Raw genomic sequence first — 144179 nt, 5'->3', positions numbered from 1 at the left:
CCATAAAGCTGACAACCCCTCCTGTGATTTTGTTAGATCTCCTCCGTGACTCTTGATTGGTTTATTTCCTGGCGTGGGTCATGCTTTGGCCCCTGATGTGTCACACGCTTGTGATGGCAGTTTCCCTCTGAGTCTTATTCAGCGCTCAGACCATCTTTACAAGGAGGTTGTGGCCTTTAGTTTGCAGTTTGTCTGTTTCCAAATATCTGAGGATAATATTCACCTATACCTCTACCCATATGTCTCTCCTCCTGTCTCCACTCCTGTCAAATCATAATTGGGTCCTCTCTCTCTCCCTCACCAATGCTGTCTTAATTAAACAGCAACAGAACACAGAAATCTACAAGGTTGCATATCTGTCCCACAAAACGTCCTCAGCAGCTCATTATGTACCGAGCAACACGGCTATTGAGGCAAGGCCGCAGAGACACGCCGAAGAACAACAGACTCTGTGTGGCCTGGCATTGTGGACCGGCGGTGTTTCGTCAGCATATCTCTACTTCCTCTGACGCTGCAGAAAATGCTCCATGCTATAAAAATCCTACTGTGGTTTTCTAAAGGATATACAACTTATTTTCTCATTCTACTGTGAATAGATTCATATAGCTTGTACAGCGATGGCAAAGTTGAATACCAACACACCATGGTTTATGAGAAATTGCTGCTCTAGAGGCAGTTCAGAGATGGACAACCAGGTCTGAAGTGAATGTCCTACTGAGAGACTGAGGGACCTGAACCTTTTTACCCTGGAACAGAGGAGACTACGTGGGGACTTGATTCAAGTCTTTAAAATCATGAAAGGCATCGACCACATCAAACCAGAGGAGCTTTTCCAGATCAGCAGGGACACACGCACCCGGGGACACAAATGGAAATTGGGCTTCAAGGCATTCAAGACAGAAAACAGGAGACACTTCTTCACACAGAGAGGCGTCACAATCTGAACAAACTCCCCAGCGATGTGGCTGAAGAGACAATGTGGGAACATTCAGAAACAGACTGGATAGGATCCTTGATCACTTAGTTATTAATGGACACCAAACAAGCATGACGTGGCGAATGGCCTCCTCTCGACTGGACACTGTCTTATGAACTGAACTGCTTGTCTGAGTCATTCACACATGCGGTACACTGTGACCGGATGTTGCCGACCCATCGAGCACCTGTGCTGTTCTTCCACAGTAAATAAAGCAGTGTTTGTTTATGTGAAGGCCTGTTTCTGTGCTTCTTACTGGCCTTTCACCCCGGCATCTTGAAGAAGGGCAGGTTGTGACTTTATTACTGTTCATTCAGAAGAGCACAACTGTGTGAGAAGTTGTCATGGCTTATCATCGAGATTAATTGGACGATTAGAGAGATTTTTAAACATCTGTGAGTGTTTCTCTGCTGCGTGATGGCAGGTGTGTACCTAATGACTGGAAGAGATGAAGGCGCCCCCACGCTAAGAGAGGGTTCAGCAACATCATGCTGAATAACTAGTAAAATTAATAATAACAGATCTTAATATATAAGCCTGTGCCTTTAATTGAGTCACTATAATGATGATACTACAGTCAGCTGTAGATTCATTCAGGGCCTCCAGTATTCAAAAAGCCTAAGTTGTGTTTAAAGTGCTGACTAGTTTGTTTTTTTAATTTCTTACTCTGGCTGTCACAAATAATTTGTGCATAATTAATAGACGAAGAGGAACAAGCACAACATCAGCAGTCTATGGGTTCCAAAAACACTGAAGTTTGAGGAGCATCTAATTTATTTTTAAACACTTTCATTTGTTTCCTATATGAGGATGTGATTCCAGGCGTTCAATTCCTGTCTCCAAACACCACGAAACAGAGGCTTAAGGACAGTGTCGGCATCATGCATGCTTGACATGAACATGCGGAGAAAGACGAGGATTAAAACGGCTGTTTTTTAACATACATGTATACATACATCATACATTTGAAAATCTTTAATCTTTGTCTTATTCATTTCAAGTTTCAATTCACTGAGAACTCAGCTGACTTTATATACATTTAAAATCATAATATTTGCAGATGAAAATAAGGTTCCTAAGATGTATTTGGAGCAAAAAAAGTTTTACATAAATGTAACAGATAATCTTATAATTGCAAGTTGATAAATAAATACAAAGTTGCTGGATCAGCTGCTAATAATGTGCAAAGGCTGCGCTCTCTGTGTTTGTATAAAGTCTACAGCTCGTCCCACAGTCTGGCGTCCGTCGCTAATCACTTAAGAACTCTGTTTATTTATCATATTTGACGGGCTTTGGGTAGAGTTGTTAATGAGAAGATCTCAGTAAATCGGGCAGGTGCTGGAGCTGAGAACCGGATGCTGCAGGACTTTGGGAAGAGCAAACAGATCAGGGTGTTTGTTCAAAGGCTGTGTTGTGTTCTAAATGATGTTTAAATTAGAATATAAATAAAGTGCTTGATCTTGCCACTGTGGGGAAACCAGAGACAACAAACAGCACGACAAAGAGAGTTCCAGTTTGGTGTCTGTGTCCTCAATCTCCCTCAGTCGAAAGCCTGTTATTTATGTTATTTTATAAGCTTCCCGAATGCAAACGACAACTAAGCTGCAAAACGAATTCACACACTCTGAAATGCCCCTGCAGAAGTTGTAGCTGTGGTCTGATCAGATTTGTGACAGCCCTGCGCCTCATTTTGAGACGGTTACATTGGCTCAAGCTGTATCTGACTGTTGCTTATTCCCTCTAGTGGCAAAGCAGGAATATCGCATCACTTATAGACCGGGCTGGGGCTGAGAGCAGTCAATTGGAGTTAAACTGCAGTGTGCGATGCTGAACTACTGATTAAACAACAACACAAACAACAACCCTTTCTACTTTCATACAAATAAATTCACAAGAAACACACGTTTCCACCCTTGTTTTGTCCTTTATACAACTATAGATTAATGGACAACATTGGCATATCTATATTTATTCAGTCACACTTTAAATTAATGGTCAGTATTCCTCATGAATTAACCCATGAATACCTCATGCCCTTCACCTGAGGTCTGATGTTGATCACATGTTTAAGAGGGTTGGGTTAGGGGTCATGTGATCAGCATCAGAACTCAGGTGAAGTGTGTGAGCTATTCATGGGTTAATTCATGAGGAATACTGACCGTTATTCTAAAATGATGACCGGTATATCTATATTTATTTAATGTAATTTGTTAATCTTCAGTTGTATAAAGGAAAAATTTAAATAATATATATGTGTGCTTTTGAAACTGGGACAAAAGTTCTCACCTTTCAGCAGGACAATGACCCGTAGCAAACAGCAAAAACTACTTGTCCTTGAGTGGCCCAGTCAGAGCCCCGACCTAAATACAATCGAATGTTTGTGGCGTGACTTGAAGACTGCTGTCCATCGACGCTCCCCAAGGAGGCTGACAGAGCTGGAACAGTTCTGTAATGAAGAATGGTCACAAATATTACACAACTAAAACTTTTTTCGTTCAAAATCATTGAAATGCATGAAACTCTGAGGCATGGACACAACAAAATGTGAAAAAAGTTAATCCTTCTGTACCTGTCCAATTGTACCTTGTGCTCATTCATATTCCATCATCAGTGTTCAGTTTTATGGTACGTACACGATGAACTACAGTGTTGAGGAGCGTTGACCTTCAATGCCAGCGTTTAACACATTTCCTCTCTGTCGGCCGTGTCTAGTCTGCGCTGTAACAGTATATCTCCTGGCGCTTTCCGTCACAGTCTTGTAGTAAAATTTCTTCATGAGTTCATGTTTTATTCTCGCTGTCCGTCATCCCGTTCCTCTCGCTTGTTCGGCACTGAAAGAGATGATCTGACATCCAACTCGTGCCCATTAGTCATGCGGCAGCCCTGTGTCTTTCACAAGGCCACACAGGAGCCGCTGGGGTTTCGACAATTAGGCCCAGGAGACCCGAATCCCTGCGGCTCTGACTGGAATACCGACACACTGCAGAGGAGCTGTTTCAGGTGAAGGTATCCTCCTGACTCGGCCGGTTTCAGGGCTGCTCTGTGTGGAGGGTCATGAATGGAAGCAGAAGGAATGCAGTGAGAACCGGTTTAATGAATTCATTATTATTATTATTATTATTATTATTATTATTTATTTATTTAAATTATTATTAGCAGCAGTAGTAGAAGCAGCAATATACACCGATCAGCCATAACATTATGACCACCTGCCTAAATCTTGTGTGGGTCCCAAAACAGCCCTGACCCGTCGAGGCATGGACTCCACTAGACCTCTGAAGGTGTGCTGTGGTATCTGACACCAAGACGTTAGCAGCAGATCCTATAAGTCCTGTAAGTTGCGAGGTGGGGCCTCCATGGATCGGACTTGTTTGTCCTGCACATCCCACAGATGCTCCATTGGATTGAGATCTGGGGAATTTGGAGGCCAAGTCAACAACTTGAACTTGTGATTCATCAGACCAGGCCACCTTCTTCCATTGCTCCGTGGTCCAGTTCTGATGCTCACGTGCCCATTGTAGGCGCTTTCAGCAATGGACAGGGGTCAGCATGGGCACCTTGACTGGTCTGCGGCTACGCAGCCCCATATGCAACAAACTGCGACGCACTGTGTGTTCTGACAGCTTTCTATCAGAACCAGCATTCACTTTTTCAGCAATTTGAGCTACAGTAGTTCGTCTGCTGGATCGGACCACACGGGCCAGCCTTCGCTCCCCACGTGCATCAGTGAGCCTTGGCCGCCCATGACCCTGTCGCCAGTTCAGCGCTTTTCCTTCTTTGTACACTTTTGATAGGTACTGACCACTGCAGACCGGGAACACCCCACAAGAGCTGCAGTTTTGGAGATGCTCTGACCCAGTCGTCTAGCCATCACAATGTGGTCCTTGTCAAAGTCGCTCAGATCCTTATGCTTGCCCATTTTTCCTGCTTCTAACACATCAACTTTGAGGACAAAATGTTCACTTGCTTCCTAATATATCCCACCCACTGACAGGTGCCATGATCACGAGATTATCAGTGTCATTCACTTCACCTGTCAGGTCATAATGTTATGGCTGATCGGTGTAAGTAGTAGTTGTAGCAGTAGTATTAGTAGCAGCAGTAGTATTGGCAGTAGTAGTAGGAAGTAGTTGTAGCAGTAGTAGTTTTGGCAGTAGTAGTAGTTGTAGCAGCAGTAGTTTTAGAAGTAGTATAAGTAGTGTGTTTAATTCCTGGTTGTAGTGCCAAGCAGCCCATTTCACCGCAGCGTCAGTGTGAGTAAGAGTTTGGTATAACTTTACTCTTGGGCGTGAGCAGCATCAACACAGCCTGAGACAAAGGGGGTCCTCCTCTAAACCGTCCCCTGGTCAAACACGCCGTCCTCTGTCCTCAGTGCAGTCAGTCAGTGGATTTGTCTTGTCAACAGAACTGCAAGCCCAGCTGTCCAACCGAGCCGGGCTGAGGAAGGAGCCGTGAGGAGGAGTGTGTGGTTTATGTGTTACTAACCGGTTACTAATTCTCTGTATCTCTAACTGCCCTTCGCCCCTGCCCTCGTCACAATGAAGACCGAGGCAGAGGCAGTTTTGCAGGAGAGCAGTTTTTAATCACAGCGCCCAGCCCTTTAATGTCCCTTGTTTCAGGTAATTTCCATGATACATAGGAGATCCTTTCCACGCTAGAAGACTCTCTCTACATCAGCTGTGAATTTTTTGTCTAATATAATATAATATAATATAATGTCATGCATATTCTGTACAATAATATATTTTGTGGTTTACATTACTGATTACTAATAACTGAACAAAGGGTAAGCAAATATATATGTTTAAAAAAGAACAGACCCAGAATTAATTCACTTTGAACTGCAGTCGTTCATACCCTTAAACAGTGCGTGTTGTTGGTAGGTTTATGCGTGTGTAATAAAGTGCACGTTTTAATTAGATAATGATTTCTCAAGAGGAAATTGCAAGATTATGCGAGTGCTAATTGTGCTTAAATGTTAGCAAAATGATACAAAGCGCTATTACACTGTTTAGTGTGAAATCCTGTTATTCTCTCGGCGTCGCTTTGTCGCACAGCAGCGTGCGCCGGCCTGGGCAGGTGTGGAGGGGAGGCCGTTCGGAAAGCTTCTTGAGTTTCTACAGGTTTAGCTGAAAACAACATGTATTATAAGAATGATATTGTTAAGGAAATACAACAAAAAGAATGTATTTCTTTTGAGCTCAAGGGCTTCTGAAAAACAAGACATAAGAAATATTTCCAGCTCAATTTCTTCTTCTCCTTCCCCTTCTCCTTCATCATCTTCTCCATCTCCTTCTTACTCGCTTCTTCTTCTCCATCTTCTTACCAGCTGCTGCTGCTGCTTCTTGTCCTTCTTCTGACCTGCTTCTTCTTCTGACCTGCTTCTTGTTCTTCTTCCTGGGGATGTGTGCTCAACTGGCCGAGGTATATTTATGAATTGTGCGTTTAGTTTTCTGTTCCTGCTTTGCACTACGAAAAGGCATTTCAAATAAAGTGCTGTGACTCCTCTAATTTCCCCCCAGAGCATTGTGTTGCAGCCCGAGTCTGCGCTGAACGCAGGGTTGAGCCTCATTATCGCAACATAATCTTAAATGGTGTTGAGGCAGCAAAGCCAGATCATGTTAGCAACTCACTGTCCATTTCCGCTCCACGCTGCTGATTAGTCTTAGTTATTATTAATCAGGTGGCACATTTCCTGATTTAGTTACTCTAAGTGGTGTAATCAAAGTTAAGTTTCTGGAAGACGGGCAGAGTCCCCACTCTGGCGAAGATCCACAGATAATGACCTTCTCCGCTCCTTTCAGACTTGCTTCAGCGCTGACCTGGATTTCGTTGTGTCCCGTTTCTAAAATTGCTTTCGATATCCCAGCTGCAGAAGGTCGTGAAGTGAGGGATCAGTCAACGTGATGCATATGATCAATTATAAAAAAATGTAAAAACCCATCTTCTTGAGGAAAAGGTGTGTTACACAGTGTACAGGACAGGCTATTACAGCTCTCACCAATTCACCAAAAAATGACATTAGAAAAGAGCCAGGATGTTCTACCTCGGTTTAACTTCCGAAGCTGTATATTGATTGCATTTAAACAACTGAAATCTTTCTTATTAGGTCTCAGGACTTGCCTGCTAACATATCGTTAACAGTAGGTATTAAGATAAGGAACGAACAGAGACTGGTCTTGAGTAACATTGAAACTGACGTTAATTTTAATGGATTTGAACTCGGTCCTGTGGGTGATTTTGGGGGGTTCTCTCCCTCACCTGTGACCCAGCGATTGGAAATGATGCACCACCAATTAACCATGATGGAGTCTTGCTTCCTGTTGAGACAGTAGGGCCACTGTGTCATCATGGCAGCCCCTGCGCTGCCCGTTCTGCCCTGCTGGGCAGTGCCAAGGTCAAGGTGCGGAAAGGCACGGCAGAGAAACGCTGGAGGTTGGCACTGCGCAAGATTAACACGCAGGGAAAAAGGTGTGAGGAAAATGCATTACCATAATGCAGCTTTTAGGAGGTATTACCTGACAGCTTTAATAATCAAGGGAAGGCCTTAATTGATGGCACTTCATTAGCATAATGAGTGGAAGCTGGGAAAAGAGAGTCCCATAGTAATTAATCAACCAAAGCGCACACTGCCTCGATCTCCCAGACAGAGCCTCTTCCCATTACTCATGAGGATGGAGATAAAATGTGTGTAAAAATGAGGTCTGTGATGGGTTTCTCAATGCAGGATATATGATTAAGTTTCTATCTGGAGGTGGCAAGTGAAAGCAATCCAAGCTGACGAACGGTGCCGGTTTTCTCCAGTCTAAAATAAATCAGTGTGGCAAACAATGGTAATTTCCAAATAAAAACAGAAACCTGAAGTACGGTGTATTTACACGGCAGGTTTTTGTCTTTTTGTTTGTTTGTTTAGGATGCAGTACAGTATCCAGCTGCCCCCACGTCCCACAGGTGCACAGTGAAGTGTGGCATTTTCTGTGACTGCAGCAGCAAGATCGTCGCTCCGGCCTCAAGACGCTGCACCCTGTGAGAGGAAAAACTCAAACAAGGCAAACAAGTTAACCGATTAAAACACGCCTCGCTTTTCAGAATGTTTATTATGTACCAGGAGAAGCCTTTTGTTCTTAAACAAGTCTTAATGACATCCAGCTGAGACTGCCATGGCAGCAGCCGAACTCTCCTGCAAAAGAGCCCGACCTCTGGGAGCCACAGGCATCGCTAATCAGCATCGCTACCTCAGGGACACGGGGGCGTATGTTCACCACGCACTAGATTAAAGCAAATGCGCGTGTATTTCGAGTATGCCATCTTTAAGCATGCCGTTTGATCGTTTAATTAATACCATGTATTAAGAGCTTTACTCCACAGTCACTTGTGGGGCCCACCTCTAAAAGTGTGGAGTGCAGCCCTGAAATGTGTCGAGACTTTGCAACTCTGAGGAGAGGTATGAGGTTATAAATAGCGGATTGAGCCATTAGCATAATTTATACTCGACCACAACAGGAATGTGCATCAGGCATCGCAGGAACGCTGTGTTAATTACGAATATACACAGAGCCAAGACAGGCCGGTGATGTGAGTGGATTATTTCAGCGCACGTACCTCACAATCTCTGTAATGAAGAGAAAACGAGTCCAATCAACGCAGCCCTTTTAAAAATGCCACCCACACCCTGCCAGGCTCCCGCCCTGCCCACAGAACAAATGTGTAATTAATGATCTCATTAATAAGTCACAAAATATGATTAAAAGAAAATCGAGAAATTAAAAGACGCAATTAAAAATAACTAACCTTTACCAGTGTCTCTAGGCGGTCGTGGAAATGACAAATTCTGCGGCAAACTGAAGCGCGGCTCCCGGCACTGGGGGTTGGAGGGGCAGGCGGCCCACGGACATGTGAAATGGTACAAAACTCTCCCTGTGAAGCATGTGAAACTCTCCCTGGGCCAGGTTCCTGATTTGATTTTGAATACTGGTCAACCAATAATCATATTTAATCAAGAATGCACCTCAAGCTGATTTATGTAGAAGTGATGCCACTGTGGAAATCCTGAATCTTACCCTTCAATACTCTTAAAAACAGGAGCACTGGTATCCTGGGCGCTTTACGATCTATATCCTTATTTCTGTGTTCATTTATTCCTTTTTTACCCTGAGGACTTGGAGACCCTGTTCTTCCCAATAGGGGGCTCACTGCGCACATTGAAATAAGCCACCATTAATGGTATAGATACACAAACTTATGATATATCTGTACCACTGTATCTTATGCATATGTGCTCTCCCTAGAAACAGCGGTTACTGTAGGATCACTGCAGTGCTGTGAGGAGCAGACAATAAATAATAAGACAGTAAGACCCCCAGAAATTGCACACACACACACACACACACACACACATATAGCAGAAGTAACAGTTCCTGGGATGGAAAACAAAACCCAGCAGCCAGGAATACCACTCAGACTTGCTGTGGTGACAGGTGTGATCAAAAGGACAAGCTCTCAATTGTAAAACACCATGAGCCGCACAACTGCTGTTTCCCACAATGCAACAGTCCAGCAGGTGTGATTGCGTCACCCGTCAGCCTTTGTTAAGAGAGATCGAGGAGACCCCCACAACCTGCGCAATATCATCAAGAAATTAACTTTGAGCTATTTGTTGAATCTCTTCATAAGATCTTTCTTTTTCTGCTGTACAATTATCCAACGCCGATTCTTTTGTATAAAAGTGAAGGAGTACCATAAGAAGTGACCGCCAATTTCAAAACGGATGATTCTGATTCTCATAAATCATATTGCACAGTGAACGAGTATCATACAGAGTACCCATCATTACTTCTAAAGTTCAAACCACACAGAAACATTTTTATTATGATTAATTCAACCCAACAACTCAGTGTGCGTCTGATATTTTGGTCAGATGAAGCACAAATAACAGATTGTCACATCCATAATACATGACTCTCTCAGAACTGGTAAGTAGAAAAAACGTTTCCAGCCACAAAGCCCCCTTAATTTGCTTTCGGCGCTCATTTCAACACACACTGTACTCTGTGTTATGATATATCGCAAACTTCATTTGGCATTCACCCGGAATGAGTCAGCCATCCTTCAGAGCGGCCAAATTGAGCGTCTCATTTCCGAAGGCTGCTCGGAGCGATATTAGCATTCCTCCCTTCCGCACAATCCCTCCTCCATCTCCCCCACACACATCACCAACACCAGCAGAGGCTCTGCAACGCGGGTCCCCCCCACCCCGGCCACGGCAGACTTCACATCCACAACAAAGACCTCGTTATCGAGCTGAAACCGAAAGCTGCCGTTTGCTCGTGAAAGTTGTGACGGTTAGATCCGTCTGAAATAAGCCGACCATCTCGTAAGCAAGTATAAATGGAAATAATTAACATTTTTACAGTAACATCCATCATATTGAGCACAGGAATACTGTATGAGTTGTGGCAATTTCCACTTGTTTTCTCAAGATTAGAGGCGGTTTCATTTTGTTGTTGTTTTGTCTCCAGTGAAGTCATATGGATTTGCCAAACTGTTTACCATAACGAGACGAAATGAATTGTAATAATTTGAAAACAAACACACACACACACACACACACACACGCGCGCACACACACACAAACGATCAAACAAACACAGAGCATGATGGGATGGATATGAACACGCCTTCGGATCATTGTTGGATCTATTTTTCAGCCCGGCTGGGGAAAAAAGTTAATTTCAGCTTCACATCTGTCTTTTAATGAAGTTGCAAACAGTATGGATTATTTCAGAAAAGAGAATCAAATAATGGATACTGAAAAGAAATAAAACCTATATATAGTCATTAAGAATAAATGAACCGCTTTTTATCAGTACGGCGATCTCTACCAGTCTAGAGTGAATACTAATTTTGTGCCAGGGTGTCTGCCTGTTACAGATAAGATTAATTTATCACCGTGTTCTTCTGAAAGTGTCACGCTGAGCTTCTGAGGACTTTCCACTGGTGATTTTGTGCCAAAGTCTTCGAAACGTTAATTTCCATTTCTGAAGTCTTTTAAAAATATATCCTCCAGTCAGTCTGTGCATTTTAGAAAGTCTGAAGTTTCTTTAATCAATGCCAGACACTGAAATAGAAATATAATCTTAATTGCACTGTCTATAATTGGGTTTTCACAAAATATCCATTCATTTTATTAAAGTAGTCATGTGAGGGTGTGCAATCGTAATTAGACATTAATCGGACATTTTATATTAGGACAGTTGTTTCTCTCATGTTGGCCCAGGTTGTCAGTCAGAGTTTATAGGTTGACCGTTGATTCCTTTCGAAATCCAAGGCCTGGTTCTGCACACGTCCCTGTATTTAGTGCGTCGTCACATACGGGACGGGCCGACACTGCCGCACAACTGCCCTCGACACCGCTGTGTAACTGAGGCAAGTCAGGGACGCCTCTTGAGCAGATATTTAGTTTCGGAAGCCTGAAAGTTATTGGCGTGCAACTCGGTGCATCCCTCCCATTCTCCGGCACAGTACAGTACATTGGAACAATTTATTTTGTATTTTGGGTGCTATCCCAGTGTCGGTAAAAAACAAAAACAATAAGATGTCCCTGCAGGCGCCTCCTTCCCCCCTTCAACCACAACCCACACACACACACAGCAGAAACCCTCATTCGGCTCCAGACCGCTCGGCCCGTTACAATTCTCCTCACAGTCTAAATAGCCACATGCTATCCCTGATTTGACAGCAGCACATAAGTTTGATTAATAGACTGGCATTTGTGCCTACCTGTAATCAACATTGCTTAAAGGCTATAATGAGATTGTCTCAGTAAACATGAAATATATGCATATTAAATGAAGGACCACACAACGGGGGGCTCTTGTACTCCTCCTGCTTTTTAATGTGTGCGTGTGTGTATTTAACAGATATGTGTTTGCTGATCCACTTTCACTCTTACAAGGAGAATTTCTCAAATACCTTTTCCCCCCTAAAACAAAACACTGAGATTTAGTTTTTTATTCGTACAACGTGAAATCCCTCAAGAAAAAATTACGAAATAAATAAATACTGCAGTAAGGAAAGTACTGTTGAAGGGTATTCGCTCCGGACTCCGGAACGGGAGTCTCTCGATGAGGTCTCGCCTTCTCCTCATCGTTATCCTGTCGACGCGTCCCGGTGGAGCAGACTTCTCCACCCTGCGTCTCAATCCTGCCTGACATACTGAACCCCATAAGCCTGTACAGGAGCTAATTAGTGCTCTCAGAGGAGATTGAATAACTGCTGTGTGACATGCCTTTATCTAACCAGGTACATCTCCGTGTGCAAAAGGATTTGTGTGTGTGTGTGTGTGTGTGTGTGTGTGTGTGTGCGTAAATGTGTGACATTTTCAGTGCGTGCTTTTGCAAAACAGGGTGGGGGAAATCTTTGATGTGCCACTCAGATATTTGTTGTGTTTCAATAAATAATCATCAGACTGACAAGGAAACAACACAGTGGACTCATCGCAGGTTCACAATGTCCACAGGTCGAGGAGAACAGACAACTTTACATGGCAAACAAAAGGAGGGAAACTTGAACCAGTCTGATAGGAGACTGAAAATACTTTCAAACACACATTTTGGAAGCAAATCATGTAGGTACCCAGTGAAAGAACCACAGACATTAATCTACAGGAGATGATGCAATGAGACACTTAACAAACAAAGTCTTGCAATGGAGCCATATTGAGGTAAAGAAGGAATGACAGACACATTTTACCGCACATGGGCCCCTCGAGAGCCGCTGTCAGGACGGTGGTGTGGAGATGGAAAGTATTTCCAGCCAGAACTCTTCACACCTTCCCCCGCACGCTGGTGTTTTTAGGTGGCCATGTGTGTAAATTTCGGTCTTTGTTCGGTTTATAGTACTGCATAATTAATGTGTAACAGGGACAAGTACATGATTCAGTTTCCCCTTGCCTTCCTGATTGGTATTTAAAGAAGACAATCTCAACAGCAGATGTTTCCTCACAGTAAATGTGCTTTGCCCCCTAGTGTTTACAGCTCTGCCTGATTACAGCGCCCCGTTTCCAGGGCTGCATTAGGTTCGGGTTCACAGTAATTTGTCAGCTGGTTTCTAAGGATTACAAGATGTTGCTCTGTGTTATGACTCTTTGGTTACTATAAAATCTCTGCGGTGTGTTTCAGTATGTACCCAAAATACTACTACTACTAGAGGCGGCAGAATTAGTGGTTGACTTAGTAACAGCATAGTGAAAACACTACTAACTACTTGTATGAATCGTTTGTTTGTGGTTCTGTTTAAAAATGTATCAGATTACTTTGTTGTCTTGTTTGTTTGTTTGTGTCACATCAGACAGATTTGTGTGCGTTCCCTTCATCTTGCCAAACAAATGCTCCCGCTGTCAAGACTTTGCATTAACTGTCCCTGTGATGATCCGACAGCTTCCATCACAGGGAAGAAACGCCTTGTATTCTGGTTCAGAGGAAACTATAATTGACTGGATCCGCTGTGTTGCATGTTTCGCACAAAGACGCATGGAAGCAGTCCTGTTTGGGCTTCCAGCGGCAATGAAACAAAGGCTGGAGATTCCCAGACTGCACTGCTTCAATAAGTACCGCTCCCTTAATAAACCCAGGCTGTTAGGATGCTTGTGATTCCCATCTAGTCTCTTAAAACACACTCCAAAGTGCATCAGCTTCCATCAGTTCACTTCTGCATTTTATTTGTCTTGATAAAGCCTTTATTCAGGCTTCAGGTGTGTATTTTGAAAGATAAACTGGTATCATGCCTAAAGTCAGCACAAACCTTTTAAGAAAGAAGAAACCTTATCCTTTCACTAAGCAGCAGCTGACAGAAATATGTAAATAAGATAAACGAAGAAGCACATATTTTTATTGCAATAAAATTAGGTGTCAGTGTTAATATAACAAGTCAACAATTAGCAAGTCAGACTCCATACGACCACATTTAATTCCGGTAAAAGTGGTATTTTTTGACATCACTCCAATTAATTTACTGCAGTTATTCGCAGTTTGCCACACAGTGTTATATTTGTGCCCTGTATTGTCTTTGATCACAAAACACATATTTCCTTCATGCAGAGAAAGGCACAAATTGCAAAATCTACAGAAAGAAATTCCGCAAGATATTAGAACATAAGAAAGTGTCCAATCGAGAGGAGGCCATTCGCCCCATCGTGGTCGTTTGGTGTCCATTAATAACTAAGTGATCAAGGATCCTATCCAGTCTGTTTTTGAATGTTCCCAAATTGTCTCTTCAGCCACATCGCTGGGGAGTTTGTTCAGATTGTGACGCCTCTCTGTGTGAAGAAGTGTCTCCTGTTTTCTGTCTTGAATGCCTTGAAGCCCAATTTCCATTTGTGTCCCCGGGTGCGTGTGTCCCTGCTGATCTGGAAAAGCTCCTCTGGTTTGATGTGGTCGATGCCTTTCATGATTTTGAAGACTTGGATCAAGTCCTCATGTAGTCTCCTCTGTTCCAGGGTGAAAAGGTTCAGGTCCTCAGTCTCTCAGTAGGACATTCCCTTCAGACCTGGAATAAGTCTGGTTGCTCTCCTCTGAACTGCCTCTAAAGCAGCGATATCTTTCTTGAAGTGTGGAGCCCAGAACTGTCCACAGTATCCAGATGAGGTATATAACATACAGACTTGCAGTGTTAACACACATTCTCACACAAGAGTTACTTGTCTTAATGATAAAATCCAGTTTGTGGTGTTTAATGATTCCATCGCCATTTCAATTTGAAAATAATTTAAGGATTATATTCTCCAGCACGAAATCCCCAGTAAAATAAACAAATTAATTAATAGTTATATAGTGACACAGAGCGGAGTGTGGGATGCAATGGCAGAAATATAAAGGGAATAGCTCCTCACCACATCTGCCCGCATTCTCCACCACACGTCGAGGGGGCGTAGGACAGATGTTTCCTGGCACGCATCTTAAATGCCGCGGTTGGGGAGAGGAAACTGGTTGTTTTGCCGGGCGATCTCGTAGCCATTGTCCGTAAGCAGTAATTGGATTCGGTAGCAGGTCCAAGGTCAAGTACCCGAAGCGGATTGTCAGACAGGACAGGGCAAACACAAGAAAACCTTTTCAGTACAATGCATGTTCAGTTACAAGTTTGTTTGAAACTGGAGACACAGAGCTTTCAAAAAATGACTTTCTAGCCTGTGCTGCATCATAGAGCACTCAAGACACTTCTCAGTTAAAGGGGCAAATGTGCATATGTTTGCTTTTGTTTTCGGTCAGCTGGGGATGGGTGGTGTAGGTGCAAGTGGTGGGTAGCATTAAAAAGCTTATATTCTCAGCTTTCCAGCAATACCAGAAACTTCTGTTTACCTAAACCCCATTGGGGGGGAGTGAAATTTTTCAGTCCTGTGATTGGCGAGTCCACTTCACTGCACTGACTGAAGCTGACAGGCAACACATCTCAGGCAATCGGATTCAATAGGTTCTGAAAGGGCGGGCTTAGACATTTCAAACCTCTCTCCTGAAATCCACATTTCTCTCATGATTAAATTGAGCTATCATGTCTAATTTGACAATCGAAGGAACTGATATTCTGCTTTTCCTGCTTTTTGCTGCAGTCTTTAGAATAACTGTTAGCAAGCCATGATCACTATATTTCACTTTATGATTAAGGCAATATGAAATGGAAAAAGTCACATTTAAATGCATCAAAATGTCCCAGTGAAACAGTCCAAGGGGGTGAACGCTTCCTATAGCCACTGTATATGGTAATTCCCTGCACAGCAGCGAGGGGATCCGGGTCACTGCACACCTACAGCAGAGACCTGGAGACCCAAGACTGATCGTATTTAAGTGAAAAGAAAATGCACAGCGAATTCCCTCCCACATAACTGCCTGTTGGGAAAACAGCCCCTGATTCCAATGCTGAGGTCTGGTGATGAAGGAGGAGGGGATTAGTGGTGGCTCGTCTTGGTGACAGGTGTCCAGTGAGGGACATACAGGGACTTTGTGATTGTGAGAATGGAGACCCACATCCTCCCAGTACCAGAGCAGGGAAGATACCAATTTATTCTCTTATTTATTTTATAAGCTCTTTATAGGTCCAGATTACTACTACTACTCCAATGCTACTTAATTCAGACTTTCATAGCAATTAATTCAGTGACCCAGTGTGCAAACCCTCATGATGATAAAGATGTCATTCTTTACAGAATCAAACTTTTCATTGTTATAATTAGTAGTAGTAGTTTGCATGTGAGAATATGCTGAGTTATGTTCTCTTCCAAGATATTTATTCTGTTAATTATTATTATTTGCACAATCACTAACTCCTCCCACAGTCCTTGAGTTGCATATATCAAATTTTTATATATCAACAGTGACACATGTTGCTTTTTTACTGGATATAATAAATCATTAAGACATCATGACCTCCTTCCAGCGATTACTCAAGACGCGTCTTTTCAGACTGTACTTGTAATTTAGTCTTTCATTCTCCTGTAAGATTGCACAACGTTTTGTCATACTCTTGGCTTTGCATTACTTGCACTTGTATTGTTTATTTTGATTTCCCCCATGCTCTCTTTCCTTCAGCTCTTAATTTTGACTTCACACTTATCAGCACTTATCAGCTTTTACAATCTAGGATGTAAGACCTTATATATTGTTTACTGTATATGTCGTATACACTTGTGTAAATTGGAGTTTGTAAAATGTATTATGCCTTGAACTACACTGTATTATTGCACTTTGTATTGCTGTTATATTTTGTAAGTTGCCCTGGACAAGGGCATCTGCCTAGAAATAAATTATTATTATTATTCACGTATATTCTTTCAAAAAGTCAAATGCCATTGAAAACAAGGTGGAACGTTCAGCGACCCCCTCTGCTCACAATAATCATTATGTTTCTAAAACATTAAGTTTGAATGGCTAATGTTAAACACGGTATAGAGAAGGAATGCTAATCGGTTGACCTGATCTGCTGCTATACTCTGCCATGCGGCCGTGGGCTTCCTCTTCTCATCTTCTCAGCAGCGCTTCACAAATGGATGGAAGAGTCCTACAGCTGTCGTTTCGTCTCTTTGGGGAGTGCTTGGTATCTGAGGCGTCCAGAGAGGACAGCCGTCTCTTCAACCCTCCTCCTTGTCCTTGCTTTTTAATGTACCACCTCAGCTGGTCACTTCATACTTTCCTCGAATTGATTTCTTCACAATATATAAACCCTCAGCCTGGAGTCCACCGCAGGAACCGTCCCAACAAAGATGACAGGCCATCTGTCCGCCCTGCTCTCCTTCGGCTTTCCCAGCTCAGGGGTCCAGGGACCCTCACTGGTCTCAAATAACTGTAAACACTCTGCAAATACACATCCAGAGTCTCCCACACGCTGCGGGGGATGGGTGTAGCACAGTGGCTCTGTAAATAGCTCGAGTGTTCATTCACATTACTTTTACTCTTTAGGGTACAATATACATTACATTTATTTTAAGACTCTGATGAAAACTCACTAAAAGATCTGCAGCGTCTCATGCTATGAGAATATCAACAAAGTCATCGACCAAGGGAAACTGAACACCATGCGGTTAATGAGTGGATAATCTTGCAGACTTAACAGAAACGTGTATATTTAGAGAATCCAGAGGTCTCAGTGAGGGGACTAGCTGTTCAAACCTAATAGAAAAGTTTAGATTGGTAATATACATTATGACTGACCTAGAATAATAATTCCTGTACATGCAGTGCTCAACACATGACACAAAATGCTGCGGTTTCAGTTTTACGTCATACAGTGCAGAATCCAAGATTTTCTCTTTGCTGATGATAATATCGAAAAACTAAAACCAACACAGTCCACCCTTCTCCACTGATGCAGTGACTTCACCACAGACTACTTAGCAAAAGGAGATGGACAGGTATGAGCTGGATGTATGTAATCATGTGTGCAGAAGGGAGTTTTGTGTCATTCTCCCACTACAGAGACTGAGTGTGACCTTGTGGTCATGGCAGTCGAAGCATTCACCCAGACTTCCTGAAACTGGAGCCTTAATGCCATAAATCAACATTTTGTGACCCAAACTGTCAGGAGATTAGGCTGGTAATATTCTAACAAAATTGTTACAGGCAACATAATTTCATGGATGGAAGACTATATAAAGACTAATGGGGTCACATTGAGCAAATGGTGCCAAGGAGCCCCCTGTCCTTATCATTCACAAACAACACACAACTCCAGCGCTCTGGCACACAACGGCCTGTGTTCACTACGAGGAGGAGTCCCTTCCCTCGATGTGCTCTGAGAAGTGTAGCTTGAGCCTCATGCATCACTCTGCGGTTTGATGCAACAGTTTACATTATTATCATTTGTCTTTTCTTTCTCCTTCTATCGGTCGCATTGCCTGGTTCCCGTGACTCCTGACCGTCTGCCGTCACTCGTCACAACAAAAACACAAAATGGCACAAACGGCTGCCACCAAATACGGGATTTTATTTTTCCAACCCCTTAGCTCGCCCTTCTGGTAAAGAACTAGAAGCCCAAAACCTTCCTGTTCATCAGCTTCAAAATACAAAATTAAAAACGAGATGGAAGCATTTCAAGAAAGGTACACTACTGACGTCTCTCTCCCTGCCCCCCGGGTCCAGAAACACACTGTTAATAAAATACACGGCAGATTCTTTGAGCGTTTATTCTACTAATATTTGTATAATCGAGATTGAGTTCAGAATAACATCCACCTCCCAAAGGCTAGACTCAATTGATCAGGGACTGAAAAACAGTGCGACGAAGAGCAGGGTTTAAACTGCCTTCCACCTGACATTTGAAAAGACCCAGGAAGGAGCTGGAACATGTGTTCGGAGATCAGATCTAGACCTCGAAGTCTGCCGGCCGCAATCCCTGCAGGATACCGAGGAATACTGCAGCAGTGAAGGTCATTCATCAAGTCTGTGCAACTCGGCCCAAGATACTTTACATACCAGTAAAGGTTTCTGAATAACTTGTTTCCCTTCTGATAAAATGGACGAAACCATCCGTATGGATCTATTACATTCTTGTTGTTGTTTTGACCCTGTCTTTAGGGACACTTAAAAGGATGTAAGCTGATGTTAATTTATTTTAATTCTGTAAGTAACCAGCAACACTGTCATTAGGAGGTTTGTGTGTACGTTGTACCTAATATTATATTCTTAAAAGTGCAGGTAATCTCTTTGTGATCTAAGTTAATGAGCAGCCAGAGTAGTCGGACAAATCTGTGAGTGATGTGTATTGATCACATGTTATTGATCACGTGTGCCTATGCACACACCATAGCATTGTGAAGACATGCACTGCAGGGGTATGTGAACCACGAATCAATTGTGTGAGAGAAGACAAGGTAATACAGAAAGAACTGCTTGTGGACACCGTGATGTAGTTTCATTGTGTCGCCCTGTCGATGTATTTTCATTGTAGGTTAAAAACACTCCACAGTCTTTGAGGATCTTTTGAAGAAGGCATTTTGCTTTAACTCCTATATACAAATATGTCACAAGGAAAGTAATTCACTAGAAACAAACACAGCCACAGTTTTTCTGTCGTGTGCGGAGATTACAGCCACGCTCCCGACCTCGCCTGTCTCTCGCTCCTCCGAGGAAAGTCTGTCTCTGCAAACAGTCGTTCGGAGATGCGTTTAAAATGCAAATTCCAAACAAAGAGATAGTGGAAGTTAATTTCTTTGGTGAGCAAACAAATTGTGAGATAGAACTACGCCAGGAGCATCAATTTAATCCTACGCGGCAGGAATGGCGACACTGCTGTCGGCACAAGCCTGCCCTTGGGCTCAGTGGATCAGCACCATATTCAATACCGTCCAGAAAGACTGGACCACGTGTCATGAATCCAGACTGATACAATCTTGCAAATGAAAATGGCCAATTATAAAAAATATATTGTAAACAAAATGAGTTTGTGTGCATAATTGTGCTGTATTTCAGACGCAGCTCACTGGAACGCCTGGACGATCCCTCAGCCCTTGAATTCAAATATTTTTAAAAAGCGGAAAATATCACAAATGTTTGATGGGTGCACTGGAGTGTATTGGTGTCGTTCCTCTGGGTTCATGTGTTCCCTCTTTGCCATCCGGTCTTACACACAGGACTGAATGAATACACGACCCTAAACTGAGTGTGTGTTCGTCCAAACCCATTCGTTCATCCGACCGTCGAGAAACATTGGTCCCTGTTTCACCTTCCATCTTTATAGGGGGGAAATGGTGTGTGGTGGTATTTACATTGTGGACCTGAACCTCACAGTGTGGAACATAGAAACACAGCATGAATAGCATCACAGCAAGGAGTCGTGGCCATCATCTTGGCCCCATATATAAATGTATAAAACATTAAAAAAGCAGCAATAACTGCGGCCTCCTCCGCACTAGTCCCGGCCGGTGCCCGAGGTTCACTCGGTCAGAAAGCCCCATGTGTGGTTCACATCTCCACAGAGACGACTTCAGGGTCGGTCCCCAGACCTGCAGTGGAGCCGTCCAGGTGCCGAGGCAGCTGCGGAGGAAACGGACGGAGATACTGAAGGAAAGCCAAAGGACAGGGCCGGTCTGCTTCTCGGCCTTCCGCAGATGGCGGCCAGGGGTCCGGCTCTGGAAATAATTGTAATGGCCGGCATTAGGCTTTCCATCACAACAAAGCATTAATGAGTCTGTCAGCCACAGCATCTGTGTGCGATAAACGCCTGAGAGAAACACGCTGACCGGGAGAGTGAGAATTACAGCTCTGTCAGCCGAGCGGCGAGGGCTCCCGGGCCGTCTCTCTCTCGTTTCCTGACCAGGTATTTGATGTGCTAACAGGGCGGCTTTCAAAGCATCTCCCTCTTCCGTCACATCTACTGTATTTTCCTTTTCCAACTTCAGAATCGTTTTCAGCTAATTTCTCTAAATAAAATATTAATAACATTTTGGCACGATCTGCCCCTTTTTTTCACTCGTACAGATACTTTCAGAAGCTCAGACGCAGATTCGGCTTTGAACGAAAAAAGCTTTGAAAATAAACAAATATAAACTTAATTAATCTCTCTCTCACACACACTGTTTTCTCTTACACGCTGTTCAACTTGTACTGTGTAGGTAATTAAAACATGACACCTGGGACACTATAGTTACATTTCCCAAACTCTTGTATATATATATATATATATATGTCTAAGTCCTTTACCATCTGGTTTCTCTGGTTATCCATTTTCTCTTGTTGTTGGAGAAGCGTTGGTTTGTAAGACCTCTTCCTTCTTGCCCAGCAGTTGAAAGCAGCAATAATTTAGTGCTTGCATCCATATAATCCATGTAAATTCCTGTCATGGCTTTTACTTATTTGTTAAGTTATTTATTTACCAGTAAGTATTTACTTTGTATTCTAATTTGGGAGTGTGGATATAGGCAGCCAATTTGAAGAGTGTGGGTTTGCAACATTTGAAATAATTTGCAACCTCTGTTCCAGCTGAGGGGGTGCGGAGAGTTTTAATGATCTTATTAAATGTTATTGGTAAGACCACATAAAACCACACTCACCTTCAAGTCATTGTATTCATGGAATTGTCTTAAACAGTGTTTTTTTTATATCAGGAGCTAATTCTTCACAAGAATACTCTCTTTATTCAGCATCTTTGGCAAGCAGCGATTTGAACCTATAAAACTGGACAGGGACTGGAACCTGTTGGACTTCAAGACGAGAGGAAAGAGTCAGCATCTGTTTGGGGTGTACAGGAGCTGTGGCCCACGATTCCTCCCTCACAGAACGGATCAGGACCACGGCAGTAACTGTGTATAGAGACGCCAGGCATATCTTGTCTCTCTGTCTCTCTGTATTGGACCTGTGCACCTGCTCATTGAGGTGTTTGACTCCAGCTTCCTTTACTCACAGAGACACAGCCGTTGTGTAGTGCAAGCGTTTTTTTTTTATTATCCTTAATTACACATGGACTCTGCTTTGTTACAGAGCTCCGCCAGTTTGTGACGTTTTGTTTGAAGACACACAAGTAGCCGCTGATTGTGTGGCCGTGTGTATTTATGTGCTGAAGCCGTGGGTCCAGATGTGGAGAACCTAACGGCGCTCGGCCACTGCGGCTTTTCCCTCCCAGCCTTTACTCCCCCAGTGTCTTGACAGAGTCACGGCTAAATGAGCGCATTGGCAGCACGCTGTATTGCGATCGCAAAGGTTATCTGTGTAATTAATATACTGTATCCGAAGTGATAATATTGCTCCGATGATGGGATGAAAAGAGGAGAATAAACATTGTTTGACACTGCTGTAATGAAACCAAGGAATTTCTACATGAAGAGGTTTTAATTCCAATAAGGATTCCCGGTGAAAAGAAGTTATTTATATGATTCTGTCTCCTTTACAAAGGGAAGAAGGGGAAAAAACTGATTTCCGATCCAAGAACACAGAGAAATATAGGGATATAATGGCTGTGTCTCCGTCAAGTGTCCTACAGCTTGCCGGCATGCATACAATCGCCGCGTAATGAAGCAATTTACATTCACAACCAGACCTGACTTTGTGCACACATAGCTTTGAAATCTCTGAGCTGTTGTTTTATTTAATCAAAGGAAATTTACACATGAATACAGCAATAGAGGTATCGCCCCCCCGCCCAGCTGTTGTGGGCCCAGGGTCTCCGTCTGATGGCTGATTGAATACTTTTTTTGGTGCGAGATGGGCTTCTGTATTATTCTTGTATTTATCTTCTTTTAGCATTTGTTGTTCTCCCGTCACCTTCAAGCCTCTTCAAGGTCTGATCGGCTGTAATCCCATTCCGAGGCCTCTTAATAGTTTGTACCTGCTCCCTCGGTCCCAGGCCTCGCAGTGATGGGAGACCAGTGATGGATTTCTGACGTTTCATGCGCCGCAGTAAAGCTCTTCGGGGAGAACTATAAAACAGGAGAGAAGAGTGATAAAAAAACGAAAAAGCCAGGCAACAGGCTGGTTGAGCTGCTGCCGTCGCTGTTGCCGTTTCTTTCGGTTTGGCTGGTTGGGTGTTTTGGTGGCCGTCGTGTGTGCGCTGTTGGCATCCTATGCTGATAACCGAGGACTGAGTATTATTATATGATATCTGATCACAATGCTGAAGTCCTAATTACCAAAAATGTCAGCTCCGCAGTGTGGCCGGTGTGATTTCACCCCTCTAAGCCACACGTCCTGACAGCAGTTTAATGGCTCCAAGGCCGCCACTGACAGAACTCATTACAGTTTCGTATTACAGCGCCCGGCACAAGCAACCCACGTCCCCCAGCTCATTTTTTTTGTATTCACCTCAGCACACGGATGCCTATTAAATCAGGTCTAGCACATAATAGGAAAAACAGGAATCAGATAGCAGAAAATGCACTCCATTTATATATGTGTATGTGTGTGAGAGAGAGAGAGAGAGAGAGTGAGTGTTTGCATTCCTCCATGTCAGCGATTTATCTCCGAAGGAACTCTTTATTTTTTGTGTGTGAGTCTCCCGGAAAATGCATGAAAGAAAAATAAAGCAGGGCTGTGCGAGAAACAGCTGCCTTTACTCTCACATCGCATGAGCGTTGAGGTAATTTGTTAGTCTGGCCAAACTGGAATATGTCTCCTGGAAGCCACGGCTGAAATTATGAATGCAAACGATTGCATTTCAACACTGTGGCTGCAGGAACAGCTGAGGACGACCTGTAAAATACTGCAGCCTTGAAGGAGCTGAGTTACTCGTCACTGTGTGGATTTCCACGGCTCCTCCAGGTTTTAAATATGATTCATCCACATGTAAATACTCTAGTTCTGCGTGTATGAAAAAGATTCCTGTGTCAAAGTCCTCTGTGCTGAGCTGGTAGAAACAGCAGCCCAGTGGCGAAGGAAAAGGTGTAAAATCTCCAGGTCATCCGAGAAATAAAACCCCACTGTGTTTCATATTCTCTCATTCTGCATGATCTGCATAAGGAGATAATCAATAATGTCTCTGCAGGTTTGCTTAGTCAAACATCCAGACTAATGCACAGACATGAGCCTGCAGCTGAGATATGATTGACACAGGCTCTTATAGTGCATTTACATCGGCAGATTTGATTGGGAAATCAAATTAATCTCAGGCGGCCGAATACACATACACACACACACATTTCTACAGAAGGGTTTTGTACTGAGCGTATTTAGATGTTTGCACAAGAGAGCTCTGCGGATCATTTGAGAAAGTCTTTAGTCTGAAAAATTATTATTATGCATTGCATCATATTTTCATGTGCAGCTCTGAAGTATTATTTATGTCCCTTATAGGCTGACTGCGAGGGGATATAAATATGATTTAAATGATGAAATCTCTGCAGTGTTTCTTTCATGACTTCTAATTAGGGATTCTATTAAAGATTTTGTATGTTCTTGCAAGTAGGAGGACAGAGTTTCAGAAAGGAGAAAAGGCTGAGAAAAACTGGTCCACGGAGAGAGTCTAATGAATTAAAAATCACCTGCTTTAGACGCGTCAATATGGCTTTGTTTACTCTGGAAGCTGTCCCACGGTGATGATGTCAGACAGCTGTGACGCAACTGGTTGAAGGTCATTAACAGCACCTCCACGCAAAGTCTGTGGAAACACTCTGAGGTCTTAAACGAAGATCTTCCATTACTTAACTTACACACAGATCTATTCAGTCTAATATACTGTTTTTAAAAATCACCTGCCTTGTAGGTGTCTGGGAGTCATTATCATTCTCTGCACGAGCCATGGTATCTCAAGCATAATTATTTATATTACATTTCTGTTATTATCTTTATTATTATTATTAAACATTTAGCTCTCCTGTAAAAGTGTTTGACTTGTTGGATCCCAGACCTCTGCTTTGCTAGACCTTCACCTTCAGACTTGCACGATTGCTTTCAGAAAATTGAGAACAGCTTGGCTCCCCAGGAGTTTTCCAGTCAGTAACGAGGGGCTCTGATTGCGGGCAGAGAGACAGTCATGGATGTTTGACAATGGAAACCATTGTTGTATTGCAATGCCTGAGTTCTGTCCCCTGCACCTTTGTGGTGGATTTAAGCTTCAGCTATCCAGATGCATCATTGTGAACCGTGGCTAGATGCACCCTCACCACTGGAAAAATCCCTGAATGGTCCTTTAGTTTTTATTGCACAGAGACACGCTTTTTATCACTCCAGGTTGTATTCCTGCCCTTTGTTGTCTTACACACAATACAGCAGAGAAATGCACAACATAACCGAGAGCATTTAAATTCAGGTCATGTGAAATGTTGCCATGGATGCTTTTGAGAAAGCCACTTTAATGCCGGCAGATAATTACTGTTAAGTCCATAAATATTTGGACAGTGACACAATTGTCATCATTTTGGCTCTGTACGCCACCACAATCAAGATGTGCTTTAAGTGTAGACTTTCATTTGAGGGTAGTTGCATCCAAATTAGGTGAATGGTGTAGGAATTACACCCATTTTTATGTGCCAGTTTTAGGATCTCAAAAGTAATTGGACAAACTAACATAATCATGAAATAAATTGTGAGTTTCAATACTTGGTTGAAAATCCTTTGAAGTCAATGACTGCCTGGAACCCATAGACATCAGCAGATGCTGGGTTTCTTCCCTGGTGATGCTCTGCCAGGCCTGCACTGCAGCTGTCTTTAGTTCCTGATTGTTCTTGGGGCGTTTTGCCTTCAGTTTTATTAGTTTAGTTAGTTTGTCCAATTACTTTTTAGTCTCTACAATTGGGGGGACCACATATAAAAATGAGTGTAATTCCTACACCGTTCACCCAATTTGGATTTAACTACCAGTGACAATTGTGTCACTGTCCAAATATTTATGGACCTAACTGTATATTCCCAGTTTTCTGATCAAGAGATTAAAACACATAAAGTGAAGCTACACAGACGTTTTAGTTGCTACTGAAGGGGCCCAAGCTGTAGGGGGCACTGTTTACGAATTCAAATGCAGTAGCTCATTAAATGATGCATAATCACTGTAGCCAAAAGGTAAATACAGACACATAAGCAATGTCTTTAGACTCAGTCGCCAGAAGGGACTTGGGACCCAGTTCTTGTGATTGCCGTGTGACTGCGGAGGTCGTCTCTGCGGTGCTTTCGTCAAATACGTCACAAACGCCATCACTCACGATCATTAACTTTAATCGGAGGCAAGTGGCAATTCAATATTTTGCAATAGCAATTCGTTTGAAAGTCAGCCCCGTCGCCGGCTCCACGTAGGGTTTAAATCACTCCGATTTTAAGATGCGACATCCGCGACTGCTGTTCAATGTGTTCTTATAATAGTTCAAATTATATGTTGTGAATTCTGTTATGCTACTTTATAAAGGAGATTGATATGGCAACGCGGAAGGCAGAGATAAAGAGAAATAATCATGATCTGTGGTGGCACTTTCTGCAGATCAGGAGATGCATACAAAATAATGAGAAGATCATTTTATACACATTACTTTTGTATACATACCTCGGCAGCAGCCTGTATCAATCCACTCCTGGATGAAGAAGTGTCCCCGAGAAATGTCCACTTCTTTTCCAGATCACACCAGCAAATCTTAGTAATCTTCTCATCTTCTATATGGTCATCTTCTAGGTCTTTCTTCAGCTCTTGGGATCCAGTTGGGACTTCACTAGGCAGTTGGTTGCATCACAGCAAAGGGGTGAATACTTATATAATGTGTATATATAATAAGTATTTGTAGATGTGTTTGTATATATGTACAAATATATGTGTACGCATACTTATATAGTACATAAGTCAGTGTATTATTCCTGTAAGTGGCTGCCTGCTCCTTCAATGCCAATCAATACATCATGTTCAGTAAATTAGGAGAAAGTAGCAGCGACTGTAAAACAGACTTCTGGCTTGTGATCCTTCCCTTCACACACGGCTCTGTCTTACTCTTTGACAAACGACTTGCAAGGCATTTCTTTGTGACTTACATTAAAATTTTATGTTGCAAGTCATGAGCAAGGAAATACACGAAAGAAAGAAGGACAGAGAGAAAGAAAAAGAGAAGGGAATTCTAAATCAATGCTCATGAGCCCTGGGGAAATGGTTTTGTTTGGGGTCTCTTAATTGATATTGTCAGTGGAAAAGCTGCCATATTTAAATGCTTCAGCCAATACCTCTGTCCATGTTTGCTCTGTTTCGGCTGCAGCTGTCATAGTCACTGGCGCAGTGCAGAACTCGAGGCAATTTCCATTCGGCTCTGAAAGCTGTTTTCTTCAATTCCTGGGTGTCTTTGTCTCTGGGCTCGTCCCTATCTATGTAATACCTCTCAGATGTCATTGCCGCGCTTTTGCTCATCACACCCCAGTGGTTCCCGTCCGGCGCGCCGCGTCTGTGCGATGAATGCTGATGATGCATAATGTCCGCCGCTTTTTTGTCGCACTATGACATCCCACAACAAAGCACCGTTTGCGCGCGTTTGTCATTATCAGAGAGACGTTTCTAATCGGCTGCAGGTGGCTCCTCTCCGCGCACGAAATAAAGTGAAGGGTTTTATTCTTGGCATCAGCTGATGACAGGCCACTTAAACCGCCATGATCGCAACAATGTATCAGCGGTTTGTAACCTGCGCTTAAAACAATAATGGAGGCGAAACAATAAAACAAACAACGCATTTTCTTTTGCGGTACAGTGGGACATATTCTACGTGAATTCGTCTGTAGAACAAGTGTGGCAAACTACTTAAAATCAGTCTGATAGAGCAAAATCATAAAATGTATCGGAAAAATTATTGCGTTCAGTTAAAACTGTGGTCAGCATTCTTGCCCTTTTCCAATCTGTCCTGTCATCATTTGTCTCACCGTGTACTCATTTAAAGTTGCTTTAACTGGTTCAATTGAAGCCCTTCAACCTTCATGGCTTTAAACAGAGCCAGTGCCCGTTGAACGCCTCCGTTTTCGATTCAGTTCAGAGGTTCAACTCGGCTGCTCATTTCTGGAAGAAAACGCGGGCCGCGGCCTGTGATAATTATATTACTCAGCAGGATATGAACTCAGTCTACCGGGTGAAATGATGTGATTCCAGTGGACATCATGCATTTTAAAACACATCCATTCATTTGAACGCTGGCTAATTCCAGAGAGGAGACGCCGCTGGCACATTAAGACAAATCCCACCATAACGCAAGAGACAATAGCAGTCCATAATATGGACAGAATGTGCAGGACAACGACCCTCCAGTGTCAATATCAATGTCTTTGTTCGTGCCGTGGATTAATCTGTATGGATACCGAATGTAGGTTCGCTGTTCGTCTGTCTCTCTGCTGTTTCAGGTTTCCCTTTTATTTATTGCATTTTCACCGTTAAAACAATTAAAAGGTGCATCATCTGAACTGGAGTAAAAACCACCTTAATTGATTCACAGTTATTTATTTTGATTTGCTGCCTCCCTCCCGATGTTCAGGTTAAGGCGAGGATGAGATTTGACTTTTAAACAGTCCTAAAACAGACGCATCTCTCCCCGCCGCCTGTTTTCAATAGATAAACAATGTTTCGGAGTAAAACAAATGTGTGTGTGAAATGTGTGGAGGCACAACTGACACAGCATCGCTATCTGGTAACCCGACCCAAACTTCCCGTGCTGCCTTTGAAAACTATTGCAGTGGAATAATATTGTCATGGGTGGTGCATTCCTGCAAGGCCTGTTTGCATGTTAATACGACAGTCTTACCCTTTGTTGGCAATATTTAAATACCTGGGCTTGCTTCCCTTTGCTCTGTGGGGACTCAGGAGATTTCTGCAAAAGCAAAGTGTGTGAATTGCACAATCAGTTCAGTTATTAAATGCTTCTCTGACCCCAGAACTCTGTTACTCGACCAACACATAAACAAGCAAGATATACATATTTGCAGAGAACACAACAGGAGTCGGGCTCCTTAACTCTCCCGACAATTCAACTATTTTGAATTCATTCAGCTAACCGCCGTGCATTATCACCAGACCCCCGCCAGCTCGGTGTGTGACTGCATCCCCAGTGAGTTCATGTTTAATGGAGAGAGCAAAAGATAAACGCCTTTGGAAGAAGCTAAAACCCTCGGCTGGATTTCTTCCAATCACCATTTTCTAGTGTTTAGAAGAGAACAAAAGATGAAATATGTAGCATTCGACCAGTAACAAAAACACATTTTAAATTGAATGATACACAAACACTTGGCGTTTAAACTCTTGAAACGACTTGCCCATCATCACAGATTGAAAGAGAGTCTGACACATGTAATATATTATTGGTAATATTGATGCTGTTAAAAGCGTTTACATTTCTGCGAGCGAGAATACATACAGCAGAGTTATAATAAAATCCTGATCCAGTCTTATTCAGCCACGATGGTGACGTCATCTCTCTGCCCCACACTTCCGCGCGGATGTATGTTAATTGCTTTTGCTGGTTGAATTTTGAAAGGATCAGTTTTAGTGACCCTGAACAATTACTTCTGCCTGTTTCAAATAATTCTATTATTGGTACAGGAGTCCTTTGCATAATTAGACCAGCCGTGCAGTTGCCTATTAGTGATGGGTGCATTTTTTCCTCCAGATTGGAAGCAAACATGAAAAAATGATACGACCTTCAAACGGATAATCAATTCCGCACATCTGAGGCAGTCTGTGATACCACATCAGAAAGGAAGAAATTAGATCGTTGTCTTAGAGGTGTAATCCAACCAGAGACAGATGCGCTGATATGTATCTTTATTTCTCTGCTTCTGAAATTTATAGAGAGCGTCAACGCCTCGGCAGGGGCAAAGACAAAAAGGTTTTGTGAATTATTGTTGCCTGTGTCATTAAATTTCATATTGTGCATGGAATATAAATACATCACTTTGTTATGCGTGACAAGCAGAACTGAGCATTCATACATTAGTCAGCCACTTAATTAAGTGCCTGGGATAATTGCAGTTAGCAGAAACTAATAAAGGAATTACATTTAAATTCCTATCACTCCTCAGGGCGGCTCATCGCAGCTCCGGCAAGACTGCCTGGGAAGCCGGGGAACTGAAGGCCGACGTCAGTGAGAGCCAGACTGGAGTTTTCTATTGACTACTGCTCGGAGAGAATAAACGCACAATTAATACAAACTGCTTCTCCAATTTGGCGTATTGTTTGTTCAATTAAGAGAGTGATAAAGGATGTGTGCAGGGTTCAAAGAAAGCAAAGATAAGTTGTTGGTTTCATTCGAAAGGGAGAAGAGAAAGTGATGAAGAGAGTTTCATTGAAGGTCTCGCCAACTGATCACGTACTCCTGAGTGTTGAGATTTCTCTCCTTGAAGAAGCTGCTTTGCCCACGCCTGGTTCAAAGATGCAATGTATTATTTAAAAGGTTGAATTCACAGGCTACAGACTCTGGTTAATACATGTAGCATTGTGAGCTAGCAATCAGTGTGTATGATGCACATTCAGTGGCTGTGCAGTGTGAGAGAAACCGGTTTGTGTCTGGATAGTTGTGCACATAGTCAGCGCAACAGCGTGCAGAGCTTAGCATGAGACACAATAATGAAACCTACAAATGACACGTCAGAACCAGTTGGCATGGGATCTGTGTGTACAGAGTAATATCCTTCCAGTTTCTTGCATTGTATATATTTATTTACACACATCATTATTGTCAAAGGATAGGGTACCCAGCAGGCAAAATACAATAGAAACAACGTTGTTTCAACGTCTTATTTCAACGTTGAATATACATTGACAATTGATTGGATTTGTAAATGGAATCGGCGTAGAATTTTCAACGTTGGATCAACTTCGAATAATCTACGTTGATTCCAGGTTATATAGGCAACGTTGAAATTTCATTGAAAATTGGTTGTATTTGCAAATGGAATCGACGTTGAATCATCAACGTTGATTCACCATTGAAAATTCAACGTCGATTCCATTTGCAAATCCAATCAATTTTTAATGTATATTCAACGTTGAAATATGACGTTGAAACAACGTTGTTTCTAATGTAATCTAATGTATACAACATTGAAATCTAGTTGCAAATTGGTTGGATTTGCAAATGGAAACAATGTCAATTGTCAACATTCCTTCAACATCAATTTAATCAGCAAATGCAAACAAACAGAAAGAGAGAGAGAGTGATGACAGAGTTAATGCATTGGGTAGCAAGTTTTACCCATAAAACAAATTATAAAATAACTAATTTGTTGGGGGCCAAAATGTTGCTTTAACCATCCTAGTATTATTGGTACTATTATTATTGTTGACATTATTATTATTATTATTATTATTATTATTATTATTATTATTATTATTTCTGTGTAAATAAATTATAATGCACAAGTTACAAATATCTTGAAAATGCTTTATTTCCATTAAATATATATATATATATATAATACTCTTGGGTGATCCCCATTAAAGACTTAGATCCATTCTGTCTTATCCACTGTGCTCGGTAGATGGTTGTTCCTCTCATATACTCTTCAACTTGACTGATAGGTTGCTTATTCTTCTTCAGCCACTCCGTCATTGTGTTACTGTCGGCCTCACTCACATCTGAATCTGCATGAATCACAGAGCACCACAGTGATTAATATCACAACAACTTAAGCCAGGGGTATCAAAGAAGAAGCTGAACTATTCAGAACAAACACAATATGGGTTCCAGCACCAACATAATTAAGTTAAATGGATAGTTTACCCCAAAACGTTGTTTGATCTGTAATATATTTAACTAGTTGACCTTATTGGCCACGTTCACACAGTCAGTGTTTGGGATTGACAACCGTATTTAATAACAGGTGACAAACTGTCCCGTTCACACAAGTTTACATGCAGTATTTGAGTTACTGCATGAACAAGTCAATTCCCTTTTCTGTTCTCACAATAGCTGTGAACATCACCTGTAACCAGTGACAGTGACTAAAGTAAATACCAAACACGTCCGTAATATGAAATATTATGTATGATTTCCAAAAAAGAAAGTGAGGGGAAGGATCCCAATTAATAGTTTCTGCGCCACAGTTTCAAACAGGCTCGATTTACAGGGTGCCTTTTTATAGAAACAAGCCAGTAAACGACAGGAATAACCCAACACAACGACCCAATATGTTTAACCAGCTATTGGGTAAAATAAATAACCCTATAATAAATATGTTGCAGTTCAATGGAGGCTCTTCCCAGGTGTTCAAGTTTACAGTCTTTCCTGCTTTCATCTCATTGACTGATTACTTGACCCTTTCCGACTCTGATTCGTCAGCTAAGCGGTTTGTCATAGAGTAACATTATATACACAGTCACATATATACATATACATGTATGTGCATTTATGTATGTATATTAACGGATATATATGTCTGCTGTATATATAAAGTGGGGGAAAAAAGTATTTGATCCCCTGCTGATTTTGTATGTTTGCCCACTGACAAAGAAATGATAAGTCTATGATTTTAATGGTAGGTGTATTTTAACAGTGAGAGACAGAATAACAACAAAAAAATCCAGAAAAACGCATTTCAAAAAAGTTATAAATTGATTTGCATGTTAATGAGGGAAATAAGTATTTGACCCCTTCGACTTAGTACTTGGTGGCAAAACCCTTGTTGGCAATCACAGAGGTCAGACGTTTCTTGGAGTTGGCCACCAGGTTTGCACACATCTCAGGAGGGATTTTGTCCCACTCCTCTTTGCAGATCCTCTCCAAGTCATTAAGGTTTCGAGGCTGACGTTTGGCAACTCGAACCTTCAGCTCCCTCCACAGATTTTCTATGGGATTAAGGTCTGGAGACTGGCTAGGCCACTCCAGGACCTTAATGTGCTTCTTCTTGAGCCACTCCTTTGTTGCCTTGGCTGTGTGTTTTGGGTCACTGTCATGCTGGAATACCCATCCACGACCCATTTTCAATGCCCTGGCTGAGGGAAGGAGGTTCTCACCCAAGATTTGACGGTACATGGCCCCGTCCATCGTCCCTTTGATGCGGTGCAGTTGTCCTGTCCCCTTAGCAGAAAAACACCCCCAAAGCATAATGTTTCCACCCATGTTTGACGGTGGGGATGGTGTTCTTGGGGTCATTTCTCCTCCTCCAAACATGGCGAGTTGAGTTGATGCCAAAGAGCTCGATTTTGGTCTCATCTGACCACAACACTTTCACCCAGTTCTCCTCTGAATCATTCAGATGTTCATTGGCAAACTTCAGACGGGCCTGTACATGTGCTTTCTTGAGCAGGGGGACCTTGCGGGCGCTGCAGGATTTCAGTCCTTCACGGCGTAGTGTGTTACCAATTGTTTTCTTGGTGACTATGGTCCCAGCTGCCTTGAGATCATTAACAAGATCCTCCCGTGTAGTTCTGGGCTGATTCCTCACCGTTCTCATGATCATTGAAACTCCACGAGGTGAGATCTTGCATGGAGCCCCAGACCGAGGGAGACTGACCGTTATTTTGTGTTTCTTCCATTTGCGAATAATCGCACCAACTGTTGTCACCTTCTCACCAAGCTGCTTGGCAATGGTCTTGTAGCCCATTCCAGCCTTGTGTAGGTCTACAATCTTGTCCCTGACATCCTTGGACAGCTCTTTGGTCTTGGCCATGGTGGAGAGTTTGGAATGTGATTGATTGATTGCTTCTGTGGACAGGTGTCTTTTATACAGGTAACGAGCTGAGATTAGGAGCACTCCCTTTAAGAGAGTCTCAGCTCGTTACCTGTATAAAAGACACCTGGGAGCCAGAAATCTTGCTGATTGATAGGGGATCAAATACTTATTTCCCTCATTAACATGCAAATCAATTTATAACTTTTTTTAAATGTGTTTTTCTGGATTTTTTTGCTGTTATTCTGTCTCTCACTGATAAAATACACCTACCATTAAAATTATAGACTGATCATTTCTTTGTCAGTGGGCAAACGTACAAAATCAGCAGGGGATCAAATACTTTTTTCCCTCACTGTACGTGTTTTATTTATTAAGGGGAATGTTGCGCATTTTTTACCGTGTCACTCAAAATACACCCATGAAAAATGTACTGTCTGGGGAAATACATTTGTCTGAGAGGATATTGTGTTTGTTATCTGGGGTGTGTCTGATTGCCTTGACTGTCACGACGTCTATTCAACCTGAAAGCAACCTATATTGCGACGTTGCCAAAACCAAGTTGAATAGCAGTTGTATTCTTGTTGATCCACGTCGCCACTAGATTTCAACCACGAAACAACGTGGACATGACGTCGAGTGCTGCTGGGTATCACATATTGTATTAGATTTAAATCCTACAGACTCTCCTAAAGTGTTGCTGTTTCTTCATGGATTCCAAGAAAAAAGCGAAGCTCTGAAGGATTTACATGCCGAATGGCCTTTGACAAGCTAATCTAGTTTCACAGCTCAATCGATGCTGTAGAAGAGCAAGTAATGTCTCTCTAAAGCAATCAGCTGTCTCTTTGAAAACAGCTTTGTTTGCAACACCTGAGTAACAATTCATGTCATGGCAGCACTTATTGAGCATGTAGCTTAAAGTTTCTCTCACCAGTTTATGACGAGGGCAACTGGTGTCATTCATTACAATGTGAAGGTGCAATATTGCACAAAACACAGATACACACACGAAATAGAACTCAGACTAACTCTTCTACTATTACAATGTGAACTAAATATTGATCTGCTTGAAGTAGAATCAAGCAAAGCCTCGTCCAATGTTTAGTTTTCTTCCAGGGGGGATGCTCTCACTCTCAGAGGGTCTGGCACAGAAGCAGAGCTAACGAGACGAGGAGCAGAGAAATTATAGAAATGGATCTGCATGCTGATCTTAAAACTCATTAACGGGCTTATCTGGCTCGAAGTCAGTCGAGCGTCTCCATGTTTGCGACTCTCCGATTCCCTCTGTTCATTACCCGCCCCTCCGCCCACAACGGCCGCCTTTCGAGGATCACCGCAATCCCCTGTGCAGGACAGCCGCATGTCGATTGTGGATTTATCTCTCTAATCCTAATTCATGCTGATCCCACAGATTAGTCAAGTGGACCTCCTAGGTGTTGCCCCGTGGTGTATTAATATCTCCCCCAGCTCAGGTCACAAACATTGGCACACTCACACCCGCTGAGTGGACGGTGCCAGCCTCCGGTCACTCCTGACAGAGCTGCGAGGAAAACTGAATATGTGTTGAGCAAAATAACTGGGTGTGCAGTGACCCGGTGTGTCATGTATGTATGTCTTTGAACCCAATTATAAGTCTTCTCTCAGACACGTGGTGGAGAGGACAGCGATTCTCATCCATACGGCCTCGATGCCTGAGGCGGGAGGATCTCATTCCTGTCCAATTCATCTCCGAGAGCAGGTGGAGGTCTCATATCCCTGTGGTGGCTGTTGGGTTTGTTTGTGTTGTTGTGTTAATTCACACAGAGACACAGCTGATCAAACCTTGACTTTAGATTCTGAAAGTGAATCACTGCTGCTTGTTTGAAAGGTTGTGTTCTGTTACCCTTGGTCGTGGGAGCCCCAATCAATCACATTGTGTCGATGTCTTCAATCGTTGGGTAAAGATCACATCAATGTTAACTTATTAAGAGAAACAAATAGTTCAGCCGATTATTGTTTTATTCATGGTTTCATTGAAACCATGAAGACCCTGTGGTTCTCCAGGACTGTGGGTTGAGATGCATGATATAATCTCGGTCATAACATTTTCTTCAGACGCTGTAGAGTATCCCAGAGCAGCTGCACGACGCTGATGTTCTCCAAGATGCTTCTCCAGTCCGATTCCAATGCCATCCCTGCGTTTGCCAGGCAGTTAGACTCTGGGCAGACGTGGCAGACAAATGAAATTCCAGATGCCGACGAAAATATCCTCAGCCTGTTAATGCTACTGTCTTATGTTTAATGTATGTATGCAGACTGAGGCGATGTCTCAAGTGTTCCTTGTTAAACAAATTACCAAACATGTGGATACATCACCGACTGCAGAAGGATCCTCCGCTGCACGCAGACGCGGCGCGCATCTTGATTCAGCCCGCTGTCGTTCAGATGCGTGTCTGGGGTCGGTGCGAGGGTCCCGGCGCCACTTACAGTGCACACATTGCAGCCATAACAAATTGTGTCAATTAGGGTAAACCAACTCATTACAAAGAGTTAATGGAGAAGAAAAGTAAAGGAAGGGGTTTTGATTAAATCATCGCAACAGGAAGCAGTCAGCTATTTGTTTGCGCTGCAACGATTAATGTTACATATGGTATGAAACGGGGTTATGCTAATGCTGTTTGCACTGCGCTATTTTGCGCGGGTTGCTAATTTGCCGTGTGCGCCACAGGCCTGGAGCTTAATTGACTTCTGAACAAGTAGGACCAGAAGTTATTGCCGCAAATTAGATCAAATCGGCCTGATGGGTTTTGAATAATTCTAATCCGAAGTTTCAGCATAATTAAACAGCTCGCTTTGGATGTCGCAACCGGTTGTGTTGTTGTTGCTTTTTCCCTGCTGACGAGCTTCAGATGCAAGTGAAAATTATTGGTTTTTATTCAACAGAAAGAGAGAGGAGCTCATTTCAATGTCCTTCAGCCGGGCCTGAGATGTGGGCCAGCGTCCTGGTTTCGAGTCCGGCAGGTGAGATACATCCAGACGAAAGAGACATCTGCTCGCAGCTGTGGACGAGCTGGAGCCGAGCATATTGTGTGCAGCGGATATCACACTTTGTAATTAAATAAGCAGCCCCAGGCTTCATCAAAACGTCAGTCCGTTCTTCAAAAGGCTGCAGTTAATTATCTTTCCAAGAAGAAGATTTTTGATTACCTAGACACCTCGAAATGTTATTTTCCCCAAGTTTCTGGATCCTTAGCACACCAAATCCAAATCCAGCTACTCGGTGTGGTTTCAGCACTTGCGTGTTTCGTTGTTCACTGGCAGCTACAACCCATCTGTGATGTATCAACTATTGTGACGGTGAGAGAGAATTGCTCCGTAACGCGCCTCTGTGTCGGCTGATCTCTTAATGAGCTTTCATCCTTGCGCGCCAGTGTTCGGGGTGGCGGGGGTTAAGGAGCAGTGGCAGGTTTAATTAAAGTCACAATGCTAATTTGCATGAGAGCTATGCTCAGTGTTACCCTTTCATCAGTTTTAAGCACTGTGTGCATGCCTTATTGGTGCACAGGGACATTCAAAAATTAAAAAGAGTTTATCTTAAAACAATGTCCTGCGTGTCTGACATCACCGGGGAATAGCCAATTAGAGGCCGCGTTCTTCTTGCTGCGTTTATTTTTTAAATTGGGGCTAATTTCATCTTTAATCACCTCACCAATCCGTCCGCCTCCCTTTGTACACATTAGTCATTTTAAAAGCAAACAAATGTTGATTTTCTGTTTGCTTATTCATATTTAATTGTGAAGCACCTATCGTTTTTCACAGCGCCTCTACAGATGATAATTGCTTTCACAATCGTCGCTGACCTTTTTCCCAGCCGTTTCACCGAGATAAAACTGTGTTGCTTCACTCCTAAAGTGATACAACTGCCTTAAATTCCTGTGAGAAGCACAGCAGTTGTCGGCTTTTTTGCGACGTTTTAAGAAATAGTTATACGTTTATTATATCACCAGGTTTGTTTTCAGTCTGCTGCATTGTGGATGATCTCATTTCAACTTTGCTTCAAAGCCCCGTTATCTGCAAAGCAGTTTGATTACGGCGCAACGCGAAAACTGATTGACCCGATGTGAGAGAAACGAGCTCTTAATGATCCCACCCGAACTCATAAAATAGTCCTTCTGTTCGATGCCGACGAGTCCGACCAGCGTGGTGCCTTATTTCACTCATCTTAGCGCCTCGTCATCTGCCTGTGTGTGTTTTTGTTTCCTCCTCAGTCATTAACTTGTGCGTCCAGAAATATTTCACATCTTTGAAGTCAACTAAGGACATTGAAATATTGAAGACTCCAGTGCCTCTAGCGAACTGATGTCCGGTGCCGAAGCGATCATGGCACAGTTGGGATGGGGGTGAAAGCGGGTCCGGTGATTGTCGGGACTCTCCTCGTGTGGCGTCTGAGTCGAGGCCCCCACCGACCCAGGGAGACGCACTCTGTGGATGGAGGGGCATCAAGAGTACAGGTCGACCATATCCCCCATCCACGATCCAGAAAACAAACCCGCGGATGCCACACGCCTGACGTTCATTAACACAGAATATTTTGACACAAACACAAGATCTGTTGGCATTCTGTCACAAATACAACATCTTAAATAACGAGGCAAAGTCGCCAATTATGTCCTACTAGGTGGTTAGGAAACACTTCCAGTCTTTTCTGTGCTCACCATTCACACTGTGCGTTGAATTGTGCCAATTTAAATTGTTAGATAATTGAATTTAATTGCGGTTGCGTTTTCAATCTATTGACACTTTGGTGTTGCACCTTCAAGCACCGCTGCACGGGCTGAAGGAAAATGTCCTTCTTGGTTTAAAATAAATAACATTAGGGTTAGAAAATGTAGAATGGGATATTTTAGAAACCAATTTATCTTAGATAATCAGAGTACAACATAAATATCCATCCCTTCTATGCTGATCGTAACCCCCAGGCTGTCCCTGGCCGCGGAGAAGCCTGTCGTTGTGTGGGTCACCACTGTCTCCCACAGATGAGACCAGGAGGGGTGTAGCAGGTCCATGGTGGTCACTCACAGAGCAGGCCATCTGAGGAGTGAGTCTGGCAGCATCTGGTTTGAATTAAGCGCTTGGATAAGGAGGAGACACCAGTAGCAAGGATTCCTTGCCACCACATCGATGCCTACTTGTGATATCTCCAGAGCCGATTCCTTTCCTATCTACCCCGGGGAACCAGATCATCGCCACAGCCCGAGGGTGGCATCCCAAGGAGAGTGAGGCACTCTCTCACAACCTTTAGAAACAAAACATCATCCCTTTGGACAATTTGTTCCCCTTATGTATGTATTATTTTCACTTATTACCATTCAATCTCTTATCCCAGATAGTGAAGATCATGTGATCTACTCCAAACTTTCTTCCCTGCAGGTCTCTCCTCCGACACTGTGAGCGAGGCCTCGGGCAGGTACAGTAAATCCATTTCACACAGGGAAGCTTGTTATTATTTCAGTAAAGATGACATTAAGCCGTGGATCCGGTTGGCTTCCAGCACAACAGTTCTGTGCCACAACTACACACATTTTACATAACAAAGAAGAGGAACAGACTTTGTGTGCAATTCTCACAGTGTAAGAACATAAGAAAATGTCCAGTCGAGAGGAGGCCATTCTCCCCATCGTGCTCGTTTGGTGTCCATTAATACAGTGAGGGAAGAAAGTATTTGATCCCCTGCTGATTTTGTACGTTTGCCCACTGACAAAGAAATGATCAGTCTATAATTTTAATGGTAGGTGTATTTTAACAGTGAGAGACAGAATAACAACAAAAAAATCCAGAAAAACGCATTTCAAAAAAGTTATAAATTGATTTGCATGTTAATGAGGGAAATAAGTATTTGACCCCTTCGACTTAGTACTTGGTGGCAAAACCCTTGTTGGCAATCACAGAGGTCAGACGTTTCTTGTAGTTGGCCACCAGGTTTGCACACATCTCAGGAGGGATTTTGTCCCACTCCTCTTTGCAGATCCTCTCCAAGTCATTAAGGTTTCGAGGCTGACGTTTGGCAACTCGAACCTTCAGCTCCCTCCACAGATTTTCTATGGGATTAAGGTCTGGAGACTGGCTAGGCCACTCCAGGACCTTAATGTGCTTCTTCTTGAGCCACTCCTTTGTTGCCTTGGCTGTGTGTTTTGGGTCATTGTCATGCTGGAATACCCATCCACGACCCATTTTCAATGCCCTGGCTGAGGGAAGGAGGTTCTCACCCAAGATTTGACGGTACATGGCCCCGTCCATCGTCCCTTTGATGCGGTGCAGTTGTCCTGTCCCCTTAGCAGAAAAACACCCCCAAAGCATAATGTTTCAACCTCCATGTTTGACGGTGGGGATGGTGTTCTTGGGGTCATTCCTCCTCCTCCAAACACGGCGAGTTGAGTTGATGCCAAAGAGCTCGATTTTGGTCTCATCTGACCACAACACTTTCACCCAGTTCTCCTCTGAATCATTCAGATGTTCATTGGCAAACTTCAGACGGGCCTGTACATGTGCTTTCTTGAGCAGGGGGACCTTGCGGGCGCTGCAGGATTTCAGTCCTTCACGGCGTAGTGTGTTACCAATTGTTTTCTTGGTGACTATGGTCCCAGCTGCCTTGAGATCATTAACAAGATCCTCCCGTGTAGTTCTGGGCTGATTCCTCACCGTTCTCATGATCATTGAAACTCCACGAGGTGAGATCTTGCATGGAGCCCCAGACCGAGGGAGACTGACAGTTATTTTGTGTTTCTTCCATTTGCGAATAATCGCACCAACTGTTGTCACCTTCTCACCAAGCTGCTTGGCGATGGTCTTGTAGCCCATTCCAGCCTTGTGTAGGTCTACAATCTTGTCCCTGACATCCTTGGACAGCTCTTTGATATCCAGTTTGGAATCTGATTGATTGATTGCTTCTGTGGACAGGTGTCTTTTATACAGGTAACGAGCTGAGATTAGGAGCACTCCCTTTAAGAGAGTCTCAGCTCGTTACCTGTATAAAAGACACCTGGGAGCCAGAAATCTTGCTGATTGATAGGGGATCAAATACTTATTTCCCTCATTAACATGCAAATCAATTTATAACTTTTTTGAAATGCGTTTTTCCGGATTTTTTTGCTGTTATTCTGTCTCTCACTGTTAAAATGCACCTACCATTACAATTATAGACTGATCATTTCTTTGTCAGTGGGCAAACGTACAAAATCAGCAGGGGATCAAATACTTTTTTCCCTCACTGTAACTAAGTGATCAAGGATCCTATCCAGTCTGTTTCTGAATGTTCCCAAATTGTCTCTTTAGCCGCATCGCTGGGGAGTTTGTTCAGATTGTGACGCCTCTCTGTGTGAAGAAGTGTCTCCTGTTTTCTGTCTTGAATGCCTTGAAGCCCAATTTCCATTTGTGTCCCGTGTGCGTGTGTCCCTGCTGATCTGGAAAAGCTCCTCTGGTTTGATGTGGTCGATGCCTTTCATGATTTTGAAGACTTGGATCAAGTCCCCACGTAGTCTCCTCTGTTCCAGGGTGAAAAGGTTCAGGTCCTCAGTCTCTCAGTAGGACATTCCCTTCAGACCTGGAATAAGTCTGGTTGCTCTCCTCTGAACTGCCTCTAGAGCAGCGATATCTTTCTTGAAGTGTGGAGCCCAGAACTGTCCACAGTATCCAGTTGAGCTAGTGCATTGTGCACTCATAAGATGGTGGCTCCTGAAATAGAGTTGAGTGAGGTATTTGACTATTTGGGGATTTTACTAAAGCATAGAAGTTGAAAGCAGTAAGTCGACTATAATGCATAATTCACGGAGTGTAATATGACACTCCTCTCGCTCTCCAGGGCCTTGCCGTGCCGTGCTGGTGCTGGTGTCTGTGTAAACACGGCCATTGCACGGTGTTCATGTGTATATATATCATCTGGGCCACACTGTCAGTAGGATTACGGGATTTTGCATTGTATGCTTTTTAAAGGTGAAAACATTATTTGTAGTCTTAACATATTCGTTGACTGTCCTTACAAATTGCTTAGCACACACAAAAACTTCCGTCTGAGTTGTTGCACCGACACGTTATCGAAGAACAATTTGTCAGATTATCAGACCAAACTGTATCGTTAATGTTTTTCCACTTTTGTTGTAAATCTTTTACATCGATAGGCAATAAACGTATATATATTAGTTTTTTTAATCGCATTAATCTTAATTAGCTTCACCTTCAGGCAGAACAGTTTAAATTAATGTTATTGAAAACACACAAATCAACATTTTTCACAGCCCTTGAGCTTCATTCAGGTTGGCTTTGAAAATGGTTTTTCCATCACAATAGCTTTGTACTTTATATTTCAAAAGTAGTTTTTCTCTGTTGTGTAACTGGGTTTTTCACAAGCGGGGTGGGTTGTATATTTTGAAAGAGGTGAAATCCTGCACTTTTAAATCTCAAAGGGCAGCGGACTTTATCTGACGCAGCTAAAGGACTCAAAATGAGAAGAGATTATACTCCCTGGCTGTGAAAATATGTCTACGGAAACAGCAAACAAACTAACAAAAACACATCACATAATTAATTTCTATGCATTGCTTTATTGTGGTTTGATACAGATAGTCTGACACACCTCATATAGCCTATGTTTTAGCACATTGAGAGTGAACTCATATGGATAACTGATGGACGATTGCAGTGTCATATATGTGTCACTGAAGCCTGAAGTCCAGCTGTGAGTAGTACTTCCTCAACACTCACACAGCCTGGACAATGATCTCGTCCTGCTGCTCTACTGTGTGTGATATCCTTAAAGTCAGAAGAACAATTGCATATTCACTGGAGGCTTTTAAAGCACATACAATGAATGCAAATTTAACTTATAGGAAACAAAGGGTGTCAACAAGAGGAGTGAGATTGTTGGTGGAGGTCCACAGGGATCAGTACTAGGGCCTGTGCTTTTTCTAATCTATATTAATGATCTGGACTCTGGGATAGTTTGCAAACTTGTCAGATTGTCAGATGATACTAAAATAGGTGGCTCAGCAGATACAATCTCTGCAGTGTCACAAAGATTCCAGTTACACCACTGGAACGTAAAACTATTATGGAAGCACGACTACTGTCTACAGGCGCTAGGACCCGTTGGGAGGTTGTCAATTCCCCAAATATGTCCGTTTTACATAGACTACCTCTTAGTTCTCCCTTCGATTTAGGTTCTTTAAATTGGGGGTTCACAAGCCAGGAGCACACCACAGACCACACAGGACAGTTGTACAATTAATTTAATGTATTAAAAATATCTCTATAATATATAAAATCAGGCAGACTTCCTCTTGTTATGTTAACAGACAATAAAAAGGTTAAAACCAAATAATACAAATTCTTGCAGGGACTGTTGGTATCCTCAGGCGGCACCAGTAGCTGGACTGGGACAGGCAATAGTCCACGTGTCCTAATATAAAGTAATACAAAGGGGTGGGGACAAACAAATCCTGCTTCTGCTCTGGTCCGGGGTTGGTAATCCAAAGAAACTACAATGTCCATGTACAGTCCAAGAAAACAAAAATGTCCGAGTTACAAAATTGAATGAAAAGCATTTCTATAAAAAATGTGAATAAAACCCAATGCCTTTACTATATTAACAGTCCATTTGTGGCTAAGAATACTGATAAAAATTTTCCTTTCTAGTCCACAAAATAAATCCACAAAGGCAAAAAGTAAATTGATCAAACATTTTAAAAAAATTGGATCTCTAAAATGATTATTAAAATACAAAGAAATACTAAAAACAAGAGATGCAAGTGGAAGCATCTTACAATATCCACATGTTCGGTTAGTTCTTATGCTGTAAAACAAACCTGTACGCTGTTCTTTCTCTGGAAAGTCTCGCTAGCGTTGCAGGGGTCGCCTCGGCTCTCCTCTGGGTCTCTCTTAGCCCTTTCTTTTACATGTCTATCAGGTCCTCTTTTGCCTTTGGCTCCATGTTTCCTTCCCCTTGCTCTGCAATCCCTTCTCTGATCTTGCCCTGCAATCCCTTCATCCCAGCTCAAAACCTGGGAGCTGTTAATGTCCAGCCTAACAGGTGTTCCTCATTATCAATTATTGAAATTCGTATAACCTGGCGAATAAGCAGGTACTCGTGAATGTGTGATTAGGGGAAAAATCTAAGTAAACAAACGTGATTTTAATAGGAATAAATGTGATAATATAAGAAAGATTTAAAGTGAATAAGTGAAAAAAAAACCAATAATAAACACCAGAAACAAAAAGAAAACAAAATAGGCTAACCCACATTATTTCAATGTCCCATGGGTTACAGCAGCACAGGCCATTCAGAGGGACTCAGATAATATTCAGTTGTGGGCCGACACCTGGCAGATGAAATTCAATGTGGACAAGTGCAAGGTATTACATGCAGGTAACAAACATGTCCACTATAATTACACTATGGGAGGAACAGAACTAGATGAAGTAGCGCATGAGAAAGACCTAGGAGTCTATGTGAACTCCTCACTTTCTCCATCCAAACAATGTGGGGAAGCAATAAAAAAGGCAAACACAATGCTAGGGTATATTGTCAAAAGTGTAGAATTGAACAAGGGCAGTGATGTTCAGACTGTACAATGCACTAGTTAGATCTCATCTGGATACTGTGGACAGTTCTGGGCTCCACACTTCAAGAAAGATATCGCTGCTCTAGAGGCAGTTCAGAGGAGAGCAACCAGACTTATTCCAGGTCTGAAGGGAACGTCCTACTGAGAGACTGAGGACCTGAACCTTTTCACCCTGGAACAGAGGAGACTATGTGGGGACTTGATCCAAGTCTTCAAAATCATGAAAGCCATCGACCACATCAAACCAGAGGAGCTTTTCCAGATCAGCAGGGACACACGCACCCGGGACACAAATGGAAATTGGGCTTCAAGGCATTCAAGACAGAAAACAGGAGACACTTCTTCACAGGCGTCACAATCTGAACAAACTCCCCAGCGATGTGGCTGAAGAGACAATTTGGGAACATTCAAAAACAGACTGGATAGGATCCTTGATCACTTAGTTATTTATGGACACCAAACGAGCACGATGGGGCGAATGGCCTCCTCCTCGATTGGACACTGTCTTATGTTCTTATGGTACTTCACCTCGATGTGGCATTTTTTAATGAAGCTTTAACCTTATCGACTCTGAACCAAACCCAGTCTCTGAACTTCATGTGGCAAATATGCACATTTTCTCCCGTGAAGAGACATGCTGCAGAGCAGACAGCAGAGGCATTTTGTCAGACACGGACACCACGGTGACACAGTGACTGATAGTACAACACACCTGCAGTGTCAAAGCTGTGTGAATGTGTGCACAGTGGACGCGTGCTGAAGTCATCCTTCGCGCATCTGAGGAGACAGAACTACTCTGTTGCCTCGCTGCTCATTCCCACCGTAATTGACCTGGAATATAAAATAAATCAAGATCAAATTAAGAATCAATTACCAGAGGATCATCGGTATGAAGGAGAAATAATCCTTCTTAATCAGGAAGTGTGTTGACAGTGAGTGATGTCCACACCAGTAAGATGGCGGCGCGGGGCTTGTGGATGCGCTCCTGCCCTTTCACTGGATCATCGCCGTTGTCTTTTCTCTGGAAGACGGTGAGTGGTGTTTTTAAACGTCACTACAGAGGAACACTTCCCCGTTACACAGCTGCACCTTTGTAAATGCCAGCATCTGTTCCCATAAATTTTAATCCAAATCACCACACTCGGCTCCTAATTAGGGATAAGCTTTTCATTATAGATCTCCAGTGCTCAACAACATTTCCATTTGCTTGCAGCTCACAAGTCACCCAGTCCCTTTCTCCCCCCACATCGTGTTCTTGTTTAGAATAATATGTGATCATAGCGCAAGTGTCTTTACACAGGATGAAAACATGCAGTTATTTCTTATTGATTTAAGTATAGGTTTGGTATAGGTATTTTAATGAATAGTGCTCTAACTTAGTAGTAACTGTAGTCTACCAGAGAGAACATACAGTCTTGTTCTCTTGCAGGATTATTTATTATTATTATTGTTGTTGTTGTCATTATTTCAATCCTCTTTTAAACAAGTGTGCTGTTAAGTTAAAGCAACTATGCTGGACTCATCTAATCTATTGGAAACTGTATTACCTCAACTGTGTCAATTAACAGACCTGCCATCATGTGAATGAGTGCATATATAGAGATTTAAAACCTTTGATTGAATGTGATGTTGAAAATGTAGATTTTAGTACTATATTAAACTATGTGAGCTAAAAAATAATGTGTTTGACTCTACATTGAATGAACTTGAAGATACACCGACTAATAGTATTGATCATTTTAGAAACGCTCCAACATTGAACTGTGTGTTAAGAAGAAAGCGCTTAAATTAAACTTCTCCACGTTCACTCGACTCATCCACAGTTAAAAATCTGGCTGGAGAGGCAGTCTGTCGGGAGATACTCCTGTCCCTGTTTATGCCATCATAACCAGTTACGTTTTTACTGACAAAAATCGAACTGCGTTCTTGTTTTCGGGGCCCTCAACCCCACGCACTCCTACGGGAGAGAGGGAGGTGGACAGAGGGAGTGGATGAGATGGGACGATGGATGTTTCCAGCACAGGCCAGGGCATCGTTTGTGAAGGTCATGGAGTTGGTGGGATCAGCACGTTTGGTCTACTTACTGTCACTTACCATCACGTCAATTTCCACTACTACAACAAAGTCCTGTCACGTGCAGACAAAGTATCTGTATTTTAATTCTAGTTGCTGTTGTTTTTATTATTATTGTTAGGTAACTTGTTATGTGATACATTCTCCTACTTTTGAAGATGCTGTAGATTTTTAAACCTCAGACTTGGGGTTCAGATTCATATGATCAGATATGACGAATCTGACCTTCGCACACGACGTCCTGAAAGACAAGATCATCTATTTCCATGCGAAGACGGACGCTTTACATTTAGAAACGCCAGCCACCTGAAATGAACTAGAATTACGTAAGACGTGAGGTAATTTGAATTTAAATTGCTCCATTATCTGATAACCCTAAATATAGAATTGAGTTGGAGAATTGCGCATTGCAAATTACCACTGTTGTAGCTGAATGAGCAACAATCAAAATTTCTATCACCTCACGAAGGAGGAGAAGTGAGTAAATAAAATCCGGTCTGTCTGCCGAGACATGGGTTGTGTGGTTTGAGTTGGCAGGGTTAAGGCTCACCTTGTCAAGTCCGGGACATCTGAATGGCTCAAGATGTTAAGATAAATTGCAGTTTATCATATTGACAGACATTAAAACGTTGGACAGTTACTCAGTTCTTAAAGTCAAGTGCTATTCTTATGGAGCCATATTAGTCATTTACATAAATGTATAATAACTTTTTGATATATTTAATAGTTGCTGCTCAAAGACTAGCAGTAACTTTGATGATTTTTACTAGTATTACATGCACATATATCTATATAAAAACATACACTACATATACTACACAAAAAAACACTCTGATCATTTTATGTTTGGAGATGAACTCTTTAACAACACGAATGCTGTTGTGTGTGGATTTGTTTGTACGTTGCAGGGAATTAGTGGATCTCTGCGGTGTTTGAACCCTTTTGCGCCGACCACATGGAAAGTGTTCAGGGCAATAAAGATTATTGGGCTTAATCCATAACTTTGTAGGCTGCGGGGATTATTGGGGATAATCCACAAGCACACAGGTCTATAGGGATTACACTCACTTTCTGTGATGCCAAAACAAACTTTTCTGGCCTGCGAAAATGCTGGTGTGACTCTTAACTTCTCCATGGTATTTAAATGAGGGTCATTTGTGCCTGCCAGATCTGTCAGCGTTAATGCAAACACCATCCATTAGGCGGCAAGGTCACAGTTTTAAGGATCGTTGCTAACACGTCTGGGTCACGCGTGTGCAGATTGAATAACCGAGTCCCTTGAAATCTCCATTGTCCATCACTCACCATTTCTCAAGATGACAAGCCCTCGCTTCTGTGGACCAACAATATGTGTCAGTATTCAGAAATCATTGACTAGATTGCATTAAAGTAAGTTTAAAGGGGTTTTAAGATGTTAATACACATTTCCATTGTATCTTTATCTGTATCTGTATTTTGCCTGGATGTGTCACAAAATGGCCTTCTTTACAAAAGTACAGGGACTCGGTTATAATATATTAATACAATATCTTTAATCTCATATGATGTGCAGACAGGCAGGTCTGAGAGGTGCAGGGCTGAAAAGCAACGGGCATTTTTCACGGGCGCCCGGGGATTGCTTCGGGAAGGATGTGACAGTGGAGAAATGAAAGTACCGACCGCCTGACAATGAGACAGCGTTTGCAAAAAGGTACTCTTGGAACAGGTAAAGTTGGCAGGGGGCAGGGGTCACAAATTGCATTTCAAATGCCCTTGAGCCTGTGAATTTCTCCTCCTGCTCTCATTTATTTTTCTCTGATATCAAACTGTCTTCTAGAAGTTTTCGTTCTGCAAATAGAAAGAAAATTCCCTGCGTTCGCCCTGAGCTGTTCTGAAATACAGTTTGAGTGGTGTGAGAAAAAAGGATACTTTCTGGTTATTTTGTATTTTATTGAATTCATGTATTTATTGTTGCTGCTGTTGTGGTAAGAAAAACATCCTTTAGAATAAATTACACTGCCTATTGCCGGTCTAGTGGCTTTTAAAATGACTACTTGGTCTTGTCTGTCCACCGCCTGCACAGATAACCTGACAGAAGGTTAAAGTTGGAGTCCTGATAGTGTCAGTCTTGTTGCCCTGTTAAAAAGTAATGTTCTTTATTGTTTTAGGGGTTATATGTTCTCATTTTCTTTGTTTTGATCAAAAAGCCACTGGCCTTCACTCGGGCCTCTGCTGTAGCGCACCGGCCTCACTGCGATACCGAGCTATGAAACCTCGTTCTCGAGCTCCATGTTGCAGTGCTGTTGAACGGCACGCTTCGTTTAGCATGAGCAGTCCGTCCTGTGACAACCCAGCGCCTGTAAAACATTAAAGCCTTTATCCTGACGCTCCTCTCTCACTGGGGTCTTCATCCTGCGGTTTCTCTTCACAGAAACGACACTTAGACAAGACGAGCGATGCGCTGCTTCAGCGAAACCTGACTTTCCGCAAAGTCCACTTCAGTTGTAAGTAAGTATTCATAGTCTCATATGTGAGTATCGGTGAGTTTTAATTGTCATTTGGTTTCTCGTGCAGTTCGGTTAACCTACAGGGATTCTGGGAAAAGAGTGACGCAACAAAAAACTCCACCATGTGTTACTTTAGCTGTTTCTTGTCATTGTTCACATCGTCGATATTTTTTCCATCACCCCGATGCATTTAAGGGCTGTTCTTCCGGAGGTTTCTGATTGTCAACACGGCTGGGGAAACACTAGCAGGAACCTCAATCACACCATGATTTGGAGAAAGATGTTTCTCTGGCCCCTGTGATGCGAGGTCGGAGAGATAGATGTCGTGAAGACACCCCCCTACACAAACACAGTCCGACATCTTGAAAGCGATGGCAGTGGATTGATAATATTTTAAATTGTGGACAAAAGGGGGAGAAGAAACAGACATATTGCTTGAAGAGCTGAAGCAAAACATGGACACAAAAGACTGCTTTTATTTCCTCCTGGTAAAACATCTTTCGTGGGTAATCAGTTTCAAAGGGGTAAAACATGAAGCTGAAACTAGATTAATAATCTACCAGCACCCAAGCAAGCAGCGTGGCTTGGATGTGTTTCTCTTGTTTGGTACATATCTTCTGCTCTTAATTAGATTCACATTATGTTAATTGTACAATTTCCAAAATACGCCACATGCAAGCAAGAAAAATAAACACTTGCATGAGGATCGAATGAATCCATATAAAGATGAGAATACAGACAATAGATGAGCTCGGGGCTTGTATCTGTTTAGTGAGGGGGAGAAACGGACTTTAAATTAATACCTTTCAGGGGAAAAACATCTTCCTCATTTTCTATGTGCAAAAGAAAGAGAGCAGTGACTCTGAGAACAGTCTACCGCCTGGCTTTCTAAATATTTGCAAATCAAGTCTTCAGAGTTCTCTCCAAAATAAGGATAAATAGATCCAAAGAAGAGAAATATAAATCTGATCCTCTCTCATGAACAGACAAAAACAATTGAGCTTGTCAAAATCCCACTACGTAGCAGGGCTCTGAGACAGTCGATCCAAGCCTGGTGCGGTAATGTTTTTTGGATAGAGGAGGTATTATTTGCAAAAGAGAGAGAAACTAACTTTGTTTTAAAAGCGTAGATTTTTTTGTGTGTTTTAAGAAAGTGATTTAGTAAATGTTCTGACAGCTTAGTCTCTCTCTCGGGCTTAATGACTGATCTAAATTGGAGCTGGGAGATGAAAGAAATTCTTTAGTGATGTCTCAGCTGTCAGCGATTGCTATAAGCAATTTTCACACAGTTTAAGATTTGAATAACCAGTTATGCACTAAAAGGGCGAGGAGTGGAAGGTAAGATAAGAACGCAAATGTCATCCCGCTGAAAGAAAACAGCTTTTAAATTGCAGCTGTTGTGCTAATAGCAGCCATGGTGGGTGAGGCGCGCCGTGAAGGGTCTGATGATTCTCTGGCCTCGCCTGTAAGTAGAGGCATTGTGCTCAAGCCTGTATTATAGTGGACAATTGCCTCTTTGAAAAGACTACAAACAAAACAAAAAAAGCACTTACAATCACCATGGTGGATGTTAGAGAGTAGAGATCGACCTTGAGGAGATGTGAAAGAAATCCCATCCCTAAAATCACAATTAATCAACGTACACAGGGTTGCCAACCTCCTGGATTGTCTCGGGTGTCAGGGAATTAGAGATCCGCCCGACTGGGAACACCACGGGAGAGGAGACGCTCAGAGGAGTAATTAAATGACTATCGAAGAGTGATTCACATTGATCCTGTGATTAGCTCCTGATAGTTTCATACAGCGGTGCGAGCTGGACCTGCGTGAGACATTAAAATGTCAATCACAGCAGCATCGGTGTAATTTAAAGTGTAATGCAAGATAAAATGTATTTGTTGGCGTCAGGTATTTATTTAAAAATCTTTTACTTAAAAAAGAAAAGTCCAGCTTCGTATAGTAAGTCATTTTTACTATCTGGGTTACAGATTTCCAGCTGTTCAGCCTTAAAGACATGACATCATGTGTTAAAACTTCCAGGCGCACACCCTTGCACAGCTGGCAGCCAATCACATTGCTTCAGTTGTGATTCTTTAGCAATTTAATCTCTTACAGTTGGGAGTGCCAAACTTTCTCTCATTTGTTTATGTCGTGCAAAGCAGTTTCTGAAGAAAGTGTCCAATCCTTTAATAACACAAATTAGGCGATGTTACAAACTGCTTATAGACTTACATTTGGTTTCCAGGGAATGAAAGGTAGAACCTGATTGATACAGTTGCCAAAACAGTAACAAATTATAATATTTGTGGTTTTAAAGAGCTTGACAGTCCATCTCCTTTGAGATAAATAATGCATGTGGATGCAGGTTACTGTGCTTTTAACTGAGAATCGACATTTTAAAAAGAATGACAAATTGGCATCTCTGGTGTATGCCTTTTATAGTTATTTTATCATCTCCAAAGAAAGAAAGAAAAGTCTTTTGCGTCAATATGCAATTCCCCTCAGGATTGGCACAGCACCGACTCATACCTGTAGGAATTTCATCAAACACCTGCGGAGCCTTGGCACACAATGCCACAACAACAAGGCCTGCGTATGTGACAGCACAGTGAAATGACAGCTATCAGGGACGCGCTGGAGTGCCGTTCTCTGAAGATAAGCAAAGCCAACAACCGGAGACTTGTTAGAAAACACTGATTGCCATCGAAATACGACCCACAGAAATCTGTTTCGAGGAGACAACCTCTTGCTTTCCATATGAAGTCCCCAGCCACACCTGCACACTGATCTGATGGCCGTTGTTACACAGCTCATCTGCTTATAAATCCCTGGTGAAACCGGGAAGGCACCTCGGTAATCAATTTAACACATCAAGTGGTGATGTACGGCACCTCGTCCCGGCAAGCTTTCCATTATTCATCGGCACAATACTCCATTATTGATACCGCTTTCCATGTGGGCTTCGCTCTTCCATTCATTTTCATTTTCATTAATAATGCCTTCCACTGTTGCGAATTCCCTGAAGAGAAGCTGCCTGGATGGAGATACACCACAAGCCAAGGTGTGAGTGAAGGCTCTCCAAGCTGTGGTGGCATCAGACCGGCAAGAGTCAATAAAGCAATGAAGGAAATATGCAGTGGAATCCTTTAAAGATTGTCTACAATTGTTACTGCAGCCTCCAGCCCATCTGTGAATGCCTTTGCAACACACCTGCTACATTGTATACTAAAGACCCATTCGACACAAACAGTGTGGCATTGCATCTGTATATTATATTGTGTATTTTATTAAGAGAAAAATCCAGATGACTCATTTAGCACTAAGTGTACTAAGGCACTGGTTCCATCCAACTGAACTCTCATTTACTTAATTACTAGTAGGGTACTTAATTGAACCCTAATTCAACTAATCATTTGCCTATTCTGAGATCTTAAATTATTTTAAACAGTTATGGATTTCATGTGAAGTATGAAGCTGGAGATTGAACTTCAAATATCCAACTTTTTATAAGCTACACAATTTAAAAAGTCAAATGAAGCTAATTAGTTTAATTGAGGGTTCAATTAAATGATTGAGAGCTAAATGCTAACTGTATCTGGTGTTTGTTCAGTTGTTTTGTCTATTGTGGCCAAATCCCTTACAAAGGCTGTGAAAGGGGTGTGTGGATTGATGTGCTACTTGCAGATGATGTTTGTATTAAAATGTTTGACTTTTTTTCTCTGATTAAATGTTGATTTACAGTAGCCCACAGATGAATTCAGACCCTGGGAGTGTAACTTGAAGTTGATTTAGCAATAACACACATATTTCTCAATACTGTGCACTTGGGAAATTAGGTACAATCTCCAGTCACACTTGTCAGATTTCACAAAGATGTACATTTTACATGCAATGCACTATTAAAATACTGCAGGGCTGTCTATCCAAAGCATGAACAAGCAAACCAATATGTTTTCAATTATTGTATTGTAACATCAAAGGACTGTCTTCCTTTGTTTCTGCATAAAGCATCCTGTGTAACAGATACATTTAAGAAAGCTGATTGGCAATAACAGACACATACTTCTAATATAGATGGATGTGGAGAGAGTCGCAGATATGGCTAATTTATACATTATTAACTCGTTTTCCACGCTCTGGCGTTGCACAAACAGGCTCCATCTTGACAATGGCTGCAGGCAGTGTGCTGTCAGTGTTTCCAAACTTTAAATTAAAACAAATAACTGGAGGGGCAATGCACGAGTGATTATCTGCCAAAAACCTTCTGTAAAATACAACACAAAACAGCAGCGCATTAAAATAGATCATACCAGAGGTGGTTATTTCTGAAATGAAACTACATCAGCTGCCACTCTCTTATAAACATGGTTTAAAATGTATGATTTCACATTTAAAGGTATACCGACATCAGTCGTGTACCGGCTGTACGGGTTTACAATGATCTCCACGAATAAATAATGAGCTCAGATACTAGAGACTGTACTGATTGTGTATCGGGGACATGCGCAGCGCTTGTGATGCTTGATAGTATTATGGATATGATACTGTAATACTGTCTGGTAATTGTGTAACTTCTTCTGCGATTAGAGGTGATACTCTCATGAAGCTCCTCAAATGTTATGATTCAATCACAAGGTTTACCTATAGTGCACATACACCGCTAACAACCCCAACACACATACACACACACTCACTTTCACTCTCACACACATGCATGCATACATACACACTCACACTCTCACTGTCACTCTCACACATACACACACATGCATACATACATACACACACTCACATATATACACACACATACACACACACTCACTTTCACTCTCACACACACACTCACTCTCATTTTCACTGTCACTCACACACACACACACACACACTCTCACTCTCACACATGCATACATACATACACACACTCACATATATACACACACATACACACACACTCACTTTCACTCTCACACACACACTCACTCTCATTTTCACTGTCACTCACACACACTCTCACTCTCACACATGCATACATACATACACACATTCACATATATACACACACATACACACACACTCACTTTCACTCTCACACACACGCATGCATACATACACACACACACACTCACTCTCATTTTCACTGTCACTCACACACACACACACTCTCACTCTCACACATGCATACATACACACACTCATATATACACACATACATACACACACACACTCACTTTCACTCTCACACATACACACACTCTCACACACACATGCATGCATGCATACACACACACTCACACTCTCACTCTCACTCTCACTCTCACACACTCATGCGTGCACTAGTTTCTATGCAGTCCTGTGCACTAGGGCGACTCCGGCGCTGGGCTGCATGAGGAGGAGGAGGAGGAGGAGGAGGAGCAGCTCGTGCCTCTTCCTCTCCTCTCGAGGTGCCGGCGCGTGGCGTGCGGGGTCCCCCTCTCGCGCGGTGCGTCTGAAGCATGACGCAGCAAAACCTCCTCCACCACCTCCTCCTCCTCCTCCTCCTCCTCCTCCTCCTCCTCCTCCGGCCCCCGGAGCGCCACTCTGTCATCCCCGGCATTAACCCTTGGCGAGCCCGTCCTTCCTCCCCCGATTCGCCGGCGCACAGTCCCCAATCACAGCCCCTCTCTGCCCATTGGCTGCGCGGCCCGCCCGTCAGCGCCGCCCCCTCCCCCCGTCCCGCCCCCTCGCCGTGCTCTCGCCGTCGCCGGTGCCGGGCGTGCGGGGGGCCGGGCCGAGCCGCCGGGCTGCGTGACCCCTGACCCGCGGGGGTGCGCGAGGGGGCGGCGAGCCCCGGGGACTGGTGCGGGATCCTGCGCGAGAGCCGCCGCGAGCCCGAGCCCCGGGCCGCCACCGCCGCGCGAGCCGGACCCGCAGCCGCCGCACACGCCGCACGCGCTCCCTCCCTCCTCGCGCTGCCCCCCCTCCCCTCTTTTTTTTTTCCTCCCCCCCCCACCCCACTATCTGACACATCCAGCTTCCCCGAGAGCTCCATCCACCTACATTGCCGGATTAACAGAGCTGCTCGTGCATTATTATTTTGATATTAAATCCATTTTAGAAACCAAATATTTTCATAATAAACACAAAAATTGCAATCATGATGGCGGCAGCTCCAATCCAGCAGAACGGGACTCACACCGGGGTGCCCATAGACCTAGACCCGCCGGATTCCCGGAAAAGACCGCTAGAAGCCCCTCCGGAGGCGGGCAGCACCAAGAGAACCAACACGGGCGGTGGGTACACGAGCTGCTGCGCTGAGCGCCTGCATGCCCGGGGAGTCAGGCTGACTATTCTCATGCAAATACTATTAAAAAGGGCTGAAACATGGCGACGGTTTGCGCTGTGTGCACATAGTTGAAGCATGCTTTTGCAGTCGAAGGACGGGGAGAGGGTTGTCAGCGAGGCGCTGGGAAAAGCAGCGAAAAGACGCGAGGTGTGCTGGTGCGTATGTGCCCGTGGAGGAGCGCGGCGAGTTGTTGGCACTTGTCAAAGTGTGTAAAGATTAACTTCCCAAAACCCGAGTGTGCGCCGGTCGCCCGTCCGCTTTGTTTCCATCTGGGTTTTGCAAATCTGACAACTTATCAATAGAGTTTTGCTGGAGAGGCATGCGGCGCGTATTTAAATGTGCCACCCGCGTCTGACCCGTGTGCATCCTCGCATGTTGCTGGGCTGCTGGTGTTTCCATCATGATGTCTCCTTGGATGTTGTGGCTAGACAACTTGCTAAGTTGGTCCATTGTGTTGTACAAACCTGAGCAGGGTAATGCGTTTAACAGAACCGACATGTGTGTGCTTTGTTTTTGAAGACCTTCTTGTTGTTGAGTGTGTGTTGAAGCGCAGACGCTAGAAGTTGTATGGAAGCATCTCCTCCACCTGGCAGCCCCACCTGCCCGCGTTGGCATCATGCTGAACGGTACCCACGATAACAGTAGCTGCCAGAGAGGCGAGAAACGCGTTAGGGATCTCCTGATTATAACGAGCTTAAGGAGATCGTGGAGCAGTAAGAAGTGAAGTGAAATAAACACGCAGGTTGTGTTGGCATTGCGGTTGAGTGGTATGGCTGGGGGGACAGCAGTAGCATTGTAAAGAAAGGCACAGGGTATCTTTTTCCTGCTTTCTTTTCTTTCTTGTGCGTGTGTGCGACTGTGTCTGTCGGATCATTGTTTCACTCTTAACGATGCCTTATCGTGTGTTTGCTAATTGCAGTTGTAGTTGCTACAGAGCAAACAGCCGTCTCCTCTAATGCTGGTCACCCTCAGACAGGGCACCGCTTTTAACATCGTTCATTTGTTGCGTTTTCCCTCCAGTTGTCGGTCGGATTTAGGCGTGTTGGGCTCGGTGGCACAGCGTTGTATCAATTAGGAATCCATGATCAATCACGGGGATCTCATTAATCATCCGCTGCCAATTTAAGGTCCGAAGAAAATGCTTCATACGAAGGAGACTGGAATGCAGTATCTAAGTAAAGATGACGCTTGATTTTTATTTTGTGTGTGATATGTATTTCTTTCTGTTTGTTTCGTGTTGTAATATACGTGTGTGTGTATTCGGCTACATCCAGGGCTTCATGTTTCCAACATGCGGGAGACGGTACAATGTTACGCATTTTGGGCGGGCAGGTTTTGTGTTACACGACGTTGTGAAAGTGTATCTGCATTTACAAGTTTTGCATTGTTACAGATCTCGGTTACAAACAAACCAAATATGCCTTTCTGTATTTTGAAACGGATATGCTGATTACATGCAGAAGTTAACGATCGTCTCACTTATCACTGTGTTTTATTTTATTTGGGTTTTCTTACATGATGATTGAATGATTGATTGATTTTATTTTTTTGCTGTTTTGCAGAAGACGGTCAATTTTTCTTAAAAGTCCTAATACCGAGTTATGCTGCTGGATCTATAATTGGGAAAGGAGGACAGACAATTGTCCAGCTTCAAAAAGAGACCGGCGCTACCATCAAACTGTCTAAATCCAAAGACTTTTACCCAGGTAGGTCCTTTTGTTGAACTATAATATGATGATATATTTAATTGACAATATGCATGATATAATAGAGATTGTTTCATTATTATTATTATTATTATTATTATTATTATTATTATTATTATTATTATTATTATGCCAGTGTACATATGTCTGGAAACACATTTTTCAGGAAACTTAACAAAAACCCAAGATCATGTGATGCTGTAATTCACCCCAAACTTGGGCATGAGAATCTAGCTGTACATGTGTGCTGTTGTGTGTTGGGTCTGGGCTTTGACAGCCACCAGTCTCACAGATCGAACCACAGAGATGCTGCGATTGTGGAGGCAGCTGTGCAGTGGCTCCAGTGGGGGGTTTATTTTCTGCCCCACACTGCTATTGTCCCCTTGCGTTGCGTGTTTCTGGTTTGTGATGCATCGCTGGAGGACACGAGCCGTGTGCATTGAGGATGTGTGGCTTCTTTTCCCTCCTCCTGCTGATCTTTTCTCATTATTAGTTCCTGTTTGGTCGCAGCCTAAAAGCTTTACTTCACGAGATGTTTAGGTCACAAACACAAATATTGAGTTTTTTAGGAGCCCAGTTTGTCAGGGACATTTGAACCTCAATATCTAGATGAGACTTGCATGATTAATCAGTGTCAGAGATTGGTGAAATCGGTAAATACTGCATACACTACAAATGTGTCGTTTTGCACGCAGGCGTGTCTCATTTTGTTGTTGGCGTAGTGTCTCTGTGTGTTAAAGCCTCTGCACCTCAGTAAGTCATCTTTCATCGGCCAGCCTTGTGAGCAGCAAACCGTGTCTCACTGGGCTGGCATTCCTCTCGGCCGCTCGCGTGTCTTGCCTTCCCCGCCGCCTGGAGTGGCCTGCGGTGGCAAGAGGTTGTGGAAGAGACATCAGTGGCTGGATGATAGAAAGTGTAGTTAGTTTGTGTGTAATGGAGCAGCAGTGCGTCCGGAGACTCGAATTGGCCGGAACAGCTGGTGCTGCCGGCACACATTGGGGATATTTGACTTTCATATATGCGCACCACAGGGAGTGGGGGGTTGATGGAGATGTATATGTATATGTGCATGACTTTATATACACATGCAGAGCAGCTGCACTGAAACATGCAACGGCAGGGATACCTGTAGTCCTGAAAGTACATTCTACATACGTGTAACAGACCCGTGGAAGTCAGATTTATACTTCTAAAAATGTAATGTTTGTTCTTTGTGATCTGTAATTAACTGGCCTCCCCTGCTGTTCAATTATTTAAATTATTCTGTTTTCGGATAGTCTCCTCCTTCCCCGTAGCCAATGAATAAAAAGGAATTAATCGAAAATCTATTTTATTATGAATTCATATTTTCTACATTTGTGAAGTACTTTTGCAGATTGTAAGAATTGCGGTGTGTGTGTCTCTCCAGTATGCAGCCTTCCTAACGCATGGGACGTGTGTGTTGTGGAAGGTTTTTAAAATCTGGAAGTGATTGTGTAGTCACAGCGGATGATTTAAAGCTACCCTCTACCTGACAGAGCAGATCCACAGACCCCCCCCCACCCCGAGTCTGGCCGTCGCTCGGGCCGAGTGTTTGTGTTTGACCACGAGCCGGAGAAATTTTCTGAGGTCCTGGCATTCTCGGAGCCGACGACTCCTGGTCTGCGTCCAGCCCTCTCTCCTTCCCTCCCTCCCTCTCTCTCTCTCTCGCACTGCGCACAAGCCGGGAGCCTGTTCTTCCCAGAGTGCGATGACTGGAGAAGCCGGCGCTCTCACGGTCCTCGGGGTCCCAGAGTTTTTTATTCCTAAGGGATTCTACAGCATTCTTTTCTGTTCTTTCTTGCCCTCCCTGTCAATTCATTCGTCTGGGAAACTGGGAGAGAGAAACTGGTGTGTGGTTCTCCTCATTGGCCAGTTATACCATTTTAAAAATCTTAAAAGGCCATTATTTACCCTGTCATGTTAATTGAACAAATATAAACTGGGCCCTTGGTGCTTTAATTCACTGCTAATATAAACCATTTCTGTGTGATGAATTTCGCTTCTCCTGCTTTACAATGTTTGCCTTTTTTCAGTATGTGCTTCCTGTTGTCTAGGACAGATCAGCTCTATCCCCTTCAGTGAATGTGTAGATATTTACACACTAATATATATGGATTGTGTTAATTTACTGCACATTGATGACAATCCTGAACGTGTCCTCGAAATGACATCTGTCGCTTCCAAATTTGTAATTAAAAACAGACACGGTTGTTACAGCAGTTGGCCAGTTGTGTCTCGGAATGCTTTAGCTGTGTTTCTGATATTAGTGTGTGTTTTATTTCATCTCATAATAAGGCCTTGTTGGTTTAACAGATCGTATAGCAGTTTACCCAGTTGTTTTTCTGCTTATTTTTTATTCTGTCACTTGATTTGAACGACAAATTAATGGTTTTATTAAATGTAACACAAATAAAATAAGAGGAAACTTAAAATACTGCAGGAGGCTGAATCTCACGCTGTTTGAGATGACATCATCTGAGAGACCCTCACTAACCTTGAGCTGTTTATTCTGGGGACTCGGCGGTTGGGGGAGGCTCCTTCACCAAATTTACAATCTAGGGAATTTCCCTAATTGCTAATGATGTTGTGCTCGTGTGTGAGATGTTTTGGGACAATAGACGGGATTTGTTGAGGCACAGATGGCTGTGTTGACTGTCTGGTCACAGTGCTGCTGTACAGATATAGTAAACTGATTCTTCAGTCTTGTTATTCTTAAGAAAACTTGTTTTTCTCCTTAACGTATCGCCCTGGATTTGGTTTCGCGTGGATTTGATCGCATTCAATTTGCCATTAAAAGCAAATGTAGCTTTAATTTCCCAATCTCTGTAGCTGCTTGTGCTCAGAGTGTTACAGTCCTGTTTCTCACGAGTCCGCTCGAGCACTGGGGCTTTTCTCTGGTCCGATTGATCCCGATGCACTCTCTGGCTCCGGGTTTTAATGCACAATCTTCAGCAGAGTGTTTTGTTATCCATTACTTACAGGCCTGATGTCTTGGTTTGCCGGGTGATGAGTTCGGTTGCGTGTGGTGCGTACTGGGATAATGCCGCAGTGTGGTGTTTAATCTCTAAAAAATGAATGTTTGTGTGTGAGATGCAAATCAATACCTTGTTTAATGTTTTATCTACTGCTTTGCATTTCACGTTCGAAAACAATTATGAAGGGGTGCGGGGCCATGTGATCGGAGCACAGGGTGGGGGGGAAGCACAGGCGGCCGGTTTAACCCCTTCGCCGCTCGGGCACCGCGTTGCCGAACTCCAGATGTGCGGCGCTTCCCCACGGGCCGCGACGGCCGCGCTTCGGAGGTGGGAGACCCCGACTCCCCCTCCTCCCTCTCTCCGAGTCTCTCCCTCCTGTGCCTCGGAGGAGCCGCGCGGCGGAGGGGTGGAGGGGGTGGCGGCGCGTCGAGGAGTTGGAGTTGTGATGAATAGCGTGATTGAACCGGTTGCCAAGGTAACGGGCCCTGAAGATGATATCTGTTGGTGCAGTGAACACGAGTCCTCTGCCGAGCAGCCGCAGACCCAGAAGAGAGCGCTCTCTGCAGCCCGGGCCTTGTGTGATCGCCTCCCTTGCCGAGTTGTGAGGGCGCCCGGGTTGTGTGTGTGTGTGTGTGCCCCTCTCGCCCCGTGATTAATCTGCCAGCGATGGATGGCGGAGGGGCAGATCGCGCCGGCGGCAGCTGTTCCCTCAGACACATTTTCAATATGGCAGCTGTTGGTCACATGATCTTTGCAAACATGACTTGCAGATGGGTTTGAAGGGCTTTAGGTGCAGTTGGTAAATATAGTGGAATGAGTCTTGGCCTCGGCCCTCCGTGCGCCCGTCTTTAATTGAGGACGGGGTCGTTGTTCTCCAGCAGGAGTCGGGAGCGTTTCCTGACCTCGGCACGTAACGAGACGTTTTCACTTCTCCATGTCGGCGCGTCGCGATACGAGCCAAGTCTTAATGGTTTCCACTTGCTAATTCATATGCCCGAGCTTTATGTGATGCATCAGTCTGAGAGTTGAGTCGCTTTCCTGAACTTCAATGTCCTTCAAATTTCACGTACATTTTAAGGGATTTAGGGATATAGTATTTGTTTTCATTGTTTACTGCTTGGAAATGGAGGTTGAATTCAATACCAGCCTTCAGTTTCTCCAAATTGAAAGGAGATTTGCATTGTAGATCATTTAAATACAAATCGACCATCATTTAGTTCAGTCTTGGCAACAATATATTTTTTTGGGGAGTTTTAAAATACAGAAATGGTTGGGGAGAAATACCAAGCGATGAGATTTGCTTGCCTGTGTCCATCGAAGACTAGAATGCTTAGATTAGTTTGTAAATGTTTCTCCACAATAATTGTGGTGATGAAATGTATGTAAACTCATGAAATTGAATGTTACCCTGAAGTTTGTGCGTTTTGTGCTTTAGCTAACCAGTCTGAGAAAGAAAGTAGAGACGATCTTGTACAGCACAGGGAATCACAATTAGCTTTATAGAGAGTCTGTTGTGGATTTGATATTTAAGCCATAAAAACCTTTACGCAAGGGAACGTCTTCCTGGGAATGAGGGGTGAACTCTGTGGCACTTATTTCAAAGTTATGGAAGAGAAAAAACATCTCTGAGAAGGAGTGGCAGGGGACGGAGCTGAGGATCCTGCCAGACTGACTCCTGGCATAGGATTTAAAAGTCTCGCACTCCAGAGATGTTTGGTCGTGGCCTCGTACCGCACGCCCGGCTACGCCAGCTCCAGGCCTCGGTGTTCATGGACAGTGTGTGTTCAATCGGTTTAAAGGAAAAGCATGATTAATTGATGGTACGTTGACAAGAATGTGCCCTGGCAGTCGGTCGGTATGCCACGCACGGCAGACTGCGACTACAGATCCTCATGACTGTTCGACAGTGAGTTACAGCCGGTCACAGCTGGCAAAGCAAACCATTTCCAGATCTGTAGTGGAATCGTACAGAGGCCTGTTTCGTTTGGAGGGGTTTCTCCCAGGCCACCGTGGTGTGATCTTTCTATCGGCCGCTCTCAATGAAGACGGGTCACCCCAGTTAATTAATCCAGCTCCAGCTTTAACGTTTCTGTCCAATATCTATTTCATGTTGTGCTTGTTGTAGTGGCAGCGATACGAGTGCGGCTTGTTTCCCTTCGTTTCGAACGCCAGCCCGGCCTCCCCGGTGAAACAGATTGCTGGAATTCATTACACTTCGCAACAAATGTAACTGTTACAGTACATTAACAGTGTGGATGCATCAGGGATGCTTAAAAATAAATAAATTCGAGAAAAACAAACCGGGGAAAAAATATCACTTTTTTTATTTCCCCACGAACAGCTTGGCGAATTGAAATTAAGACGTGTTAGTTGGGAGTGGTGGAATAAAGGGATTGTAAGATACGTTGAGACTGGCGGACATTAAACGCAATCAGTCTGCATGTCGGGTCACACAGTCGGGAGGCATCTGTATTGTGGTTGACCTCGGCGTTCGACCTCGGCGTTCACCCTCAGCTGCTTTGTCTGGACCGACTCCAGCCGAGAGAGGCTTGTATTTGGCGAGTTCGTTGGGTCGGTTCGTGAGCTCTTCGAAATAGACCTCGTGCGACGAAGGCCCCAGTGCAACTCGCCCGCTCCATCTCCATGTTTGGATGCGGCTCTCGCTCCAAGCAGAGCAACATCTGCAGCGGCCTGATTGACACGCGTCTCTCCGGGACTCATCATTGCCAGGCGCAGCAGGTGCGGCTGGTCCTCGGGGCCCCACGCTCCAAAGACATCGCAGCCTGATTGAGAAACGCACCAGGGGACCGGCGCGAGCGCGGCGCTGGCGAGCTCGCCGGCAGAGACGTCAGTTGTCCGGCGCTGGAATCCGGCAGGTAATTGGGCTGGACGAGAGGGGACTGCGAGGCTCACGTTGCATTGCAGCTGCTGCTGAGCTTAATTAATCTGACCCTCCGTGGCGGCGGTGGTGCAGTACCCAACAGCCTCTCTCTCTTCTATCACACACACGCACACGCATACACACGTGTACAGTGAAAGCTGCTTGGTTCAGGCTGGCGTGGCAGTTTTTGGTCAGGAGAGTTTGAAAATTGGAACGGATTTTATTCCTTCTTGTGTTTGTCTAACACCAGAAATAGTTATTGTACTGTTTTTATCAAGACTGCTATCAAAACTGGTGGTTATACTTATTATCAAAGCAGTGTGTTCAATTCCCTTAGAAAGATAACGTTATTTTCTTTTTTGGTTGTGTGGAGAAATCTCTGTCCATTAGGCGCTGTATTTAAGCACTCCACTAAAACACCCGTAGTAACTTACACTACAGTACACAAATTAGTCGGTATCTTGTATGTATGTATATATATATATATATATATATATATATATATATGTGTGTATATAAATTCCCAGCAATAATGTAAAAGACAATGTACCGTGGTCCTTCCCCTGAAAGCTAAACCCAGCATGCTACTGAAATGAACCTACACAAGATCCCATCATGTGCGTCTGATTTGTGAGCGCTGCAGCAGTTGAGCGCTAGGAGCGTGCCGCTGTGCACACAAGTGTGGCCCGGGGGGGCAGGTGGCAGGACCCCAACAGCTGAGTTGACAAGGGGGAACCAGTTGGTGAGTCCAAATATTGAATGCCTCGGATATTGAAATGCAATTAGCCGGCTCTGCTTCACAACGGGGATTGTGCAGGCCGAGGAGAGGACGGTGAGAGCAGCACACACACACACAGGAGTAGTGTTGGGGTTGTGGGGCTGCAGGGTGACATCACTGAGAAGCTGACAGGTGGGGTCTGAGCAAGTGTGTTCTACAATATGACTTCATATTAATGAAATGGATCACTCTTATCGGTTCAGTAATTTCCCTTCCTGAACATGCACAAAATAAAGTACAAATATATTTATATGTGCCCAGTTTTATTGACAGAAATCTGTTTAGAGTCCTATTCATATTTCCAGCCACCGTTATTAATTGGAGTTGTTTTCCGGCAGCACCATCAATGAGACACATCCTCAGTCTTTCTGCAGAAGCAGTAGCAGTTTAACACTGCGGCACTGAATTCTGTATCATGTTTTCCCCGAAGACTCGCACCTTTGAAAAGGAGTCCTGGTTTATTGTATCTACATCCTTATCAGTTAAATAGTACATCTTCGGGAGACGGATTATTTTAGGATCACTTAAACAGCTTTTGTTCCTTTCATTTCTCCCCTTATTATGCGTCTCAGACAAGCACGAACAGTCTTCCTTTTAAACGGGGAGATTGTCGGGCCTTCGCGGTTGATTTCTTTATATTCCACCACATGAAATGCAAGGGAACGAAGGACCGGAGAGGTAGACGCTAAATTATGCTGCCGCTTCTGTTAGTTACTCAACTGGACAACGCTACACAGTGGGATTATTAAAGACGCAGATTCTATAATGCAGATTCTAGTTTAATATCTATAAAGCGCAGATATTTTGCATGCATAATGGATTGGTTTCATTGATGTGTGTGCGGTGCCGAAAAAGGACATCTCTCCGTGCAGGGATGTGTTTAATTTGAGGCGAAACATCAACCCAAAGTTTTTTCTTGTTTTTTAATTCTCCCCTCTTCATGATTATTTAAACTGCATAAGTCGCTTATCTGAACTGTTGTATAATTGAATTTTAAGTTATTTTCTCAAGATGAGTTCTTTGCTCATTTTCTGCTGCGTATCCTTCTTTTTTTCCCCCCAACCCTTTTGGGGATTGAAATGTACAATTAGATGGAATAATTCTGCTTTATTTGGGCTTTTTATGATTCTGGCACAGCATAGTACAGCAGCTTTTTAGTGACGGGGAGACCTAGTTAGCGTCTCCCCGTCTCCGACTCCTGGCATTGCTGGACACGTCTCTCGGCATGGATGGACACTTGATGTCCCCGTTTCAGCTCCGTCGTCCTGTTGTGAAAGACGCAAGGAATTCTGTCCATTTTCTGTGAATGCTTTCCGATTGTGAGACACAAACTGCGATAATGAGCCCAAATGCCATCTGCCGCTTGCTCTGTGTGTGTATATAAGTGCACTCGCCAGCTAATTGTACTTTGTTTGGGTTCTGACAGAAGGATCAAGGTTTTAAAGCCCCCCTTTGAAACAGAGGCTTGATTGAGATTGTTGACAGGGCCACTTCGTTGTGGTAATCATATTAACCGTGCAAGGCGTGTTGTGGTGAGGGAATGCACAGCCACAGTCGGCCCTATTCCATTCCTCCCTGCATCGTCTAAAGAAGTACTCGCTGCTTTTTCATCTGTAAATACAACTTAATTTATCTCTCTGTGGGAAGACGGTCATCCCATTGTTTTCTATTTCTTCCCCCCGTATTTATCTATTCATAGCAACGTAGTTGTGTACGTTTCAGCTCTGCTCCGTCTCCTCAAGGTCATTTGAAGGAAAAAGTTCATATCGTCTTGGTTGGCTCCACAACGCGTTTTGTTGCTTTTTTTTTCATGTGAATTAGCTTTGTACATCGCTGGTCGGTCTCTGTCAATCTCACACTGGAGATTCAACGTTTTCTTAAACTGTGTCCCCCTCCCTCAGGCGGAGAGAGGTCCCCGAGTAGAAGGAGGACCTGTGTCTCAATCTGAATGGTGATAACTGTCGACGCAACACCTCGGGTCACTGCGCTACGCAGCTGCCCTGAGACGGCAGCCCCTCTTGGCTGCTGCGCCGGGACTCTGCGGCAGATCATATTTAAAGAGCTGCGCGGCCGGGACTTAAAGAGGGTTAATATTGGAGCTGCATAAGGGTAGATTCAGTGCGATAACTGCTCTCTATAAAAAGACGTGCTGGGCGAAGGCACGGATACCTTTGCAGTAGATGTGACTATTATTGCTGAAATGCTGTCAAGAGTTTTATTCCAGCTAATTTGTTTTCAAGCACAGAGCTTCTCCACACACTCTGAGAAGTATGAGACGGTTATTCCAGTGTTATATTCCCATTGGCACAACCGTTAGTCCCGGCAAACAGAGCCTGTATTTCCAGAGCACGTATGTGTGTGTGATTCATCATTGTTGTTTCTTTGATGCCAAGTTACTATGGAAAATAAGGACCAACTTCTTGAAAGAAATCCTTTGTAATAATGGTAATAAAAACCACACTTTTCCATAACAGACGATGTCATTGCAGAATTATATATATTTATATATATATATATATATGAACTGATGGGTCTCATAACAAATGCCCAGGCATATTAAGAACCTCCTTTTGGGTCTTTGCGTCTGCAGTTCACATGGGCCTGTGTTTGTTTTGGCACGTGCACTTCTTAGACATGTATTCTACAAAATTCGAAAGAGAACTTGTTTTGGCAGCCAATCATTTTTTGGGGGCTGGTTTGTTTCAGCGATATTCACCCTTTAATCTTTAGTAAACCACCAACCTAGCAAAGTCGTGGAAAAACCCAACGTACTGTATGGTAAGAGCCCCGACTGGGTGGGTTCTCAAACCAGTCTTCATTTTGGGTTTATGCACAAGTGTGAACATGGAAACTGTGGGCAGTGAAACACACACGATCGCATTCTTTACCCTGACGCACATTTTAGTGTGGAAGTTGCGCCTGACGGTTCCTAGAAATCAAGTTAATACCCATGTGTTGTGATGCACAGTGATGTTTTCCACCAACAGAAAAGGATGACATTGTGCTTTGCTGCAGAAGCATCTTGATCAGAAGAGCAACAGAAATGTTGAGCTTAAAGGACAGTTGACTTCACCACGATGTCGCAGAGGGCATTAGGAGACCGGTAACTTCCGTTTTCCCCACCTGTTCCTTTAAACGGTTTTATTTAGAAACATTTTGGAGATGGCAGCAGCGTCCGTTGCTTGCATTGCAAAACGTGCAAGAGGCCAAAGTCATCAGGCTCCCATTTGAACTCATCAGTAAACAAGGGAACAATGTAATGTAGTTTAAGTACCGCGTCTGATAAATAATTCATACCATTTTGCCAGGCTCATCCTTTAGGAGGAGGATACTTACGAGTCGGGAAACGATCGGACTTCATTTGGAATATAGGTAGTGCAGGATAAGATTGTTAACGTTGTTGTTTTTTCTTCCTTGTGGTTTTATAAGGAGGTCACACAAAATAAGAATCCCAGCCGACGCGAGTGCGAGTTCAGAGTGACTCCTGTCCCCACACCCCAGCGCAATAAGCCTGTCCTATTTCTGACAGAGTAATAAGTAACAGTTTCAGTCTTTCTGGGCTTATGTCTCGCTGCACAGGGGAATAAGAAAATGGGTCATTCAAGACAATCTCCTAATTGTAGCGGCACTAATGCTGTGTTTTCTCTCTCTGCGTTTCTCGCTGCAGAGAATGGGGGGAAAGAAGGAAGCTCTGAAAAAGACTGAATACTGAGTTTTTACTTTCATGTTGAGCTGCTGGTTGCTTAAAAAAACACATCTGTGGGCTTGAACACAAAGGAGGGCCTTTTGTGTTACATTTTCACACTGTAGACACGAGTCGTGTTGGATGTTAAACTTCATAATGCGATGTACAGAGACCACAGACAGAATTAAAGACGACATTGGTTCACTCTGTGTCGGTGTTACTGGGGCTTTAATGACCGCTGCTCTGTGATGGAGGCCGGGCTGAATCCTGGCCCATCCCCCGCGCAGCGCTGTTTCTCGTGAGGCTGCTCACTGATTGACTCTTCCAGGTCCGTCTCAAATTTCTGTACGGGTTCAAGGTCAGCCATGTTATTGTGTCGGTAAGTGTTAGGTCTTTAACAGAACATCCCATCCCTGCTAGAAGTGCACCCTTGTCCACAAGATCTAAACATACAAGGGCCTTCAAAGTGGACCCACACAAACCCAGCTTTGTGTGTCACATGACCTCTGGAACAACCCCTTCATGACTGGGGTGGGCGGCTGTCCTATTACTTTTGAATATAGTATTATATTATATGGTTTCCAGACCTGCTCCTGGAGGACCCCCTACCCTGCTGCTTTTTGTTCCAATTAGCTCTCAATTACTTAATTGCACCCTTAATTGAACTAAGTTTTAATTTTAAACGGTAGGGGTGGAAACTGTATAAGGAACGTATCTTATTAAGGAACCGATTTGTCATCAGTTACACAATTTAAGAAGTCAAATGTCAGCAACTTATTACTTCAATTAAGGTTTCAATTAAGTAATTGAGAGCTTGTTGTGACAAAAACCAGCAGGATCAGTGTTCCTCCAGGACCAGGCTGGGACCCCCTGTCCTAGCCTGACCACAGAGCACATTATTCAAATTCAGGAATCCAGCGAAAAGGACGGTTCTCTCTAACATTTAAACCTGTATGTATTTGATTTATTGTTGGATGCAGAGTTAAATTGTAACTGTGATAAGTACTATTGTGCTGAGAAAAAACAATGTGTATGATGCTTCAGCTCAATATACCAATTTGGTATTTATTGTGTGTGTGTGTGTGAGTGTGCGTGTTGGGGGGGGTTCCTGCCACCCGTAAATCAGACATTTTTAATTCCACACTGGCCCTGGATTTCATACAGAGATTTTTTTCCCTCTTTCTTTTTTTATAAGGCTACAAATAGCTCGGCCTATATACAGCATGTGTGTGTGCCCTAATTTAATTTAACTAGGTTGGATCTTCTCGTACGGAGCTCTATATATCCAGCCAATGTAAATCGTGCACATTATTAACCTTGTATTTTGTTACAGTCGATCTGTTTTTGGGTCTAGTAAAAACTCTGCCTAATGTCGGTGAGTAATGCGGCTCAGAAATTAAGCCCGGCTATCGGCCGCTATCGATCTCCCGGCTAATAATAAATGGAGCTGTTTGCGTTGTTTTAAGTGATTGCTGTGTTTGTGGCGAAGGGAAAACAAGATTAACTCGGGAGTAAAGCACAGCTGGGAAGCACTGACCTAATCACTGTATTGCTTTTTACAGCACAGCCCTTTTCTCCTTGATTTCGAGCAGCCAAGGCCGAAACAAGGATGTCGAACCAGCCGAGGACTGTTGATTCCTCCAGGAGTGGTTTTCTATTCCTATTCCCTGTGTCGAGGACTAGGCAGGTGCACCTCATTTCAGTCTGGACGACATCTGAGCCGGTTTAGTCGTTACAGCTTGAACCTCTGCTTTGTTTGAGGTTTGAGGGGTGGAAACTATTATTTTTTAGTAAAAACGCCTGCCCGAGAGATATTTACAGTATTGACTAAGAGGAAAAAAACATTGAGATTTAAATGATTCTCTCCATGGGCTTTTCTCGCCCTATTTCTTAATTACGATTATAATTAGTCGCATTATGCATCAGGGTTTGTAGAAAGTTATCTGAAAGGCGCTCTTAAGCTGGAGAGAGATTCCCACTATATGTGCTTCTGGAAACCGTGTGGTAATGCTCCCCGCAGTAAATGTGTCGGAGCAAGAAGAGCTCAGTGGTTTGTGTGGCTGTCAGGGTGTTATATTTCCTGCCGGGGGCCTGACCCTGATTACAGACTGCTCTTAGGTGCTTAGCAACAGTTATTTTATGTGTGGCAATAATGCAAGTTGTCTAGAACCGAAAGGCTATTTTTATCTCCCGTTCTTGTACAAGCAGGTACGGCTGTCCAGGCGTCGGGTCCGGCGCAGCAGCCAAGAGAGTCGATATCTCCTGAGAGTCCGCCGCTCTGCCAGGTTTATGTTTTGCTCGATCTTCGCTTGTGTGGCACGGCTGTCCTGCTCTCAAATAATTTGTAAAAACTCTCGTATCTTCCTCGAGGCGATGCATGTCAGCCGAAGTGAAACAGAGAGGAAGAGAAACTGGCACAGAAAACATGCTTTCGTCTTATCGAAACCAGGCGTCCAATTTATAAAGCTTGAGGCCACATGATGTTCTCTGGAAACTTCAAAGAGATGCACATTAGTCATAAAGTGACTTCACTTAGCAGAGAGAGAACTGAGCAGAGGACTGGAGTGAGTTCCTGCTGCAGAAAGCATTTATTCAATCAAAATAAACATTTCATTTACAGAAAGGTCTGTAACTTAAAATGCATTATTGACAGAAAGGCTGCTTCTGCACAGAGAGAGAAAGAGGTCACTAAACAATTCTAGATAGATCTGTATTTATTTATGTGTATAGATAAATGGATATTGATCAGTCTTTACCTAAGAGATTCCCATTAGGCGAAAGGTTAAAAAGTATTAAAAAGTCCTGGAAAACCTCTGAAACACCAGCATTGGATTTAGCTCCTATTTTTTTTCTTGGTACCAATAAACATTTCCAATCATATAAATAGTTTCCATGAATGCTTTTAATTCCCCGGTGATTTTATAAAAGGACAAACCTTCTCACAAACTGTGCTTTTGTATTCTGTGCACTTCCTGCATCCCGGGCCTTTATTCTCGGCGCTGGCACTTAGTGTGCCAGGCTGCGTGTTTGCACCGAGATTACGAGTAACACAAAGTCATCGTGTGAGACGGGAAGCACAGTTTTTGGACGGCTGGAAGTGTGCCGTCTTCAGTGTCCTTGAAGTCTCGCACTAAACTGTGGACATCAGCAGTAATCTCAGAGGACAGGGGCTGTGAATCGAGAGATAGAGGGAAAGCAGTCCTTGCAGGGAAACGCAAGTCGGCTGCGTTTCTGTTTCGTGTGCGGCTGTGCTATAAGTGAAACCATGCTGAGGAGGTTTAATTGAATAAGCCTTTTTAAAAATGTCCCATAATCCACCTCAACTCCTCTCCGCCTGTGTGTCCGTCTGCCTTTGTCAGGAAAGCCTGAATAAGTGCATCACTGTCAGCTTCCTGAGAAGAAGAGGTGCACAAAGATCTCCTCCTCCGCTTGGCAGTGTGGATTAGACGTCACCTTCTCTTGCACTGTGGTGCTGCGCCGGGATGACTGCCCCCGAGTCAATATGCCATGTGGTGTCTTAGCAACTGAATGCGACTATCAATCTGTCTCCCCGCCTAAGAGGCATCGATGTGGCCCGAGCCTGCATCCGCGAAGCCGTGGCAGCTCACAGGGCCGCTCGCTCAACACAGATGTGAATATCGTCTCGGACTGAACGCCCAGTGACCCGTGACTAACACGAAACACAGACTTGAGACGGAGAAGATAAATAAAAAAATAAAAAATAAAATAAACCCTTTTACTCAGGGTTGGACAAACATGCTCTGAGGAGCGTGCTGTCTTCTTGGCAGCCGTGTCCGCTCTGGGATTGGACGCAGCATGTTCAAAATGAAGCAAAACAAAAAACTTCACCATGGAAAACGGGATAATTAATCGCAAATGTTCCTCGGCGGTTATTAAATACCATTTATGGCGAATAAGACAAACTCGCAGCAGAGAGAACTGGAACAGCTGGAAGCACAATATGCTGCATTTTTTTAAATTTCCAGTTTATGAACCAGTTGTCCCTGATTGTTGTGTTGGCGTGTGATCGCCGTGCACAGAAATATAAGTGTATAATGTTCTTATTTTGTAGCTGCCGGTGTCGGTGAAGGTGTAGTACTCTGGGTTCGATGTTGAGATTGGAAGTGACTGAAGCTCAGTGTTGATTTAGCTGTTCACGTCTCTCGATCCTGTTTTAATGAAGCAGGCTTAGGTCTATAAGAGCCCCAACGCGCTGTGTGTGTCATTGTCATGGTTTACACAGTGTGGCCAACTGTCCTTGGGAAAATCTGGCAGGGAGGCTGCAGTCTGACCTCACATGTTTTTCTTGGCCTGACTTGACGGGCTGAGTGTCAGTCCCTGCCTTCCACTCCCTTCTTCTCTCTAACCTTATTCAGTGGGATCGGGACCCCGGACTAGGTTATAAACTCTGTGGGGCCCAAACCCGCTTAGTATTGATTTCCTCCGCTGTGATATTGCTTCGCCCCGTGGAGGTCCTGATCGCTACTAAAGCGCTGCACGGAGGAATGTTTCCTAACCTTATTACTTGGAGGTCCTAACCAAATCAACTCAATGCCCACGTTATTTAGGCTTGTGTCTGTTTAGTTGGGTTTAATGGATCCCCTGGACTGCGCGTGTTCACCACTGATGAAATCAATATATCTGCATCTGACTCCACGCTTGACGTTAAACGTATGCTTTCCAGCGCCTTTAGCGCCCCACAGTGTGTCGTAACCCGTCCGGTTCGAGAGCACAGTGTGGGAAAGGGATTTGATCAACCGCGGGTCTGTTTTAGGTGCAGTAATGTGGACGAAGAAATGGAGTGTCTGTGGCACAGACACAGACATGTGTTTCTAATAAAACTAGTACTTCTCTTTTGGGCTTGTTGTGTGTTTTTGGCCTCGAGTATCAAATTGATCTCAATCTTCACGAGGAGAGTTTGTGCTCATGTTTCTCATTACTCTTAATGATCTGTTCTAATACTTTCCCTTTGGACGTTTTGTTTTGGGTTTATTTTTAATCCGTATTAAAGCCCTTTTCCGATCGGCCCGGTCGTTCTCTCCCGCGGGGGAAATGCGCAGTTGTGCCGACCTGTCATCGGGTTCCTGGTGATTACGGCCGGTGTTGCTGTGCTTACTTTTGTGGATCTGACACAAATATAAGTGTCGTTCAGCTACTTTTGAGGATGCTTTACTGAGCTCTCTATCATCAGAGAAACCATCCCCTCTGTCTTTGCCAAAACACATCTCTAAATGCTCATCAGTGTTGAGAGCGTCTGATTGCAGTCTTTTACCGCCTGGTTTTAATGCTCTACATCTGATTTGTGGGTGTTGTCTGCATGGGGGGCTGAACTGAACACCACGATACTGCCTGTAATCCAGCCGTTTTCCCCAGATATCCTTCCGTTTGCCATTTCATATATTTTGATCCAGTTATTTACTTCACTTCTGCCATTTTGAGAAGTTCAGCACATGTACACCTGTTTTAGACGGTGGCTGACGTGTTGTCCGCTGTGGTTAGGTTAATGCATGGCCCGTACGTCCGGATCTGTTGCCGTATTCAGATTTTATTTTTCAACCGCCCAAAAATGTCAAACCATGAACCGTTTTCACGCGTTTTGGTGAATTAATTTCCCGCAGGCCTGCTTGCCGGAGTGATACCCTTCACGGCAGTATAACAAGAAACACAGCCGCCCTCTGACCAAGCCACAGCCAAGCTCCGAGAAAGTGCCGGAGAGATAGAGTATTACTTTTCGCATTAGCGAGGTTTTGGCAATCTTGAGGCACTTACATATTTCTCGGTGTATATCATAAAATAATAGGAAAATGTAATAAAAAATAATAAGTGCATTTTATTACGTTAAATTTGAAGATAGAGATTTAATACTCGAAAGCTTTGGAAGAAGCGTAATGAAATTGCGTCCTTCATGTAGCGGAGCCGCACTGATTTCGCGGAGAGCAAATAGTTTGTTTTGTTCATTTTGACGGTAATCAGATCTGGTTCTGTGTTTATTTATTTGTTTCTCTTCCCTCGCTGTTCTTCGGGAGGGAAACATCCAAAGCCCTCGCAGCTTAAACGGCTTATGCAGGTCTTTGCTGCACTTGGCACAATGTTTTTCATTAAGACCTGTAACTCTAACATATGGAACCGTTTTACGGGTTACCAGCCGCCATGTACAGACTGCGGTAACTCTGCGGGGACACTTGTGAGTTTACAGGAGAACGAAGGCCTTGGAATCATTTCAGCAGCAGAAGGTTAAAAATGGTGTGTGTGGGGGTAAACAAACCACAAAAACTTGTCAAGTGCAATTAAGAGGTTTGCGATCGTCATACAAGCCCTGTATTTCAATACGCTAGAACCTTTGCTGTGCTCAGATTAGTTGGGTGTCATTTTGAATAGCATAACATGTCTTTAAAGACTCTGACGCACGAGTGGCAGAGCCAGGAGCATCTCTCTACCCTCTTCCTTCTCTGAAACTGTCTCTCAAATTTAAATTCACTGCGCGGAGCCATTTCGACGTCTGTGTTTTACAGTTCGGATTGCTTTGCTCCAGATGACTTTGCAAACGTAGATCTGTCCTCGAACATCTTCCAGGAGCCGCTGAGCCTTTTCTTAACAAGATATTTTTACTGTGTCTTATTTATTGAATTAAAATAAGACTACTTTAAAGTGAGCGAGTCACAGACTTGTAAACAATTATTAAATCCCTCAGGACGAATGTAAACACAAGATGAATAGACTGCGAACTTTGCTGAACTCAGACTTGCAGGAGAACATTTCCAACTCCCTTTTTATGACCCGTTCGGTGATTAAAGATAATATAATGAAAGACACGTTTTGAAACAAATAAAAACATGCAGAGTTTATTCACCTTAAGAGCACACAAATAAACATTATGATTCTTAATGTTTGTCTCTCATTGACGCCAGATACTAGTGCTAATGCTTTGAGCCAAACTCAGGCAGAGTAAAGCTGTGGAAGTGTGTGCAACGGCCATCTTTAATCGCACATGTGCATGGGCTAGATCTGTGCGTGTCCATGATGTACGTATCCTGGGGAAGATACTAGTCTGAAAGAGGACTACATCTGGTCTGTGGCATCAGTCAGTTTATTGCTGGTTGTCTATTTGTATACTGTAGACAAAAGGGAACTACGAGGCTGACATCACAATTGACTCGCACATTAGTGGAGTGACGTGACGTTCGTTTTGTTTTGTCGGGGTTGTGGGGGAACAACTGGGGGGGACGGGCGATGAAATGCAAAACTCAGTCAAGCTCTCAGTGTTGCCGTCGAGAAATGTATGCTCATTATGTCTATGTTCTTTCCCACCATTAGTGTTCGTGTGGCCCCGGGGCCTCTTGGCAAATGAACACCAAGTTGACCTGTATGTTAAATGAGGTGGTAAATTGTTGCAGAGCCCCGAGGTTTCCACTTGTCTTTTCAGCCGACCCAACAGTCTTTGATAGCGTTTAATTGATCATGAAATTTAAGAGATCCCCTCCCCTTTATTCTAAGATTTTATAAGGTGCTCAAACACTTTAATTTACTCTACTTCTTTCTATGTTTAATGCCTAATGGGTTTTCTAGCACTTCTGCAATTCTCCGCCCGTTGTCACGGCCTCTCGTTCCCAGATCATCCAAGAAACGGTCCGAGTCGTTGACCCGGGCTCCTGAGTTCGATGCGAGCCGGGGTGCAGTAAAGTGCCGTGCCGGTGTAAGTACACCAGAAACAGCATTTCAGCGGCTCTTCAGAGGCAGTGAGAGCCACGAGAGATCAGTGTTTTTCAGGAGCTACGACGGGCAGTGAATGAGATGTAAAAATAACTCCAGCTGTGTAAAGAGTCATTTAGGGAACGCGAAAGGAAATTAAAGTGTGGCTGATTGCCCTACTTCTGAATGCAGATGAGAGATGTCTAATCGAGACCGGGGGGCGGGTGAGAGGGGGAGATGGAGGGGTCTTTGGAAGTGTAGTAAAAACACTCTCTCCATTGGTACGAAACAATTCATGCAGTTGACTCCCCTGCCCTCTCTGTGCCAGCGTCTCTGAGTAATGAACAATAAAGAGTTTTTTTTTTTCACCGCTGTTTCAGTAACAACTGTCACCTTCCTGCTCAACCTGACCGACACTTAGGAAGCAATTGTCTGGGTCGAATTCATAATAAAGTAAAATAAAAGTAGATCAATCTGGAGTCACTTGCTGATGCTGTGTGGGATAGGCTGGCTCAGCCCTGTACGGTCATGCATACCAAGCACAATCGCACATTGTGCGCTATCTAGGATTTGAAATAATAGCTCTTGGTACAACACAGTTATACCACCGGGAATTCAGTGTGCTGGCATGTGCATTGCTTTAAACATGACTCTCGTGAAGAATAAAATCTGAATGGATGAGTTTCACATAAATAAATACAAAACCAACCTGTTTATTAGTCCGTTCTTGCAGGTAGAAACTGCAATTTGAACTAATTGTGTTATTTATTATTAGTAAACAGTTCAACGAAGCTCGTTACGCAACTAAATTCCTGTTAGTCGACTGCTGTCATAGAGGGAGCGGTAATTTTTGAAAGATTTCTCTCAGTGCTGTTTATTGGATGCCTGCACCTCCTTTATTGTCGTCTCGGTGTATCTGTGCGGAGTGGATAATGCCATTTCTCCTTAATTAAAGTCTAATTTAACCCTAATTAAAAGGACATGCTTGCATCCGTAAGATTAAGCGATGCTGTAATTATTGCCTTTGTTGAGATGTTACTGGTGACTCAATGATGATGTGTTTAGCTGCTGAATGGAGGGGTTGCGGTAAATAAGGGGACGGTATTCTCAGTCAGAAAGTGTGTGAGGGGGAGTGTGTGAAGTGTGTCGGCCACAATGCTGTAGAATGATTGCCTGCATGTCAACACTTTTTTCTACACAACCACAGGAACTGCATATTAAGCCAAATCCCCAGAGTTTCATGTGTAGAGATTTGATAGCGTGTAGCAAATTTGGGGAAGAAAAAACCCAAAGTTTTCGATTTGGAAATGAAAGCACATTTGTTCTTTATTAGTGCAGAACCTTTATTGCCTTTAAACCCTGGTCTCGGACTGGATTTCCTAATGTGATCTAGCACATCTGTTCCACATCAGGAGATCGCCAGACGCTTTGTGTACGATCACACCATTCACACATGTTGTGCTCAGACTGGGAGGTTTGAAGCTGGTTCTCCTTCATCTTGGGCTGGACTTCAGTTCTCTGAGAATAATGATGATCATTGTGTCTCTTCTCCTGGTGTTGGTCAGTTAGTGAGCAGCAGTGATTTGTCAGGCTGTTGTCGTTTTGTCTTCAGGCTGCGGGTGCAACTCTTTGATAAGTTCAGTGGTTTATGATGGCCACTGTTCATTGAGATCCTCTCGCACAATAAAATGACTGTGCGTTTTAATGAACTGTGGATAGTAGCTGCATGGCCTTTATTTACAGGGCTGAGAGGGCTGGACTGCAGGCACTGTCACGAGAGTTAGAGAGATGGAGTGTTGGAGAGAGGGGGAGAGAGATGGAGTGTTGGAGTGTTGGAGTAAGAGGGAGAGAGAGTGAGAGAGAGAGAGAGAGTGCATTTTTAGAGGGTTGTCAAGTCTGCAGCACAAAGTCTGCGCTGAAGCTGAGGGCCAGATGCCAGTGAGGAGGCCGAGACAGGAAGTGTGGGAGAATAAAACCACCTCGGGGCTGTTCTAGGACTCGAGGGTGCGCTACGGGAAACACGAGTGCGGTATCTCAAGGTGTACGTCACTCGCTCTGTGTAGGATCTTCTGAATAAATGCTCCTTTCCCCTGAGCCAAGCCGTGCCAATTGATCCAAACTGATGCCATTTAAAGTGGAGTTCAGCACCACAGTGTTTGTGTGTGAGCCCCCCGCGAGCCCGGCGTCTGTGTGTTTGGCATCTTCTCCCGTGATCGCGGCTTTTGGATTTGTTTGGGTGATGTTTTGCAAGGCCTTCCGCATATTTCACCTGTCCTGGTATGATACACATATAAACAAATAAACACATGATAAAACGCATCATTACAATATGATTTATGCTGATTGGCACTGCCTGCGCACCTTCCTCACAGTGCCAGAGGTGTCAGCTGCCGTTAACAGGGTCTCTTGCTTGTTGCAAAGCCCTGTTTCTCAGAGATGGTGGGCTGTGTTTGTATGCGCCTGCCGTCATGTTGCCATATAAACCCCGGCGTGACCAGAGCCCGGCGACTCGCTGCTTCTGATTAATGTATTCTCTAAGAACATCTCAAGGACTCCTTTGATTAGACTGTGCAGCCTTATGAATATTTATCCCTGGAAAACCACGTACGAGCCCTTACTTAATTTAATTCTAAGGTACTCCGAGAGGTTAAAAGAAATTATGCAAAAATTCAAATCTCATTAGAGTGCGCAAAAGCGACCCTGGGAAGACGGAGCTGCCAAGCAGCTCTGTGACTTGATTACGAGCATCGCGCCTCCCCCCCCCCCGGCCCCCAGCCCCCAGCCCATCTCCTCCTGTCGGCTCGCCATTTTAAGCGATGCACCCACTTTCCGTTCACAGTATGCTTCGCGGGGCTGATCCGCCGAAAGCTTATTAGTTTAGTGTCTTTTTTTGTATAGAATCCACATCGAGAGACCCTCCCTTCTGTACAGCATGATCCTTTCCAAGCAGGATTCCTTCCCTGAACAGAGATGAAGTGGTTTTGAGCTGCGTTGTGCAGTTGTGTTACAATAATGGCCTAGCTGTCTGGCCCATTTTGGCGGTTTGATACGCGTTGCAGACTTCGTAAGCAGCCTCTTTCACAAGAGGTTGTGTAACTGCCGCATTCTTACTGCCTTACACAATAAATAATTCAGATGGCAATCGAACCTGTTGAAATGTAGAGTTATTGCTGTAATTTGCAACGGCATGAATTTTGCACTGCCCTCCGGTCGGGCGCTGGTCGTTGGGAAACGCCTGGTTCATTCATCCGCCCATTCTCGAACGCGGCGATGAAACCCGTTCATTTGGCTACTCTTCCTTCAACCCCCTCTTCCCCGCTCATTTATCTCACGGAGCCGTAACTATCAAGTGACAGCCGTCTCTGTTGACGAGCGACCCGATTCGCCGCCGGAAATAAACGTCTCCTCTGCTGTGAGCGAAAAAAACGACTATTTTAAGTCCCTCTGAATGCATTGAATTGTCCCCTGTATGTTCAAAGAGCGCATCTGTGCGTGTTCAGCAAGAAAACGCCAGAAAAGTGCTTCCTGTATTGACTCTAGGATTGCATTATTCATTAGGCATTGATTCTTTTATAAAATCTTACACAGGAATGCAGTCGGTCTTCAGAATTATTTGGAGATTTTTGTTTATGTATTTACCTATCGATCGCTATCAATTGATATATGTTTATGTATTAATGTGTATATATACAAGATAGGCTTGGAAGACTGATGTTTAACCAGCTTTTGATTCTGTTCTTCAGTGTCTTATTTCCAATTATGATAATTTGATCGACAAAGTGTTTTTATTCAGCAAGAAATAAACTGTTTTGGTAGGACGGCAGCCCCCGTAATTAGCTCTAATTACGTTGCCAGCCCTGTCCCCTTTTGTCTGACAGTATACTTGGCTACCATCCATTCGATGGGGGAGGCAAGCAAAACAGAATCAATATCAGTTTGGAGAATACAGTCACTGGAACAACAGGAGCAGGGTTTTATTTAAAATTAATGAATATTTGATGCTGAGCCCAAGGAGAAGTACGCTGAGTTCACTCCCACGTGTGCGAGTCATTCTTGATACGGAGAAAAGGGAGAAATAAACATAATGGCAGTAGCAGAAGGTTCACCTGGAGAACTCCTCAGTGGTAATAATATTTATAAATCGGTAATCCCAAACACTCAGTTAGTGAAATCGTTTGTTTTTGATCGTGGACGTACTAATCGCAGAGCGGATAAACTCCCTGAGTGGCACCGAGATCGCCGGCATTGATCCGTAATGATTTTCAGAGGGCTGGCAGGTTGTGACATCTGACCTTCATGTTGCCCCAGCGTGGCAGCGGAGACACCGCCTGCATTCTGATGTCAACAGTTGAGAGGGAGGGAGGGGGAGAGAGAGAAAGAGGGAGAGGGGAGTTGGCTGTAGCAGCCCAGTGTTTGATTCACTGAGATGCAATTATTATTAAACTCTGAAGCTTGTATGTTATAGTAACATTTTAAAGAATATCATCATAACATGTTTACATAATGAATATTACAAAACGTTGTGCCCTGTGTTTATAAACGCAATGAACTGACAACATGATGTGTTCAGACCTTCTGCACAGCTGCTGTGAACGCCCTGCTCTGCTGGAAGTTTAATGTGTTTTAAGTCACTCGCTGAATTACATGTATGTTCCAGAATATTCTTTGTGTTTTCCAGAACCATATTGTGTGATGTTCTCGCAGGGTTTGGGCCGTAAGGACATTGCGATTGGGAATAATTGAAATCATCATGTTTCTTCCTAGTTTGTGCAGAAGATCTGGTCTCGGTTGGCGGCTGGTCATACAAAGAGTTGTCGATGCTGTGCTTTAAATGTGCGTTTCGGGCCAGGCTTGCTTGCCATCGATCGTGCGGTACTCACTGCAGGCCGCCTGTAATTCATGATGACACGGAAATATTTAATCTGTAAGCAGCAGGAATGGAGGCTCAACCTCGGCCTTTATCTGACAGTGGAGGCACACGAGGGGGGCTGTGGCCACTCCTGTCCTACATAACACGTGTGTCCTGATCAGAGGTGTGTACGTCTCCCTGTCTGAGAGAGCGAGCGTGATAATGCACCGCCTAGCGCCGCCACGTTGCTTTTGAAATTTGCAATGCAGATGATGATTCCTTAAATCTATTCCCTCTCTCTCTCAGTAACTTTTAAATTCTTTGTTCTTCCACAGCAGTATTAGAGTTAATTTATACTCATGCCTAAGGTAATTATTAAATTGTAATTTTCCTGTGCTAAGCCACACACAATTCATTATGTGGGCTTTTTGTCAGCCTTCCAAGGAATGTCTGTAAGTGACAAATAATTATCAGCAGTGTAGCATTACAGATCATTTAACAAGGTTCTCACACTGGCTGCTGATTCCGCTTCCCGCGCGCCGTTCCCAGCCAGGTAGCGACACACTCGGCGCGTCTGCGTCACCGCGCTATCTCGGCAACGGCAGAGAGTATGGAGACAATTACGAGATTGACGAAGGCACAACCTGTCGGTTTCCCCTGGCTGAACGCGTGGGGGTTATTGGTGAATTGCTTTATGATTATTTTTTGTTATAGTAGTAGTAGTGTTAACTCTGCTGAATAATGTATTCGTTAAAAGTCAAAATGTTGACGGCATCAGAGCAAACCTCTCCGCAGATGCCCTTGGCCTGGTTCTTCAGTTGGTGGGCCGAAGCAGCCGGCAGAGGCTGAAGAGTGGGGGGGTTTCTGAGCATTCGGCACAGCCCGGGGGCGTCGAGACTCACTACTCATGACCGGTCAGCCCTCCGTCACCGCGTTCGATGCTGTTGGTGCTTTCAATACAAAATTAAACCAAACGTTGGTGTAATTCTTATCCCAATCTTACTGATCTGAACTCTCTGCTGATTAGAAATGTCATTTTTTGTGTGACGTCGTAAACTCGTCTGCCCAAGATCTTGAAAAGGGAGTTTGTGCCTCCGGTTTATCTTTGCAGAGTAAAACAGTTGCATCAAATACAATTTATAGGCGATTATGGAGATCTGTGGAAGTGAACCTGCCGGCCCAGGAAGCCTGATCCCCTTTTCCTAGCCACCATGTCACAGTGGCAATGTGTCCCGTCTGCGCACCGACGATCTGCAGCGCTCGGCCTTCTGAGTATCGGTTGTCACTCGTAAACCCACAGCTGGTTTCTGCCGAGCCCGATCTCTTGCCTGCGCAGTTCCCCTCCCAGATCAACGACGGACTCTCTTTCTCTTCCCTGCCACCGAAACAACATCGAGTGCTCTCTGTGCTCCTTAATCTCTCCTTCGGTTTTCTCTCTGCGAGCAGAATGTAGATTTGCCGCGGCCCTCGTGCGGGAGGCCGTTCTGTGGGATGTGCTACGTCTGACACAAACACCTACCGGCGGGTTTGTACAGAGCGTACTGCAGCAAATTGTTTCCCCAGGTTATATACAGTTCCCCTTTGGCACGTCTCTTGGGTTCCCTAAAATATGTCTTATTATGTAACGGCTGGATCGCTGTGCCTGGCCTGCTAATGACAGCAGCTGGAAAGGAGGGTGGTGGGGAAAATATGACCCAAAAAGACACGCGCACACCAGAAAAAAGTGTTTACTAGCTTGTGCGCTCGCAGTTTGTGTCGCAGGATAAAATGTGCGATCCCTGTTTCTATATCAACAGAGCCATCATCCTCTCTGCTTCTGAGAGCGAGGCGCTGGCAGCTGCTGTTGCCTGTCAGACTTTGTAAATATGTGGCATACAATAATGGTGTTTTAATTAACCGTTTTTAATGTTTTTACTCTTCTAATGGGGACCTGAGAGTCTGGAGTCACGGCTATTTTTAGCACCTCTTAATCACTGCCTCTGTAGCGCGGACCCGGGCTTTGGTGAGCTCTGAGGAACGAGTCCACCGGGGGCCAGCGGTGACATCACCAGTCAGAGAGCAGGGCTAGTGTTTCACCAAATGTCACGGCACCGCAGTGACGGGGATGAGTTTCTCGCCGCTCGGAGGAGTCTCTCAAGGATAATAAAGACACGGCTGAACACAGTGTGGTCCCATAGTAGCTCGTACTTAAGACAATATAGCATCGTAATAAGCAACTGCTATAGATTTAATAGATTGATTAAATTAAAAGATGAAGAATGAGGCAGTGAAGTGGGGACAGAATTGACCCGATCATGCCTTCATTGCCCGTCATCCCATCTTGCAGATAGGCCCTTCCCTTGCATGTTCTCCATCGAGAGGCCGGCGTAGCTTACAAATAACCGTCGGATAAACCAGTTAGCCAGCAGCCCAAACCAGCGTTGCTGTGCTGACCAACGGGCAAGACCGCCCCGTGGGGAACCTGTGCCGTGTCTGTGTGGCAGAACAGATGACCAACTGGTGAACTACAAAAAGTAAAACAACAATTTAACCATTAACCGTGGCTTCACATAGGATGTGTAGGATGTCATTAATATATTCATTCCTGTATCGATTTGATGGATAATGTCTGCATCAATAGATTTGTGATGACAGATTGGATATTTTCTCTGCATTCCTCAGTAATATTAGTCTTTTCTAAGGCAGCAGTTATTCTGAAACAGACATTCCTGTCATTTATTTGCCTTTCTGTTAGTTAGTAAATCTTCCCCAAATAGCTGCTTGGGATTTACTTAAAAACAACCGTAAAAAAGCAGCGGTGAATTGGAGTGAAAGAACACAAATATATAAACCAACTGAAGGCCAATGAAATATGTCTTATTTCTGCTTGACGTGCGTAAATATTTAGGTTAGTATTAAGTGTATTTAATTTCCCCCCGTCTGAAACTCATGGCACTAATTATAGCCTTTGTCGCTCCATGTATTTATATACTGTGTATATACACATAAATATATAAACTCTCAGTGACAGGACCATCTGTACCGACGGCCAGTTCCTGGGGGAAAACTTCAGTGAGTCCCGCAGTCTTGGATACCCATTATAGTAGGGCCTGGCAGCGATGCCGTTACACACACACAAACAGAGTAAAGTGACCTGAGGAGGCTTCGCTCAGACTGGAAACTCAACCCCCCCCACACACGCTCTCTTAACTGGTACTAAACGGAATCAAAGGCTCTTGGCTCGCCCCCGCCCCCCGCTGTCAGCTGTAGGAAAATGTGACGTTGGGAGCAGACGGCATCGGGGTTATTGTCTGCAGCCGAGGCCGTCCCTGTGGACACTAATAACCATATTATAGCTGCTGATTTAAAGCACATTTCATTGTGTGGTGCGTCTAATATAGATGGGTTGTGGATAGATAGGTTGTGGATTATAGATAGATAGATGGGTAATAGATAGAAAGATTATAGATGGATGTATTATAGATGGGTTGTAGATTGTAGATCGATGGATTGCAGAGAAATGGATTCTGTATAGATAGGTTGTATATTATATTATAGATCGATAGATTATAGAGAGAGATGGATGGGTGGATTATAGATAGATGGATATATGGATTATAGAGGGATGGATTATTGATGTATAGTAATGTGTGTATTTCAAGGACTTGCCTGGATGCAACAATAAAATAATTATTAATTTGATATTGTAATTGACAAGTCTGGAAGCAGGACGCCGGTGTTGTGCTGGCGGGCGGGGGGGCGTTTTCCTCTCTGAAGCTGAAACTGCTCTGCAAGGCTGCTCTGATTTCACCGGGAGGCACGAGGGGGTCCCCCCGTTGGAAACACACTCGTCGTGTCAGCGATCACCGGTGCGAAACATCAGGAGGGCCTGGAGAAGGACTGCGATCCAGCCCTTCTTTCCCTTCCCCTCCTCCCTTCTTCCTAATTTGTTCCATAAGCATTTTCTGTCCTGTTAGCGTTTGCTTTTGTGGAAAACCCTTAGAAAGAAGGCTGTTAATCCACTCTGCGGGGATATTCATTACACTGTTTTTGTTTTTACACTGCGTGCCCAGAAGGAAACCGAGACCGAGGCGGTTCAGACAGTAAATCACGGCTCGATCCGACGCGATTGGTCAGATTCCTCGTTCGTCAGGTCATTTATCTCCTTCAAGAGATCGAGGAGAACCGCAAATGTGCTGGAGCTCCTTCGGTTCACCGGGGAGCTGCAGGGAGAGCAGACTATAGACATGGAAAGCCCGGTTTTCCAGGAGATCCGTCTAAGTGACTGTGCCGGGGGTCTGAGGGGCCGAGAGTCCCAGCAGTCTGGGCTTCGGTGTGAGAATGTATTTCCTCCGCGTGTTATTCTCCGTGCATGTGAAATGTTGCGTTGTTTGGAAAGCGCTTGGCTTGGCCCCTCGGTGTGCAGGACAGTGGTCCGGCCTTCCCCTGCCTCCTCAGAAGGGCCACAGATGCGTCCACCTGCATTGAGGGGCAGAAATTGATGAGGGAACAAAGGCAATTAAAAACAGAAGTGTAATTACTTTGGCTAACATGAACCACAACCCGGGAATCGATCGTCAAACATTCATTAATTTCACGCAGGCTTCGCGGTCAATATTTTTCATTTTGTAGATGAGCTACGAGTTAGGGCTGTAGTAGTAAATACATTGGTTTGGTACATATTTATTCTTCTGCAGTATTGTTAAAATGGATACCCCTTTTATATGATCAATTTTACTCCAGATCCAATCGTTTGAAAACCCTGGTTTTAATCTTCGGTGATCGGTAGTTAGAGTCCTGTTTGTGCCAGATGAGAACTTCACAACTAAGAGTTATAAAGAAGAGACTAAATTAAATAATAGCAGGATGTTGCTGTAGAAACTGCATCTCCCTAGTAGCCTCATATTGGGTTTTCAGTTAGATACAATCATCAGAAAACATCTCGACTAGTTTCACAGGCGTGTGACACGTGTTATTGATCCCAAGTCACCTGGGAGACTTTTGTGGGAGAAAAGGTACAGGCTGTGTTAGCAGTGCTGCTTAATTAGCCGTCGCATTGTGTGTCTGTTGTTGTTGATTTTTAAATTCTTTCTTTAAAGAAAAATGCACGACTGTCATACAGTCATACCTATTTATAATGAATACATGCAACTCTCCTCATGGGGAACCGAATGCTCAATGCTTCTGTCAATTTAGAAATTGTCTTCTATAAGCTGTTTGACGGTAACACACTTATTTATTTACACAACACAACGCCATTCATTTTATTACAAATTATTTGCATCACTACTAAATCTAGATTGCTAAAATTAGATCCAAAAGTATGTGTATAGAGAGGGAGATAGATATAATACAATTATTGATTTCCCGCTGATCAGTTAAGTGTCTTATTGAAAATCGCCACACGAAGTCTCATCACTGGGGTGCAAATGGGTGGAAGGTCTTTTTTTAATTTATTTTTTAAGCTGAACTCTGCAATTAATTTGTCAACTCCAGGCTTATTCTCATCTGTTCGTTGAGGCCCATTAGTCTCTCCCTTATGTGTGATCCACTTTTATCCCCTAATCCAATTTCCATAATTTTTTTTCCTGTGATTTAACAGGTTATTTATGTCGGTTTGTTTTCTTTGGTATCGCTTTATTCTGTTTTAATTCCTGCTCAAATTGCTGCATCGAATCATTACAAACTTTCTGAACTAGCAATTAAATTCTATTGATTGATTTTATTCCCCCAATTCAAATAGTGCGTCTCTCGTTAACTCTGTACCTGTGTGTAATCGGCTGCACAGCGCTGTATACCTGCGTATGTGTTCCTTCAGTACTGGCAGCAGACGGACCGTGTTTTGTATTGATGCATTAAGTGTAGGCATTTCCCATCTGTACCCATCCGGTATTTTACGGTTGGCCCTCGCAGTGGGCAGAGGTACACACACACAGTGGATGTTATTCAATCCCAGCATCCCCTCTGCCAACACGCTCGCTTCGCACCTAGAAACACGGCAGCGCAGACGGTCTCTGCCGCCCAGAACAGCCCGATCATTCAGGATAAGCCCGACCTCAGACATCCTGACCGTCTGCTTTTCCTGTCTCCCTGGCTGGCACGTTTGTGGGGGACGTGATGGACAGCACAGAATGAGCCCAGGCACCGGATATTTGGAGAGAGTGTGTGTGCGTGTGTATGTGTTTGTGTGTAACGTGAACACGGGATATGCCAGCAGGCTCCCGACACCAGTGTGGAACCTGTTTGCTGACATCACGGTGAAAACTTTCCGGCCATCAGTTCAGCTGTTTTCTCCTCTCTGGGTGTGAGCGCTTCCGAGCTGGGGGATCATCCTCTTCTCCTGTGATTTTGAAGGATCACAGTAAATCAAATCTGATTATAATTATAAGATTAGGCTACAGTTACCCAACGAGGATGAGAAACGAGTATAACATCCACTGTGTGTGTGTACCTCTGCCCACTGCGTCAGCGTCAGCATCTACCTTTTAAAGTTCTCACATTCATAGAAACTTTAAATTGTCCTCCAATAGTGTTCCTATCCCTCATATGGTGCCAGATCTCCAGTGACAGGTCCTAGGTACCAGAAATAACTTTTTCTTCTTCTCTTTTTAGCACTTTAAATATAGTTGCTTGTTTCTTTGGATTTTGTGGTTTTCCTTTTGCATGTCTATTAGCCAGAACAACCTCCCCTCCATTTGCAGTGCGGTGAAAGAGACGTCTATAGTTTCATGCGGTTGTGCATTTATAACTAAAGTGTGTTTTCCCTGCCATAAAGATAGACCCAACAAACAAACAAACCAACACATCCATCACGTTGGGCACAATTCAGGATCTGTTCGCGTTCCTGCCCTGAATTAAATCTCTCCGCTTTGTGGTTTGACCTGACTGGGACGTATTGCTTTGCTTGGCCGGGGCTCTGGGTGGCTGCGGTTTTTCCAGCGCAGCCCTCGGAGAGCGAAGTCCGGACGGCACCTACTGGGGCACGGAGAGCCGGGATAATTCAGGTGTCCCATCGTCTCTTCGGATTTCAGCAAGACTTTTTCTCAGGCAGCATATTCCCCAGACAAGCAGTGCATAATCAAAAGCACATGCAGCGGCGCAGGAATGTTTTACAAGCGCTTCCTTAAGCTCCATTTGTCTCGCATGCCCTCAAATGAAATAATAAATAGAGGAACAAACTAAATCCGTACATAATGCGCTGTGGTTTTGGAGCAGAGCAGACTGAACCAATTAGCTGTCGGCCTGAGAAACGCAGCTCTCGCTTTGTTTGCTCGACTCACATTCTCCTAAATCTCTCGCCCTCTTCCCTCAATTAGCGATTCTCTTTGGGGTTTGTTTTGCTGCCACAACTTCTGTAATTAAAAAAAAAAAAAAAAAGCAAAGCCCAACAACAACAGAAACATCGACGCGGAGCTGCATTATCAGAACCAGTCCGCTGGGCTGTGTGTGTCCCCGAGTGGCTTTCGCTCCTGTGACATCATCTGGAAAATATGTTGCAGCTGGGAAGCAGCTCCGATGATCTAGAACAGCGATGTGAAATTTGGCAAATCACGCGGTTTCTGCACGGCCTTAAATATGTGCACGTGCTCAGATCGGCAGTAGGTAACAGGACTCAGAAATAAATATTTTCTTGATTGATTAATGTGAAGATAATTAGTTAGAATTTGAGAGAGAATTTCTTGTGATTATTTGTGTGGGTCTCTCCCATTCTGTAGTTTGGCTTTTTCATAGGCCTGCAATGATCAATTACTGATCCATTCCTACAGACGGGTTTATTCTGCACTTTCTCTGGCTTTTTCAAGAGCATCTTGTGTCTCTGAAACCTGTTTGTTTGTCGGCCGTTATCCCCTGTCGTGTTCTTGTGCTTCTCGAAGTCGACGTTAAACCTGGTTTGTGTCTTCAGTTTGACCTCGGTGACCCCCATGCTGATAAACAGGATTTGAATCGTGTGCAGAGATCTGTTTTTTTATTTAAAATCATGATTTAATGTCCGTTAGAGATCTGTACTTGCATTATTATGGTGCGAGGATACGGTTTAATCTCACTAAGCATTGCGCGTTATGCTTTTAGACCTTGTCGAGCATAGAAATTAAATAAATTGAGTACAACTGTGGTGGTTTTGCCCAGAAAAGTAAAATGCCAGCCCTGGTATTGCTGGAAAAACTTTACAATCACCTCGACTGTAGACCCAATGCTCTGCAGTTCGTCAAATATGGACATAAACCTGTTTCTGGTTTTAAATTGGGCAGGCCTTTGCCGTGTATATACATATATATTCGGGGTAAAGAGTTCAGTGCTTCAAATTTCTTTGCAACCTGTCCCCCATCTGGACCGTGCTTAATTCTCTTTTTGGGAGGTGTGGGGGGCAGCAGCTCTAAGGATCGCTTTTTCACATCTCTTGTGACCCGACGGAGGAACTCGGAGCGCTATGCATGGCAGCCCAGCGCACTTGGCCTGTTTGCATCTGTAACGGTTGCTGGGCTGGGGGTCCGGGGGTCCCTTCGCGGATTCCACACATATCTGAGAGCCGCGTTCATCGGCTCGTGAGACGGACACACACACACACTCACACATGCATGGGGTCTGCTTTCCTTTCTAAGATTGCTGCATATGAATGCAACTGTTCTTTGTTTGTTTGTTCTTCGGTGTTTGTTTCTCTTTTTAAGTGGTAATGATCGATTTCCTGTGCTTTCTAAGGATCTGTTTTCGTATCCGCTCGAGTCTGAGGTTTTTCTTTGCACGGATGACTGAACGATGCGTGTAATTCTATACCACAGCAACTGCATCCCCACAGCGCCTCGATGACACACGACTCTCTGCCGCTTCACGTTGAGGAACAGTCCTGCCCTGACCCGGCACGGCCGCCTGCCCTCGCCTTTCATCGCTGGCTTTAAGATGCAAGATAATGACTATGCAGATAACCTGATATCTGGCGAACGCAAGCTGTAGTGACTCTGTTTGGACCGGCTTCAAACTGCAGGGTTTGCCATCACCCCTTTCAAAGATGGGCCTGAGAAACGAATGAGCCAAAGATATGCACGAGTCCCATCCAGAGCTCCACCTACCTGAGATAGTTTTTGATTTAATTACCCCCAAAAAAGTGGTCTTGTTTTTCTTACATGAAGAGATCGTGGTTCTTTTCATTTAATTGCTCTTTTCCGCCGCGGAACTGTAGAGATTGTTCCACAGAGAGGCTCAATGCGAAAGGGTTACTGACGCACTCGTACAATTAACTCTGCGTTCAGAAGTCAAAGCTTTGGTTAAGTGAATTATGCTGTTATCTCTGCGCAGAGGAGCCCTGCTTCATGACACCAAGCTCTCGTGCCAAAGTGCACGCGTCCTTAAACCGATCCGGTGTGAGGCTCATTAAACCTTCACAACTTCATTACGGCGCCGGGTTTTAATAAAGGGCTGTTGTCTGGCCTGTGTGTCCTTCGAGGAGCTCGGCTCGATCGCTTTGGCCTCGGAGCGGCAGTGTACTGAGGAGCTTCGTTCCCCGTGTAAGACTGATCAGGGTCCCAGGGCCAGATATGAACTGTGCTGGAAACCCAGAGAGTTCAGCGGTTCTGGACAATGACTCGGCACAGCAGCACAGGTTTAAGTGGTCCAACTGTCACCAGCTGAGCCATCGGATACCGTGGAATGAGCCTTTATCTGGAAAAGGCTTACTTTAGAGACTGTGGGGTTTAACACAACTGTCACAGAGCTATTAATACACAGCGTTCATCTCATTGACGGACAACACAAAACAGGCTTTTCTCAGAGCGCCGTCCTCCTGGCTTTCAACACCTGTCTGTGGCCAGATCATCTTTAATATATGTGTATCAATGTGTGTGTGTGTATATCTGTGTACATATTAATATAGCTGTAATTGTGTAACAGCTCTGTATAAATCTACTGTAAGAAGGTTAATGTTGTGAAGGTGCCACTTGTGGCTTTGAGGCAGAGCAGTGGAGCTGGGATGTGCTGTAAAGGTGTCACATGACATTTCCTGCATCCTAAAATTAACCGCCAATAGCCAGAGACTATAGTCCAGTAATAACGGGCCTCTCACCCTCTGAATGGGCGGCTGTGTCCTGCTGGTGGCTCTGGGGGTCAGACCGGGTCACGTCGGCCAATTAAAACTAATAAACGCACCAATGAGCCCCTGAAATGAACTGGTGACTTTGGGACGGATTTGGAAAAGGTCTGCGTCTCATCTTTTCCAGAAACCCTGAGGGGGCAGCGAAGGTCATGACGTGTGTGTATTTGTATATTTATCGGTGTGACGACCGAGGCCGGCCGGGAGGAAGCGTCTCCGCTGAGTCAGACGCTCGCACCACCGCTGATGAATGTCAGCTGACATCTGCCGATTGCGCTCCGGCCTGACCCTGGCAGAAGAATCCGAGTGACTCGGGACTCGCACGACGAGAGCGCGTCATTAATCGCCCGTATCGGTGAGGAACTCGGGGGAGGGTCTCCCACTGCCAGAGGTGTCCGTCCCCCCCGCACCGGACCGCAGTCTGGGATACTCTCGTCTTCAGTTGGGTCATTTAATATTTAATCGCTGTCGAGGCGGTCCAGTCACGATGTGTTCAGGTCACCTTGGGCTCCGGAGCCGATGCAGGGCCTGATCTCCAGATCCCCCCCCCCACTCCCGCCTAAAACGACCTCGGCAGGAGGCGCCCTCGAGACTGGCGGCACAGGCGTCGCCGAACTGTCCACTCTCGACTTGGTGCTGCTGCTGTTTGGCCATATGTTCTCGCTCCACCATTTAAAGGCATCGACATCTTCTCCTGTCTCCCCCCCCCACCCCACCCCACTCCTCCGGAAAATAAGTGCCTGGCTGTTTCCATGGCAGCGCTGCCAGCCGCACTCGCCCGCGCAGGAGGATTCAATCACTTCTGTCATTAATGGTTATAATCACGTGCAAATTATAGATCGGGGGGTGTGGAAGAGATCGTGTTTAGCATACAGTGGCGGGGGGGGGGGCACCTGGAGAGACCGTGGGTGGGGGGAGGTCAATATTCGGCCTTTCGCACTTTCCCGAAGCCCTCCTTCACACACTGGTCTGGGAGGGGAAAATCGCCATCATTGCTTCTGTGTGAAAGTGTGATTGTTATTAATTCAGCAGCGGTTCATGATTTAATGACCGATTGCATTGGATCGAGGTTTCAGGATCTCCTTTATGAATCTGTATCGTATTCTGAACTGTGCCGAGAGCTGATTAACATTGATCGTGTGTCAGAATTGATCCGCAGCAATGATGCTTAAAAAGAAGTTTAAAAAAAAGTGAATCGCCCTGTTTTTCCTTTTGTTGTCATAATTAATACACACAAATAAATACATATAGAATATAATCTGCCAGGAAAAAAGGGACATTTGTAATTCATAGCTGTGCTAAATATAAACCAGTTATTTTTATAAGAGATGAGCCAGACTGTTGGCATTCGTTCTGTCCGGGATGCTTTTCACTTGATGAATATGTAATTGATTGTTTACTCGTTAAGACCAACACTGAGCGTCCGATCGGGGCCCATCCTCTGAACGTGCAGCCCTGTCTGATAGTGGGGTTCGCTGGGTTACGCTCCCCTGTTCTCCGCTGCACTCGCGCGTCCTTCTGTTCTGACCCACATTAACTCAATAAGCCAGAGCAACACAATGAAACAGAAAGCCTGGAGATGTAATCGTGTCCATGTTGTGCCAAGTTAGACTACCCCTCTCTGCTCCTGCACACCATCCTGCACTCGGCCCGGTGCTGGCTCTCGGCACTGACGGCTGAACGATTGACTGTGTTTGAGAGCGAGGCCGGGCCCCCGATGACCGACCAACACCGGCTCCCGGGGGCCTCTGCTAGGGCCTCATTAAGCAACACGGATATCGGGTTCCAGCAGCTCTTTATAGCCCATGGCGGCACTTTCATGTTCTGTGGTGGCAGTCGTTTTCTTTCTATGATAAATATTTAAAGAGACACACAAACACGATATAATTTAATAATTCCACACATGACACAGATGCTGGTGGATGCCGGGGAAGTGCAAATGTGAGACCGATACTTTGCTGGATGTTGTGCCTCCCCCCCCAGAGTCTGCCCTTTCATCTGGAACGTGTTTAAACCGGCTCGGCACAGATGGGATCAAAGCACAGCGTCTCCCCCCCATCACTGCAGACTGTGCAGAAAAGTGTTCAGCTTTTTCATTATTATTATTATTTCAAACATAGATGAGGCCGTTCCTGGATCAAAAAGATGATCTCCGCGACAAAGGATGGAGGAAACTTGTGGAAAAGAAAATGGCTCCTCTCAAGAAAATGAAATCGTTCTGGGAGGAACGAATAATAATTTCTGTGACGGCATCCAAGGTCATCGCGTTCTCCGGTTGATTGTGAACGTGTTTGAAAGAATAATAAAGGTGAAAAACTCGTTGCCACAGAAACTGATACGTCGGTTTATCTTCTGTCTCGTTATGTCACTGAGAGGGATTGACTGTGAATAGAAACACGGCTCTACTGCTTTTTCATGTACAGTCTAAAGCTCCTTTTGTTTTGCTCCTGCATGCCATTGATACGTGGCAGCTGTGTGAGAGGCCTGAGCCCAGAGAGCAGGCCTGTCTGTCCGCGCATTGTTCCCCGAACACGGACCACCTCTGGATGTGCGGCCCGGAGATAACAGATGGCAAGACTGGAGGACTGGAGTCGGGAGTAATCTCTCTGGCTGGGCTACGGGTCTTTGGACCTCTCGGGCGCCCCTCGGACAAGCGAGGACATTTCCTGCCCCGGCAAACCATGAGACGTGTGTGTCTCCTGTGAGGATTGCAGTTTAAAGTGCAGCCTGTTTCTATTCACTCTTCTTTTCAGAGGAGATTTAATTTCATAAATCTCTAATTGTCGGGGTTCGCCGCGACTCCCAGAGCCAGCGATAATCTCTTAAGCGCTGGCTGGAAACGCGGCAGACTCGATCCCGGGCCCGGCCCCATGTTCTCCGGCTGGAAGGCGCTTTCCCCCGCAGTGCAGGCTGTTTAAAAATGCATCCCGCTTCGTAGGGACACGTTGTGCATCTTCTGTTTGTGGTGATGTGTCCAGGGGTGGGGTGGGGTGGGGTGGGGGCGTGCGATCGGTAGCGATTCTCGGCGAGCCGTGCGGTAAAGATGTAGAAGGTGATGTAAGCCTCGCTGGCAGCCGCTGAACGAGGGATATACCAGAGAAGACGTAGGTATGTGTGTCTCCCAGCTCGTCATGTTGCGTGTTGTCGTCAGAAGGGAAAGGCAGAGGGCCAGCTGAAGCTCGCAGACTCGTAGGTGACGTGCGCTCAGGTTGTGAGATGTGCAGACTGTGGCAGGTGTTAAAGAACGAGCACAGCATTACAAAAGGGCAGTCTTAGACATCCTAGATCTGCTAATATTAGACAGTTCTGTGCTCTGGACAGGCCTGAGATCACGGCGAGTGTGTCTGAACTCTTCCTGCCTCTTTGGATGTGTTGATGGTGAGCTTCAGAGCGCGGCTGCCTTCCGGTCAGTGCGTCTCGTGTGTCTCGAGGGCTGTGAGGAAGTTGTGAGGTCAGGAAACTATATGAAGTAAGATCAGGGCTCCGCTAGGTCTTGAAGCTGCGGCACACATTGCTTCTCGCATACAAAGAGTTCTGTCCCCATGCAGACGTTTGTCCAGTGCAGATTGTGTTTTTAAATCTGATTTGGTTGTTTTTTCCTGACCACAGGGGTCTTGACCTCCTTGTCGGACCCATCAAGGCCTTGTAATCATGATTGGCTGCGGTTGTGTGTGTGCAAGTGCCGTGGCAATGGCCGTCTGTGCCTGGACCCAGGAGAGGAGAAACCGCTGTGTGTAGTCAAACCGGTACAGTGCAGTAAAGTAACAGAGGTCATTGTCTGTGTTCGTTGGGCTTTCGACGGTGCTTTACGCTTGTCCTGTCGCGCTCCACTCACGCAGTTTGAGAAGGCGATGAATAATTAACGTCTCCTTGATTTCTGAGGCCTTTTCAAGGGTGGTGGGGGCGAATACGTCCATGCCTACGGTCCACGGAATGAACCGAATCCTTAAAGTGGGGTCCACGATAAACCTGTCCATCAATAGTCATTTTTTTCCTCTATCGTCTCTCCCACCTGTTGTGTACTTTCTGGGCTTTCATTATGACTATTTCACAGTCAGCCCGGTCCTGCGGTAAAGGCAGCCCAGTGGATTTGGATTCTTTCCATCCCTGGAGTCGGACTTGAAAAGTAGTTTGTGTCAAACGTGTTGAATTTAAGGGGTAAAATAGATCATTTCCTTGGCTTTCTGCAGATATTTATGTTTGGTTCCTTTTGTCAAGTATCATTGACCCCTGCGAAAGCTCGGAAATCATTCTTAATCGGTGGCGGAAATAAATACAATCTTTCAAACGATACGGTGTGGAATAATATCAGTTTAATCTCTGTCTATGTGTCGGAGCCTGAACTCCGAACGGCTGCTGTAATTTCTTTTCAAAACTTTAGCGGTTTACTCTGAGGGGATAAGAAACAGCTGGAGCGAAGAAAAACAACGCGGACCGGGAGTGGGGAGATCCCACTGCCTGAACAAAGTGTCCTTGGCAGCGAAACGCCCTTTCATTAACCAGAGTCGCTGACCCTGATTAGTCGAGATGGAAAATAATTTGAGCTCACTTTTATTATTATTTCTTTGTAAGAACCTCTTCTGAGTGTAACGGCCAATGCTCAGAAACGCCGCCCCTCTGATTGAGCAGGTGTTGATTGCGGTTAGATTGTGTGCAGCTGGCCTCGTCTCGGTGCCAACAAAGGCCGATATCCCATGTTTTTTTTGCAACACAACTTCTGAGGGTCAGAGTCTGCGGTCTGTCCAAGGTGGGGTCATACTTCTGACAACGGAGTGGCACCTGGTCTTTCGGTGGTGGCAAGAAGTCGTTGGGAAGTTCCTTGGATCAGGAGCGTTTGTTCCCGTGTCGGAGGCCGCAGCGCATTCTGACGGTCTCGTGTTTGATCACATTGCCGTGGATGTTTGGTGCCGAACATTTAAATAATAAAGGAAGCTTAGCTGCCTGATATTAAAACCGACAGTCCCCAGGGGCCGGCGGAGAGCTGCTGTTTTTGAACCTCACTATCGGGAGATTAATAAGGTTCCATCTTTTTATTCTTTTTACTCTGTCTCTCTCAAACCCCCCACCCCCCACCCCGTCTAAGCTATTCATATTATGAGCATTGTACAAGATTTTACATGACAGATAATGGCTTTTTCCTCTGTCTTTGAAATGCAGAACCAGTTTTCACTCTCCCTCTCTGCGCTCGCTCTGCTTTTAAGATGGAGACGAGAAATAGTTTGAGTTGCTGAACACGGCCCTCCCAGGAACCAGATTCTAACACAGATTTAAAAACGCACGCACACACACACACAACTTCACTGCTCTATCTCTCTCCCTCCTCTCTCTCTCTCTCTTTTTTTATTTATTTTAATATTGTTCTGGATTCTGTCTATATCTAGGAAATAAAAGATATGAAAATAAGTTGAAACGTGTGTTGAGATGCACAAAGATCAGAGAGGGGGCCATAATTGCTGCCAGACTCTTGGCCTCTGACTCAGGCCTATATGTTCCTCACAACAGGTAAACATCGTATCCTGGGAGTTATTAAATACAGCTCTGGCCTATAATTATTTCATGATGTCATGCTGTAAAACTGCTTTGATTTTACTTCCTTATAGCAGAGGCTAGGATGGCTAATGTATTTGGACAGTAAGTGCCATATTGAAATCTTGGCCCATTCCTGTTGATATTGTTCAGATTGCGTTGATTGACTCGTCGTCTAACCTACGTAATTCTGTACTCGACTCTCAGCTGCACAACCAGAGACGCGCTTAGACACTTTGACGTGCCTTTCATCGCCATAAACCAAAAGCACATGCATAAATCAACATCCCACGTGTGCCGCAGGTTTTATCTGTGTGTACGGCATGCTTGTGTATCCATTGATTTAAGACTTATTGTATATATGTCTATATAAACACCAACTGTTTGTGTGCCTCCCAGGCACCAAATCAGACACCATCAGCGCGGTGGACTTGACAGATAAAGGGTCACGTGCCCCAGATTAAACCAGTACAGGGACCCTGAAATCCCATGTACTGACTGTGGTAAACTCCCACACGTGCTCTCTTACAGTTAGTTGTTTGGGGAAACTGCAGGTAGGAGAAGTCTCTGTGCTTACAATCCTAATTCGCATTCCTTTAAACTCGTACCAGGCACTCATTACAATACTCTGACCGGCTCTAGTCTCTAGTTTCGTTTTTAGGACTATTGTCAGCAGCTTAATGATTATTATTTTTTTCTTTAATGTTTATATGTCATTGGCTGGAATGCACTGATGTTTGAATTTGCAGACAAAGAAAGAAGATTGGGTGTTTTTCTTGGCAGAGCAATTGAAAAAGAAAGCTGTGAAGTCGATACACGTGTGTTTATTCATTTACTGCATCTGATTCCAGAAGAAGAAACGGGTCAGCAGTTTTTGGAAAGGGGGCTGTGATTGTAAAGTCGCGTCACACACGTTATTGCAGGATATCGATTTGGTTCTCTGCGGTGCAGAAATCGGCGCCAAATGTCTTTCAAAAAGCACATCATCATCTGTGGAGACAACAGGAGTGTGAGAGATCCTTAATGCTCTCCTGTCAGTCACTGCATTGTGTAGATGAGTTTGTGTAGCGATGCCCTTGTGATATCTTGAGTAACTAGAACGTATCATGCAAGTGTTTTCTGCACCATGCAAGCTGGATAAAGACATCTAGAAAATAACTGACTACTTATTAGATAATGCATTTGAGGGAATCCTGCAGGAAAGGGTTCAATCTGGGGAAACCCAGGCAGGTGGCAGGTCTGTGATGGAGCTGCAGGACAGAGCAATCGATCACGGTTATGTGTGTGTCTGTGTGTCTGCAGATGTGCGTCTGTGTGAACACCGTAAATGAAGAGTCACAACACGCCAGCTCCGTGAAACATCTGCCCTCTAAGGGCTGCTAAAAGCTTCCAGCAACACTTAACTGCAATTGAATATGTGAAAATATAATGTATATATTTTGTTGCATGGCAGAAAATGTTAATTGGTGGTGTGTAGCTTAGCGGTTGGGAAGGACAGCAGAGAGGTTGGCGATGTCAAGCATTTGCGTGAGACGAGGCATCGCGGGTTCATTTGGTAATGATAACATTTCAGGCCAGTTTAGTCCGTTGTGTCTCGGCGGTCAGTCAGGATGGACCTTGACCTGGCCTTCAGTGCTCAGGTCTTCCCAGATTCTTGCTTCTTGTTGTTACTGGTCGTGTCTGACTTAATTGTTAGTGAAATTAGTAGCTAGCTATGGTAACTTCCAGGGCTGGTTTCACAGACCCAGATGAATACAAGTCACGGCCCGCTCAGGGTAATTGATCAGTCCTGAACTCCCATGCTCATCGGGGTCTGAGAAACCAGCCAAGAGAACTGCAGACGTGTAACGATTGTGTCCGTCTGTAGTGTGTTGTACAAGAAATGTCGGCCTGTGGTTTGAAAGGAATGCAGATAGAAAAATGTGAAACATCGTTAATAATACAACCTAAATACCCTCGTTGTGCGCCACAAATGAGTAACAAAGTGATGGAGACTCGGCTGAGGTGGCGATGTTTAATATCTGATCTCCGCTCACACTGCTTGACATTTTGTGAGTCGAACAGCTGCTTTCCCGTTGTTTGCCATCCAACACAATACCCTGCAGGGTTAGAAAGGGGTCGTCACGATCGGCAAATCTCTTCCATGCCCCGCGCCGGATCTCTGTGCACTTCTCTCCCTGATGTCTAAATATAAACTGGAAAGATTTCATGTCAAACAAATAAAATTGAGAAACAACCTGATGGTTTATATTAGACACTAATGGAGCTTAAAAGCCTGGGAAATTAGAGAGCGCTGTCAGGGCTGTTACGTCATAGCAGCGCTGTAGCCGTGTTCATAGAAACGGGTCGAATAACCAGCGATCTGTATTCCACGCATGCGCCGCTGCTTCTCATGCTTCATGCGATTGAGGTTGAGGGATGAGAAGGAAAAGAAAAGTATTGTGAGATGCAGGATTGAAGTTGCTAAGACAGAGGATTGAAAAGCTTTGAGTGTGGCACTCACAACATCTGAATGCTGCCCTTAATTTTGATCCTGTCAAACTCTTTTAGAGCCCGAAAATTTGAATAATTTCTCCTCGGGACGATATGGAGTCGCCAGAAAGCTTTTCCATTTGTTCTCATCAAGTGTGACATGTGTTTGTCCATCTCCTAATAACTGGCATTTGCAACAAAAACGCCATCAGTTTGCACTTTACAGCACTGTCGGAGAAACAGGTTAATTTGGATTGTGGGCTTTTGTTTTGTAGCTTTTGTAACTCTCTGTGTAGCTCAGGCACTTTTAAAAGCACATGCGATGCATTTAAATCGACAAGCAGATTAATTATTATTACTATGAGATGTACTGCAATAACAACGATTATAATAAAAAGGATTACAGCGATGGCCACTTCCCTGGTGTCCTGCGGTGGGCCGGGGGGACACTGCAGTCCAGCTCTCTTATTGTGTACGTCTTGCACTTGTTGTGCATTTTTGTACACATGCAGAGTAGTGTCAAGCTGTGATGTAGCTTAATTATCGCTTTATAAACTGCACACTCATGTTTGTATTTAGCTGTGGGCTGAGCTGGCGATGCACAGTTTCAAGTAAAGCTGAGACATTGACTTCCTACTCCTTTATTGACACTTTGTTGCCTACATTGTATCTGGGTTGTGTTTTAAATGAGAATTTCCCCCAGAACATCTCTCGGCAGCATCCCTGACTCAGATCAGCTGTGTGGCCGATGAAGTGCTTTAGTTTGTGAGAGCCTCTTGTTCTCGTTCAGACAGGCATGTTGTCAGACTCCAGTAAGAGCTGGTGCCGTACGTGTCGTAAATTAAAGGTCCTCCGCAGGGTCTCCGTTTGTTTAGGGTGGTCTGCTGGGAAGGTGGAAACATAGGAGGGATTTGTGCCGCCTGCCATAGCTGTGTGTTGGGCCTGTTCCCCCTCTGAGCAGCGCTGGGGCAGTTTCTCACATGCAGGCTGCTCTCCCAGCGCCGCTGAAACCCGATCCTGGCCTGTGTGAATGTGTGTCTCCCGACCGGGGGAGAAACACTCGCATTAGCCACACTGATCAATCCACATCACTTCTCATCGTTTAGAGGACAATTAATACCGTGCTGTAACGACTCCCTGGGGCTCGGTCATGTAACCGAACCCATCTGCGGCCATGAAACCACACAGGCAAGCCTGCACCACTTAAAGGGAACACAACAACACCAACAATACCCACAACACAACACCACAATGATAATAATGATAATAATAATAATACTGTGTGTAGCTGTTTAAAAGAAAAGCAGTGTGTCAGTACTGCAACAGTTACAAATATGCATTGTTTTTTTATAAGTGAAATTTAAAATAATAGTTAAAATAACATCCAGAAGTATTTATTAAGATGAAATGTTATTGTTAACAGTAGTCGTATTGGATGTGATTGATCGGATCTGTCTGTGTTCTTGACTGCTGTCACGTGTCCACTGTCTCGGTGTTGCCTTACTCTCCCCGCTTGCTTTTCCTTGAAGGTACTTACGTCAGTTTTGTGGGCTCCGCAGGTACAACGGAGCGGGTATGCCTGATCCAGGGAACCGTCGAGGCCCTGAACGCCGTCCACGGCTTCATCGCCGAGAAGATCCGAGAAATGCCCCAGAACGTGGCGAAGACGGAGCCCGTGAGCATCCTGCAGCCCCAGACCACCGTCAACCCCGATCGGATCAAGCAGGTGAGCCCCCCCGCCTCTTTGCGATTAGGACTCTCTCTCCTCCTTTCAGTTTAAAACGTTCAGTGCAGATAGACCTTTACGTTGTTAAGACTTTTATAAACCAATAAAAACACGATGCCTCTCTCCTTTTGAAGCAAACGTGGAATCGTATTCTTTAGAAGCCTGACGTGAGTGATTGGGTTTATCTATTTTACTGTAAACAAAGAGATCTAGTCTCCCTTCGCATGCGTCGTCCTGGTCTTTGCCAAAGCCCAGTATCGGCCGTATCAGTGAGGCTGCCGATATCGCTAGCCCCTCTCTCTCGGCAGTCAGCTCTGTACGGACCTGCATGCGATTTAAAACGATTGTGATCGGGGCTCGTTTTCCACCGATCGATAGCCACTGCTCAGGTAATGATATTTTCACCACGTTTGTGCAGGGGGAGAAGAGGTTCAGTTTATATAGATCATCTCAGTGATTTGTCAGGAAGGACTGTATGTATATTTTTTATGCACGATGGAAGCACTGTTATAGAAGCCTGTGGCTTCTCAAATCCCTTTTCCTTGCCGTTGTATCCGATGCATCCTGCCGGTGAGCGACTTAAATGACATCCTTTTATTGAGCATTAATTCCACACACACTGTACGCTGTTGATCATTTCCAAAGGCGGAGAATGGGACCCGGACGGATTAGGGGCAGCATTTGATCTCTGTTGTGCGATTACAAACTCTTTGCTTCCAATCCCGCATTGCGCTGCCTTTTCTGCTCGATAGGGTCAGGCTTTTTTTTTTCCTGTTTTTGTTCTTGGTATCAGCTTACTTTAACCTGGTTCTTGTATTTGGGGGAAGAAAGGGAATCTCGTATTCCAAAGGCAACACAAAGAGAAGGTGCTCTCTCTGCGTCTTATTTTCGTTATTTGGTGGCGAACTCGATGTCATGGGTCGCTGGAGCACAGTGGGTGAGAGCGATCACACAGCTGCCCAGGCGCCTTCGTCCAGATGTTTGCTGACCTGTAGCTGCAGCCTCGTTTCCATTTTTAATTGACCCATAAAACGCGCCTGCAGTGTCCGTGGAGTACACGACGGCCATGTTGCTCTCTCTCTCACGGACTTCCTTCCTTCCCCGTAACGTGAGGCAGAGGGAAGACTTGTCGCGTGTCCGCTCCTCCTCCGATCATCTCCGTCATCTCCACGCATCTCCAGGAGTCGCCGTTTGAGATTCGGTCACCTGTGTTTTTTCTCCGCATTTCATTAAAACACATTTTCATGTTGTCGGTTTCAAATTCACGAGCAGAAATCTAACTCCTTGGCAGCAGCAGCAGTAGGGTTGTTTGCATGGGTTTTAACCCCCGCTGTTCAGGAGTTGTCCCTTTGTTGCCGAATGACATTAAAAGTTGGAAGCAAAGAGTTGAACCTCATTTCCATTTTAAGCGAGAGCTAATCAGCCACAGAGCTTCACAATGCAGCTCCAGACACGCATCGCCCATCATCTGCGCAAATCTGGGCAGGGAGTTTATCTTCGACACGCAGAAATGTCTCTGTCTCATATGTCTATAAAGATCACACAGCAATTCATTCTTCTGTGGTAATTGACAGGGATTTACCTTTAATGAATGTGGTCACCATATCGTAATGATTTATCAACTCAAATTACAGAAAGCATAGATGTATAATTTGTGTATGTATGTATGTATGTGTGTGTGTGTGTGTACATACAGTACTGTGGTAAGACATTTGCCCTCCGTCAGATTTTTGTGCATTTTTGCATATGTATGATCTTCAACCAGAACCTGACATCGGATCAAAGGGACCCTGAGTGAACGAATAAGAACATAAGATCATAAGAATAACGTGCACTTTATTAAATAAAGGTATGCAACACAGTGTGAAAAAGTATTCGCCCCCTTGGACTCAATACCTGATTACGCCACCTTTAGCAGCAATAACTGCAATCAGACGCTTCCTGTAGATTAGTCTCTCTCGGTGCCGTGGGGGCATTTCGTCCCACTCCTCTGTGCAGAACTGCTTCAACTCTGTGACATCTGTTGTCTTTCAAGCGCGAGTCCTGCTGCAACATCTTCGTGGGTTTCAGGTCTGGACTCGGCCAGTAGACCTCTCTGATCCAGAGCAGAATTCATGGTTCCTTCAATACTGAGGGCCAGCCCAAGTCACTCGGACAGCTGACCCTTATTATCCCTTTAATTGGGTTGGGTTAACTATGGGGGCAATAACTCATGAAGATCACATGTTTGACACACATGAAAGAAGCACTTTGGTTTCACTCCCTCTGTGTATAACAACCACACAAAGATCTGACCGTATTGTGTGTGTAAAATGTGCATAGATGCAGAAAATCAAGGGGGCAGTACTCTTCCACTGTCCTGTATGTGAATATATATTTATCTGTAATATATTTGTCTATATGTTCATACACATTTAAATTGATCTTAATCTGATCTTTCTCAGACATGCTTTTCAGCACAAGGCTTGTTGAAGTTTGGTGATTTTTGCTCCTGAACTGCTTTGTTCCCAGACATTGCCATCCTCCCCAACCTCCACCAAGTCCTCTCCATCCGACCCCATGACCACCTCCAGGGCCAGCCAGGTACGGTATCATCCTGCCATCTCAGCCATGACCTCCATAGCCGCCCCCTCGACCGATTGTCATTCAGTCGAGCCGCGGGATCTGCGCACGGTAGGTTTGCCCCTCTCTCCGGTGGCGAGGAAACTGCCAGGGCGTCCTGCCCCTGTCTGAGACCGACGCCAGGCCAGAGCGTGTTTAGCAGTGAGGTTAGGAGCGGCTGCTGTTTGTGGTCGAACCCGTTTTAGGCCAACAGTCCCTCAAGGTCAGGAAACGGCTGATACAACAGTGTGTATATCTGTATCTTTCTTCTTCCTCCATTTTGTAGCACAGCTTTATAAACAGCAACACTGGGAGGCTGAGATCCACTCTCTCCCATTCCCCTCGATATAAACCCTTCACCACCTGGCTCAAAATGCAATACAGATGTTTATTAATCAGGACGGGCTAATTAAAAGGCCTGTAGCAATCTGAACGACAGGTGGAAGTACCCGTCCACATAAAGTGTTTCTTTCTGAAAACTATCAGCTTTGTTTCCCTGACCTTGTAGTGATAACTAGTTCAATAGCAAGTTTGAGTGACTCTTGTGTGTGTGATTTACTCCCGAACGCACTGTGAGGAGAGTTTCACCGATGCAGTGAATGAGCAGGTGTGAAAACGGCGATGCTCCGGTCTACACAACACCACATCTGCTCCGTGGTTTGGCAATAATTCACCAATTTGACAGCCAACTGGAAGTAAATGCAATCTCGAATCTCCTCTCCGCGTTTCTGCCGCCGTTCCGGTTAAAAGTATCACCGTAAAGATCCTTAATCTGTGCAGCCGCCGAAGGTCACCGGGGTTATCTCTCGGGATTTAGTTTTTGATTTGGCTGGATTTATTTCTCCCAGTGTCCTGACCTTTTAAGATCTTATTTGAAAACCTGATAAAGAAGGTGTGGGGAAAGATGGCAACAGCACCTTTTTAAAGCTCTCTGTTCAGGCTGCCACTAAGATAACGTCTTACTGTGAATTAACCTGTGCTGGGTTTTGAGAGAGTTGGTCACATATTTAGAGCGATAGAAAGATAAAAGGAGAAATGTGCGAGTTGTTTTTATCCAGGGTATCCAAGATACGCTCTAACTTTTGGGCTGCGAGTATCAGGAGTGAGAGAAGCAGAAAGTGGTGTTTTTATTTAATTAAAAGCACTTGCCGGAGAGGAGCTGAGAGCAGCACAGTCAGAGTAAGATTTCAGACGGTCTGAAGTGTCCGGGCTTTAGACTAAAGCCGGATTCAAAGGACACCTTATTCCTCATCATCGTTTCGCAGCTCCTCGTGAACGCGGTGTCTGTCTGGAGCCGCCTGTCCGATGAATGAATGCTTTCATTCCCGGTTAAGAAATGAAAGAGATGCTGCCGGGTATCGGCGTGCGATGAAACGGGCCTCTGTGCTTCATCTGCACAGGTTCACACTGTCTGTCTGCAGAAATCTCACGAGGGGGAGAGAGAGTATTATTTCATAGTGATTGTGAAAGACGGTTATCTAGAGTAGTCCGAAGCGATGCCTGGACGTCCGGAAATAGAGCGGTTTGATCAAATTTAAGTTTCCCCAATTCTGGAATGTATGTTTTATTCAACGTTTCAAAAAGGTCTAATACTTTATTTTCTGAAATGACGGTGTGCAGTCTTCTCCTGTCCCCGGAATACAATCCATCTCTGATCAAATAGACACCGTTATCAGATCAGGTCTCTCTCCAGTTCATGTGGGAAGAAAACATCTGAATATATTAGATGCCCCTTCTGTTTCTTTAGGGCTAATATACAGCTCTGAAACAAATTGAGATAACTTAACATTGACTTGTGATTTTTTCCAGAGCTGTGAATGTGCCTTAGATCAGTGGTTCTCAACCCTGGTCCCGGAGGAGCCCCTTCCCTGGTCCTGCTTTGTTCCAACTGAGCTCTCAATGACTTAACTGAACCCTTAATTGAACTAATAATTTCCTAAATCAGAGCCCTTTAATTATTTTAAACAGTAGGGGTTTAAAGTTAAGTCTAAAAAGGACCCAACTTTTTATCAGATTCACAATTTAAAAAGTAAAATATAATTAAGTAATTGAGACCATTTCTTTAGATCATTGATGGTGTAGGACAGTGGTTCCCCTACCCTGCTGGTTTTTGTTCCAACCCAGCTCTCAATTTCTTAACTGAAACTTAATTGAATTAGCAATCTGCTTAGATTTATTTTATTAAATTGTGTAATAAAAGAGTTGGTCCTTTAAGTTGTTTATACAATTATACTTCATTTGACACCCCTACTGTTTACAATAATTAAAAGGCTCTGATTTAGGAAATTGTTAGTTCAATTAAGGGTTCAATTAAGTAATTGAGAGCTCGGTTGGAACAAAAACCAGCAGGGTAGGGGCTCCTTCAGGACCAGGGCTGGGAGACACTGGTGTAGGATGCCCGAAAGAAGCTCAGTCAGTTCTTCATCTTGTACTGAGGACATTTTCATCACACGGTATCTTCTACAGCTGTTTGAAAGACTAATCATTAATCAGTCTCTATGCTGTATTTGTGTATCATTACGAATGAACCAGCACAACATGAGAAGACGCCACTACAAATTGTGGGACTGTTTGGGACACAATTATCCTTATAAAATTCCTCTCCTTTTGCTGTTGCTGCCGTTCATTATATCTGAAGCAAAAGCCAGACATAACAGCTGATTGAAGGGGAGAAAGATCTCTCTGCAGAGAACAAACACTCCTGTGTGAATGTCACTCGTGGCTTTATAGATTTATAACCGTAATGCATTCCCCGTCTCCCATTTCCTCCCCGAGCTTAAAGAGCTGATAAACGTCCGTGTGAAAAATCTGTGTTTTTGCTGCAGTAATAAATATTTACGCCGCACTTGTACGCTCTGTGTGTAACAGAAGCTGTGCTAATGAAAGGATTTTATGGTCTGAATCTTTAATCGGTACATTTCCGAGAAAAAAAGCAGCCGTTGATGTACAAAGCTCTGTCTCTCGATCGGGAGGAGTTGGGCTTCGTAGGCAGTTGTGTTGTGTGTGCGTTTGGGTTTGTTCTCACTCAGATTTATCTTTTTATTTTATTTGAAGCACGCCTACCTTTCTGGGTTTCTTTCATGGGGGGGGAGGGGAGGTTCTCTGCCAATATACATCTCCCTCTCCATTGTCGTAACATAATTCGGTGTTAATAAGTACACCGGGCGTCCGATGCTTAGCGTGTCAGGACAGATCGGATCTCCTGTCCCGCAGATGGTCTCGTAAGGGAGGCGATGGCTGCGGCTGATTCCTGCGTGCTGCCTTTGTGGTGAGGGCTGACAAACAGTAGATGGCAATTGTTTCCCGAGCGCATCCGTGATTAACATTCTGCTCCAGTCTATCGGCGTGTATCTGCAGTGCGGATGTTAAGTGAGAAAAGGTTCCTGCACAGTAATCTCGGAGCTGTCAGCGGCTCTCTGAGCGAGTTACACGGGCAGATCTGCGAGAGCCGTGCGGTTAGTCGGCATTGTGTTTGAACAAAGATTAGTCTTATCTGAAGGAGGAGATGGGGGAGAACGGAGGCATAATAAACACATCCCCCCCGAATTGCACAGGAGGCTTACCTTTTGTTTGAGGGCTTGGGGGTGGGGGTGGGGGAGGAATCAATTTTTACTTTTCATTATCACTTGAAGGATGCCGCAGTACGGAGACGCGTTTGTGTCTTTGATGCTGGCGAAGGTGAATGTGCTCGGTGTGCAATTGTTGATTTTGAAACCTCCTCCACACAAGTTCATTCCGATTCAAACACATGCTTTGAAACTCGGCGACCCGGAGAGGCCGAAGCCAGGGCTTCTCTCGCATCTTTTAGAAGGAACGTGTGCAGGGTTTTCTTTGCATGGCTCTATTGAAATGTTTATATGATTAAAATGGTGAAGGTATTCAGTCACTGCTGCATCTTTTTAGCATTGTAACTCCAGGTGCGCAATCCAGAGCAGCATTTCAGTTTTTAAGGCGGTTATTTTCTAGAATTAATTTGACATTTGTAGTTTGTAACGTAGCCTCGTCCTCAGTTCATTTGTGGAGCCAGTTTCTTGGAGTCTGCCTCCAACTCACGAACGCGTTTACCGGGCGTTTGCTCATTCTATGAGTGTTGCCTTGATAAAAGCATAGCAGATCCCTCACTAAATGCAAGATACAAATGTAGGGCTGTAAACATAATTCACGGTTTCCTCTCCAGTCGGACGCATCTCGGGCCGCTCTGGAGAAGGAGAGAGGCGTTCTGGGTTCCTGGGCAAAGAGGAATGGACAGCATCGCCATCATTATTAATACATCGCCTGTATGGCGCCTGCCTTTCTGGGCGTAAATGCCTAGTTTGTGTTTTAGATGATGGTTTTGTTTGGGCACCAGCAGCGTTAGGTGCTCATTAACAATATCTCTTCAGCCGTGTGCCTCCAGCAGAGTCTAATTGGTCATCGTGCCGCATTATTATTATACACAGTGGCTCTGAGATGCCTGACTTGCCTACAGGGTCTTTTGCAGGCCGTGGTTTTTCACTGTATAGCCGTGTATGTGCTGCCCTCTCAGCACAGTGACTTGTGCAGCTTGGTTTGAGATGCTGCTTCCCATTACGATATATTCTCTGTGAATCAGCAGTATGCCCCCCGTCTGTCCACTATGTCTGATGGTCAGGAGTCAGGCTTTGCTTCAGCTCCTGTGTACATCTGTGTTAGTGACTCCAACTCTGATTTTTTTGTTGTTATTTTTTGTACATACGTTTCTGAGCTGCTTGATGTGGTTGGGTTGTGCTTCTGTAGATCGATGGTTTAGAGTCTCTGCATTGCAGCATCACAGTGCAGAATCAATATTGTGAATATTATTTAGGTATTAGACTAATTAATAGTTATCCCTCTGTGTCAAGTAAGAAATCTTAATGTCAAGTAGAAATTGTTACTCAAATTGATACGCAAATGGCAGAATTACTCTATAACATGAAGAAACCTCTCCCAACCCTCGTGAACGAAGCTGTAGAAGGCTGGGGACTTGGCATCTCACTTTCAGGATCTTGTATTGGTCCAGAGACAACATCCCAAATCCCATCTCCCATCGCTGCCATAGTTCACACATCGTCGGCAGAATCTTCTCTAAATCTCCGACACCAGTTTCCCTGTATTTCTCCTTTTGCATTAGAGAGGGGGATAAAGTTTAACACTCCTACAAGCAGGAGCACAACATTTAGTGCTTTGTTTTATTTTTTCTTCCCTTTCTCTGTGAGTCACACACACAGTTGGGTCCCTGTTTAAAACACGTGTATAAGACCGCTGTCTGCCTGGCTCGAGTCCGAGTCGAGTTCTCGGCGTGGATGCCTGGAATCGCGGTCTGACTGGGGTTCGAGTTCAGCTTTTTATCTGCTGAACTGTAATCTTCATACCTTTTATCAAAACCACAGGGGAGCCATATTTGTAATTCCCTCCCCTCAGTCCAGATGAACTAATCTCAATCACAAGCGCGGCAAATTACCTGAATTATTCCGTGGCAAATTACTCCTAATATATTATTTAAAAACATTCTCTGTCCTGACGAACTTCATGCCTGACTTCACATATGTAGACATTGTTTTAAACCGATGCTTACAGCACAATCAGCTTATGTATAAAAAGCGGTGTGTATATATATCGATTGGCACGAGGAACACACCATCAAACACCGAAATGAGTGAAATTATCTTCTGTTTATAATCCCTTATCTTAAAATAACCAACTTGCACCTATCTGTCACCGGAAGAAACCCCTCGCTGTAGCTATTGTCTTATCTTAAGAGCCCAGAAGAGAAATAAAATGTCAGTCGTTTTGATCGCAGTGGAGTCCTGAGATTGCGGCGCACCTCGCTTTCTCTTGTCAGTGTTTCATATCTCTGTATGTAGTAACGGATAAATCTGTAGGTTTTTGTGTGTTTTTTTTTTTTCATTAGTGAAATTAAGAAATTGTGCTGAGAGGAAAAGTGTCTCTTTTAGGTTAAAGTTATTTCACTTTCACTCATTAATCCCCATGCCGTGTGTCTTTATTTTCATAGTATTTTTCCCCCTGTTAATATTACCTTTAAATTGCTTCACCCTTAAATATCAGAGGTTAATATAACATTCTTAAATTGTCAGTCACAGCTGATATAAAAGTATGACATTAGAAGACTTTCTCAAAGCTTTTTCCGATACCCAAAACTGCATTTTTACTAACAGGGAAGGAATACTAAAAGTACTTGGCATTGCACTGTGATTTTTACAGGGATTGGTTGACAAGTCATGGTGACTGAGAACGGTCTGCCCCCTACCAGTGATTGTGCGAAATACAAGTAAACTAATCTCTTAGAATTGCAGTTTTGTCAGGCAGATACCAGATTACTGTTACTCGTGAAATTGAACTGTGATTAATGTTGCTCGTCAGTGAAAGGGTGTAGTGAAGCACGTCCGAGTTCCTCTGCATCCTCCGCACCCCACTGCCTCGCCAGAATGCGACCCCGCAGATGGAGGAACGGTCTCTGAAGCCAGTCAGATCGCCACAGCCTTCGTATTGATTAAACTTCTTTGCTCTAGCATCTGGCAATTGAAAAACGTGGTCGGACACGTCCAGGTTAACGGGAACTGCTGTTACAAAAGAAATTTCAGCTGACGCAGTGAAACACCCGGGCAGAAGCTTAAGGAAGAGGAATCTACCTCCAGCGATGCTTTGACTTGTCTGAGCTGGCTCTAAATGATTCTTCAAAAAGCTCGGTGTTTGTCAAGCTCTGAATGCTAATGTGTTTATGAAACTAATATAATTTGTTCCCTTCTTGCTCCTCTCCTTCTCCTTGCATATTTGTATCTATTTTATTTTACTGAAAGAAAGCTCACATGAATTACTTTTTCGCATTTTTATTTTGAAAGTTTAGGTGCTACTGAGATTTAAGTCCGCAATAAATATTATAAAATATAGTGGGGTTCCACAAGAGACCTTACTGCATCACTAAAAGGCCCAGACCCCTGGGCCTGATGTAGGCTTCAGAATCGCTACGCTACCCTCCTCAGTAGTTATAGCACAACCTCGCACTGCTCCTTCATCTCCTATCCTGAGATGGACCGCTCGATATCCCACGGCTGACACCAATGTAACGTTCTGTGGACCCTGTTCTCCTGTGCCTTACCAAAAATACTTAAAGGCCCAGACCCCCTAGCAAGGCTTCAGAATTGCTACAATATATAATTATTATTAGAATATTAGAGCAGAGTCGAGCAAACTGAAAACAACTTTAGCAATTAATTTGACTGTAAACCCTGACTGAAACTGTGAGACACTTACACGTTAAAACAGCCAAAGGAGAGTCTGTTCTCTTCTATGCAGAAAAGCCCTTGAAGGTTGAACAGTTTTATCTTTTCTCCACACTTGGAAAGCCCGGCAAGAGAACAGATCCATCTCTGAAGCGAGTTTCTGTAGATAAGGTTCTCCTCAGGACCAGTCCCTGTCAGGCGCCTGGGAGCCGGGCTGGACATGACAGTAGCCAGGCCAGTCTGCCTGCACTAGCGCGAAACATGCCTCTGACGACTGATAACGTCTCTCAGCCGATCATTCGTAGACCCATGCGCTCCTCGGCTGTGTACCGCACTCGAATGTGTGTTAGTGCTACCGCGACTTGATGACACATGACACGTGTGGCTGTGGCTCCACACGCCCCGTCCTCCGTGCCTTATGGATATATGAAGGTGACATCGCTATATAGTGTGGCATTGTCTATTTGTTTTGTCCGACACTACAGTGTAATATAAGTTGTGCACTGAAGGACAAATACAGTAGAATGTATAGCTACTACATTAGGATAGATGAAGCATTGCATTACACAGTACACTTAAATAATTAGCATGTGATATTAATTTATATTATATACATAATATTTGAGATACGTGGGAAGCCGTAGGTAGCGGTTTTATAGTGCTGGGCGCATCTTGCTCTTCTGTAGGGACTGGGGCACTGTTAGAGATCACCTTGGTTTATACAAAGCCAGCAACTCTGGCCCTTCATGTCTCTTATCTATAATGGAAATCCGCCCTTAATGATCTGAGCTCAGAAGGGCCTCCCAGTGGCGATGCGTACCTGCTCTCAGGGCCGCGTCGATAACCCAGCGATAGAGAAGCGTGTCAGAGGAGGGACAGGTGCTCTCAGGCCCCTTCTGTTCCTCTGCCCGGGGCATCCGGGTCCCACGGGTGAACGGAAACGCTTTGTGGAGACGTTTGCTGCTTCATTTTATCATTTATTCTATTTTATTGATTATATATTCTTTCTGGCTGGTCTGCTGACGCAGGAGTGTTGTTCAGTGCTATTGTCATATCCAATAATATCGAATGACACGTATGAACCCATCCCGGTGGGCAGATCTCTGCTCTGCGTTTTGTACAGAATTATCTATCACCTTGATTACTTGCTTATCTGTCACAATAACCTTGAGCAAAATGGAACTTCTTCAGTTCGCTGCTGGGCTGTGTTTTGTCAAATCTAACGCTTCTCGATGCAGTGCTGCTTCGTGGATCGGGGAACAGGATGGGAACAGCCTTTGATGACAGAACATGGTGCTAGTGCTGCCGGCGTCAGTTAAACTGTCGGCTGCACTGTAGCTCAGATCTGTGTAGGATGACGTCCGACACAGATGAGCTCCTTCATTCCATAAAAGAAGGGAAGATTTTGTTCCCTAAGTATTCCAGCAGGATTCTGAGTTTAAGTAACTGAAATTTATCCATTTTTGTTTGTGATTGTGTGTTTACTGCCGTAAGTTCGCCACGGCCCTGTAATTTGGAGAGAACGCGCCGATATTGAAAGTGATGGTTCACCATGTACCGAGTCTCGGTTGAGTCTGGCCAGTAAAGCTAATCTGTAATAAACTCGCCCGGCCCGCGCTGATGTTATACAGTTATCTTCATGGATTCTAAAATAGCTGCTGTCTTTTCAAAATGTCAGCTGGATCATAATATTTGCATTTGATAATTGTTGTTTGCCCAAATGTATTAAAGGCGGATTCTGAATGTTCTTTTTTTTTTTTCTTTTCCATTGCCGGAAGGTTTTCAATCCTTGCCTATTAAAAAACATAAAACCAAATATTTGATTTAATACATGGATTCACAGGGGTGGCGATATTACAAAATAATTTAATTTACATTAGATTTAAAAAACCATGTTGAAAAACAAAGCCGTGATGTTGTGAAAGGAGTAAACCTTGTGTTTTGTAAGTGAGCGCAGGGTGTTTGGTGAGTCAATAGAAAATGACAGGATGTCAGTCTTACTCGTGTGTTAGAAATCTTAGGAAATCTTAAAGCTCAAATGCTGCGGTTTGGTGCGAAAACACTTCAAAGTGCATTATATTGGCAAACTGTAAACTGAGAAGATGATGCTATACTTTATAGTTTGCTCATTGTCATGTTGACAAGCTTTGTGATGCAATCACAACAGCCTGAATTGCTTTTTATTCCTTGGGAAAATTAAATTGGATTCTGCTTGCCTCCAGAGACATTATCTCATATCGATTGTCTCACATGGGTTCCTTCGTGCCCCTACCTTCTCCAAATGTGCTCAGAAAAGTTTTGACCATCGAATGTTACTGTTGAATTGACTTGCTTATATCATTAAAATGTGACTGAGATGAATAAATCAGATTAGCTATAATGTCTTTTTTTCTTATTTATATGATATTAATCATATAAATCGTGCAGCTGCACATCCATTTCAGTTTGCTTCGGCGCAGGAGAAATCCATCAGCGCGAAATGCATCTCGGAGAGGATTGAAAGGTTAACTTCAATCCCATTTCCATTCCTTCGGTGACTGATTTTAAAGAGATTTAAACCTGTTTTAAGAAGCTGATGATTAATTGATGCCTGCTGAACTGAGAAGCTGAGAGGATCAGATCCAGAAGAATACTCCATATAACTTGATTGTATGTTAATTGTTCCAATTAAACTTCATGGTCATGTTGATATCCATGTCTTCTGTATCTTATTGCACAATGGACAGCACGAAAGCTGGGGGTTCTTCATTAACACGGCCTTATGCAGAACCGCACCCCTGCACAGTGTGTTTTTTGTACCCAATTCCAGTTTAGGTATAGCAGCCCGTTTCAGAGCAGCAGGGTGTTGTTGCCATAAATGCCTAGTGCATCAAACAGGGTGTGTGCAAATAATGTTTACCATGAAAGTGAAACGTGAGACTATCTATCAGAGCAAGTATTTTCTTGTTCAGGTGGATTTATTTTCGGGTTTCCATTTTGGTGCATTTTGTTTGTGTTGTGTGTTGAGACAATTAATGAGATGTCTCCTGTATTGACAAGTCAACCCGACAGACAGATTACCGTCACACAGCAGCACAGTTTCGCACAAAGATCACAGGATTATCAGATGAATGTCCAGGTGCCGTTCTTGTGATAGTTAAAACGGTCTGAGGTGTTCAGAGTTTCCCCCCTTCCCTTTTGCATCCAACGCATATTACGTTACACATTTTTCTTGTTAAACATGAAAGCAAATTCTATTTCCCTCGAATAAATTGCACAGTCATGGTCTGGTAATTCTCAGAGATTACCATGTGGGGGGAGGCAGATAAAAGCCAGCCCCTCCATAGGCTGGTGAAGAAACGGTCGTAAGCACAGTTTTGGATCCAAATGGGTTTTCCTGCAGACTTGAAATAATTAAAAGTAGAAAAGGCACATTTCATCTCAAATTTGACACTGGCTGTATTTGCTTTCTGTGGCAGTTTTATCGTTGCTGTACATGATCGTCTGTAAAGGACTCAGTCGAAAGAGCTGCTCCCGAATGTGTACAGAGCCCCTAGGGGCACCCCGTGGTACTGCAGCATTGAGATTTGAAATCAGGCACTTCTACACATCGGCCGTGGCAGCGTGTGACTGTAGTCTGCAGTTATTCAATCTGCTTTCCCTGTATAGAAAAAAATGCATCTCTTTGAAGTGTGTGCAGGTTGACATAATTGGAAATGAAAAGGAAATAAAAGTCTTATGTTGACAAACCACTTTGTGACACGGAGACGTTTTTAATTAATTGGCGTTGATATGAAAACCGGAGCATTCTGGATTTCAGACTTGGCAGGTGCTTCTGTTTTTGCTGTTGGTTCAGATTTCATTTGGCTTTTTCTTCTTCCCTTCCTCCACCCCCCCACCCCCACTCTTTCACAGGTAAAGATAATAGTCCCCAACAGCACTGCAGGGCTAATAATTGGGAAGGGTGGTGCCACAGTGAAGGCGATAATGGAGCAGTCGGGGGCGTGGGTGCAGCTCTCCCAGAAGCCCGACGGGATCAACCTGCAGGAGCGGGTGGTGACGGTGAGCGGGGAGCCCGAGCAGAACCGAAAAGCTGTGGAACTCATCATCCAAAAGATCCAGGAGGACCCCCAGAGCGGCAGCTGCCTGAACATCAGCTACGCCAACGTCACGGGCCCCGTGGCCAACTCCAATCCTACGGGCTCCCCCTACGCCAACACCGCCGAAGTGTTGCCCACGGCCGCGGCCGCCGCTGGCCTCCTGGGACACGCCAACCTAGCCGGAGTGGCAGCCTTCCCGGCCGTTTTATCCGGCTTCACCGGGAACGACCTGGTAGCCATCACCTCTGCACTCAACACTTTAGCCAGCTATGGATATAACCTCAACACTTTAGGGTTGGGATTGAGCCAGGCTGCCGCCACCGGTGCCCTGGCCGCGGCCGCCGCGAGCGCCAACCCCGCAGCGGCAGCGGCAGCAAACTTGCTAGCCACCTATGCAAGCGAGGCCTCGGGCGGCGGCAGCACCCCCGGGGGCACGGCCGGCACCTTTGCGTTAGGTAGTCTGGCGGCTGCCACCGCTGCCACCAACGGGTACTTTGGGGCCGCCTCTCCGCTGGCGGCCAGCGCCATCCTGGGCACGGAGAAGACGACCGACGGCTCGAAAGATGTCGTGGAGATCGCCGTGCCGGAAAACCTAGTCGGTGCGATACTGGGAAAAGGAGGAAAAACATTAGTAGAATACCAGGAATTGACTGGTGCACGGATACAGATCTCGAAAAAGGGAGAGTTCGTCCCGGGCACGAGGAACCGCAAGGTAACGATTACGGGAACGCCAGCTGCTACACAGGCCGCACAGTATTTAATAACGCAGCGGATCACGTACGAGCAGGGCGTGCGCGCCGCCAACCCCCAGAAAGTGGGTTAACGCCGAACCTCGCTCTGTTCAATCCCTCCTTTATGGTTTTCAAGAAGGATGTACTGTATTTTGAAGAAGTAAAGTTTTTTCTTTTGTTCGTTTGTTTCGTTTTGTTCGTTTGTTTTCTGTTAATATATAATATGCAAATGAATGCGATTACGTTGACGATGTGTATATGTAAATAATGTGTTTTACCAGATGTTTCATAGAAAGAGAATTTTCTTGATATGTTTTAGTTCTATACTTTGCTTGTGTATATTTGTCAGAATTGTTTCTAGTGTGAGAAGATCTTAGCCTGCCATTTTACCAGCATTATTGTAGTTTAAGAAAATAATAAGTAAAAAAACTAAAAACAATTGAATGTAGACCGGGGACATGCGTATAGTTTTCAGTATTAGTTACAAATAGAAGTTAACGCTAAATTAACTACTGTTAGTTAGGGTGCGGTCGGGGTCAGGTACCTACATGGAGTGAGGCCAAAGCACTGTCAAGACCGTCTTACTTCTTGCGTAGGACATAGAGAAGTAAGAGAATAATATTTTATGAATAAGAAACAAAAAAAATACAAAAAAAAATACAAGCAATATAGTTGCAAAAGCACTGTAAAATATTTTAAGGTTAAAACTGTGGATTATTGTATTGGTAAGTTTACAAATCAACAAAAGCACCTGTTGTCCATCTGAACTAGACAATGGAACTAATGCTGCAAGCTGGCCACGGCTCATCCGTCACCATTTGTCTCGGAGGTTCAAGTTCAACAAAAGTATTCACCCACTGACCCCCACCCCCCACCCCTCTCCCCTGCCCTCCTCCAGAGAGGTCCTTATTTGTTTTGAAGCACTAAAATCACTACTGATCCCACCGCCTGGCCAGTAGAACAGCCATTACTCCATTAACATCCGCCACTGTCTAGACACCTTCCTGTTGTTTATACAGTGTATTGGGAATTTTATAAGAAAACGATGAGAAACAAAGACAAAAAAAAAAAAAAAAAAAAAGTGTGAAAGTGCCAACAAAATGATGACAGCTGATGACATTGTTTTAATTAACGGCGACGGCTCGATGAAGCACGTTGCATTTTAAGAGCTTATACTTAAGTGTGAATAATTTGTTAACACTAGAAACATTAGTATTGTGAATGTAGATCTTACTGTGAAGCTACCTGTGACGTTAGCCGTGCGCTCCTGTGCCGGAGTCCCTGCAGCATGGTGTTAGCAGCCCGTGCCGTTTAACCTACTCAGTAATTTGCATGTATGTGGAGCATTTTTATGTCACCAACCAGACAGTATTTTCCTGCATGCTTTTGAAACCAGGCAGTCTCTCTCTAGAGGTAGTGTGGCTCTACCTTCTCTCCCAAGCTTTTCCGAACAGCTCATTTTTCCGTCAGCCTGTTGTTCCCAAGACCCAGCAGCTGTCACCCTCTTCTGTACCTCTCTCCCGAGTGCCAACTGCCCAGGCCATTGACCCACCATACGCTAACCTCTGAGTTTGCCCACTCAAGGCCACTCATAGGGGCATTCATAACCCAGCACCTTCCCATGCTGTGCATGCAGTCTTAAATTCAATGGACAAAATAACATGCTGGCTACCTCCGGATCATCTGGCTGAGCAATTGAATTTTTAAAGAGTTACTTCCATCTCAACTTCAACCCATTGATTTACGTCCATCCTGCCGAGCTAAAAAAAACAAACCAAACAGACCCAGACATCCCAGCAGCTCCTTACTGTGCGACCAGTCAATGAACACTGAGTGTGATGCTCCTCGTCCGAGTCTCGTCCAGCCTCTTTCCGAACTGTGATCTCTGTCCTCATGAACTTTCCCTTTTGTTCATTGAACTATATGGACTCTTCATTTCATGTTGATTTTTACTGTGCAATTTACTTTTGGACATTTGAGATGACTTGAAACAACCTCCTGCTCCCCCCTTCTCCCTATTCTCCCCTCGATTAATACCCCATCTCTGTCAGACTGTAAGAGTAGTCTCATTTTCCTTTTTTTTAACATGGGATTGTTGTTTCATTTAGATTTCTCAAGTCTCTAAATAATGATTTAGAGAATGATTTAAAAGGGAATGATTTGCTTGTTTAATGAAAGAGAAAAGCTGTAGTAAACTGTGTTACTTGGTAATGACTATTTATCGTCCAATATTCTGTAGCTGTGCAAGTTTTGACAAATAGTGTATTTCGTGAAATCAGTGGTTAGCATTGCGGCTATTATATTTACTCATTTTATCATTATAAATGTGCTTAGTTCATCATGTAGCATCACTTGTCTCCCGTCTCATTTTTTCCTTGCATGTCACAAGTCTCAGTTCATTTTTAATACATTAACAGTAAATAATATCTCTGTAAGTCTCTTTCGCCTCGCTGCCTCAGTCAGCAGTGAACAAAGACGGGGAATGGGGGCCACTCTGTCGGCAATTCATAGTCTGGTTTAATCTTAGATAAAACATAAATAATCTACTACTACTACTACTACTACTCTTACTAATGACAATAACAGAAATATGAATGATCAGTTTGGTCTCTTTTCAGCCTCTGATTCCAAAATAGCTCTAGCGATTAAAAGAAATTGGATTGTGGCACTTTTATCTGGGACATTGAACTGATTACAGTTGAGGTCCCGTAGACCGAGGCCATGTTCTCCTCACTGGCTGTTTAATTCTGCTGGGTTTCAGAGCAAAAGCTGAATATTTAGAGAGAGGGAAGCAGAGGGAAAAAAAGAAAGAACAAAGGAACGGGTGTGACGGAGCGAGGGCACCGTTCGTTAGAGGGTAACGACCTCGTCTGTGTCTGGTGTTTATTCTGCATCTAAAGCCCATCTCTTAGAGCTACAAAATTAATTTATCGGAAGAAGGTAAGCTTTTCAGATGCTTAAGTCAGAGTTTAGACAATTAGAAAGCCTTCAAAATGGATACCACTAGGCGTGCAACCAATCGCATTTTACTACTGCCAATGAACCGGAGAGAGAGAGAGAGAGAGAGAGAGAGAGAGAGAGGGGGGGGTGGGGGGATGCTTTTGATGCAAAGGCCGACCATGTTATGAATTGCAAACTATTTATAGTCTTGGGAAGCCGCGCGGAGGCTGGCGAGTGTATGGAATAAGAATGGCCTCGGTCCTGCCGCATTGTGTGTCTCCTAATGCATTCTGTTTCAGGGTCACTTCCAATCAATATTTCATTTACTTACTGAGATTGGATGGGCGCTGGGAGACAGAGAGTGCTGTTTATCATACAGATTGGAGATTCAAGATCTCTCCTCCAGCACGGGGAGCTGTCCCTTCAGCACCTAGAAATCACACTTAGGGCTCCGGTGGCGCCGCGCTGCCCCGGCCGGCAGCTTTCCTCTCAGCACCGTAACGACCCCGGAGGCGATCTCTCCTGCTGCACTGTAAACCCTCCCTCTGACTCCACACTTACTGGTCATGATTTGAAGCCCCCCACCCCCCACCCCCCACCCCCCAATCCTCCCTCTCTGCCACCTTCCCCTGCAACACCATATATTTAATGTGGGATCCATTCCTTTCACCAGTGTCAGAAACAAAGAGAGCTTCTAACCCTTAGCGGCTCATTTCGACTCATCGCTCACAACAGATCTAAGCTCTTTTTTTCTGCTTATTTGATTCCTTTCCAGCTTCCCATCACATCTGTAACAAACCTGAGAGTGTAGCTCTGCCACGCTGCCATGCACAGGGCTAGCCGGCCACTCGGAGGGCTCCATCGCATTCAGATGGTTCACAGAGGTCAGGACCTCCTGTGTGATATTTAACTCGCTTTCTAAGAAAGTGCTTTATAATTAATGTTTACTTTGAGGTTGTGTAAACGGTGCTACAGAGAATCTGGTGAACTTCCCAGCTTTTTTTGTTTTGGTTTTTGTTTGGTTTTTCCTTTTTTCTTTTTTTTCTTTTTTTGTGTACAACTTCGAATGTATAAGATTTATTTTTCTATTGATAATAAAAAGTATGAAAGCATAAAGATGGTAGATTTTAGTAATTTAACAGTGCTTTGATTACCAATGTTTAATAATGACTTTGTTGAACTTATCAGGAGATACTTAAGTACCTTTTTTTTTTGTTTAATTTAAGACTTCTAATTTGATTCTGATTAGTTGCATATTTTATATGACTTTTATGATGGAGCTTGAATTAATTGGACAAAGACTGGGGAAACTTCAAGTTTATAATATAATCGTTAACCCATATTATACAGATCTTTATAATGAATGTTCTTGTGCTCATAACTAAACAGCATAGGTAACTTCTGAATTAAACTCATTATAGAGATGGACATTTTAGGACATGTTTAGCTGAGTTTACATATACATTTTTCTGAGTTTCACCAATTTGAATCCATATTAAATGAATAGGGATTTGAAGATCTGTTCTGAAGTAAACCCAGTGTGCTGTGCTGAATATTGCAATGCAATAAACCATAATGTGTTAATCTAATTAAAATAGCCCTGTCAAAGGGAAAGTTAAATGTTTACACATCTGATTGTGAACAATGTCTTCGTCGACAAATCCACAGGTAATGCCACGCGCATGCGAGAGTCTTGTCTTTCAGGGAAAAGACCTCGCTTGATCCCTCGCGCTTGATTAAGAGTACATTACTGGGGGGAATCTAATAATATACATACGAAGCCACACTTCAAAAGCAAGATCACGTTGAGAGCTCTTCTCCTCTGCAGAAGAGCCGAAGACCCTGCATAAAGACCCCCAACTAAAACACACTTGTGCATTCGATAGTCGAAAGGTACGTGCAGGTTTATCCAAACACTTTTTTACTAGTATAGCAGTGTAGGTTTGCAGGTAAGAATTGACCAGTTAAATCGCATCGTTGAAAAGATGTTTTAATCGAGGAAAAAGATTCCGTGGCCCGAGGCTTCAGATCACCACAGAATGTGAAAATGCAGACCAGTGTATGTCTTGATGTTCAGACAATTTCATGACCATCGCAGTTATGTCTGATGTGCAGTGTTCATTGCCGAGGGTTTGGTTTTGTCGTTGATTTCGTCCCTGTATCTGTGGGTGTTAGGAGTATTTGTTTTGTCCCATTTTTCCATTTGAAGGCAAGGAACATGAATGATCAATTAACTGTATCTTAAAAAAATAAAGAGAGCACTCTGGATGCACTTTATTCATCTTTTCTTTTTAAATATATTTGTATGTAGGGTCCAGAAAGTCCATTCTTCATTGTGTGCTGTTTATCCTCATTTGCAACTAAATTTTATTCTACTCTACATGTTTTGTTTCTGTTCTACTCTTTAATTGTCCTTTCTTTACAAGGTCGGGAATCCTACACTTAAATATTCTGCAGATGCTGTTCGTCGGGGGGATTTTGCTGAGAACTGCAAATGAGGTCATTCGAACTATGGTATAAACCTAATTTATGCCGTATAATTATTTTCAAGGGATAACAATATGGAGCTTCCTCTTTCAGCCCACATTAATCCTGTCCGCTGTTGTAAATGATAATGGGTTATATTTTTGCACTTCATTACAATTTTGAATACGTATCGCACTCGCGCTGAACCCCGAGGGCGGCCCTGAGAGACGTGCGCGTGTAACGGTCCTCTCAGGCCCCGGCTTTGGGCACGCATGTGCCCCGGGCCACTCGGGTTTGAGGCTTGAGGCTCCTGGAGACTGGAGACCGATCAGCGCCAGATCCAGAAAAGCCTGTCTCTAATATTTTATTAACTATTAAAGGATGCTTGTGTAATGGAAGGTATTCACCCCCTTTATTTGAACCCAATGCTACTCAAGTATTTGTTTAGTTTAATGCATATTATTTGTTAAACTGTGCTTATCTATCCATGTATTAACTCTTGGGCGTCCACATTTTAACCCGTTCACTCTTAACTTTGGTCCAAGCAGCTGTGATCATTGTTGCTTTGTCTCCAGGCTGAAACACACTTCAGGAAACTGATGAGAGAGAAGTCATAAGTGAGCATTTGTGCAAAGCTTTTAAAGAAATTTCAAATATCAAATTAACTTGAGGTGAAAAAATAAAAAATATTTGTCATAATTTTGGCTCTGTACGCCACCACAATGGATTTGAAAGGAAACAATCAAGATGTGCTTTAAGTGTAACTTTCACCTTTAATTGAAGGGTAGTTACAACCAAATTGGGTGAACAGTGTAGGAATTACACCCATTTTTATATGTGGTCCCCCCAGTTTTAAGGGCTCAAAAGTATTTATACAAAACTAACATTGCAAAAATCCTTTGCAGTCAATGACTGCCTGAAGTCTGGACCCATAGACATCACCAGATGCTGGGTTTCGTCCCTGGTGATGCTCTGCCAGGCCTGCACTGCAGCCGTCTTCAGTTCCTGCTTGTTCTTTTTTTCCTACTTGTTTTGCATTCAGTTTTGCCTTAGAAATCATAACAAACCAATCAGAGAGATAGCAAAAACATTAGGTGTGGCCAAATCAACTCTTTGGTACATTCTTAAAAAGAAAGAACGCACTCGTGAGCTCAGGAACACCAAACGGCCTGGAAGACCACGGACAACAACTGTGGTGGATGACAGAAGAATTCTTTCCCTGGTGAAGAAAAACCCCTTCACAACAGTTCAAGAACACCCTCCAGGAGGTAGACGTGTCTGTGTCAAAGTCAACAATCAAGAGAAGACTTCACCAGAGTAAATACAGAGGGTTTACCACAAGATGGAAACAGGAAACCGAAAGACCAGATTAGAGTTTGCCAAAAAACATCTATAGAAGATGTCAAAGTATGTCAAAGATCAACTTGTACCAGAATGATGGGAAGAGAAGAGTATGGAGAAGGGAAGGAACTGCTCATGATCCGAACCATACCACCTCATCTGTGAAGCATGGTGGTGGTGTTGTGGCATGGGCATGTATTGCTGCCAATGGACCTGGTTCCCTTGTATTTATTGATGATGTGACTGCTGACAAAAGCAGCAGGATGAATTCTGAAGTGTTCAGGGCTTTATTATCTGCTCAGATTCAGCCAAATGCTTCAAAACTCATTGGACGGTGCTTCACAGTGCAGATGGACAACAACCAGAAGCATACTGCGACAGCAACCCAAGAGTTTTTTAAGGTGAAGAAGTGCACTGTTCTGCAATAGCCAAGTCAATCACCTGACCTGAATCCAATTGAGCAGCATTTCAATTGCTGAAGGCAAAACTGAAGGCAAAACACCCCAAGAACAAGCAGGAGCTAAAGACAGCTGCAGTGCAGGCCTGGCAGAGCATCACCAGGGAAGAAACCCAGCATCTGCTGATGTCTATGGGTTCCAGACTTCAGGCAGTCATTGACTGCAAAGGATTTGCAACCAAGTATTGAAATTCACAATTTAATTCATGATTATGTTAGTTTGTCCAAATCCTTTTGAGCCCCTAAAATTGGGGGAGCACATATAAAAATGGTGTAATTCCTACACCGTTCACCCAATTTGGAAGTAACTACCCTCAAATTAAAGATGAAAGTCTACACTTAAAGCACATCTTATTTCCTTTCAAATCCATTGTGGAGGCGTACAGAGACAAAATGATGACACTTGTGTCACTGTCCAAATATTTATGGACCTGACTGTATATAGATATGTTTTGTTATTCAAAACTTTTAAACATTATTTTGTTACTGATGCACAATTGTTTTCTGCTTTATCATTTATTTTTAACACAACAGATCCTAGCCAAAGTGTTTACCTAATTTTATTAAAATGATAATAAAATCAGCATTTTGTTGTACATTTGAAAGACAGCCCTGACCATGCGAGACTCAAATCAGTCGATCGATTCTCAGATTGCAGCTGCTGATTTAATGGTTTCTATAATGCCTGGATTGTTGTCCCTCAGTGTTGAGATGTGTCCATGTTAATAAAACATTATACTAATCGGACCATGAACTTACTAGATACGTTTTTGATAAATTCAGCTTATGAATTCATAACCCTTGAAAAATATTTTGCCACCTCTATAAGAGAAAAACAACATACTATATTAGTATGATACTATATGACTGCATGATCTGATGGGATCTGTGAGAATCTGAGGATATTGTGTGTGTCTGTGTATATATATAGATAGATATAGATATATACTTACAATAAACGTAATGCAGTACATTTAATCATAAAGGTCTATATATAAAAAAAAAATACTATTCAAAATGTGCAATTTGCTGTACTCTTCATTTGTACATGTTCTGGACATTGATGTGAAGACCATGTTCGGTCAGTCTCGAAGTGTGATGTTTTTAGAAAGCTTCATGTACGATTTTAGCGACTTTGCATGAGTTCGCACTGTTTTGGTTTTCCATCTGTGATTTCAGCAGTAAAGCAATTTTCTGCATCTTCCATTCACAGCCGGGATTGCGGCCACTGAAATAAACAAGCGACTCTGACAGCCACCCCGGGTTAATCATAGAAACAACAAGTCTCAGTAAGAAAGCCTTCCAGGTCCAAAAAAGCATGAATTATTGCTGGGCAATGCCAACCGCTGATTAGCAGAACCATGGAGACATTCAGAGGGAGATGGGTAAACTGTGTCTTCTGTAGCCAGGAAATGTAGCCTCAATAACTTTGTTTGCCATGTTTTGTTGGGGGCTTTGGCTGTTTGCCATTCTTCCGTTTTAAAAGGCAATGGTGGAGAACCCATGGAATGCATAGGAAAAGGATCTTCACCAAGTAAGTGTCATCTTGTTTTTGGAATATAAAACTTATTTTAATGTTCTCTTATAGAACGCCTGAGAGCCAAAAGTGCTGATCTGTGATTTAAAAGTACAACATTCCTGCAGCTCGCATATTAAATTATAAAATGTATAGCTACTGACTTCTGATTGGCAGTTCTGAATTTTCTTTGACAATCAGATAGTTTGCAAGGCAGAATTTCACATTTATACTTGTATGAATTTAACAAAGACAAAATAAACAATCATAACCCTATTACTGCGTCTCTTGCCATTGGTTTGCTGCCGTCTGATTGGTCGCGTTCTCTTCGACGAGCGTTTGTTGTTTTATGTAGCGGCTCTTTCACTCCCACACACACGGCACGGGCACAATGGAGCAGCACTTCACAACTCACACTTTCACAGTGTTGACAATTACTGCGGGGGGGGGGGGATTTATTACAGGATTTTGATTCTTTGTTTTGTTTTGTTTTTTCTCTAATCTCCAATAAGATTCTCTCTGGATGTATTTTCTGTTGTGTTGCAATGAAGGGCTTGTGTTCGGATTGAGGTTGGTTGTTTGTGTTTAAGAATATTGGGTTCCTGAAGACTCCTCTGCTCTGACTGAGATCCACTCGTTTCCAAAGCCTCAGTAACACGTCACATCACACGGCGCAGATGGAGTCGCAAGGGTGGGATTGACAGTGTTCAAGTGCCGCTGGGGAAACAAACACAGTGTCGCGTGCTGCCTTTTATCTCTGATCCATGGCTGTAAAAAGAACAACAAGATAAAAAAATAAACCTGTGCTTTCGATATGCCATTGTTGTGCTTCCTGCTTGGTGTGCTCTGAAGCTCCTGTGAAGTCGACGCAAACAGCATACTCCCCCTATTTGACAGAAAATGTTAGCTTCAGTTTGAGACTAAATGGCTTAAACAAGGAAGTATGTCAAGAATAAGCCATTTTTATCATTGGCGTGACAGCAATGCATCTGAGCAGGTCATCTCAGAAAGGGTCCATGTCCTGAAAACACCCCCTTCACCGGCAGAGTCACAGAGCTGATGAATCCTGATTCGGGGCAGTTGTGTGCGGTTGATCAGCTGTGTTGCCCTTTGTCTGGTCATATCGATATCTGCATCTCTGTCTCAGTGGGCATTGAGGGCCTTGATTTTCCCCGAATACCTCTGCTCCTGCAGAAGACATTTTGAGTTGGCATGAATGCATTCTAGTTCTTCTCATTGCTTCCTTTTTCCTATTCTACTACGTTCATTATTTCTGTTTTAATTGATGTAGTGACCTGAGCAGAGTATATCACTGCAAAGTACACCTTACTGGGGTCAGTCCTCTAACTCCTATAATGCACGTTCGGCTTATCGTCCATTCTTGCATTTGATGCTCAAATTAAATGATCTGTAATTGCGACCCTGCGGTTCAGTTTGTTTGAAGATATTCATTTTGCTTCATTTCAGACCGCATTAATAAAAAAACTCTCCCATGAGAATAGAAATACTTCTGCCCACTCCTGAACCAGTAATTCTTCATGGAATCACAAGGCGAAATTAGTTTCACCTTCATAATAAGCTTATTTACTGAGACCAGATTCCTGCGATTGCCTCCTACTTTACTCACCATGGTTTGTAATCTGCATAAGAGCCCTGTGTCTGTTGCTGCTGAATTCCATTAGAGATTTCATTAGATGTGGAGGCGTAATCTTGTTTTGTTCGCTATTGCTAGGTGAATTTTTAATCCTCCAGCACAAAGCAAACATTTTGGTAAATAATATTGAATAGTAAAGTACGTAGCACACATTAATTTCCTCATAATATGTATTTATGTAATGAAGCATCTCTTTTAAAGTAAATGTATGTATTTATTTATTGTGGTCTCCTATATGCAGGTTTTATAAACTCTTCACTTGGTCTCGGTTAGTCCTTGAAATCCATTTAAGGGATGAAGGTACAACAGCCTCCTCTGGCAGCAAATAGGTTCTTGCGTTTGATTACCTTTGCACAGATGTGGTGTCAGACTTAAAATGGTTTTCACTCTGAGTTATAGCCCTCCTCTAAACAAACAACCCCACAATGTGAAGCTGGGTCACAAATGTGTCTGTGGTGATTGAGTAAACCGCAGCCTGTGCCAAGCAACCGAGAACACAATCGGTTTGGAAATCTCTTTACGGATATAGGAAATCTTTTTGTAGAGGCAGTCGTTCCTTAAAGAAAATTTGCAGGTGTGTGGGATTGTGATTGATTGTGCATGTACACACAGGGTGGGTGAGAATTCAATGACCACTGCTGCAATTGTGCGATGCAAAGAAGTGATATTGTGCATTGATTCAGCTTGATTGCAGGATATTTTGACATCTGTGTTCAGCAGTGCAATGGGGCGGAGGGAAATTATGATTGCAATACTGTCCCTAGGTCAAAATTATTCTCTTAAAGCTACCCTGAAGTTCAGTGCTCGTCATGGCCAGATTGATTCTCTTCCCTTTGTCTTTGTTAGCAGACAACAAATGTCACATTAAATAGAAACTTTTAATCTTAATGCTGCCTTTCATTTGCCTTGCTGGCGTCCTTCTGAATTGGTGGCTTGGGGGCTTTGGGTCTCTTCCCGTTTTAGTTCTGTCAGCCATCTGCTCATTTCCCAGAGTAGGGAGAGTGAAAACATTTGTTCTGGGGTATTGGAACCAGGAGTTCACTGGCAGTGTTGCTCACAAAATGTAACACACTTGCTTGGGAAATGACCGATGGAGATGCAAGGTGAATGAGGGGCAGAAGAGGGTTACAGGATTCTCATCTCTTGATGCTCGTAGAGTTTGCCACCAAGCCCTAAGCCATGTGGTAAATTAAGAAGGTAATCCTCTGGGGGGGAAAAAAGCAAGACACAACAGTACGTTTCTGTGGTCTTCATCCCCATTCAGAGTATCAGCAGTTTCATTCTGCTGAGAAAGGATAAAGACACTTCCTAGCGAATATAGCCGAGTGAGTGTGATCCTCTTGGGCCATTGGACTAGTTGAAAGAAAATAGAAAAATTTAAATTGAAAAAATGAAAAGGTCACAGTTAACTCCAAAGAGCTGATGGTTAAACCTGTTATTCCTTCTTGAGGTATTTCTGCCAAGAACCCAGAGTTGATGGAACAATCCTAAGTGGGGAAACATTCAATTATGCTCTTCCTTTCCACACTACCTCTTAAATCCTTTTATATTTCTTATGAGCCGCCGATATCTCTGCTACCAGAACAAAGTCAATTAGCTTGTCAGAAAGTTCTCACCCGAGCAGATTTTTTCATTCCACAGAGCAAGCATGACTGCCTCCGTTTCTGCTAGCCTTATGGAAACTGGGGAGGGCTGGGTGGCGGTGGCATTAAATCACTGCGCGCACCATGAGGAGCAGTCAAAAGTCTCCCGAAAACAAGCTGCACGGGATGAACAAGGTGCTTACGGAAACACTTTCCTGAGAAGTCGGCAAGACAAGCTCACCAGAGATAATTTATTGACCAGAGATGCACTGCTTAAGCAAATATTGGGAGCTGATGTCATGTAGCTTCAAAAAAAGGGTTTTATGGATGATTTGCTGAGGGGGGGCGTTTGTCCCTGATTGCTGGAGCTGTTGCAAAGGTTTCGTCATTAGCTTGGCAACGGCAGGGGTTATTAAAACTCGCTGTTTTGCCACGTCTGAGAGTGCCCGGGGTTTTCCCGAATCTGGGTGGCTGGGTGTTTAAATTTCGGCTCTTGTGTTTCAGCTGCCAGCAGTGCCATTAAATCTGAATCAGAATTTAAGATCAATAACAATATCTCTAGCTGGCTGCTGCTAACGAGGGCATGTGGCAGTGCTGGGCAGAGAGGCCATGCTTTGGTTACAGTCTTTCTTCATCCCAGTTTCAAAAGTAGTGGGATTTTATTCATGTTTGTAATGACTAGATATTAGTTTTCATATACTGGGAGAGCAAAAAGGCCATAGTATTTTGTTTGGTTTGGTTTTGCAGAGATCTCCTATCAGGAAAGGCATTAACCAAAGCATATTGTGCAAATACTTTCTTAAATAACTAGTATTTCAAATCAAAGCCCCTTGCCGAAAATAAGCCGTGGAATCCAATTCATGACAGGCAGACATCTACATATGTTAATGTGTTAATATTAGTGTAAGTATTTGTGTGTTTGTGGGAGTGAGTGAATGCACATAACATCAAAATTAAAGTCATTGAACTCATAATTGTGCAGTAGGGGAGGGGTTCCATTTTTTTTTTCCTTAATTAAGATTTAGAAATTAACCGAAAAGGAATGCTGAAACGGTGCTGAATTATTAAAACGCAGACTAATGAGCAGAACTGTGGGGCAAATAACTTTCACATTTAATTCAAGCAGCATGAAAGCAATGGAACAGTTTTTTGTTCACCTGCATTTGAAACGTATGTGTATCTGCATACGTACACACATGTACATGTCTATTCGCAGAGAAAAATCATATTACTTGTCACTTAAGGCGTGTGATAGGGTGACGGTGTTGGATAGTCTGCCGAGCACTGGACCTCTGGACGGGGAACCAGTCCTCTGTGACTTCAGCACCTCGGGGGTGCAATTTGGAAACGGCTCTTACTCTGATTTATAGATTTCCATTTGCCGGAGTTTTCTGGGGGGAAGATATGGCCTATGGGCTGTGCTTTCCTTACTGTTGAGCTGAATAATTAAATGAACTAACACTGAACAGCTCTATTCCCGTGTTATCAACTTATCTTGTTTTGGAAGTTATTTATGATTTGAAGAAGGAAGAAAGATCCCGTTGTAGCTGGGGAAATAAGTAGGGACACAAAATACATTGCAGATCATTAGCTGTATTTCTTGGGCAACAGATGTCCAGAGAGCAGGAGCCACCCGTATCTGAGATCCATTTCGACATCATTGATGACGTGTTCTGACACCAAAACATTGCCGAGTCCCTTACCCACCCTGTAGATACTCATTGTGAATGTCTTTGACCTCTCTGGCTGTGTTACCCTTTGAAGATTAAATCATTAACATTTGCATTTTTAGGGAGTTCACTTGTCCAAAGCAGGTTTCAGCTTACGTATAAATGTTACTTTAGTTTGCACAAGATTTTTTCCCCCACCATTTGCATTTTTTTGGGGGGTGGGGGTTTATGTTTGCTCATATCCAATAGAAAATAGATGCATCCTGACGTAATGGGTTGGGATTTGAGGATGGAGAAAGAGAGAGCCTGATGGAAGCGATGAATTAAATGTTTAAATGGAGTATGAAGATAAGGTCTTTAACACTGCTTCCTTGTATGGCAGACAAATGGAGAAACATACCAACAAGGACAGCTTAACTGAATATCCCTCCCGCTGACAGCCCATCACAGGAGATAAGGCTCTGTGTCCGTTAGATGTGTCTCTAACTGAAGTCAGACCTTTCCGATATAATGCTTTATGCAGGGGGGAAATGTTAATGCAACTTGCAAGAAATACACAAACAAATTACTACCTAGAAGATTTTGCCCAGGGATTTTTGATTAAATCAACAGGAGAAATGAGTGAGAGTTTTTCTTATTTATTTAATTCTATATATATTTATATATAGTAAGGTCATCTTGATACACAATTTCCCGTGTTCGCTGTTATCTGTGCCGCACAGTCCTGCTACAGGACTCGCACCCAATCGTTACGTGATCTATTTATGGGCTTCACACACCTGCGTGGAGCCGGGGGACAGAAAACGCAGAGACACCGCGCCGCCAAATAACCTCCAGGCTCCAGAAACCAGCGTCAGGCGTTCATAGCCTCTCGACGTTCACTCACAGAATACCAAGCAGCAGCTGAAATAGTCTGATGAATTCTGTTGCCTTAACAAGATATCGCCACTAACATTCAATTGCTTTTTAATTGATGGTGATAATTCAATTTTTAATTATAGAAAGACCCATTATGCTGCACTTTTCAAGCCTACTGAGAAACTGGCATAATGAATAATTTTGTCTCTTCCCCTGTGTGTTTATTGCACCAAGTTCTTCATTCCCGTAATTCGGCGTATCACGTGTTTGCCGTCGAACGTGTCTGACGGAGCCTCGACGCCTTCACGGCCGCTGGATATGAGCCTGTGTCTCTGCAGCACTACTGCACTATCTGTCTACTAGAGAAGCAGCTCTTTCTTTTTTTTTTTTTTTTTTTCTTCTTGAAATGTAACGCTGGTATAAGAGGATGTGCTGATTTCGGGCTAATTAACTCTGATTAACAACTCCACAATGATGCTATCGTGTTAATGTCCTCTTTAGGAAATATTGCCACAGGATTACAATTGCTTGTCCTTTGATTTCAGATTTCTGTGGAATTAAATGATGTCAAGTGGAATGAAATGCTATCTCCCTCGCCCCGCGCGCTTCGGCTCTTGGTTTGCAGAACCTGGTGGATAACCTGCTAGTGACTGATCCACAATGAAATTCACTCCTCGGGAATTAGACTCGCGTTATCTGTTGCAGAGCTTTTTAGAAAGTCAGTTTCCTTTGGCAGAATATGTAGATGGAAAGTCATGCTGCAATTAAAATCTTTCCCCAGAGATACCTGTCCAAAAAGGCAGCGATACACGCAAACAACACATACATGTACTTATGTCAACATATTAACAAAGGCAAAACAAAAAAAACATCACGAGATAGCGATCAAACAATAACACATAAATTAATGAGAAGATGGAACTTATCCTACTCTGTTTAAGTCATTAATATTGATTGATTTAATATTGATTGTTGTCCTGTGAAGTGACAATAAGTGGTGTGAAAATTAGATTTATTTTTTCAATGTTTCTCATTAAACCTCTTTGGCAGCAATTATTTAGTAGAGTACAGTCAATGAATAATGTAATAAAGTTTTTTTATTGTTTCAATTATAATTGCTTTGCAGTAGAATTTGCAAAAGTCAGTATCAAATATGTGCCTTTATAGGATTATATAATATTAATATCAGCATCAGCAGTAAAAACCAGAGACCAGAAGATAACGCGCGAGACTTTTAATCGTCCATGTCTAGTTTACTCCACCTGTGATGCAGGAGTCATGGACATGTATCTGATATTCATCAGATAGGACTTTATACCATAATGATATGTCAACCCAGTTCGTGAATGGTCTTCCTCACCAAATTCACAGTCCCACTTTGTACATGAGTTTTATGTTACTAAACTGCATATTGAGGAATGTGGAATAGAATAGTTTGTGATTATCTTACCAGAGAAATGGAAATTTGATAGATAAATAAAATGATGTTCAGGAAACCGGAGCACTAGAATCTGAGTCTGAATGTCTGTTAGATCTGATCCTGACGAGTTGGGTAACCTCAATGTTCGCACCACTGACACCACAAGCACACGATTCTCATCGCCCAGAGCTACGCAGAAAAAAAAAAACGTTCACTATTACCCGGTCTCTTTTAATTTCATACGGGTGTATGGTATTTTTGTCTCATTTTCATCTTGTATGATTGTTATAAACACTTCACTTCCCTGATTGATACAATTCAGAGTTGTGAAATATTGTCTCTCCAACACGCACGTGCTCCCATGATATGATCGATCAACCAAGGAAGACGAGGCGATACCTGAGAGGAAGCAGCCCTGGTTTTAAAGCTGAATTTTTCCTTAAAACGGTTGCATGATCAGTCGGCGTTTGGCTCGTTAGGGTGTTCAGAAAAATCAATAATGTATTTGAGGACCAATTAGTTATTTTTCTTCTTTTGTTCTTGAAAAACGAAGAACTGCTCTGTTAGGAATTCAATTATTTATAATTTACCGCGCTGAGGTGCCGGTTCTCACTGGGGTCCCGGTAACTGTTCTCCGATCGAGAGTGAGGAGTTTTCTGAAAGTGACCAGTCGAGTAATTTATTTTTTAATTGCAACCACTGAACTAATGACCTTAAAAGAAGTTTATTTCTCTCCCCATTCTTAACATCTGTGAGTCTGTCCTCCAATGTTCAGGATTCAGCAGAGAAACATCACAATGTCAGCGCTGACAGACACCGCAGTAAAGGACTGCTAAACCTGTGTGTGTCAGAGATGGTGTGTAAGAGTGTGTGTGTGTCTTTCAAAGGTCTTTGGCAAAAGGTTGTATAAGGAAATGGATATTACATTTCCTCCCACTTTCATTTATAATACAGCCTGACTAGAAAGGTTAAATGAAGAATGTTTTGAAAGCACTTTGGTCATTACATCATTAATAATGAACTCTGAGCTGCAGTCACTTTCTGAATACAGGACGTTCAGGGGGAGGGGGGAATTTAAAAGCTTTCAACTCATTTCACTTATTGAATCTCTAAAGAAGTGATCAATCACAAGGAGGATCAATAGACCGGTGTTTCTCCAGAGAGGAGCAGTGCTATTGTCTGATAATTCAGTGCTGTCCTGATCTCCCCAAGATGAATCACTGCAAAGTCGTCGTCTCTGTGCCGTTTGTATCTTCAGGTGAATTGTCTTAAGGGTCCTCAAAGAGATCTTGATGTACTTTTGTGTTGTGTTTCTGGACAAGGGTGGGCGTATCAGTTTGTGTTTCCTTTTAAAGATGTGGAAGGAAAGCAACTAATCGAGATGCTCCTGTGAGTGTTCAGCTGCACCTGGGCAGAGTGACACACAGGTGTTGAAGAGATGATTGCCTTCCATCTGGAGGGCCTGTCAGATGCATTAAGCTGTCTTGTGGAGGTCTGGAAACTGTTTATTTGTTGTTGTTATGATATAGTCATTATTGTAGCCATTTAACGACGCTTTGTCAATTTACCTAAGAGTGAAATTCCGTTGTGTTAACGCAGGCAAACGTTCAGAAGTTGTTGTTTTCTTGTTGTCTGCAGTCTTTTCCCTCCCCGCATTTACAATGCAAACACATCAGCATAACCGTTACAGAGCCCTGATGCTGGCATTTCGAAAAGGTCACAGAATAACCGGGGAGTTGATTAATAGTGTTAATATCATTAAGAAACCAAACTGAAAAACAAAGCTCTGACAGATGCTTCATTCGGGGACTTTTTCTCACGGTTATACAGAAGCCAAGCAAACAAAAGAGAGAGACGCATGATAAGCATGTGTTTTAGCAGATTAATAACTGTTAATCTCATCAAATCCAAAGAGGACGCTCTAATAAGATGAGGGATGTTACCTTTATAATGTGCATGAAATGAAACCTGATGTGTGCTTTTTCTTTTCTTTTTTCTCCTCCCTTTTTCAAGGCAATTACATGAGCCAGAAAATATCACATATTGTACCAGCACTGTGGTTAAGTTACCATGGTTTCCAAAAGGAAGAGCATCTCTTCTTTTCATCTGTTGAAATGGTCTGATAAACACTAATTGCCGGACCATTTTCTTTTCAACAGAGCTCGAAAACATAGCCTGCCATCTCTCAGTGCCTCCGCGCCTCCATTTTGACAAAGCCAGCCGAGAAGTTAGCTCATTTCAAACGGGCAAACGGACAAACAATAATCAGCCAGAACAATGATTTGTATTTCAGAAAGCGCCGCGTCGCTGGTAACGAATCATTCCGGTTATTGTGCGTACCCTGAGGAAGAGGGAGGACAAAAAGACTCTTATTGACCACAATAAATGGGGAAACCACAGCAGGCAAACAGGCAATAATTACAACACACACTAGGTAAAGACATTTATTTTATGTTAAATGTGATAAAAAATGTATTCCAGGAGAAGCAACTCAATTGTGTCATAAGAAGAAAGAAAGAGAGATTGTTTCCTTCTGTTATATGTACAGACCTGACAATATTGCCTGTGCATTGCTGAGATGTTTACATTTATATTCTATATACAAATAACATCAGCAGCGTCGCAAACGGTGCATTCGCTGTGTTCATGAAGTGGGAACTATAATCCTTGTGTCATTGAAGACAAAATGCATTCTGGATGAAAGTGACAGATGCAATTAATGTCCCTGTAAAACAATTTAATCCTGTGACTCCGTAGGTCTTGTGTGAAATGTCCTTTCAGATGTATGTTTTCTGAGGATTAATTTGCTCTCTGACGTCTGTGTCAACGTGCATCTAATAAATCATAAACAGGGCCGCGCAGAGATGTTTGGTTTCTTTCAGTGTCTTTTCACAGTGTTTTTTTGTTCCGTTTTAAATTAACATCAGTCACAGTTCTTAAGGTCAGCGCTGGTGAAAGATGGTTTGTGTGGAGGATTATACTGACGTGAGGGAATGAGCTTTTTTAATTTAAATGCATACATTTCAAAAGTATTTGTGTTGTTTTTCCAATCAAGTTACAAGACTGTAACTATTGCCTAAGAAGTATTAATTCAGGAATATGGCGGATCTTAGAGGAAGCTGGGCTTTACTGTTTCATCAGACGGGTGGAACCTTCTTCCTTCCTGAAGTTGTGAGTTGCAGCAATTCTGCTCATATCGAACTCTTGAATTAATCCTATTCCCTGAGTTTCAAAGTAACACAGTTTCACTCGAGTTAAATATGAAATATACATATCTGATATTTGCATAACTCTATTAATGCCTTGACATTGTGGTGAATCAGCTAATCGTACACTGATTAAAGAATCTGAATTCTGCCTGCATAGGACTCCTCTCCGCGTGTCTTTTGTCAGTCTTGGTGAAGCGGTCTACTAGAGAGACGGGCTTCCCTGCTGACCCTGAGTTTGCGTTTGTGCACCGTGATCCAAACCCTGAAGATGAGGCATAAGATGAGCCGAGCCCAGTGCACTCTGAGGGCCACGCTGAGCAGAAGAAGAGAGACCCGGACGGCAGGGCCTCTCAGAGATCCTTTCAGAAGTAAAGAGTGGAAGAGACACAAGTGGACTCCTCTTATTGCAGTTTACCGTCTCCTTTTCACTAGTTTTAATGACACACTCAGTGTTCACACAGACATGACACTGAATCACAAGCTGCCAACTCAGCAGGATCGCCCTGGAGCCACCAAGAGTTCGACGTTTGATTGTTAGGCTACTTAATCCCTATTCCTGAATGAAATATTTTACTGATATCAATTAAAGAACAAAAAAGAGGAAAATCTAAAATCAGAAGACTTTTGACACTGAAAATCAAGAGAAGAGTGACGCCACGGCCATGATTCAGATTGCAATCAACCTGACCCTTAAACTTAAAGTCATGAGGCCGTTTGCCAAAACCTCCCTGAGCACATCCCACTGAGGAGGCGTCCCTCTATGGGCGTCCATCTTTCCCCTGGTATAAGAGCCCCCCATCAAGCTTCTACGGCCAAAGCAAACGCGGTGCTGTGAAGACTTGTGCGTTTGCGGGACGGGGGGGTTAATAAAGCCTTCCCCCCTCAGAGCCTCTTCACTCTCGATGTGTGAGGCGCACAGCACAACTCGACATTTGATATCTTTAATCAGAGCGCGAGGATGAAGCCCAGAGGGCCTCCGTCTGCTCTCACTGCCCCCAGACATGCTTGAACCTGCCCCCGCCGGGCCCGGGGCAATTCCTGCTCTCTTCGGCAGCGTTGTTTCTCTCTCGCCTTCTTGAAACTGTTTCCCAACATGCCACCGCTTTAGCACAATCCAAATAGAGACGAGGAGCTATGCTATAGTGATCAAACCCACCAAAAATCTCCCTAAAAACAGACTCCAGAATGGTTGTCTGTTTAAAGTGACTGTATTTCTTGTTTGTTTGTTTGCTGCTGTTTTATTGTTTTGGATTAATATGAGAAGGAAGAACACAATTTGGCCTTGTTTACCAATCTGTTGACAGAGAAATGTCAGCCCTGCAAGTATTTCGATGTTCATGGCAATGAACTCATCCGCCATTTACACTCCAGATCTCAATAAAACCCTTTTCCATAAATACGAATCCAACTGTAATTTGTTCTGAATAAATCACCATCTTAGATTCCCTATTTGCTGTGCCGTACCTTGGGATGAAATACCGTTGTTTATTCGTGAACTTCAGTCGACATTAGGTATCCACCTGTGTCCATCAAGAGTGAGCCGTGAAAAAGCAAAACAAGGGCTGTCATTTGTTTCTATTTCCTCAATGAATGTTCATCACTACACGCTGTAACTTCCCCTGAACGTGTAACATTAAAGCCCAGCATTCACGATCCCTTCCTTTATACCTTTCACGCATGGCTGACGTGATGGAGTTAAGATGATTGGTATAATATTGCTCAAAAGCTGTCAGATGAGAGATGCTCGTTTTGTGAAAATAAACAGACAGGCCGGCTATAATATCTGTTTTTCCTTTAACAAACACAATCTACATTTGCCACGGCACAATGAACTCATGAATACATCAGCCTTTATACGTGATATGGACCAAAAATAAAATGAAATAACTCTTTACTTTCTTGTGTAGTATTATCTGAGCTGTGGAGCAAAGTCACAAGTCACTTCAAAACCTTCAGGAGAGGATGTTCCTGTTCATTTACTTTTTTATTTTCAGCCCTCTCTTTCTCTCTCTCTTGTTATTGCGGTGGTTGTGTTGAAAATGATTTCACATCTTAATCACAAAGCGGGAGTGAAATTCAATTAAATCTGGCACAGACTGCTTGACCCCTGCATTTTCGGAGGAAGGTTAGTGTCTCGTGGGAAGTGTGTGTGTAAACAATTTATTAGATATGATTCTCTTTAAGATCTGCTGAAAACACAGCACAGCTCCGCCGAGTCCCCCTGGGGTTTGGGGCGGCGATGTGCAGTCTTACATAAGCAAAAAGCAATTATTACAAAAATAAGACTTCTCTGCAGGCTGGGGGAGCTCAGAGGCGACGATCACAGTGATGGATCAGAGCGTCTATCGTTTCCCTTTTGGGTGGCGGCACACGTCTCCATTCAGGCACGGCTGGTATAGATACTGGGAGAGTGGAGTCTGTTACTGGAGCCTCGGACATCGCATTTCAAACTTAAAAGTCTCCGTCCACAGCCTGCCTTTGAAAAAACGGTTCACAATTGTGTATGTTTGTGTAAGAGGGTTACAATTGGCACCTCTACTTTGTTTAGTTGATCGCATGGTTTATTTTCTGATTAATGTTATTTCACCAGCCGAGCTCCCCTCCCCAGCCTACTCTAATTAGTAAACCTTTTAATTGATTTAAATTGGATAATTGGGAACAGCTTTTTGCTCAGGTATAAAACTCAGGGTGCAGGGCAGGAGTGAGGAAGATGGGGAGAAATTGACATGAAGAAAAGAAACAAAGACTAAGGAGATTTCAATAGAAAAATAGTGTACTTTGGTTGGTTGTGTTGTATTTAGGGAAGCCTGACCCCCCCAAGCAAATCATCAGGGTGGCGTAGTGTGACACTAACAATGTAATATGGGTGTTTGTTTGTATGTTTGTATTGTGATGGTCAAATATGTATGGATGTATGTATGTATGTTGAGAAATGTCTAATGTGCTCATATCAATAGAAGATCAATTCATTGATCCTGAATACCTTCACAGAGAGATTTAAAAATGTTTTCTTTTTATAACAAATAACTTTATGATTGAGTTGCCACTGAAGGCTTAAAATATCCCCTCTTGGTCCCAACTGGTATTTCTGTGTTAAATGAGTCATTTTAAAAACAGGTGGTCATTGTTTCATTCTGTTATGGATTCATAATAAAAATATGAATTATTAATATGTATTAACTTATTAATATGAATTAACCTCAACTGATCGCTTCTTCCCACAGGAACGGTAGACTAAATTAAATATTTAATAATTTATATGAAAACATTTCAAGAGAACGACGGTACAATTAAATGTCTTGAACTTTGTTTTAATTAATGTATTTACTAACACACACATTTTGGGGAGGGGGAAATCATATATATATGAAAGGGGTTTGAGGTTGTGCTTCCAAATCCCAAACTGAATTAGTATTATAACCTGCACACAGATCCCGGATGTGAATTCAATACGAGTCCATATCGCCCCCTCGATCCTGGGACACACATTTGCCTATATGACTCATTTTTGTTTCCACACACCCGGGTGTAATCAGATATGAATGACCGATCCGGAGCAAACTGGACACACATTGACACGTTCTCCCACTGAGACACGTCCGGCCAGAAAACACAGCTGCTGCCAAAGAGATGCCACTCGAGTTCATTTCTCTTCAGAGGGACGTTCTCTCTCCTCACCGTCGCCAAACCAAGACCGGCCAAGCTGTTAATCGGTCTTTAAAGCTCACTGTGATAAACCCTCTGACCGAGAAGCAGCAGGTATTGAACATGTAGCCTCATGCTTGTCGCCAACGCATCCAAATGAGCCGTCTGGTCAAACCAGGCTGATTTGGCCACCGTGCCGCGGAGTGCCAGGCTGGATGTTTACTAGCACCGGTCTTCTCAGACATTTGTGTTTACAAACTGGTTAGCAAACCTTATTTACACTTTAATTTGAAAAAGACTACATATTAGTCATAATAGTCAATTGAAACAGACCAAGGCCTATTTTTGATGCGTTACAGGTCATGAGGAAACTCGCCGGCTGCACCGAGGGTCCTTCAGTGGCCGATCTGTCTCCTGGTGCCCCTCAGTGCGAGTCTCTGGAGGAGTTGCTCAGAGAAAACTGCAGCTAAACCTTTTCTATGCCGGCTCTCTCCCTGTATTTTAAAGACACCGGGCCTGGCCTCTCTGCCTGCCTCTCCTGGGGTTTGAGAAGGAGGCTCGAAGGCCATCTCTCCAGCCCTGCAGAGGGACCTACACAGCACAGCGTCTCCACGTCACGTCCGACGGTTAAAGTGACTGGCCACTCTCGGCACTAATAAACCAAATTTTAAATAGTGCCCTTAAAAGCAATCATCTCCGAGCGCTTTACAGTACAATACATACAAAATTACATAAGACATATACAAAACCATGGACGATCATGAAAAGCATAATCATAATAGTCGTGATAATCATAAAAGCACCTTTCAAAACAAATAAGTCTTTAAATTAGCTTTAAAAACACTCAAAGAAGCTGAAGCGTGATTCTGACATCAACTCGAGATCAAATAGTGATACCGGTGTTTTTCTGCACTTGGCAGCATGACAGATAACCCTGATAAAACAGGTAATGTGTCATAAAATACTTCTTTATTATTATTTAACTTGTACATCAGTCGTGGCTTTGACAACAACGAACAGGTTTTTATTAAAAAGTATTGCTGCACTTCTCTGTGTTGATTTGAAGCTCCATCAGTTTTTTAGTTTTCCCTGCGTTTTTTATTGAGTTGTGATATTGAACCCACAGCCAATGCTGCCGTGCATTGCCTCTCCGGCCCCCAGAGGCCCTTAGCTCGGGTGATGGGGTCTGCAAGAGCAGGTAGCCTGTTCATCTACTTCTAAGGCACCGAAAGTGGGCATATGGATGAGCTTTAAAACACAAACAGATTTGTTTTGTGTGTTTCCTGTTACTGAGCTTCATTAGTGCATCTAAATATGTTGCTAATTAAAACAGATCTACACACACTGTGATGCAGTATTTTCTCTCTCTCTGTGTGAACGTATGGAAGTGAAGATGCTGTTTTTATACAGTCGCAAATACATTTTCCTCCACACATGAAATACGTTTGTTGTGCTGCAAGGTTGGCCTGCATTGTTTGTGTAACGGAGGGCGAATCATGTTGTCATGTTGCAACCGTGTCTGAGATTCCAGTGCCAATTTCAACACGACGCAGGGAGCGGGAAAGGGTCATGCAATGTTTTCCGGCACTAATTAAGTGAAATGAGACGGAATTTGTGCTGAAACTCGCCGCATATTTCATCCCATTTAGTCTTAATTGGGGACGCGGCAGCCGAGACTCCGCTTAAGACAAACAAGCATGAATCACCCGAGGAGCCATCTCTCCGAGGCCGTGTGATGCCGGGGTTCGGGGGGCCGCACCGAGGCTCACATCGGTTTCACTGACAGATATCACCAGTGCTGCTGCAGCTGGGGGGCAACAGACTGGGCCGGGATTTCAGATGAGAAGGATCGGCGCTCCTTGTGTAGAGGTGCGACAGCCAGTGGCTCGCTTCCAAACCGATGTGCCCGAGGCAGTTTCCTGATTACAGGTTGTGTTCTTGTAGTTTTCTAGTTGTTGTTTCTTTGTTTTTATTAAATTTTAAATAGAGTGAATGTGTCAGAAGTTTAACGGCGAAAAATTGCGGTATCTGAGTAAACTGGGCAAGAGGAAGGGTGGCTGGGAATCAACATTTAAACCAAAACATTAACCAAATCACACACAGAAACCCGCAGGATTGTGCAGAGGTGACTGTCAGTTGGCTTTCTTCACTCGCAGCAGCTGAAGGAGTCTCAGCTCTCGCCTGCAGCAAACCGGCCACCGAGCGCCTGCAAATCTCAGCTGCCACCTAGTGGAAATCTCCCGGCTGCTGCTGCTGCTGCACAGAGAGAAAGGGGGGAGAGAGAGAGGGAGAGAGAGCCTCCGACTGAATCAGCCCCACGATGCAGCAGCACACGGCTGTGTCGTTCATACAGACTCAAGTCATAAATCGTAACAGGGTTGTGTTTACAAATCAAATTAGATTTTAGAAAAAGGATCGACTCCAGTGAACTGCTGGTGTCACAGATTCTAGGGAGCGGTTTCTGAATTACAGTCAATAAACTGAAGGAGAACTGAAGTCGGCAAACAAAATGCTTTCTTTTATAAGATGTGGATTGAATCCGTGACTGTCATTGTGACGTCGATGTCTGTGGATGTTTAAAAAAGTTATAGTTTTTATCTTGGTAATCATTTTGCAATGTATATGTTTCTTATAGATTAATATCATCAGTATTTTATAATCAACAAAACACATCCTAAAACTGTATTACAGAGCTTTCACTGAAAAAAGATTACAGCTCTGAAGTTAAGGCTCCAGAATATTGTCTCAGCTTGATAGTATGAAGCAAAGCAAGACAATTTATTTTTCCGAATCCAGGAACTCAGACAACCTCCCAATGAACACCTCACCCCCCCACACACACTGCACAAATCCCTTTAAATGTCGATTCTCGTTTGGCTGCAGCAAGTGTGAAGAAGTGGATCTAATATTGAAACAGCCGACAGCATCCCCGTCCCATCAGCGCAGATCATTACTACTCAGGGTCTAACTGGCGTTGCACGATTGGAGCTGGCGAAACTGCGGAGGCATTTCAGCATTAAATACTGGATGTTTTGTAAACACTAGGCAGTACTCCGAATGCCCCCCCCCATACATAATTCAGCGAGAGCTGTCACAGACTCGAGGATAATTCGGTTGTTTTATGCGTAGGGAGGTTGTGGCCCATTTCTTATCGTAGCCCCACAGTTGTATCTCTCGCTGTCTTCAACGTCTTGAATTTAAACCAATAAACACGAGCCTGACATCAGGAGAACTGCAGCACCACTGCCCAAGGTTACGTGTTCATTAACTCGTCAACTGAGTTGGATTTGCAGATGTATTTATTTGTCGGTCGTGTACCGAGTGCGTTAGGTGTTGCGGATCATGAATTCTTCAACAAAGCAGTGACGGGACGAGCTCTGGTTTCATCCCCACTGATCTGATTTTTTCTTTCCTATTTTCCAACCAAATAACCTCACTTTCAAAAGTATAAATATACCGTTCCTCTACAGCGGGAAATCAATGGATCTGGGTTGCTTTGGGTCGTGCTCAGCTCACATAAGCAATACCCACAGTAAAATATGTTTCATCTGCGCTCCAAACAGCCACTTTGTTCTTTATGAGACAAATTGGTTTTGCCACTGAAACTCACTTCAAAGGAGATCTTTGAAAGTAGGCTGCATCATCAATTCAGTTGGCTGCTTTTATGATTCTGATAAGATAACTAGCAGACAAGACCGAGATTGCATGGAATAGTCGTACGGCACACCAAGGTAAATATTTAATCTTGTCTAATTTAAATTATTAACACTCAGACAAATCAAGGGCGAAAAATATGTGTAGTCTTTCACTACAAAGTCATCTCGAGCTAATGGAGCTGTTTTCGAAGTAATAATAATAATAATAATAATATAAATGCATGACACAAGTTCACTAACTAGAATGCAAGCTGTGGTTTCCTCCTGTTTCCTCCAGTGAGATGTTGTTCTTCACCTCGCCTTTATTGTTGTTCGACCAAATGATGCATTCATAAGTAAATCATACTGACGTTTTTAAAGAAGGTGCAAAGCACTATGGGAACATACTACTGAATGACGAAAAGAGGAAGAAAACAAATCCCCTCCACCAACATCTCGGAGGCTGTCAAACTCAAAGTGAAAGACGTGTTCGGCACATCGCAGCACTGCGAGTTGAGCAGTGCGGCAGGTCTGCGGTGCTTTAACTCCTGAGCAGCTGTTGGTTGGCGTGTTGTAGCTGAATTCACTTGTTTCACAGCATTTGTTTACACCAAACACAAAGGACTGCACCTGGAGCTGTAATAGCACTGGTTTGCCAAATTAAATCCTCAAATGAATGAGGTATAGACCTGAAACTAAGACAAGATAGTCTTAATGAAGAAGAATACATTTAAAAATAAAAACAGCAAAGACCTGCATACGTCTATAAATGACACTGAGGTGCTCTGACAACTGCAATACAGTGTTTCTTACTGAGCCAGGGACCTGGCTGTGGTTCCAGGGCTCTCCATGTTACGACGTACAGCAGCCCCATAAATAAAACATCCTCGGGTTCAATGAGAGTCAATATCAAGTCCCCAGGGGGTCAGGGCCTCGATTCACTCCACCTATAAACTCTTCACTGCGATGGTCAGAGAGCATCAACTCGTCTCTGCCAGTCGGATGCTGAGTATCAATCACAAGCCGCACCAAAAAGCGGCCGAACAATGTGGACGTGTTTCAATACAGCGTCGATAACTCACTTTTCATTCTTTACCTTTTATCAGAATCATTTCTAGTCATAGCCCTCTAAATCTTTTGTGTCATCCATACTAACGAACATGTGGATACAACGACACTGACAAGACCAAAACCCGTCCACTGTAAGTTCTCCTCTTCTCTAATCCGTGGGCAGTCTTGTGTTTTTGCTCTATTGTGCGTCTGGGCTGGTTACACTGCTTCGCAGGGTTCCTCTGCAATGGCCATCAGTTTAAACTTTAATCTCTGGATATTTGCGACATTCACTCATGTAAATTATTTATTGTTGGCTCATATGAGGGGAACAGCAGATAAAAAGCAAATATGATCAAAGTTTCGAGGCAATTAACATTGTGATTTTTAATTCCAAGCCCTTGAGTGTGTGAAAGGGAAAAGTGTAAACCTTGACACGCTCTCTGCAGATAAAAAATAGATATTTAACGACTCCTATCGCTCAGTGTCATCAGCTATAGATGCACGAGGCGCTCGTTGGATATTCATCATTTAATTCTGCCATGAATAATACATTGAGTGCTCTTTAATCTTCCATACTGAGAGAATATTTACATTTAGATGTGTATTCGCTTGATTTTAGATCAACAGGGCCATGCAAAGATCTGAGTAGAGCTTTTTAAAATTGCTTATCATTTTTATATTCATTCTTAGTGTTTTTACTTTTTGTATTTCAACGCAAATATATCAATCCGATTGTTGTGATAAAGGGTAATGGTTTGGTTTCTTCTGAAGTGCTTTTGTGTGGAATCTAACCATTCATCTTCAAGTATCAGTTTCCCCGATCAGTGGGAATAAGTGGGAAATGTTTGAACAGCAAGCGTGTACGGCTCGATTAGTGCGAGACAAAAGCGCAACACGTTACATGCAAACACAACCCGGCTTGGCTGGTGGGCTTGCTGCCTGTGTCGTCCTCCAACACGCTAAACACTAACAGTCATTTACATGAAAGGATCCAGTGAAAGCTGCCTTGGCTTCTCAAATCAAACTCCCGTGTCGTTGTCAAGAGCGTCATCAAGAGCAATCTCATGGAAAATACCTCAGAGTGAGAAATATGACTGCGGATGCTTTTTTATACTTCAGTTGACAATTTTTATTTATTTTAGGTGAACAGATTCTCATGTACATTACGAGAGAAGGAAAAAAATAAACCCCACTCCCAAAGCACACTGCCCCGAGCCACTGAGCCCCAATCCACGTTTGCCCAATCCTGTAATCCTAAAAAGTGCCCCTTGTCTTATTTCAGGAGCCTTGGTCAAACCCTAATAAGACTTTGATCAATGGAGAGTAATAAGAACATGAGAACATAAGACAGTGTCCAGTGGAGAGGAGCCCATTTGCCCCATCGTGCTCGTTTGGTGTCCATTAATAACTAAGTGATCGAGGATCCTATCCAGTCTGTTTTTGAATGTTCCCAAATTGTCTCTTCAGCCAAATCACTGGGGAGTTTGTTCAGATTGTGACGCCTCTCTGTGTGAAGAAGTGTCTCCTGTTTTCTGTCTTGAATGCCTTGAAGCCCAATTTCCATTTGTGTCCCGGGTGCGTGTGTCCCTGCTGATCTGGAAAAGCTCCTCTGGTTTGATGTGGTCGATGCCTTTCATGATTTTGAAGACTTCAACCAAGTCCCCACGTAATAATGTATTGAGATTGTGATGGAACTGCCTGGGCTGAGGGAATGATGGTTGACCATGTGGACGAGACACTGGACCACACACTGCACAGGTGGTGTTTGTGGGGGATGATGAAAGTTGTGTTTGAGCTCCGTATTTATTCATGCCGTGAGTGGAATTGAGGTCCGATCCCTCTACGGAAATGTTAACTACACCATTTAACAAATGAAAATGAATTCATTCATTAATTATTGGGATATTTGACTGTTTGTGGTAGAATAACATAACACTACATCCAAGTTAACATCTGAAGATCAAACCCACTGTGTGGTAACAGCCCGGCTGCGATCTGTTTTCAGTCTCCGCACCCGACACATGAAATGTCCATAAAACGGGATGTATTTCTGCCGTGACGCTGATGTAGTGTGTCGAGAGCTCGGTGAGCACGCCAATCATAAAAATTAACCACGAAGCAGTAGAATCGTAGAGATTGAAGGCTTGTCTTGCGTTTTAACCACTTCCATTTGCATTCTCAAACACCTTGATCATAATATATTTTTAGCATTACTGAATCAGAGGAGGAATATTTTACTTGTCATCCCCGACAGGTAATTGAGCTCCTGAGTGAATTTGGCAGATTGAGTTTAGAAAAGTGAACGTAGGCCACTCAAGACAACTGGAGTCTGATTGTCTCTAATGGTGCTGAGCGATTCACCCCCATCGTAATGGCTTAATGGCTTCTAATGGCGCAGGGAAGGTGTTTCTAAAGCTTTTTATTATAATGAACTGTTAAATCAATATGTAACTTTTCAAAAGCGAAAACAGCAATCATTTGAATAGAGAGTGCGAGATCATTACCGAGAGAAGAGACGGCTCTGAAGGCAAAGGCTTGAGTTGGGAGGTAAGTTTTAAAAACTGTTGTATGGAAGTAAATTTTCATTTATTGGAAGTTGTCATGTATCACTCTTACGTCTTCAAAATTACTTCTCTCTTCCTCTGTGTTTTTCTCTCACAACCACACACACCAACATGTTGTTAGCATGTGAACGTATCAAATGTGTTTCTTCACGGTGGAATTGCTGAGACTTCTGGAGTAGCACCAAC

At 43.7% G+C, this 144179-nt stretch overlaps 1 protein-coding gene and 1 long non-coding RNA gene across 7 annotated transcripts; one reads left to right on the top strand and one right to left on the bottom strand.

Annotated features, from left to right (window-relative positions):
- Positions 1-22343: 22343 nt before the first annotated feature.
- Positions 22344-29332, bottom strand: LOC136717278 (uncharacterized). 2 transcript variants are annotated; one of them, XR_010805211.1, is made up of 3 exons: positions 29244-29332; positions 28635-28700; positions 22344-22871 (listed from the first exon to the last, which is right to left on the bottom strand). It is a non-coding gene; the product is annotated as an uncharacterized LOC136717278 (long non-coding RNA). The 2 variants fall into 2 exon arrangements; XR_010805210.1 differs by having other exon boundaries at positions 28659-28700.
- Positions 29333-54611: 25279 nt separating this feature from the next.
- LOC136716923 (RNA-binding protein Nova-1) lies at positions 54612-116333 on the top strand. 5 transcript variants are annotated; one of them, XM_066694344.1, is made up of 5 exons: positions 54613-54912; positions 56528-56671; positions 99137-99333; positions 101845-101916; positions 113067-116333. In XM_066694344.1, the coding sequence occupies exons 1-5, from the start codon at positions 54777-54779 to the stop codon at positions 114072-114074; spliced, it is 1557 nt and encodes a 518-aa protein (XP_066550441.1). In that variant the 5' UTR covers positions 54613-54776; the 3' UTR covers positions 114075-116333. The 5 variants fall into 5 exon arrangements, with proteins under 5 accessions (XP_066550443.1, XP_066550441.1, XP_066550445.1 ...); XM_066694345.1 differs by having other exon boundaries at positions 54614-54912; positions 99167-99333; XM_066694347.1 differs by lacking the exon at positions 54613-54912 and adding an exon at positions 55320-56140.
- Positions 116334-144179: the final 27846 nt, after the last annotated feature.

Source organism: Amia ocellicauda, chromosome 21 (assembly GCF_036373705.1).
Source record: "Amia ocellicauda isolate fAmiCal2 chromosome 21, fAmiCal2.hap1, whole genome shotgun sequence".
NCBI classification, from domain to species: Eukaryota; Metazoa; Chordata; class Actinopteri; order Amiiformes; family Amiidae; genus Amia; species Amia ocellicauda.
This window is presented reverse-complemented; position numbering and strand designations above follow the sequence as displayed.

Bases quoted from the DNA above. Each gene is read 5' to 3' on its own strand.
- LOC136716923 (XM_066694344.1), top strand. From the start codon at position 54,777: ATGATGGCGGCAGCTCCAATCCAGCAGAACGGGACTCACACCGGGGTG. The intron at 56,672-99,136 runs GTAGGTCCTTTT...TTTTCCTTGAAG, and splicing joins ATCCAAAGACTTTTACCCAG to GTACTTACGTCAGTTTTGTG. The intron at 101,917-113,066 runs GTACGGTATCAT...ACTCTTTCACAG, and splicing joins CCACCTCCAGGGCCAGCCAG to GTAAAGATAATAGTCCCCAA.